The sequence below is a fragment of the Miscanthus floridulus genome, chromosome 10, assembly GCF_019320115.1.
Source record: "Miscanthus floridulus cultivar M001 chromosome 10, ASM1932011v1, whole genome shotgun sequence".
NCBI lineage: Eukaryota > Viridiplantae > Streptophyta > Magnoliopsida > Poales > Poaceae > Miscanthus > Miscanthus floridulus.
This window is the reverse complement of record NC_089589.1, coordinates 88,659,247-88,803,425: the sequence shown is the minus strand read 5'-3', so window position 1 is coordinate 88,803,425 and position 144,179 is coordinate 88,659,247. Positions and strand designations below refer to the sequence as shown.

Sequence of the window (144,179 nt, the reverse complement as noted above, 5' to 3'; positions counted from 1 at the left end):
AGACCAACTGCTCCCTCGGAGCCTCGGCTACCCGCTTCTGCACCCCCGTAGCCTCGGGACTCATGCCCGCTGAGCCCCCCACGATGGTTTAGCCTCTACACCAATTAGGCCTCAGCTCTCTATGTTGTCAACATACAGCGACCGGCACGTTGTTCACAGTATGCACCATACCCTGCGTCAAGCCATCATAGCACGTCGCACAGGATCGGGCGTGACCGACGCGTCGCTCCAGTGTGCTAAGGACAAGACCGCTCCATCGACCATGCTGCCACAGTGATGAGCTACAGGGCTCTGACATACCGCCTCTGCTCACAAAACACCCTATAACGAACACATGTATCGCCCCTGTCCCCCCTTTAACTATAAAAGGGAGTGACCGGGGCCGTTCCTAGGGACGCACAGACAGACAGACGGAGACTCACGTTGACTAACACAGAGACACATGCTCTAGCAACGCTCAACACTCTGTAATACGCATGCTCCCTCATTGCAAGAGATCAACATCTCAAGCAACTCACGCCACTCTATGCAGAGATCTAGGACTAGCTCCCTCTCTCGCCCAGCTTGTAAACCCCTACTACAAGCACCTCGGTGCAAGGAATACAAGATCGATCTCTCAGATTGGACGTAGGGCACCTATTGCCTGAACCAGTATAAACCTTGTGTCTCTTTGCATCACCATCCAGGATTAGGGGCATGCAGTACACTTTCACTAGTCGGTTGAGGGCCTGCCAGTCCAAAACACCAACAGTTGGTGCGCATGATAGGGATGTACTGCGTGTCAGCTTCGTCATCCCAACGAGCTCCAGATGGCAGACCCCATGCAACCACTGCGTATCGGCACAGTGATCTAGTTCGGGAGCCTAGAGTTCATGTCTCTAGGATGTGAGTATGATATGGTACTCCTCACACCTAGAGCCCCACCAACCGACGACGACATCACGCACCAGCAGCCCAGGCGCAGGCGGCGCTTAAGCCACCACTCTCGTCGCGCTCGCCAGGCACGACACGGGCGTAACCACCCCGACATCGCGCAAGCTTAGGGCAATGCACTGCGCTCTGCCGGTACCCCATGCCCGGCTGTTGGTACAGAGTCTCTGGTTGGGGACCTGTCCAGCTTAAGCCTGGGCAAGGGAAAGATGCCAGTGACATGCAGCGACGCCCCATCATCTAGCTCTACCCCGCTACCTCCTGAGGAGTCGACTCCAGCGGAGCGGAGCCCGGCAATGGCACCATCCCCGTACCCCTTCAGGTTGAGCAATGCCGCCGCCGCCTATGCTTCTGCCTACGCTTCTGCTCACGCGGAGCCCTTAGGACGCCACCAATGCTTCGTCCTCGACCTCAACAACACAACCTCGACCCACTCCCACGCCAACTCCTCGGAGGAGGATGAGGCGTGGGCCGGAGCGGACTTCTCCGGGCTTCGCGACCCTAAATCCATGCGCCGCTTCTTGGCCACGAGCGACTATTGCTTCGGCTACTCCAACTCCGATGACGAAGGCACTTACGATCCCACTCGTGAGTGCTTCAACGTCAAGCTCGGGATGCCGAGAGCGAGCAATGAGGATGATGGGGTAGCCAACCGCTCCCCACACCACGAAGGGGCAGGCGACGCCACACCTCCACGCGTCGAGCTCCCGGCAGCGCAGAACGAGAACCCTGCCCGCGAGGAACTTCGACGCCTTGACTTGGAGCAGCTCTGTGAGCTTCAGGCCAAGGTCAAACAAGACCGATTCCTTCTGCAGCAGCTCTGAGACACTCTCGAGCGAGAGCAGCGGGGTCGCGGTGATGGCGGAGTAGCCCGGCGGAGGGCTCGCGACATCAACCACCGCATCAACAACGATGAAGGGGGCGAGCGACCCCCTATCTTCAATCGTGCTAGCCAGAACATCGTGGCAGCGGCGATGCTACTCCAGACGATGCCCGAGCCCTCTACCTCGGAGGGGCGATGGGTCCATGGTGAGCTCTAAGACCTCCTCGAGACTGCCGTGGTACAGCAGGCCGAAAGTTCCACCTCTCGATGGCGTGGAGGCGCCTCGGAACTTCCCACAGCACCGCCTCAGCAGGATAGGGAGGCCTTAGTTCGTCCCGAGCCCGCTCAGGCACCGACGGCCAATAGGGCCCCCTTGGTGCATGACTGCCTCGGCGATCGACGTGAGACACAAGGCGACCATGATGTGGTCAGCTGGCGATGGCGCCACGACAGTGAGGGGCCCACCCGAGGCTACCACCCACACCGAGGTGGTCGCTACAATAGTGGGGAGGACCACAGTCCTTCTCCTGGGCTACCTGGCCCTCGAGTCTTTAGCAAGACCATCCGCGGCGCCCACTTCCTGGCCTGGTTTCAGCAACCGGCCAACCTCTCGAAGTACAGCGGCGAGACCAATCCCGAGCTGTGGCTGGCCGATTATCGCCTGGCTTGTTAGCTAGGTAGTGCGGACGATGACCTGCTCATCATCCGCAACCTCCCCTTGTTCCTGTCAGACTCGGCGCGAGCTTGGCTCGAACACCTCCCTCCCTTGCAGATCCACAACTGGCGTGACTTGGTAAAGGTCTTCATCGGGAATTTCTAGGGCACATACATGTGCCCTAGGAACTCCTGGGACCTCAAGAGTTATCGCCAGATGCTGGACAAGTCTCTCTGAGACTTCATCCGACGCTTCTCCAAGCAATGCACCGAGTTACCCCGCATCGGTGACTCGGAAATTGTCCAAGCATTCCTCTCCGGCACCTCCTGCCGAGACTTGGTCTGAGAGTTCGGCTGAAACGTACCGACCATGGTGGCCGCACTCCTCGACATCGCCACCAACTTTGCCTCAGGCGAAGAGGCTGTCGGGGCCATCTTCCCCGACAACGACACCAAGGGGAAGCGGAGGGACGAGGCCCTAGAGGCCTCGGCCTCCCACCTCCCCAAGAAAAAGAAAAAGGGTCGCCAGGGGAAGCAGGAGGTACTTGAGGCCGGTCTAGTCGCATCCGCAGATCGCAAGAATCCCTGAGGCCCCGCCAGAGGCCCCGGGCTCTTCGACGACATGCTTAAGAGGCCCTGCCCTTACCACTAGGGCCCAGTGAAGCACACCCTCAAAGAGTGCACCATGCTCTGGCATTACTACGCCAAGCTCGGGCTCCCCAACGACAAGGCCAAGAAGAGGGACGCTGGCGATAGGGACAATGACAAGGACGACGGGTTCCCCGAGGTGTACATCGCCTTCATGATCTTTGGTGGGCCTTCAGCGTGCTTCACGGCGCGTCAGCAAAAGAAGGAGCACCAGGAGGTCTTCTCGGTTAAGGTGGCCACTCCTCGATACCTCGACTGGTCTCGGGAGGCGATCACCTTTGATCAGGATGACCACCCTGATTATGTCCCAAACCCCGGGCAGTACCCACTCGTCGTCGACCCGATCATCGGCAACACCCGGCTCACCAAGGTGTTGATGGACGGAGGCAGTGGCCTCAACATCCTCTACGCCAACACTCTGGAGCTCCTAGAGCTCGACCAATCACAGCTCCGAGGTGATGTCGCGCCCTTCCACGGCATCGTGCTAGGGAAACACACGCAACCCCTCGGGCGCATCGACTTGCCCGTCTGCTTTGGCACTCCCTCCAACTACCACAAGGAGGTCCTCACCTTCGAGGTGGTTGGGTTCAAGGGGACCTATCACGCCATCCTGGGGTGCTCGTGCTACGCCTAGTTCATGGTGATCCCCAACTACACCTACCTCAAGCTCCAAAGACTTGGTAGCGAGGTGCCTGACTCCAAGTGTCGTGCCGGGACTTTTGAGCCCGCAGAGGCCATCAAGTTCGTCCTAGTCGACCCCACCTGCTTTGATGACCGGGCGCTGAGGATCAGCGCCACCCTCGACATCAAATAGGAAGCCGTGCTCGTTGACTTTCTTCACGCGAATGCCAATGTATTCGCATGGAGTCCCTCGGACATGCCGAGCATACCGAGGGAGGTCGCCGAGCACGCCTTGGACATCTAGGCCGGCTCCAGACCGATGAAGCAGCGCCTACGCCGATTCGACGAGGAAAAGCGCAGGGCCATCGGTGAGGAGGTGCAGAAGCTTTTGACAGCCGGATTCATCAAGAAGTGTCCCATCTAGAGTGGTTAGCTAATCCTGTATTAGTTAAGAAGGAAAATGGGAAGTGGAGGATGTGTGTAGACTACACCGGTTTGAATAAAGCATGTCCAAAAGTCCCATTCCCGTTACCTCGAATCGACCAAATCATTGACTCTACTACGGGATGTGAAACCCTGTCTTTCCTTGATGCATATTCCGGTTACCATCAAATCAAGATGAAAGAATCCGACCAGCTCGTGACTTCTTTCATCACCTCATTCGGCATGTACTGCTATGTGACTATGTCATTCGGCCTCAGAAACGTAGGAGCCACATACCAGCGGTGCATGACCCAGGTCTTTGGCGAGCACATCGGGTGAACCGTCGAGGCCTACATGGACGACATCATGGTCAAGTCCAGGAAGGCCAGTGATCTCATCGACGACTTGGAAATAGCCTTCAGGTGCCTCAGAGAGAAGGGCATCAAGCTCAACCCCGAGAAGTGTGTCTTTGGGGTCCCCCGAGGCATGCTCTTGGGATTCATAGTCTCGGAGCGTGGCATCGAGGCCAACCTAGAGAAGGTCTCGGCCATGACCAACATGGGATCAATCTGAGACCTCAAGGGAGTGTAGAGGGTTTTGGGATGCCTTGCGGCCCTAAGCCGCTTCATCTCACGCCTTGGCAAAAAAGGCTTGCCTCTGTACCGCCTCTTGAGAAAATCCAAATGCTTTTCCTGGACTCCCAAGGCCGAAGAAGCCCTCACCAAGCTCAAGGCACTGCTCTCCAATCCTCCCATCCTAGTGCCGCCGACCAAGGGCGAGGCCCTCTTGCTCTACGTCACCGCAACGACCCAAGTGGTCAGCGCGGCAGTAGTGGTCGAGAGGCAGGAAGAGGGGCATGCTTTACCCATCCAATGACCTATTTACTTCATCAGCGAGGTGCTCTCCGAGACTAGGACACACTACCCCCACATCTAGAAACTGATCTACACTATAGTTTTGGCTCGACGCAAGCTGTGTCACTACTTTGAGTCCCACCCAGTGACCGTAGTGTCGTCTTTCCCTCTGGGAGAGATAATCCAGAACCGGGAGGCCTCGGGTAGAATAGCCAAGTGGGCCATGGAACACATGGGGGAAGCCCTGTCTTTTATGCCTCGGAAAGCAATTAAATCATAGGTCTTGGCCGATTTTGTGACTGAGTGGACCGACACCCAACTGCCACCTGCTCAAATCCAAGCGGAATGCTAGACCATGTACTTTGATGGGTCTTTGATGAAGACCGGGGCAGGCATGGGTCTGCTCTTCATTTCACCCCTCGGAGTGCACGTGCGCTACAAGATTTGGCTCCACTTCGCCGCCTCCAACAACGCAGCCAAGTATGAAGCCCTCGTCAACGGCTTGCAGATCGCCATCGAACTTAGATTACGATGTCTCGACATATGGGGCGATTCATAGCTTGTCGTCGATCAAGTGATGAAGGAATCGAACTGCCATGACCTCAAAATGGAGGCGTACTGCAAGTTGGTACGTCACCTAGAAGACAAGTTCAACGGTCTCAAACTCAATCACATTGCGCGAAAATTCAATGAGGCCGCAGACGAACTCCCAAAGATGGCGTCGGCATAGGCCCCGGTCCCCCCGAACGTCTTCGCCAGAGACCTCCACAAGCCTTCCATCGACTACACCTCAGCGCACGGAAGAGGGCCCATCGGTCGAGCCCGTCGTAGGGCCCGAGGCCCTCTCTATCACCGAGGCCACCATGGCCGAGCTCGAGGCCATGGAAGTCAACGCGGAGCCTCCTAAGGTCAACCAGGGCACGGACTAGCGAGTCCCATTCCTTGATTGCCTCGTTCGAGGAGAGCTTCCTACAGATAGGACCAAAGCCCAATGGCTTGCGCGATGAGCCAAAACTTACGTCCTCAGCAACGATGAGTTGTACAGGCGAAGCCCATCTGGCATCCTCCAACGATGCATCACCACCGAGGCAGGCCAATCCCTACTTTGGGACTTGCACGCGGGGGCCTGTGGGCACCATGTAGCGCCTTAGACGCTCATCGGAAACGCCTTCCACTAGGGGTTCTACTGGCAAATGGCGGTTGCTGACGCCACCAAGCTGGTATGCTCCTGTGAGGGATGCCAGTACTATGTGCGGTAGACGCACCTCCCAGCCCAAGCCCTCCAAACCATCCCCATTACATGGCCATTCGCCGTGTGGTGCTCGACATGGTTGGGCCTCTGCAGAAGGCCCCCGGGGGCTATACCCATTTGCTGGTAGCGATCGATAAGTTCTCCAAGTGGATCGAGGCTCATCCAATCAATCGAATCAAATCCGAGCAAGCGGTGTTGTTCTTCACTGATATCATCCACAGGTTCGGGGTTCCAAACACCATCATCACTGACAACGGGACACAATTCACCGGCCACAAGTTCCTAACATTCTGCAGCGACCACCACATCCGTGTGGCCTGGTCGGCCGTAGGGCACCCTAGGCCAAACGGCCAAGTAGAACGTGCCAACGGCATGATCCTACAAGGCCTCAAGCCAAGAATATACAACCAGTTGAGAAAATTTGGCAAGAAATGGCTTGCCGAACTCGCATCGGTCTTCTAGAGCCTGGGGAACACCTCGAGCCGAGCCATGGGGTTCACACCGTTCTTCCTGGTCTATGGAGCCGAGGCCATCCTCCCCACTAACTTGGAGTATGGTTCCCGAGGCTATAGGCCTACAATGAGCAAAGCAACCGCACTACCCGCGAGGACGCCCTTGACCAACTGGAGGAAGCCTGAGACATTGCGCTGCTACACTCAGCCAAGTACCAGCAAGCCCTACGACGCTATCAAGCCCGGCGCATTCGAAGCCGAGACCTAAAGGTGGGCGACCTGGTGCTGAGACTGAGGCAGAGCAACAAGGGCCGCCACAAGCTGACCCCACCATGGGAAGGGCCATACATCATCGCCCAAGTGCTAAAGCCTAGGACCTACAAGCTAGCCAACAAGAAGGGCGAAATCCTCACCATCGCTTGGAACATAGAACAGCTACGTCGCTTCTACCCTTAAATTTCCAAGCATTACATTATTTCTCAAAATACAATAAAGAAATGTTCTTTAGTTATTCTAATTTTTTGAGAAACCCCCTAAACCTATCGATGGGGGATCAGCGTTATGATAACGCTACAAGGGAGACTCGGCTCTGCCTCTATAGAGGTGCCCACCGCGGGGCTCGAACAAGACTCGGCTCTGCCTCTGTAGAACCGAGCCTCCCTCGGGGGCTAGAAGGGGGCTAGAAGGGGAGACCCCCCATAAGTCCTAGGCACCATTTTTAGTCGTTTTTCGAAAAAATTTCTATGCCAAACTCTCTAGCGTGCTCTGACAAATCAATTGTAAAAAACCTAAGGATCAAAAGTCTGTCTCAGGGCCAAAAGGCTGGCCGAGCCGTGAGACGGCCTACGCCTCTGGGCTACGGCAACTCCCTCACCACCTTTTGCCTAAGGGGCAGCTTAGGCTCCAAGGAAGTTTCTTGCAAGTGACATGTTTAGAGACGAGACAGAGGGCAGAGGCTCGAAAATACAATAAAAAACGATTAAAAAGCGTAGACGCATAAGTACTTTAAAAAAGGCCTCGACGGCCACAAGTGTTATGGTACAATAATAATCCTAATCTATTTACATGGCCCCTTTGGCCTAGATCAGAACTCAGGGTCACCAGCATCGGCGGTCAGCGCAGGAGGAACCACCTCCTCTTCGAACAGCTTGGCCAGCGCCATGCTAGGGGCCTCAGCCGCCTCCATCAGCTTCATGACCTCCTCCTCAGCCTCTTTGTCATCCTCAGCCATGACGTAACCATCGCTGGTGGCCTTAAGGTCGACACCGGTGTAGTATGAGGAGACGACGGCCAGGGCACGCTTGACGCCTGTATGCAGTGCCCCTCAAAGCCGCTCATGGACTCGGCCGCTCAACGTGATCAAGCGGCTCCTGAGGGAGCTGCCCGACTCAACCCCCCCGACCTCCAAGGCCTTGCAGGCGTTACGGGCGGCGCTCAGCAGCGCGTTGTGCTCCTAGATCTTGGCCTCGAGCACCACCTGCACTTCAACAGAGGCCTCAGCTGCCCGAGAGACCTCCTTCTCCAACCCTGCGCCAAGACAAGCGGGATGGGGTTAAGCACAAAGGGAAATAAGCCAAACAGGGGCGAAGGCCTACGGGACTCACCCTCAGCTTTCTCTTTCCAGCTTTGGACCTCGACCCGAGAGGCCTCGGCCACCCTGGAAGCCTCCTTCTCTAGCTCTGCATCGCATCAGGGAGTTAGGGGTCGAACGCAAGAAAAACAAATAAAATAAGGGGAACAGGACTCACCCTCGGCCTTTTCCTTCTAGGCTAAGGCCTCGACCCGGGGGGCCTTGGCCACCTTGAGGGCCTCCGCCAAGGCACCTTTCGTTAGCAGGTGCGCGCCCCGCTCTGCCCCTAGCTGCCCAGCGATGGCCTTGGCAGAGACCTCCACTTGTTCGGCCTGGGACCTAAAGGTGTCCCACTCGCCGGCCACCCGGGTCAACTCCTCCTCCAGCTCCTTGATCCGTGCTGCCAAAGGGGCAGCCTGCTCCTGAGCCGTGGCCGCCTTGGCCTTCATGTCAGCACAGCGAAGGCGGAGGTCCTCCACCTCCGCGCTCCGCGTCGACAGAAGCTCATTGGCACCGGCAAGCAGGTCCTTCTGTTGCTGGAGCTAGTCCTAGACGCCCCTCTCCCACCAGAGGAACAACAACTTCCCAAGGGATTGGGCCTCGAGCTCCTGGATAGGCAGAACAAATGTCAAGCACTGTGAGAAAACTCAAGGAAAGACGACATAGCACAAAAAAAGAAAGCACGCACCTGGGCAACGCCGGACAGATCGTCAGCCACGATAGACAGCGCTGTCCATAGCGACTAGTCCACCAGATGACGGAGTCCCAGCGCCCCCCCTCGGCCACATCCTTGAGGGTGAACAAAGGCTCCCCCTTAGGGTCATCCTGGCTCCGCCACAAGACGCGTGGGCTATCCCACCCGCGGGGCTCGGGTTGTACCCGAACGAGGGCCGAGCTCCCCTCGCTAGAGGTCAGAGCTGGCTGCTCCACGGTGCTAGCCGCCTCGGCGTCCGCCACCTCCTTCCCCCAGGAAGTATCATCGGAGGAGATCAAATGGACCTCCACCTCCCGGGCGTTTCCCTACGATGGCGGCAGGTCTTGGACTAGGGGCGGTACTGAAGCTTGCCCCGCCTCCATCTCCATATCCTAGGCCGCCGACTTCGCCGCACCCACGCCAGCCTCCGCACCTCGGCCTCAGTGGTCCTGGGAGCCCCGGCCTCCATCGCGTCAGCCTCGGAGGTCCTAGGGGCCTTGGCCTCGCCCTCGGTGGCCTCAGCAACTGGGGGCATAGGCGCCTCCTCCCCCGCTTGCTTCGTGGCCACCTCGGTAGCCTCTCCTTGGGCGACCGGCTCCTTCAGGTCGGCCCTAGCTGACGCCGCACCACGCTCTATGGCGGCTTGCACCTCCACCACCCATTGGGCGGGGGAGCTGGTGCTCACCTTGAGCACCTTATGTGGTGCCAAGGCAGGCGCTTCCGCCTGACGCTTCCAGCTGAAGACAAAGCACTCATGGGGTTAGCATACGGCCAAAGAACGAGTGGGAGATGCTGCAAACTCCACTGACAAAACACTTACCTCGAACGGGGACACAACCGCTTCCGCACTGCGTCCCTCGTCCTCGGCAACGGCGGTGGCGGCGGTGGTGGCACGGCCCCCGTGTCCGCCGATGCCGACCGGTCCCCGCCAGACTCCGGCGCCCCCCTGACCCTCTGCGGAGGTGGTTGCGTCGCCCCCACCGCCGCCTGCTCCACCTCCGCCGTCGAGCCCACCGAGCTGACAGCACGCTTCCCTAATGGCCGTGCCTCGGGCGTGTCGGCCTCGGCCCTGGGGCGGGCGATCGCCCCCCCCGAGGCGTCCTCTCCTCCTCCTCCTGGAAACACCGAGCTGCTCGCCGATGCCCCGGGCACCGTCCCCCTGACATCATGGAGATGGTCTAGGGTACCCCGCCCTGCCTCGCTCTCATCGTCATCGCTCGAGGAATCCGACAACGATAGTGACAGAGACGGCTCCACCAGGAGACCGTCGTGCCTCTGCTGCTGGCGGCGTTTCTCCAGCTCGTCACACTCGAGGCCCTTCCTCTTGTGCCTTGCCTCCTCAGTGTCCTTCCGCTTCTTTTGTGCCTTGGCATGCGCCCTGTTCGCCGCCCGCCACTCTGCATCCTCAGGAACGGGCGGCGGGGAGGCTCACACATCCCTCATCCCCTACAGGAACAGCGAACGCAAATAAGGGAACAGGAAAATGCGAGGAGCAAGGAGGCCTCGGGGGCCACAGCGGCGCGTCACTCACCAGAGAGATGTTCCCCCACGATTGGCGCATTGGGAACGGGGTCAGACCACTGCTCCTCAGCCACCCCTCCACCGTCTCTCTCACCCGACGTAGAATCTCCTCATTGGAGAGGGCGACGGTGGACAACCGGATGCCATCGATCGGCTCGTCTGGTGTCATCTCGAATAGGCGCTGCCGCCGAGCCATCAGCGGCAGCACCCTCCGGCGATGGAAGGCCACCACGACCATAGCCGCCGTAAGACCGCGGCTGCGCAGCCTCTCCAGCGCCTCCAGAAGCGGCCGCAGCTTGGGCTGATCAGTCGTCAGGACGCCGTACCTCCACTTCTCCGGCTGGCTCTCCATGATCCACCTAGTATAGGGGGGAAGTCCGCCGTTGTCATTGCAGAGGTAGAACCAGCTATTGTACCAGTGGTGGTTGGACGACGCGAGCTGGGCTGGGATGTAGAGGAGCTGCCTATCTTAGCACACTTGGAGAGTGCAGCTGCCGGCCCTCATCGCCTTCTGCGTGCCCACCGTGCCTGTTGGCTTGGTGGTGAGCCATGCCCGAAAAAGGAGGAGCCACAGCTCCTAGTGGGGGGCAATGCCTAGGTACCCCTCACAGACAGCGATGAAGATGGCCGCCTGCATAATAGAGTTGGGGTTGAAGTTGTGGAGCTCCGCGCTATAGTAGTGCGGGAGCGCCCGCAAGAACCGGTCCACCGGCAGGCCAAGACCGCGCTCGTGGAAGGCCATGAAGCTCACGATGTAGCCATCGCGTGGCCTTGGCTCTGGCTCGGCCCTGGAGCAGTCCACTCTGGTCTGTTGGGGTCGGTAACCGGGCGGAGGAGGCCGTCATCGACAAGCGACTACAGCGTCGCCGCAGACACATCGGATGGACCCCAAGGATCCGCCTGGACGACAACAGCGCCGTCGGCCATGGATGCGGTGAAGAATGTGGCTACAGCGGTAAGGCGAGCTCTCGCTACCCCTCTCTCTCTCTCTCGCTCTCTTCCTCCCCCCTTCTCCCTTCTCCTCCCCGGTGCTCTCTATTCTTAGCAACCGCTCGAGGGCAGAAAGGTCAAACGTATGCAGGCAAGGTAAGGAGGGGAGGGGTGAGGCTCATCACGTATTTATGAGGGAAGGGGGCAAAATGGATGGGCGATGAAACTGGGGAAGTTTCCCTTAGATCTGGCGTAGTTAATCCGGATCTGATTAAACCACCCACGCATCCACCTTTTCCTTATTAACCGCGCACGCACAGTAACGTCCCATCCGCAGACATCGCGTCGCATCTGACCATAGCGATGGTAGGCACCGTTCTGTCTCCCCGAGAAACCGCCTCAAAAGGTGCACTCGCCGTTGTCAGCCGATGGGAGGGGAATATCCCCACCCGATTCCTTTTAGACTAAGGAACTGGGCACCGAGCCTGTTACAGTCTAGGGGTTTGAAGGCTGGGCCCCCAAGGGTCTCGACAGCCGCCCCAGGACAAATAGAGTCAGGGATGACTATGGGCGAGCCCATACATGGCCGAGGCCCAAGCAAGCGACTGCTTGGGATGCCCTAAGTCATGTCTGAGACCGGCAGGGAAGCCTCTGAATGGGATCCCACCGTAGGGAGGCACCGAGCCCCTGGGGCCAATCGAACGACCATGAGACCCACTAGAGAAGCCCTCTGCTACATTTGGAGTGCGTCTCTGGACCACCAGCCAACCCCTATAGAATGGGGCATGGGCCTCCACTCGGACTTACCCGTTAACAGCTCACCGGAGGTGTCACCGCTCGCACCCACCGAGGGTAGCCTGGCATACTCCACCCCTCCTTCCAAACAAAAAGGATACGTGAGGGCCGCATAAAAAAGATAGGGAAACTCCTGATCGCCCTCTTGCTCCACATAGAGGCTCAGGGGCTCTTCCTGCATACATGCCGAGGTCCAGCAACCCAAACTCATACTCAGGGGCTCGGCAAAATGCGATAAAGGGCACCAAGCCTATTACGGTCCAGGGGTTTGAAGGCTGGGCCCCCGAGGGTCTCGACAGCCACCCCAGGACAAACAAAGTCAGGGATGACTATGGGCGAGCCCGTACTTGGCTGAGGCCCAAGCAAGCGACTGCTTGGGATGCCCTAAGTCGTGTCCGAGACCGGCAGGGAAGTCTCTGAATGGGATCCCACCGTAGGGAGGCACCAAGCCCCCGGGGCCAACCAAATGACCCTGGGACCCACTAGAGAAGCCCTTTGGTACTTTTGGAGTGTGTCTCTGGACCACCAGCCGACCCCTATCGAATGGGGCATGGGCCTCCACTCGAACTTACCCGGTAATAGCTCACCGGAGGTGTCACCGCTCGCGCCCACCGAGGGTAGCCTGGCATACTCCACCCCTCCTTCTGAACGAAAAGGATGCGCGAGGGCCGCACAAAAAAGACAGGGAAACTCCTGATCACCCTCTTGCTCCGCACAGAGGCTCGAGGGCTCTTCCTACATACACGCCGAGGCCCAGCAACCCGAACTCGCACTCGGGGGCTCAGCAAAATGTTATAAAGGGCACCGAGCCCGTTACGGTCCAGGGGTTCGAAGGCTGGGCCCTCAAGGGTCTTGATAGCCGCCCCAGAACAAACAGAGTCAGGGATGACTATGGGTGAGCCCGTACATGGCCGAGGCCCAAGCAAGCAATTGGTTAGGATGCCCTAAGTCATGTCTGAGACCGGCAGGGAAGCCTCTGAATGGGATCCCACCGTAGGGAGGCACCGAGCCCCTGGGGCCAATCGAACGATCATGAGACCCACTAGAGAAGCCCTCTGCTACATTTGGAGTGCGTCTCTGGACCACCAGCCAACCCCTATAGAATGGGGCATGGGCCTCCACTCGAACTTACCCGTTAACAGCTCACCGGAGGTGTCACTGCTCACGCCCACCGAGGGTAGCCTGGCATACTCCACCCCTCCTTCCGAACGAAAAGGATGTGCGAGGACCACACAAAAAAGACAGGGAAACTCCTGATCACCCTCTTGCTCTGAGCAGAGGCTCGGGGGCTCTTCCTGCAACCAAGCTGAGACCCAGCGACCCAAACTCACACTTGAGGGCTCGGCCAACGCGATAAACACCCCTCCTTCCAAACGAAAAGGATGCGTGAGGGCCGCACAAAAAAGACAGGGAAACTCCTGATCGCCCTCTTGCACCGAGCAGGTTCTCGGGGGCTCTTCCTGCAACCCAGTGACCCAAACTCGCACTTGGGGGCTCGGTAAACGCGACAAAACCCCCTCGCTCGACAGGGAAAAAGCCCCTGGAGGAGTAAACCCACTCCTCCAGGGCCTCAGGGGCTACACCTGGCGGGTGCGCTCGTGCGCACCCACCGAAGCCTCGAGTATGAAACACCATCCCACCAGGAGCTGCCATGAGCCAAGTCTCATCAAAACCTCAGGGAGAGCGCTCGCGCTCCCCCTGAGGCTCGGGGGCTACTGTCGGGTACCATAAAAAGGGGTCCCCTAAGCCAGAACCGAAAAAATCGCTTAGACCTTGTAAAAATCAAAGCCAAGAGACAACCACCGGCAAACCCCCACCTTATCTAAGGCTCGGCTGGATCACCCGGCCCACCTCGGATAGTATCCCGCCTCGCTCGAGGCCCCACACGTAAGGCCTCGGACGAGGTACCGATTCTCTACCTCGCTCGAGGCCCCACACGTAAGGCCTCAGACGAGGTACCCATTCTTAGCCTCGCTCAAGGCCCCGCACGTAAGGCCTCGGACGAGGTGCCGATTCTCCACCTCGCTCGAGGCCCCGCCCGTAAGGCCTCGGACGAGGTACCGATTCTCTAACTCGTCCGAGGCCCCGCCCATAAGGCCTCGGACGAGGTGCTGATTCTCTGCCTCACACGAGGCCCCACACGTAAGGCCTCGGACGAGGTGCCGATTCTCCGCCTCGCTCGAGGCCCCGCCCGTAAGGCCTCGGACGAGGTACCGATTCTCCGCCTCGCTCGAGGCTGGCTCGGTAGCTACCCCATCACCACCGCCTCGATCGGGACGTCACGTCTAACTAACGCAACCAACCACTCCCACGACATCAGCCGGACAATGGCTCGACACAGCGGAGTGACTGACGAGATAGGAGTCGCATCAACACCATGCCGTTCGGGACAGGACGGGGCAGGGGTTACCAACCACTGTGCAAGACACTATGCCCATGACTGACACCCATGTGGCACTGTGCTGCCTAACCCCACCTGCTCCAAGGACCTACAGCCTTGGAATCAGCATACAAGACCAACTGCTCCCTCGGAGCCTCGGCTACCCACTTCTGCACCCCCGTAGCCTTAGGACTCGCGCCCGTCGAGCACCCCATAGTGGTTCAGCCTCTACACCAACTAGGCCTCGGCTCTCTATGTTGTCAACATACAGCGACTGTCATGTTGTTCACAGTATGCGCCATACCCTGCGTCAAGCCATCACAGCACGTCGCACAGGATCGGGCGTGACCGGCGCGTCGCTCCTGTGCGCCAAGGACAAGACCGCTCCATCGACCATGCCGCCATAGTGACGAGCTACAAGGCTCTGACATACCGCCTCCGCTCACAAAACGCCCCATAACGAACACATGTATCGCCCCTGTCCCCCCCCCTTCAACTATAAAAGGGAGTGACCGGGGCCGTTCCTAGGGACGCACAGATAGACAGATGGAGACTCACATAGACTAACACAGACACACACGCTCTAGCAATGCTCAACACTCTGTAATACGCAAGCTCCCTCATTGCAAGAGATCAACATCTCAAGCAACTCACGCCACTCTACGCAGAGATCTGGGACTAGCTCCCTCTCTTGCCTAGCTTGTAAACCCCTACTACAAGCACCTCGGTGCAAGGAATACAATATCGATCTCTCAGACTAGATGTAGGGCACCTATTGCCTGAACCAGTATAAACTTTGTGTCTCTTTGCATCACCATCCGGGATTAGGGGCACGCAGTACACTTTCACTAGTCGGTTGAGGGCCCGCCGGTCCAAAACATCGACAGCTTCCTTGCACAAACCCTCCATGGGCAGTGTTCCTTGTCACACACAACTGTGTAACGGTGCTCCGAATATGAATGCAATACCTTGTAAGGCCTCTTTCATATCACTGCAAAAGCCTGCAACCACCTCTTCAAAGTAGGGCGGTCATTGAACACCCTCCCATTCTCAATTACCATGTTAGGACCGGCCTCACGAGCTTCTAGGAGCTCATCATCATGTCCTTCTGCAAACGCCTGATCAAAATGAGCAAGATCGCTAAACTCATGAACTCTAGGATCACGGTGGCCGGGAAAGATATGCCTCATCATCTCAACTTCACTCTCCGTTAGCTCTCCAACAGGGCGATCATCATTAGAATCAAGAGCCCTAGCCATCTCATATGGCTCCGAATCATGCATAATTTCAACACTATTTGACCCACGGAATCCATCTCCAAAGTGCACTTGTGCAGCAACAGGGGGCACATCCACATTCTCAGGAATATCTCCTGCAACATCATTACAGAAATGAGGAAAGAATGAAAGAAATAGATATAAGGAACGAGGTAAGCTCCCAAAAACCTTGCGGTTAAGACACTTACTCAGATGATTCTGTGTCAAAGGGATCTCATAAGGAGGATCTGCCATGGAAAAATGAGTCTGACAACCATCTCCAAATACTGCATTGGGGGTAGATTGAGCATCGAGAACCATAGGTGCAATCTACACATGCAGGTAAGGTTTTAGAACGGGAGGGTCGATGTATGCCTGATGATCCATTGCTAGGGTAAACCCATGAGGGATGGGATCAACTAACACCCGACGCACAACCACATCCAAACATTGCAGCTGGCTCTTCATAGCCGATCTTACATAGTTCTCCCACTGATCCGCACAACCAATTGAGATCATTCGCCTGAAGATGTTTGGAGGACAACCTAGGTGTAGTACACCATCAACTGCAATGCCATCATCTCCAAGGCAATGCAGCTCCTCCTGAGTCCTTGCAACCATGTCACTAAATGAAGGCCTATCATTGAATAGCACAGGCATGCTTTGCATGTCAAGAAACTCAACATATCCATAGGGATCACTTTCAACGGTGCCTCCATGATATATGGTCACTAGGTTGTCCATCTAATTCAAACACATAACGAAACACATGTCCTTTAGTCCAAATTAGACGATAGATAGTACCTAACAAGTACTTTCTAACTACAAACTAAGTAATCAAGATAATAACTACGTATATATTTACAGTATACTCACTAAATAGCTAGATCATATGTAGATAACTAAAAATGTAACTACATATCTAAGTAGCTATCTAACTATATCTATGTGCCTATGTGTCTATGTTTCTATCTATCTACATATATATCTCACTAGATCACTAACTAAATCAACTACCTAAGTCATCACATCAACTAATAAATAACAAATGCCAACTAAGTAGGTACATTGCATATTCATAATTTTTACCTTTCCGGGCCGATGGACGATGGGCGTGGGTTAGGCCGAAGATCCGGGCTGGCGGTGGCGCGGACGACGACAGTGGTGGCGCGCGGCGGGCGTGGGATGCCCGGGGCTACGCGCGGCGAGTCCGGCTCGACGAGTGCGGGAGGCACGCCGGCGGTGGACGACGACAAGGCAGGGTGAGGCCGGTGGTGGAGGGCGGCAAGGTGGGCCGCGACCGAGGCCGATGGTGGAGGGCAAGGTGAGGACGGCGGTGGAGGGCGGCGGAGACGGCGCGGCGTGGCGGCCAACCATGGGCAACAGCACGGCACGGGGGGCGGCGCAGCGCTACAGCACGACGAGGCACGGCGTGGGGCGAGGGGGCGGCCTCGGGGCATGGGCGTGGGAGCAGGCGTGGGGGCGCGGGCTCGGCACAGGGCGGTGGCGTGGGCTCGGCACAGCGCGAGCGTGGCCTCGGGCGCGGCGCGGGAGCAGGAGCGGGCGCGGGCGTGGTGGCGTGGCGGAGGCGTAGGCGCGGCGTTGGCGCGGGCAAGGGCGGCGGCAGCGGTAGTTCTCGGCTACGGCGAGAGAGGGAGAAGAAGAGAGGAAAGGCGCGGGCCCGTTAGATATTTCTGAGCTCGGCGCCAGAGTGACTGGCGCCGATCTCGGCGCTAAGATCTATGGCGCCGACCTCGGCGCCAGTCACTCTGGCGCCGTGCCCCCTGGTAGGTCATCGACCATGCCCAGGAGCTCGGCGCCAGCATCAATGGCGCCGAGCTAAGGGTCTATTTCCTGAATTCTTTCCGCTAGGGGTCTATTTGTGAGAAACTTTCAAAAAAGGGCCAAATTGTAAAAAATTCGGCCAGACTAGGCCGTCGCTGACATTACGGCCAGACCACCGGGGTTTCCTTGTCGCTTCCAGGCTTCTCTGTTGGAAAAGGTTCATTCTAACTTCCGAAATTATCCTATTAATATTATTTTTCTATTCAAACTCTAATACTCCTTGGTTCCAAGTTATAAGACGTGGTGCTTTTCTAGATACATAGTTTTTCCTATGTACATAGAATTCTAGATATACATTATGTCTAGATACAGCCAAAGCTATGTATTTAGAAAAGCGAAAATGCATTGTATTTTGAAACATAGGGAATACTATATATCTTATACCTTAAACTCTCAAAATAGTTCAAATTACCTTTCTGTCCATATTTGAAGTGGTTTTGAAGCTGTTTTTGTCTTTTTTAGTTAAAAAATCTAACAAATACTTGACAAGATTTTTAAATCAAAGAAAATGCTTATAAGTTTCTAAAAAATCTAAGAAAAAATCCTAGAAATATATTAGGATATGATGAATCATAAGAAATATTTAGAGCTCATAAAAATAGCTCTAGATGCTTCAAAAAAATAGATTTAGCTATACGAAAATGGAAAAAATATCCTAAAAACCGAAAAATCCCTAAATATTTTAAATGATGTCAAAACATGTTTTGAAAACTTTTCACAACAAAAACATAAGACATAACCAGAAGGAATGGATAGCATGAATACATTCAACATTAATCCATGTTGCATACATGTTGGTTGAATATCATAGTATTGTTGAGCAAAGCTCCTAAAACATTTTTATACATTGACTAGAATCTTTTGGATTTTCTAGACATTTTCCCATTTTCCTTGAGCTAAATCTATTTTTAGAGCTTTTAGAGATATTTTTATGAGGTCTAAATATTTTATTTGGATTTTAATATCCCAAAACTATCTCTAAGATTTTTGTTCGAATTTTTAGAACATTATAGACATTTTTATGGTTTATTTTTAACCTAAAATGACAAAAGTGCCTTCCAAACCACTTCAAATCAGACCAGAGATAATTCAAATGTTTAAGAGAGTTTTAGGAGGTTCATATATTTGTTTTGGGAGTTAAGGAAAAACCAAACTACAACAATAGTTTAGCGAGGTAGAATTAAACTTTCCCTTCACCAGAAAGTCCAATTCGTGCGGGGTCCAAAATGTTTGACACCAAGAAAAAGCAAGATGAACATGAAAAGCAAGACACAAATGGTTCATCAAGATTGGACTATTATATTTTGAAAGTGCATCTAGTCCTTTAGTGGGTTTTGGATGATTGAATGACAACGTGATTAAAGGTCTAACCCGTTTGCTAAGTGTGAACAGGTAATAGGGTATCTCACAGGTACTTTATGAAAACCAAAATGATGTGTTGTTGTATAAACAATCTAATTCAAGCACAAGACAACAATGCAAATGGAATTCATGTACTATGTGGGATTTCCATGTACTATGTGACAACAAGCCCGGTAAAAATTAGTAGATGAGACATGAGGGATTGCATATGGAATGGTCTCATATTTGAAGCTTGCTAAATTAAAATGAAAAAGATAACAATACAAATAAATAGATGATTCAACACAAGATGTGACTTGATGGCTCAAGATGGTGAAGATAGCAAGGAAAAAGGCTTCGAGGTACTAAGCAAGGGTGAAGGGCACGCGACGGCTTGGCGGCCGAAGAACCTAGCTAGGGTGAAGAAGAAAGTACTTGCATTTGGAGTTATTCATATTTAATGAATGGAATCAAGTCACATGCTCAAGATGGCTATGCTCAAGTGATAAAGATCAAAGTTGACATATTGGCACCCTCACTTGATGAAGATTGGAATACAAGGCTTCGGTTGAAAGAGATTAACTCAAAATGTTTAAATTCGTTATACTCCTTAAATTTGAGTTAATAGGAATACCGTACTATTAAGAGGGATGCATCATGTTGATAGATAATTATTCATAAGTGCTCATGCCAACCCATGTGAGTTTTGAGTGTTTTGAGAGACAAAAGAGCTAACCTATTTTTGCTGGTCTGGCAATACCGGACGTGATACCAAACGTGTCCGGTATTTGCCCATCAATAGTAAAGTTGTTGCTCTCGGGTTGGTTCGTCGGGAGTTCCGACGTGAATCAGGAGTTCCAACGGCTGGGAGTTCCAGCAATGGTCAGGAGTTTCGAAGTCTCGCGCTTTAACTGACTTGGAGTGTTCACTATCCTGGTCATACCGGACGTGTCCGGTATGGACGGCCAGAGGCCAGCAGCTAGTTTTCAAATGCCTTGAGGGTCAGGAGTTCCGACGTGAGTTGGGAGTTTCGACGGTCGGGAGTTCCAGCATGCGTCGGGAGTTCCAACACCTCACACACTTTAACTCAGTTACCGAAGTTTTCAAATGTGCTGAGGGTTGGGAGTTCTGACTTGAGTCGAGAGTTCCAATGGTCGGAAGTTCCAACGGTTGGAAGTTCCAACATTCATCGGGAGTTCCGACGCCTCACAATGTTACTATAACTCAATTACCGTTGGCGTAGTGTAAGTCATACCGAACGTGTCCGGTATGGCAACGGCTATAAAACGGCTAGTTTTTCTAAGGGAGCTATAAATACCCCCAAGCCTCCACCTTTGGAGGCTGCTGATTCTACTGATACACATACATGTTTTTTAGCCTTATCAACTCTCCCAAACCCTCTCTTAGTGAGTGTGTGATCTAAATCGCAAAATCCATTTGTGGTTTAAGAGAGAATTTGAAAAAGAGAGCAAGCCACCACTTGAGCACTTGTGAATATTGTCAATCTCATGATTCGCATTTGTTACTCTAGAACTATTTGGTCCTAGATGGCTAGGCGTCGCCGGAGAGCACCCAAGAGATTGTGGTGTGCCTCGGAAAGTTTGTAACGGTCGATTACACCGCCTCGGAGTCAACTAGTGGAAGGAGGAAAAGGAGTTGGAAAAGACTTCGGCTAGAGTGACCTTTGTGGTACCCTCTAGGGCTGACCTTTGCTGGTCGCCCGTAGCCCCCTCAACGAAGAGTAGGACTCAAACGAGTCTGAACTTCGGTAAAACAAATATCATGTCTCAATTCGCATTTTATTTGATATTTGTGTTGCTCTAGCTCTTGTGTAGGTTCTCTATGTATATTGTCATCTCCAGTAGATACCTGCAGTTTGGTTTGAAGATAGAAATCGAAAGGAGCAAGTTTGGGGCTGCTCAGCAGAAACCATGCATACCAGACACGTCCGGTATTTCCTGCCAGTGCTGAATATATTTGTTCTCTGTTCTAACTTTGTGTTGCAGGGTTGTAGCTTCTATATATATATTCTTTATACCTTGTATACTTTGTGTCTAATTTGTGAGGTGTGGTATTACTCGTTATTTGGAGTTTCCATTTTGGAAACTCCCTTTCCTAATTGTTTTCCCCAATTGAAGGTGTTAATTTTAAGAAACGCCTATTCACCCCCCTTCTCTAGGTGGCATCCTAGGTTCTTTCAATTGGTATCAGAGAAAGGTTCTCACCTAAAGCTTCACCGCTATGAGAAAAGGATGTAGACGCCTATCGAGTTGGAGCCGGTGCTTCTCCAAAATGATGGTTCAAACTTTCTACCTTAGTCAATTCATGTACTCAATGCTTTTAGGGATATTAGTCCTCTTGTTGAGCATATTGTGGATGCAAGCATACCTCTTCCTATAGTTGATTGGAGCAACTACAAAAATTTGTCAAAAGAGGAAGAGATATGCGTGCAACTCAATGCTCAAGCTATTAATGTCATGTTGAGTACATTGAGTATAGAGGTTCAAGATGAGGCAATCTTCAATGGACAACCACCTCCGGAGAGTGCTCATCTCATTTGGACTAGACTTTTTGATTTATATGGAAAATCCAAATGTGATGATGCACTTGAGATCGAGTCAATGGAAAGTATGTCCATTGTGTCTTTATGCAGCAAAGAAGCCTCACAAGACCTCAAGAGCGCTAAGTCAGAGCAAGCAGTGCATGACCTACTATCTGCCTACACATACTGGATGTGTCCAGTATGCCTACCAGACGTCTCCGGTATGGCCGAGGCAGCAGAGCAGCAAGCCGTTATTTGCAACGATGCTCAAGCTCGGTGGTGGCCAAGTGATGAGTCAACCTTAGTATCTCATGATACTCATCACTTGTGTCTCATGGCCAAGAAAAGCAAGAAGAAGAGTAACAAGAAAGATTAAGAAAAGGAGAAAGCACAAGTAGATGATCAAGATGAGAGTGATGTTGAAGTTGAAGACAACTACAACCTTGATCATCTCAACCGCAATGACAAGTTCATCATCATGAAGATAGTTGAAAAGAATGATGAGCTTAAAGAAGAGATTGAGAAGCAAGAGCAATCACTTCAAAAGCAAGAATTGTTTCTCATCTCCAAGATGGAAGAACTAAAGGCTCTAAGTGAAAGGTATGAAAAATTGTCAATTGAGCATGCTTTAGTTACTAACTCCTCTTCTAGTGTTTCACAACTAGAGAAGGAAAACATTGAGCTCAAGGCAAGGCTAGATGAACTATCAAGCAAGTATGATGTGCTACAAGCAAACTATGTTCATCTCAAGTGCTAACATGAGGAAGTAGTAGAATCAAGCATCATGCTTGAGGTGGCTCATGAGGTTGTGATCACATCGGTAAAATTTTCTCAACCTCTCACACATTCACTCACTAGTACACCATCTCAATTAAATATTTCTTATACTAATGAGTGTGCTTCTCAAGCGAGCCAATCTTTGATTGAGCTAAATCTCATAGAAAACATAGAGCTCAAAGAAGAAGTAGAAAGATTAAAGAAATATGTGATTCGGTTGAAGGGTAAGGAGAAAGCACAACCTTCTCAAGATAACCATGATAACATGGTGAAGAAGCTTGAGAAGGGTTCAAATCTTGCTTCCTCCAAAGCCCAACAAAAGAATCACATCTCAAGCAAGGCCAACACAACCAAGAGCAAGAAACATGGAAAAAGGTTATGCTATGGTTGTGGATTATATGGATATGAGTGGGATATGTGTCCACACAAGAGTTGGGCCGACAAGTACACTACTAGAGAACAGACTTTAGAACGATGTCCCAATTTGGCATTAGCCTCGGCATTTTTTGCCCCCGGGACTAAAGGTTCCTTTAGTCCTGGTTGGTAATACCAACCGGGACTAAAGGTTCCTGCCCAACGGTCGTTCGTGGTGCAGGGATCTTTAGTCCCGGCTGGTATATTACACCAACCGGGACTAAAGAGGGAACTTATATTTATATACTGATTCCAGATGTCAGAGCTTCAAAGAATACAAGACACCAGTGTTGGCTTCATTGATCCTTATATCGTATTCAAAACCGATATTATTGTCAAGGAGCAGTGGGTATCTGAAGCACAGAAGAATATCATGAGGTTCTTCGTGAAGCAGCACGACAAGACAACAATACTTTTCCCGTACAACTTTGAGTAAGTGTTAATAATAATGTAGTCTACACATTTTATGTAATATCAATACAACTTATATGCATGTACGTGTGTGTATAAACCAATGCAGGTTTCACTGGATACTCATTGTCATTGAGTTAAACTCAAGTCGATTAGTAATCTTGGACTCGTTGAGAAAAGAGCGGGCACTATACCAAGATATGATAGACATTATCCAGGGGTAATTTCGATCTCTCGCGCACAACTATTATTGAATAGACTTTGCCATAATTTATTAACGATCGTACATTATTGGTCGCACAGGGTTTGGAAAGAGTTTATTCGGCAACACCGCAAGGATTGCAAGGCACCACTTAATGTAGTTGAAATACCAGTAAACTGTACTATATATACTTCCCCACGTGTTTAATTACTATATCGTACTTCAATTTACGTGTGAGATGATGAGAATAATCTTCTTCTCGTACAGTGGTGTTTGTGGCAGCAACCAGGTAATAACTTGTGTGGATACTACGTTTATGAATTTATCACTACACACATAAGAAGAACTCCTAAAGATGTCCTCAGAGTACGTATATATCAATTTTTTATTTATTTTTAAATGAATATATATATATATATGTATTAATACTTTTCCTTTTATTTCAAATGCAAGACTGAATGGTTGAAACAAAGGGTCATGCAAAAAGACCATCTGAAAGAAGTTCAAGAGTCAATAGCAGGATTTCTTCTAGAAAAAGTGCTAAATCCCAACGGCGAGTTCTACTTTGATCCTAAGGAATAAATGATGTAAATTAAATGTTTATTGATATTGTTATTTTCGAGAACAAGATTATGAAAGTGTTGTATATATACATATATATCTATAATATATATAGTTTCATACTTTATTCGAATATAATAATGCTCGAGATGAGAATTAGATGTAATTATATGCGTGCGTGTATTTATATTAGCATCATATAATACGTACATAAAACATATTATATATTAAACAAATATGTGTAACTAAACTGAAAACAAATTAAACAAAAAAAAAGAAAAAGAAAAGGAACCTTTAGTCCCGGTTGGGGTTACCAACCGGGACTAAAGGGTGCGGCCACGTTTGCTCGTCTGGAGGGCCTTTAGTCCCGGTTGGTAACACCAACTGGGACTAAAGGTCCCTCTTTAGTCCCAAGATCGTTGTCCCGGCGCAGTAACCGGGACTAAAGGCCGTTACCGCCCGAGACAACAAGGCCATCCTGTAGTAGTGGTATGAAGCGGCGAACAAAAGGCCTCAAACAAGTTGGCCAACCAAAAGAAAAGTGATGGACAAAGCGCTTGTCTCATGAGCAAGAAATTGGGGCATCCTACCAAGAAATGCCCAATGTACAAAGAGGTAAGAAAGGAAGCCCAAGTTGCAATAAGAAGATGTTATGGATGCAATGAGATGGGCCACAAGGTTGATAGATGTCCATACAAGCAAAACAAGCATAGAGCAAACAAAGGCTGCATATGCTATGCTTGTAGAAGAAAGGGGCATTTAAGCTATGAATGCCCAAATGGTAACACTCCTAAGCCAAACACATTTGTTTATAATGATAAGCTTAGGAAGACCATAAATGGAGTTAACACTAGCAAGGTGATGTGTTCACCACAAACTAGTGCTAAAGTCATTTGGGTGCCTAAGCACTTGTTGACTAACCCAAAAGGACCCAACAAGAGTTGGCTACCAAAGTGTGCTTAGATTAATGATGTAGGTACTTGGTGATGAGATAAAAGCATCGGGGTGGTTGAGCAAGCAAATTGATAATATTCACTCAATCTATCAACCAATTCTTATCATAATCTCTTATATAGTTGACCCGAAGATAATCCAATAAATATATCATCTATTTCATCCTCACCATTGGTAACAAGTACCTAAACCTTATAGGATAACCACTTTGTTCGTTTTGTGTTCAATAGTTCACAAATAGGCATATTTGTGAAATATTGAAAGTGGCTAATTAGATTCAATTGAAAAGTATTTTATTTTGCCATACGATGCTTTTAATGGCTCTCTTGTAGAGCAATTTATTTGTTGAGATGCAAGGCATAAAATAAATACTATAGCTAAAACAAAGAATCACACGCAGCGAGTTATTTGTTTCTGTCCTGCACCTATCGGACGTGTCCGGTATCACTATCGGACGTGTCCGGTATGGCTGGGGACAGAAAGAAAGTGTTTCTGTTCTGCGTATTCCGGACGTGTCCGGTATTGCAGGAACCAGAACACTAATTGGATTGCAACTGAGTCTTTGATCCATATATTTTCATATATCCTTTATTTACTCAGAAGCTTGTGTTTTATCAAATCTTAATGGATTGTGAGCATCTCTTGAACTCAAATTTAAATATGGCAAATTATTTGGTTGTGGTTCAAAATAGAAAATTGACTCCCAAATTCTTAATAGAATGAAGTGCTAGATGAAAGTCATTCAAATTACTTAAAGCACTTATTTAGGGGGAGCTCAATTTCTATTTTGCACCTTGTGGACTAACAAATTTATCTAGCATTCTTTGTAGTCCTTTGGATGAAAAATTGATTTCGTATCTAGCATGATTATTTGGCAATTAAGGTCAACATAAAGATTATCATGCTATGTATCTTCTTAGTGGTATTCTTGTAGGCTCAAGGCAAAGGTATGTATTTACATACATGCATTGTAAGTGCATCTAAGCCTCTTTATATGTTAGAATGTGCATTTGTGTGACATAGGAGAGATGTTTTTTCAAAACCCATAACTAGCATGTGTAGGTGGTGTGAATTTAAAAAACTATTTGAATCTTGGTCTTTGTGACCTAGCCTTGTCATATGATAATTATAGCTCACCTTGATTGTTTGATTGGCTAATTACACATGACATGGCTTTCTTAAGTCCACAATCTACTATGTCTCACAATATCTCTCTCTCAAGTAATCAAAATCTATATATGCCAAATATTTGAAAAAGAGAAGTGATACTCATGGCATTTGGATAAGAAAAATAATTACACCTTATTTGGATCAAGGACATATATGTTTTCGATCAAGAAATGATAGAGAAGGGGATTGGAATTAAGTGAATAAAATTTGGAACAAAAATAGCCAGCCCACAAATACCGGACGCGTCCGGTATGTATGAGCGGAGTTATAAAAAGCCCGTACCCCTTCGGCCCTGGTCCTCTATCTCTCTTTTCTCTCCTCCAGGCCGCCGCTGCCACCGCTGTTCCACCATATTGGCGATCGAGTGATTCCACCGAGAAAAAGAAGAGAGGGAGATTGGATCGGAGGAGATTTGCATCAAGATCGAAGGCTCCGGGACTTGGATTTCCAATCATATCTTCATTTACTCTCTCAAGGTACCCTAATCCCGGACCTCATCCGATCTAAGCGGTTAGGGCATGATTTTGAAATTCCTTCGATAGAGTTGCTACATTACCTGTCTAGAAGCAATGCCCAAAGTTTGGATTGAATTGGAGAAGAGATTGAGCGTGAGGCCCTGGTTACGGTTGTTGTGCACATATACCGGACGTGTCCGGTATGAGCCAGCAGTGCAGGTTCAGCTGCAGCCTCTACTCAATACTCATTGATTATTGTCCCTTTATGTATGATTATTTGTCTAAATTAATTTTGCAAACCTTGACCATGGTTGGGATAGGTGATTGCAAGATTTTGGATAAATAATTGTATATATATATGGATGATGATATAAGAAATATTGTTTGGACATGTATCTAAGATTCTTTGCAAATCATTTTGGATACAGGGCAGCAACCTTGAGTGGAAGACAGGAGCCCAGATCCAAGCATAGGCATGATCCAGCACTAGAGAAATACAAGAAGGCAAGGCAGGACATGCATCCCAGATATAGTCAGCAGGAGCAGGGCAGCAGTAGGGGGCTCTCTAGAGCTACTAGGGGTGCTCCACAGTACAAAGAGGGAGACATCAGTTCTTCCTCTGACATAGATACAGAGGAGTATAGAGTGGAGCCCAGTACCAGAAAAAGGAAGAGCACTGACAGAGGTTCAGATAGGGACAGCTCAGATGATGAGTAGGAGATTGAGGAGGAGCAGCCAGTACCTCTAGCTCAGCACCAGTCAGGCTAGGGTATGCACTATGGATTACTTGAGACACATCCACCTAGTGTACCCTCTTATGTGTCCAGAGTTGACTATCGAGGGAAAGGCATGACCGGAAGGGCTAGAGATCAGAGGAGAATTGATCCAAGGGGCTTGCCTAGGGTTTAGTTTGATCATCGATTTCAGACAGCCTTTCATATGAACTTCTACACCAGTGTGATCCTCACCAGGAATCCAGTGATTGCCAGGTCTCAGTGGATTGACTGGTAGTACGTCAGAGATTTGCAGAAGTCCTCTATTGATCATGCTATTGCTATTTGTGGGCATACAGGGGTATATGAGATCATGGAGTTCCAGCATGACTAGAACACAGAGGTGATTGCTCAATTCTATGCCACTTTGTATGTTGAGGAGGATGAGAGGTGTATGCACTGGATGCTTGAGGGCCAGTGGTACAGTGTTGATTATGATGCTTTTACAGCTCTACTTGGCTTCCTAGATGATGATCTTTAGAAAGATAGGATCCACACAGAGCAAGTGTTGCCTCCAGAGCAGCTCACCTACATGTATCCACTAGGAGGTGAGAGAGGAGTAGTAGGTAAGGTTCTAGGTCTTCACCCTACCTATAGATACCTGGACAGGATGTTCAGGAAGATCATTGACTGCAAGGGTGGAGACAAGGGCAACATTGCATATTACTCCAGGAACTTGCTCCATAGGATGGCTCTAGGTGCATGACCCTTCAGTGTCTTTGACTTTATATGGTGCGAGATCTAGAGCGTTGGTGAGAGGCCCCTCAAGGGCTGTGGTTTTGCTCTCTACATCATGCACATGATTGAGCAGGTCACAGTGCATACCTTTGAGTATGACAAGGTACATAAGGCCCTGAAGATTGTTGCAGACTTGCCTAAGATTGGGGTACCTCTAGCTAGACCAGGAGGAGCAGCAGCAGCATCAGAGGCAGATGCACCTGCAAGTGGTGCAGCAGCTGGAGGAGCTTCCCCTCTACCACAAGCTCCTTCACATTCTTCTTCACATCGCCGCAGTCCTTCTTCTCCTATTCGTAAGATGTTTAGTGCTATCTTTGGGATGTGCAAGGACATTCATACCTGCCAACAGAAGGAGAGGGAGGCTAGGAAGACGAACACTTGAACTTTGAAGCAGATTGCTGCTAGACTTGAGCTTGATCCTCCTAGGTCTCCATTATCAGATGACGCAGCTAGTGAGCCAGAGACAGAGGAGCAGTAGCAGGCCAGGTACGATAGAGAGTTTGTTGAGTTTCTTTAGCAATAGCAGCAGCAGCAGGCACCAGAGCACCATGACACTTTACCACTATAGGCTCGGGTACCTACTCACTCTCAGCCATGTCCCAGTGCTGTAGACGAGTATGCTTCAGACTGGTGGGGTGACCTCACGAGTGGTTTCGGCTACTACGGGTCTGGTGGCTATGCCCTATCTGGTGTAGGTGGTTCTCGTCCAGCCGGTGCTCCATGCTCAGATGATGAGGATGTTGGTGGAGATGATGATGATGAGTGATCTCAGCTTTCAGGACAGCTTGCAGCCCCTTTGTCCTTAGTATGTCATTGTTGGACCTTTGTGGTGATAGATAACAAAGGGGAAGAGAGACTGATTAAAGCTTTAGGATTTTGGTTTCATCTGCTTATCTTTATACCTGAAGATATGTACTGCAGGCTATAGTTTTTTTAGCTTCATTTTAGTTTTTGAGCTTCATAGATTGTATCTTGTGAGAGATGAGACTTATACTTATGCTTTATCTATGTATCTCTTAAGACATGATCTTTATTTATATATTAGTGGCTTGTGGACTTGAGAAAATGTGTAATGAGTGCAATGTGTGACATACATGTGTTATATTTATTTTCATATGGACTATGCATGCTAGAATGAAAATATTTGATGTGATGCCTTTATATTTATTCTTGTGTGTTATATCTTGTCATATGCATCACGGATTTACTTTGTCACACACACATGCACCTCACAGATGCAATGATTTAGGGGGAGTCTTCTATATGTTTTAGTATGTGCAATTGATATTTGAGGTCATTTTGTGAATTCTAATCATAAGCACATATTAAGAGGGAGCCTCTCATAAATCATTGAACTTAAAAGCTTAAATATTTATATTCTTTTGTAAGCTTTAATCAAGTTGTCATCAATCACCAAAAAGGAGGAGATTGAAAGTGCATCTAGCCCTTTAGTGGGTTTTGGATGATTGAATGACAATGTGATTAAAGGTTTAACCCGTTTGCTAAGTGTGGACAGGTAATAGGTTATCTCACAGGTACTTAATGAAAACCAAAATGATGTGTTGTTGTATACACAATCTAGTTCAAGCACAAGACAACAATGCAAATGGAATTCATGCAAAGGCTTATTTATTGTGGGATTTCCATGTACTATGTGAAAGCAAGCCCGGTAAAAATTAGTTGATGAGACATGAGGGATTGCATATGGAATGGTCTCATATTTAAAGCTTGCTAAATTAAAATGAAAAAGATAACAATACAAATGAATGGATGATTCAACACAAGATGTGACTTGATGGCTTAAGATGGTGAAGATAGCAAGGAAAAGGCTTCGAGGTACTAAGCAAGGGTGAAGGGAAAGCAACGGCTTGGTGGCCGAAGAACCTAGCTAGGGTGAAGAAGAAAGTACTTGTATTTAGTTGAGGTACTAATCAAGCTATGATGATCATATTGATGTGGAGAATCAAATCTATAGTGGACAAAGTGTTAGAAGTGACTTAATGCATTTGGAGTTATTCATATTTAATGAATAGAATCAAGTCACGTACTCAAGATGGCTATGCTCAAGTGATAAAGATCAAAGTTGACATGTTGGCACCCTCACTTGATGAAGATTGGAATACACGGCTTCGATTGAAAGAGATCAACTCAAAAAGTTTAAATTCGTTATACTCTTTAAATTTGAGTTAATAGGAATGACGTACTATTAAGAGGGATGCATCATATTGATAGATAATTATTTATAAGTGCTCATGCCAACCCATGTGAGTTTTGAGTGTTTTGAGAGATTAAAGAGCTAACCTGTTTTTGCTGGTCTGGCAATACCGGACGTGTCCGGTATTTGCCCAACAATAGTAAAGTTGTTGCTCTTGGGTTGGTTCGTCGGGAGTTCCGGCGTGAATCGAGAGTTTCGACGATCGAGAGTTCCAGCAATGGTCGGGAGTTTTGACGTCTCGCGCTTTAACTGACTTGGAGTGTTCACTGTCCTGGTCATACGTGTCCGGTATGGACGGCCAGAGGCCAGCGGCTAGTTTTCAAATGCCTTGAGGGTCGGGAGTTCCGACGTGAGTTTGGAGTTTCGACGGTCGGGAGTTCTGGCATGCGTTGGGAGTTCCGACACCTCACACACTTTAACTCAGTTACCTAAGTTTTCAAATGTGATGAGGGTCAGAAGTTCTGGCATTCATCAGGGGTTCCGACGCCTTACAACGTTACTGTAACTCAATTACCGTTGGCGTAGTGTAAGTCCGGTATGGCAACGGCTATAAAACGACTAGTTTTTCCAAGGGGGCTATAAATACACCTAAGCCTCTACCTTTGGAGGCTGCAGATTCTGCTGATACACATACACGTTTTTTAGCCTTGCCAACTCTCCCAAACTCTCTCTTAGTGTGTGATCCAAATCACAAAATTCATTTGTGGGTTAAGAGAGAATTTGAAAAAGAGAGCAAGCCACCACTTGAGCACTTGTGAATATTGTTAATCTCGTGATTCGCATTTGTTACTCTTGGACTCTTTGGTCCTAGACGGCTAGGCGTCGCCGGAGAGCACCCGAGAGATTGTGGTGTGCCTCGAAAAGTTTATAACAGTCGATTCCGCCGCCTCGGAATCAACTAGTGAAAGGAGAAAAAGGAGTTGGAAAAGACTCCGGCTAGAGTGACCTTCGTGGTACCCTCTAGGGCTGACCTTCGCTGGGTCGCCCGCAGCCCCCTCAACGGAGAGTAAGACTCGAACAAGCCCGAACTTCGGTAAAACAAATATCGTGTCTTAATTCGCATTTTATTTGATATTTGTGTTGCTCTAGCTCTTATGCAGGTTCTCTGTGTATATTGTCATCTCCAGTAGATACCTGCAGTTTGGTTTGAAGATAGAAATCGAAAGGAGAAAGTTTGGGACTGCTCAGCAGAAACCATGCATACCGGACACGTTCGGTATTTCCTGCCAGTGCTGAATATATTTGTTCTCTGTTCTAACTTTGTGTTGTAGGGTTATAGCTTCTATATGTATATTCTTTATACCTTGTATACTTTGTGTCTAATTTGTGAGGGGTGGTATTACTCGTTATTTGGAATTTTCATTTTGTAAACTCCATTTACTAATCGTTTTCTCCAATTGAAGGTGTTAATTTTAAGAAACGTCTATTCACCTCCTTTAGACGGAGCTTCAAAACAAAGTGTAGACGGAGCTTCAAAACAAAGTGACACACTTGAGTATAATTGAACAACAGCTTTGAGATCCAATCCAATTAAACAATAAATAGTGCATGTACAATGCAAGATGCTCAAGTGCGAATGCTTAAACACAGTCTTTATCCTGTAATTAAGTACTACAATAAAAGATTATAAAGTAAATTGGCGCTTAAATAGGTTTAGCTACCTTGTTAGCACAACTGAACTAGCTAAGTAGCTAGTGCAAACTGAAACAACGTATCCAAGATTTAGGGACTGCTTGGACTGCTCCACTCCGCCGCCGGGTCCGCCTTCGCTGCCCCTCCCACGATGCTAAACCCAGAGCCAACGCTGAAGCTCACCGCGCCATCGCTCCCGCCCCAGCTCTTGCCATTCGATTGTCCAGCCCTGCCCGCTCAGCGGCGCCCCGGCTCGTTGATATTTGTTTTGTTTGATCATCATATATACGTACTTGGCTATTTCTGTCTTTCTTCTATCTTAGCAATAAGGAAATAAAATACAACAAAACTCTTTGAGATCGAAATGAATTTCTCCCCAATGAATGATCCAGGCTTGGAGCCCACCATGCATCGTGTCTCTAGCTCCCATGAATAATCCGGTCGTCCACCCTAGTTTGTTAAAAGTCCACTATTACATTACTCCCTATGTCTCAGAATAAAAGTTATTCTCGCATCCCAAGAAGTCAGTTTTTATATAATACATAATTAGTATTGTTAGATAGATCGTTGAGTACACTTTCATAATAAACTTATTTGAAGAATAAATGTTGCATATATTTTCTACAAACCTAGTTAAAGTTGAGAAAGTTTGACATGCACGTATCCCATAACGACTTCTACTGTGTGACGGAGGAAGTAGATTTAAAGGCAGATCACACGTCCTCCCTCTATCCCTAAAAAGAGTAATTTTCGCTTCCCAAAAGTCAATAACTTTTAACTTTGGTCAAATATATTTAATAAAATATTAATATTTATAGTATATAGTTAGTATCATTAGGTAGATCGTTGAATATACTTTCATAGTAAACTTATTTGGAGATATAAATATTGCACGTATTTTATACAAACCTATTTAAAGTTGAGAATGTTTGACCAGCACGACTTCCATAGCGACTCTATTTAGTTCCTTATTCTGTTTAGTTCCTAAAATTTTGGAAAATTTTTCAAGATTCCCCGTTACATCGAATCTTTGGACGCATGCATGAAGCATTAAATATAAATAAAAAATAAAACTAATTACACAGTTTAGACGAAATTCACTAGACGAATCTTTTAAGCCTAATTAGACTATGATTGAACACTAATTACCAAATAACAATGAAAGTGCTACATTACTATTTTCCAAAAATTTTCGCCTACTAAACGAGCATATCCGAAGATCGAATGCATCGCCCTTGTTTAGTTCCATCCCAACTTCCAAAAAGTTGCTATAGTACCTGTCACATCGAATGTTTGCGGCCCGTGCATGGAGCATTAAATGTAGACGAAAAGAAAAACTAATTGCACAGTTTGGTGGGAAATTGCGAGACGAACGTTTTGAGCCTAATTAGTCCATGTTTGAACACTATTTGCCAAATAAAAACGAACGTGCTATAGTAGCCCAAAAATCCAAATTCCTACGACTAAACAAGGGCTAAATTATTGATCTGTGAACAGTGAAGAACCAATGGTTTCAAAGAAAAGGGCACTAACATTGTTGAGTTACTCGCCAAAAAGAACACTATCGACTTTAGTGCCACCCCAATTAAATTGCAACGCAATTGTTTGGATGAGATCCTGGAACGTTTTTGCCTGGCTTTCACCTTGCCTGCCCTCCGTTTGGATGGGAGCCCTGACGAGATTCCTGAATCAGGCAATCAAAACTGAGCGCCTGATGCTGCCATCCAGCTTGCCTGGGCCAATGGGAGTGGTTGGTTGTTTAATGGACAACTTATAGCCTATTCGGCAGGACAGAAAAATACTGTTCCGGCTGATTGTTGTGAGAGAAAAATACTGTTCTGGCAGGACGTGAACAGTGATTTCGTGAGAGAAAAAACAAGCCAGCCGGCTGGCTTTAAGCCAGCCGAACACGCTATTAGTTAATCCTTTTCGTTTGAAAAAAATAATCTGACACTATCAGTCTACTATTAAATACATGGGATTTTATTATTATAAACATGTAATTATACTGTGCAGGTATAATTAAGTTATAAGTATAGTTAACTTTTGATTAAATTATTCTTTAGTTAATTAAGAAAAATAATATTAATCTAAATCATCTAGTTTCTTAATCGAGTTATAATCTCACATCATAGATATTTTGATACGCCTCCACGATATGCATATCCTCTCGACACTATTCTCATGCACAGACCTCAAACCAGACAACATTTTTTAGACTTGTCTGGCAGGCAAAAATTACTAACTTTTTAGACAACTCTCAGACAACATTTTTTCCCAAAAAAAACTTCTCTAGGCTTCCATCAAACATGCCCTAGGTGCCTGACGCTTAAAATTAAGCGTCAGTCAATTTCAACCTTCAGCCGGCTACTGTCAGCCTCCTCCTCTCCCACACTCCCCCACCTATTGCTAGCCTCCACCCGTCCCTGGCGGCATCCCCAACGCCGGGTTCCGCCTTCGCTGCCCCTAGACGCGCTAAACTCAGAGGCAGCACTTAAGCTCAGCGCACCCTCACCCCTACCTGCCGCCAGCCTCCTCCTGTCCCTAGCGGCGTCCCCGCCGTCGGGTCCACCTCGCTGCCCCCGCCGTGTTAAACTCAGAGCCATGCTGAAGCTCACCGGACCATTGCCGCCGCCCCGGCATTTGCCATCCGATTGTCCAGCACTGCCCACTCGATGGCGCCCCCGCCGCCGAACTCATCACCAGCCAACCCACCCCCACCACCGTGCCTACCTGTGCCTCCCTAAGCCCTCCCTTTCTAAGCCCGCAGCTGTTGGAACCAAGGAGGAAGATGAACAGTGTCGCATGAAGGAGGAAGATGAACAATCTAGGTCATCAATTTCCGATCAGACACGCGAGCACGTCGACGGATGAGAATGCAAATTATCAAACGCCTGCAAACGAGTAATTCTGAATGTTTATTCTCTATTTCCTTGTCTGGGATTTTTTTTTGTATTTTGGATTTCTTGAAAGCTTCAGAGTCTGCTTATATTAGGGCCTTGGCACATGTTCAGCTCTAAGAATTAGAGCTGCTCATCCCTATGTAGTTCTAGAAATTCTTGGGGCTGGATCGAGCGGGGGCACATTAAAAATATTTAATAAGCAATTCTTATATTATTTTGATTAAACTATGTTTAAACACTTTATTTTGTCCTAAAACCCCATATTTCTTTGGATTAAACACGTTAGTATATTCAAAACACTTTATTTACTTTATCCAACAAATTTCAATTTTTTTATTGATTAATCTTAAAGCTGGCGCTGCGTCAACCAGATCAGATGTGGCGAGTACGGGACCCACGTACGCATGTGGTGATGGCACGCTAAATCAAATGTCTAATCGAGAGACAAATTCCACTATTGCTAGGAAAATTATTAATAGACCGTCGACAGAATAGTTTAATTAGATTCTTTTTTTTAGAATAGTTAATTAGATTCTAACTATAGTATACCACTAAACTGATCATAGATTAGCTGGTTATGTTTCTTATAGTGGAATCTGCCCATCGGCGTCATGCTTTTAGTTGTAGGCGATGTTCTCATCGATAGTGAGATACTTGTGGTGACTGCGTGAATCTCGAAATAAGCCGACTTATTGTGGACGTCTAAGTTGTGCAATTCCTAAAAAAAACTATAGTATATACTATATCGTCTAGCTACTATAGAGCAAGACCATGCACCCCTACTATAGAGCAACACCATGCACATTATATAATTGGAAAATGTCCAAATTACTCTCCACATGTTTAGCATATGTCCAAATTACCTCCTAAACTTATATTTGGTTCAATTTACTTCCTCCAACTATTTCAGTTGGTCACCAGGTCACGGGTTCGAAGCAGCCTCTCCGCAGATTTTGTGGGGAAGGCTTACCTCGGTTTTTTCCTTCCCCAGACTCCTGACTTCCTGGCCTGAGTCTTATATAATATCCTAATAGCATATTTTCTAACTTACTCGGCCTATTTGCTTTCCCCTTCTTTCTCGAGCAAATCTTAACAGCCTACGCCGCCTTCACCAAGGTCTCAAACCTAACAAAACTTCTGTCCTATCAAGCTTTTATTCAAGCGGTCTTCCTCAGATTCAAATCTGTCTCGGCTGCAATGGCAACTAGCGACCACGTCCCTGAGGTATGCTTTCAAGTTCCCGTTCTCAAAGTATCGGTTTGCTACCCTGTATTTCCTTTATTCTCAAATTTACTTCATCTGATTTCTAGGAAATGAGGAACAAAATCTTGACTCCATCAGCTGTTGCTTCCAATGTTTATTTTCTTTGGACTATGGGTGACCTAGATCCATCTAATTTTATCCGTCAAGAAACCAACCAAATCCCCTTCAAACAGTCTGCAGTGGATTCGTCCTCCTGGAACACCAAAACTTCCTTCAGAAACTAGCCCAAAATACCTAAGGGATGGAGAAATTGGTTTCGTAGGGTGTCTGAGAAAAAGGGTGGAGACTGGTAGCTTTATGATCTGAATCAATGCTTGACACTTTTGTTGTCTGGAATGGAGAGGAATGATCCACTCCTGATTTCTATATCTTATTTCTGGTCCAACACCCTAAATGCCTTTGTTTTTTGTCATGGCCCAATGACTATCACTTTGGCCGATGTTTATATGCTGACCGGCCTTAGAATAACAGGATCGATGCAGCCTTATGACTTCTTAAGTGATAGATTCAAGAAATTAGCCAAGATATCAGACTGCACAAGATGGGCCAGCTACATTCTGAACCATATTGGAGACGAATCAAATGTCAGTGAAAAGGAATATGCGGCCTTTCTGAACATGTGGTTGGAGAGATTCATCTTCTATGGATCATCTTGTGGTTCGACTTACAATCATAAACTTATGGCAAAGCATCTGGCGGTAGGCAAGGATATTCCTCTTAGAAAGTATCTATTAGGAGCTGCTTGTTATCTGATGCACCAGGTAACTGCCTAGTTACTGAAGAACAAACCAATGCATACTATTAGTGGCTCTTAGTGGTTGATACAGTTATGGCTGAACCTGTACATGCACAAGATGGTAAGGCCTGATCTTAGAAGCCTGAGCTTTCCTTCTTCCAACTTTGATGAGGAATATAGAGGCGAAGATGTAAGAACCCGTCAGTGCATGAGTTATGGTGAAGCTGCATCGGCCATAACAATTGTTGTCGATGTTGGCCACCTCTTCAAAAAAATTTACAAAGGGTTTGATGCAGAGATCCTGACTTGGTTACCCTATGATGAGGATGAGAACAATAAGTTGATCTTCCCATTCAAATTTGGATTTAAATCAGGCTGTTTAGACGAGACGGCGGCTGCAATCTTCAATTCCTTTATCAAGCCTTGTGTCCTTCTAGCTGAATTTCATCATAGTCATGGCAAAATGGCTATAGACTCCTTTCTCCCAGGCAACCTTCCAACCTTTGAGTTTTACAACCCCTCTTTTGTAGCTCGTCAGTTTGGTCTTGGTTAATTGCCTCCTCAACTTTTTTTCAAGGATATACTGAGGCCAAGAGAAGGTATCGGTGAAGTACTAGAGGCCTCTAGAGTTTTCCAACTGGGATCAGATCTTCCTTCCCTTTGCTTGCATGACTGGATCAGAGTCAGCTTCTCTTCCACTCTCTTTGACTCCTAGTGGCAAGAATGGCACTCATATCTTTTCTAGGGGTTGGTTCACCCTTTGTGTATAGCTCTGGATGAGGAATTTGCTTCTGACAGGTAGGTAACTTGCCATTTCTTTTTAAGAAAATTATTCGATGAATTCTCTTGCCAATTGTTCTAACCGACCCTTTCAGGTCACTGAATTTGATCCTCCAAGCTTGGACAGGAAGGGGCGTCCTATAGATTATCAGCCACCATGCCCAGTTTCAAGAATAGGATCGGCCGCACCTTCACTGAAGAAATTGATGAAAACTCATGCTGCTCCCATGATCGTGATGTATCAATCTTCAAAGCGCAAGGTGGTCCAAAGGGCAACCTAGAAAGCTGTTACTGGGAAAAGACTCCATAGAACGAGACCATCAGCTACTTAGGTAAACAATTCATCTTTTCCTCAAAATGATGTTCAACTTCTTATCCCCTTTCCTCACAGTTATCAACCATTGCATCCCAATCAGTTTTGGGTGCGGAGCTGTTGTCCCAGGCGTTTGATTCGGCATCAACTAGACCTTCATCGACCGATCCCCAAAAAGAGCCGATTTTGGTTGAAACAACAGATGTTCCCAAAACGGTAGAAGATGTGAGTTCTTCCATCTTATCCTTAATGTTGTCGAAGTATTATCTAAAAAATTCTTGATTCTATTCAACTTTTATTCTTCATCTGACTTCTTACCATGCCAGATACTTCCTGAGGAAACACCTATGCAAGAGCTGGAGTCTGACAGTCTCCTTATTGAAAATGATCCTGCTGTTGCTGATATTCAAACTATTGATTCACCAGTCCAGCACACAACTGATGGTAAGAAAGTCATATGCTTAGCTTATTTCTCTGCAACAAACACGAACTAAAAATCTTCCCTGATGTTTACAGATGTTAATGTTGAGAATTCAGAGTCAATTCAACTAGATATTATTGGTGCATCATCAGCTGTTCCTCTTCTTCAGACAGAGGCTACCACAGAAAAGGTACTGTATCCATTTCACCATTCATTTCATCATAAATTGATCAAATCCTCCTAATCAAGATTCTTTTAAATGTAGGCACTCACTCTTCCAGCTCTGAGCTATTCTTTCAATCTTGAGGAGTATTTACATGAAGATGAAATCAGCTCGTCAGCCATCTCCTCTAAGGAGGATTTGCTAGAAGAGATCAGGAATTGGCTAAGGGATATATTGCTGATATTTGAGAAGAATATAGCCGATTTGGTCCAAGACACTGATTCAATGCAAAGAGTCTTTTTGGCTATTAAGGATAATCCATCCCTAGTTCTTTCGAGAGTCTTGTCACCTTTATCCATTATTGAAGATCAAGTCCCAAAGCTGAAAAAGGCTCAGAGGAATCTGTCCAACAGTGAAGCTTTATAGGCCAAGAGGAACTCCAACATGCAAGAGGCCAAAGAGCTGACACAGCTGATCGACGATTTGAAGAACTCCCTCAGGATCGACCCTGAGCTGACCTAACTGGAAATCAGGCATGCAGAACTTGAGAAGGAACTAGAGAAGGTGAGAGCTGCCATTGATCACCACAAGTATAACCTAGCTCAAATACCCGATGCCATTAAGCAAAAGAAACAAGAACTGCTGGCCAAGATTAGAGAAGGCAGGGTCATCCATAGTAGCCTTGAGGATATTCCTAGATCAGCCGAAGAAGACAAGCAACAAATCACATAAGTTGATGCTATCCGGCTAGTAGTACTGAAAGCAATTCAGGATGTTCTAGACTTGTAATTCTGTATATTAACATGCATCTTGTGTAGAATCAATGATAACCATACTTTATGTCGCCTCGATGTATTTCTTGTTTCGGCTAAAGAGCCGATTTGAAAAATGGTCGATTCCAGATCTCTTTCCTCAATCCGATTAAGTCTGAAAACACGGCCTTTATTAAGAGAACCCCTTGATTTTCTATCCTTAGCCATCAAACGTTGTATTCTCTTTGGCATTAGTGAGGTGGCGCTTTGCCTTCTATTAATTGCGGTTGATTTTTGCTAGTCCCGAGGCATCCACCTCCTCGCTCCGTGGCTTCAAATACCAGCCGAGGGCTCTGGCCTCGAACACGTCCACACTCGCAACTGTTCCCGTTCCTTCACACTTCTCCACCCTCACAGATTCTGTAGCGGTTTTCTTCCCCCCTTATTGTAGATCCAACCAAACTCCATGGCTGGCAAGGACAACTACGACAAACATGCGGTGGAGGAGATCTCAGAGGATGATATGCCAGTGAACCAGCGCCTACGACGCATGAGGTGAGATCGATATCTTCTGTTCATGATGATGAACTATTATGACTTTGTCTATAGGTTCATTTTGAATGATAGTCTTCGTCCTCTTCCCAGAGCCGGTGAGCCCTCTAATGCTGCATCTTCCGCGCTGGCCTCATCGTCGCATTCTTCTAACTCCTACAACGGCGACGATGCCCGGCGCTTCCTTCGAGAGTGGAAGGCGGCCCAGGACCATTATTCTGAGGCGACTCAGGAAAACGGCCAGCTTGAGATCTGCCTCGGGGTCTCTCAAGCTACCCTTCATGCCGCCGAAGAAGAGGCCAGTGCCATTCGGGCGTGGCTAGCCGAGTCCGACGCCACGGTGGTGGGTAAGTTAAATTCTAGGAACATTTTTATTCTGATCTCCATTGTCTTTATATTGATAACTCTCCTGTTTCTATGATCGCTAGCCCTAATGGTGCAGTTGGAGTCCCTTCAACTAGCGGCGAACGCGGCCGTGGATGCTGTCAACACTCGGGGCCCCCTCATCAATGCCCGCCTCCACGACGTTCCGGCCCACGTCCAGGAGATCGCTCTTCATGGCGTTCGTCATGGCGCATCAGTGGCGCTGGCCGTGGCGCAAGTCCAGACCGGGTACGAGCTCCACGCCATGGAGACTGGCTTCTCGATGGGCTATGGCCCTGAGGAGCATGAGGATCTGATCGAAGAGTTTGTCGTCACGGCGAAGGCCATTGTGGACATCACATCCGCTCAGGATATGGTGAACAAGGTCTTCGATTAGTTTGCATTTAGGGCAAACTAATGAATGAAATCTTCTGCTCTTCCATGACCGTGTCTCAGTGCAATGCCCTTGTATATGTCATGATTGTCTTTGTTTTCGCTTTTGCTCTATAGGCGATACATATCGTATCGTCTTTTACATCTTTGGGTTTATTTTTAAACTAGAGGCGATACCCTTCTGGTATCGGCTATTAGAGTTGATGACTGGACCTATCAGCTGTCGAGCATTGACCTCGACCATTGAGATAATACTTCTTCAATCATCTTCCACTGATTGCTTCTTGATAGGATACATCAGAACTCTTCAGATCAAAATTTAAACAATTGATTATCCTAGGCCAAGCATCTCATTAAGTAAAACAATCTTTGAACTTCCTTTAACAAATCCATCAACTCTGGCTTGCACTTAGGATTCAACTTGGCGTTCACATACATCGGTCTAGGCTTATCTTCATGCCCAATGTCTATCTCCCTTAATCCATTGACAGACACGAAGCCATAATTATCCATCAAAACAAACTCTCAGAGCCGATTGCTTAGATCGGCTGTTGGCCTTTATTACTGATCTTAATGAAGCCTCCTTCCCATAGCTTGCCAGAAAAACACTCGAAGTCTTCTAGCTCCCAATATACTGGATTGGCTATTGCAATACTCATAGATTCATCAGCGCGAACCAGCTCGATATCATCTCCATGCCACTGAATCAAACATTGATGCATGGTTGATGGCACACAGTAGTTTGCATGAATCCAATCATGACCAAGGAGTAAACTATGTGAACCTCTTTCATCGATGACGAAGAATGTGGTGAGCAGAGTCTTACTCCTGATTGTCAGTTTGACGTTCATTGCCCCCTAGGTCTTAGACGCATTACCCCCAAAATCCTTAAGCATCATGTCGGTCTTAATCAAATCTCCTGATCCCTTGCCAAGTTTACAAAAAGTGGTGTAAGGCATAAGATTGATAGAAGCACCTCCATCCACTAACATCTTGCTCATCGGCTTCTCATCAACAAAACCTTTTACATATAAAGCCTTTAAGTGCTGATGCTTGACTAGCTTATCGAATATAGCCTATTGTATAACTGCCAACTTGGCAACTATTTCTTCATACTCCGATTCATCAAAATCTAAATAAACTTTTTGATCTACTGGAGCTCAAAATTCTAACGGTAATAGAAAAGCCATCTGAATATTAGCCGACGGTTGCCCTCTATCGGCTATTTGTCTAACACGCCACACTTGAAGTTTACCAGATACCTAAGCCTATTCTACCTCTCTGTTCCTTAGGCGTTGCACTCTTATTTTCTAGCTTGTTGTCAAACCTCCTAGACACCATTGGCCTTCCTGCCAAACATATTCTTCCTCATTACTTCCCTCTTCATCATCAGCACAGTTTAGATCAACAACTCGTTTTCCATGCCGATCATGAACACTTCTATTTTTAAGCGTTGATCCATGTTATTACGATGATACGCATCTTGAGCATGGATAGACCGACGACTGGCTTGAGATTGCCTAAACTCCCAATATTGCTCGCTACACTCCGGACAATTATTTTTGGTAGACAATTTCAAACCTTCGTTCCAACAATGTCTGAAGAAAGGACAATTCCAATGTGATTCGGCTCGTTTTCTTTCATACCTCTCTTTTTTCTGTTGACGCTGGTATTTTTGCTCTTCCAACCAATGCTGATAATCCTTGTCCTTCTACCGCTGCCATTTATTAAACAAAATTTGAGATGTAACACGCGGCCTTGTCGCCCCATCTTTTGACGTTTCCCCCTGCTCATATCGGCTCTTTTGTTGGTCATAACGCCTTCTAATTTCTCTATATTCATCAGCCGATATTTGCATCTTGGGATCGACTATTCCAGTTTCTCTTGATCTAGTTGATGTCAGGACCTTAGTCTTTTCTTTGAGCAGTCTTGCATCAACCATGTTCTGATCTCTTGGGAAAGGGTTATCATCAACTTTCATCTTTCAAGGCGTATTAAATTTGAGCCTTCCTTGCTGAATAGCCCTCTGTATATGCTACCGGAAAACTCTGCACTCATTAGTGGAATGAGAAGTGACGTTATGGAATTTGTAGAACTTCTTGTTCTTCAACTGATTAGGGGGCAATATAACATGATTATCGAGCAACTTGATATGTCCCTTCTCGAGCAAGAAATCAAAGAGCTTGTCTGATTTTATGACGTCAAAGTCATAGCTCACTTCGATTCCTCTTCCCAGAGGGTTTGGCACTATTACTGTCTTCTTACCCCAATTCCATTCGGCCGCAGCAACCTCTTCTTCGTCGTCCTCATAGCCGTCATTGACTGAACATGTATTATAGGCTTCAGCCATTGTGGTACTTTTCTAGAATCAGATGTCTCTGCGCATATTCTGGAATTGGCCATTGAGTGCTGCCACTCGTTGAGCTAGCTGATCTAAGTTGTCAAATTCTTGTCCCAACAGCTTCTCTCTCCACATTGGCAACATTCCTTGAATGGCCAAAGCAGTAAGTTGATCATCGGCCAAGTTCAATAAGAAGCACAAATTTCTAGTCTTTCGGAACCTCTGAAGAAATTCGGTGCCCGATTCATTAGTTCTCTGCCTTATGGTCGTCAAATCGGTAATCTTCTTTTCTTCAGTCCTAGTATAAAAATATGTATGAAACTTCTTCTCTAGATCAGCCCAATTGGCAATGGAGTTAACTGGCAGTGATGAAAACCAAGTAAAGGCAGGCCCTGACAGAGACAAAGAGAAGAAACAAACTCGATGTGTCTCTTCAATGGACGCCTCACCCAACTGCGTAAGATACCGATTGACATGTTCTATTGTGCTTGTGCTATCTTGGCCAATGAACATAGCAAACTCTGGGAGCCTGTAATTTGTAGGAAGAGCGACCAAATCGTACCATTCTAGATATGGGCGTTTGTACGAGAAGGTCTGCCCTTTTGATTTCAAACCAAATTAATTCTTCATTATCTCGGTCACTCTCAGCAACAACTCATCAGCATTTGAATTTGGATTTCTCTACAACTGCTGACCCATCTGTGGATTAAAATTCTAGGTACCTTAGTACCCTAGATTCAGAATCATGTGAAGAGTATTATAATCAATGCCAAAATGATATCCTTATGGAATCTCTATCTACTGGGTCCTTTGCTGGCTTGTTGCTTGAAGTCTCTGATTATAGATGTTAGGATCTATATCTCTACTAATCCTTTGAATTGATGGCGCTATTCTTTGAGCCGATGATGGTATTTGGCCCGATGCGCCAAAATTAACCATTTGATTCTGACCTTGCCCTGTCGGCTGTTGCACATGCTGCACTGACGACCCAGGATTATGCTGTATCTGATTATTAGTAGCACTTTGAACTTGCTCGGATGAGCTCTGAACTATCTGAACATCATCATTACTGGCTAGTGCTGCTTCTTGATGGCTAGTACCGGCTTGATTAGTCCCCTGAGTCGACGAATGTGGAATATTGTAATAAGCTGGCCCAACCTGATCAACTGGAAATTCATGAAACACCTCTTTCATGGTGTTGTGAAATGTGTTCAATAAAACTTCATTATGGTTCGATATGGCATCATGAACAGATTTATTTATAGCTTCCACGAAGAAACGTCTGTCTTTAGCTTCATCTGCATCTATCTGCCCATGCAACAGAACTCTCGGTAGTGGATATTTCTGAACAATTGTATTGTCATGTGTCTTGGTGTAGGACAACAAACACTTGTTCTGAAAGTCTTCTATAGCTTTGTTGATGACATCTTTATCTCCATTAGGTAGGTCTTCATAAGGCACCATAAGGATGCCATTGTTGTTATAAGCTGCCATGATGATTGTAGGGTCCCACTGGGTGTGCCAAAACATGTGTCGGCACGAAAATGTGTCGACACGCAGCAAGCCAAAAGGATATGCTTGATGGAGCTGGAGATCCGCTTGGCTTCAACGCAGGGTTAGTCGATTCTACGTATTCCTCCCGAGGCGTGCCAGTCAATTTGACCCTGCAATTGATAAGGAGAGAAAGTTTATCAGTAATTTAAGGTGGAACATGCTGATCTGTGCCTAGATAGTTCCAATTGTGTCGCTTCGGGAGGACCTAGACGTGAAAAGCGACCAAATAGCCGATACGCACAGAAATCGTTGGTTACGGACAGTAAAGCTCGTAGGTAGCAATTGATTTTATTTTGATAGGTATAATGCCCGCAGACGCAAATGAGATCATCAGCTAGGTGGATGTTACCAGTACGAATCATTGAGCCGATGAATCTAACCAAGAAAAGATATAGCATGCAAACAAATCGACTATCTAATACAAATAGACCGACAAATGCTCTGAATCTAATCTGTTACCATCAATAGTGAGGTTCGACCGGGTCGATGGCACCTATGATGATAATAACAAACTAAAACCGAAGAATCTGTAAAACCATCTATACTTCGATAGACTTTGTGAAAGACATGCTATACGTGAAGGCTCAGATAAATCGGCTGAAATAGCCGATTCAGGTGAAAAGGGACTACGGTGTGTGAGCAATCGACTATTTCACATGAACAAACCTATGGACTCCTCAGACTTAACCTGCTATCTCCAACCATGGGGTTCGATCGGATTGATGCAGCCATGAAAAAGACAACGAATCAAACCCTTAAAGTACACAGATCTATTCACGCTTAACAGAATCATGGACGCACGTTGTAGGCGTTAACGCACAGGCGATCGGCTATTTAGCCGATGCAGGCATAGCAAATAGTTAAAGTCACTCCTAATCAAGAACAGATCTACTAACCAACATCCTCCAATCTACAGTACTATCAGTGGGGATCGACCGGATCGTTACAGCCATAATAGTGAACCATAGACCAGATTTAACTAACCAGCAAACCTCTTCAAGATCATTCATGCCTAAACCGCGTACTATGCACGATCAAGATCGAAGTAAAACAGCCAATAAAACATAAACTATCGCTCAAGGTAAACAATATCATGTTGTAACAAAGCTAACGACGGACTAAAAGGATATAAAGCCGATCTAACTCGATCTCGACCGGATGAGTTGATGTCGTTGCAAACTAATAACAATGAAAACATCAGCAAGATTGGTAACTTAATGAATCTATCCTAAGGACGCCACCCTTAGATAGAGCCGATAACTTGACCTTAATCTAATTCGAGCAGTGGAGGTTGATCGGATCGATGCAGCCGCACTTGAACTAGACAAGAGTCGATAACTAGCTTATACTAGAGTCGTAGTGGAGGTCGACCGGATCGATGCAGTCGTACAAATAGAAGTATAAGCCATGACGGTACTTACAGACAAGCTGAAGGTCGGCCGGATCGATGCTGCCCTGCTCGCTAAAGAACTCGCCGAGATCTACTCTACTCCTACTCCTAAGGGTTGGTCGGAGCCAAAAAAAGTAAATAACTTGTGTTTGATTGATTGGATGTCTTTTACAATAGCTGGGGTCCAATATTTATACCCGGAGCCTAAACATGAATCCTACTCAAGTACGACTCATCACAATCTTTGGTATATAAGAGAACATTCCTAACTTAAGATAACTTGGACCCTAATCTTTCCCTTTTTGTAGAGTCCTATATGTATTTCTCGACGCCAACCGTAGCCCATTATCGTTATCTACTGACGTCATTCAAAGAGAGCCGATTCTAGTGCCTCCTCTGAATCAGCCGATATCGATCTTCATGTAATCGAGTCCTTGATCGACACAATTTTGCAAGCTTCGAATTCCCGCGTTCTTCTCCCCAAATTTTGTATTGGAACAGGAATACATTTGTCTATAGGCACAAAAACCGATACGGGAAAGAATAGAATATTTATGACATCAAAATAGTATCACTACATATATTATAAAATATATTCTTTTTTATAAATTTCTTATTTTGTATCATAGACGATATTACTCTTGTAAAGTTGGTCAAATTTATTAAGATAGTTTGACTTTATGTGACTTTAGGAATTGAGATTTGTTTTGGGATAGATGGTGGTAGTATATGCGAACCCTTTGTTTGTACGAACATAGGTTGTACCATTGATCCTTGCAAATGAAGGACCAAGAAAGGTGACGAGAAGGAGACGACTAGGGGGGGTGAATGGAAGTCTACTCCAATTTTCTTTTGATTTCGGCCATTGTCCCAAATCAAGCCCCAAAGAGCTCAAAACACCAAAACTCTACGGTGAAGCGCACGTGAGTCAACTGGTGATTTGATGCCCTCAGGAAACTCCAGAGAACAAAACAGAACACTCACTAAAGCGGAGCACCAAGTAAAGAAGCAAAACACGCAAAAGATCACAACCGAGAGGCTCTCAACTTCTACTTAACCAAAGCAAGAGCCTAAATTGGAATCACCCAAGACAACTAATGACTTGATGATTTCCAAACCTTTCTTGACATCTCAGAAAGCTCATGGAAGAACCCGATCGAAGAAAGGAGACCCGGAACTCAAAAACACATCGAAAATGCAAACTACATAGGCACAAGCCGGCCTAGCCAGGATGATAAGCCAACCTAGTCGGGTTGCGCACTGCACAACTTGGAAACCTGGCCGAGTCAAGATGGAAACATGGCCTAGCCAGAATATTGGCCTAGCCTACTTCGGTAATTTTAGCAGCCTAAAACAAAATGGGAACATGGCAAAATTCGATCAAATGAAGTCTGATTGAGCTCAAATTTTGCTGAGATGTTTGTAAAGATGTTTAGAAATTGTCCCTAAAAGATCAAGGAAACTCCAAGAATATAGAAATCCATCTCCCGGTTCAGGATTTTCTCAACTTTCGTCAAAATCCCCAAACTCCGTGCTCGTGAGGGAACTACCAAATCTGGTCGGTAGACATGTTCCTCAAGGATCCTAGCACATATTCATCTAGACAAAACCAACTCAAAAGCTCATATTCAAATAAACCACCAAAAAAGCAAAGAGAGAAGGGTTCGGAAAGAGAAAAAACCAAATCGATTCAAAGCAAGAGATCTTGGGACTTTGATTTTAGAAGACAACTTCTTTATTTCTACAAGATCAACTTGAACAAGACCTGGTCTTACAAAGGAATATAGACAGAGGACTCAGTCTCTCATCTATGGATCTCTCTCATAGTATAGACTCTAGGAAACACTTTTCTAGCTAAGCACCTAAAGACTGAAATGAAAGTAATTGGAAGAGATGGCTGGTTTGGGCAGCCTCCCTCTTATTTATAGAGTTTTTACACATTCCAAACATGCCCCTAGATATTTTGGTTTAACCACTTAATCCTAGGGGCAAAATGGTCCAAGTAGATACCCATGCATCTAATAGCCACGAGCCCTTCATAACATGACGCCACATGCTGCCTCGAACTCAATCCCGAGTTTTGAGGCCCAAACCTAGCAAATCATCCGCATGTGGTTTTGAGGCGCAAACCACCAAACCTAGCTGGTGAAGCGTATCTGCTACCATCCTCCATGATCTCGATGCGTGTCACCACTTGTCCTTGACCGTCCGATCACCAAGTCCTTCACGCCTCCACTTGATTTGGTCAACCGCTGTCTTGGCTTAGCCAACACGGTTTACTCCTCCAATGCACACTTGCATGTCGATGTCCCCATGTGTTAGCTACCCACACGACCAGTCTTTCGGCACTCTGTCCCTTGGTCCAAGCCTCACATCCATCCTTCACCGCTCCTAGTCTATCGGCATGAACCCACTTGACCTTCTCCATAGTTGTCACCGTCTCAGTGCTCCACAACTGCACACCACAAGACAAGAGACATGTTGCACAACACCACACTTATGCTAATACTCTCCAAACTCAACCAAAGCTTGATCATCTTGTGACAATCACTCATCATCAACCGACACACATGGACACATCTCAACCATGTGTTCGTAGCTAATCATATCGGAAACCTTTAAGTAAGATTGGAATCATAAGATCATCCTAATATAGGACTGGAGTACATAACTAAAAGTAATAAGAAACCAAATTATAATTAGAATCATCGAATCATGGCTTAATCAAGGAGCTTAAAAGTTATAAATGGTACTACAATAAAATTACGATTTTGAGAACAACATTGACAGTAAATAGGTTCCAATTCATGATTTGTCATTGAGAGGTTAAAAACAAGAATTCCGTAATATAGTTGACAGGGACTGAAATTGACCAAAATTTTCCAATAATATTAGTACATTTCCAAAATATTTTTCTAGTACTAATGTGAAAAAATATATAGTCATCAAACATTGTACCTCGTTGACATGGAAAGGGAAAACAACCCCTCTTTCGTGATCGTTAGCGTTATACGCAAAAAAAAATATTCAACCTAGGTGGTTTTTTATTAAGAAGAGAAATATGCACCCAAATTCAGTTCAAAAGAAGACTGAACCTATATGGTTGGGTGCATGACCACATCTTCCACCTAACCAGTTGAGCTAGCTCACCTCTTTTAGCGTTATACACGAGGGATTACATATATAGAACCGATTATATATTGACAATTCTAATTAACATCAATTAATAAAATGCTTAAATGTTAATAGCATGATTGACATGTATACATGTCACTGATTTGACATGGCAATACATACGTCGTGTCGTGTCGGTCGGTACATCTATCAGTCCGTCCGGCATGACACCTTTATATTACCCATCGATTTCCTACCGTGGCCCTCGTCTAGTTGCCGGATTCGGCCGTGGCAAAATCACTGTGTTACAATGCACTGTAGTATTTCGTTTATATTTGGTAATAATTGATTAATTAGGCTTAAAACGTTCGTCTCGCAAAGTACAACCAAACTATGCAATTAATTTTTAATTTCGTCAACATTTAATACTCCGTACATATACCACAAATTTAATGTGACGAAGAATCTTCTTATTGCATAGTGCCAAACTTTAGATTTTGAGGTAACTAAACAGCTGGTTGCAACACAGATCCGTCAATTCATCAGCTATGCTCTTTTTTCTCGGATGACTGATTGATACCATCCTTGCTCAGGCACTGTTTAGATCCGAAAATTTTTGGTTTTGGCTAATGTAGTATTTTTGTTTGTATTTGGCAAAAATTGTCCAATTATGGATTATTTAGGCTTAAAAGATTCGCCTCGCCAATTACGGGCAAACTATGTAATTAGTTATTCTTTTTACCTACATTTAATACTCCATGTATGTACCGTAAAATTTGATGTGACGAAAAATCTTAAAAAATTTTGGATTTTGGGTGGGATCTAAACGGGCCTCAGTTGTTCACTCGCCATCTCACATTCATTATAAAGGCTTTCTGTACGGCTAAACCAAATTGAATTTGCAAGTACGCTACTCATAGCTACTAGCTAGTTACCAGTACTCCCTCCGTTCCAAAATATCTGTCGTTCTCGCTTCTTGAGAAATAACTTTAACAAAATATATATTAAAAAATATTATTATTTATGATACATAATTAGCATTATTGGAAAGATCTTTGAATCTAGTTTTTTAACAAATTTATTTGGAGACACAAATGTTGCACATATTTTATATAAATTGAGTCAAAGTCGTGGCATGAATACCAAAACGATAGATAAATTAGGACGGAGGGAGTAGCTTTGATCTGTTAAATGTGTGACGACGAATGATTTGAAAAAGCATGCAGGAAAGTTGAGAGTACTACTTTCACACACCTGCTGATTTGAAAGTGAAGTGACCACGGACAGAGAGAGGTTGCTGTGACATGCTGCTGCTCATATTGATCGGAGTCGATCGATCGTACCAACGGATTCATTCATTCATTATAAAGGCTGTGTGGCATTAGGTACCAAACAAACTAATTAATCATCGTTGTTGATGTATAGAAAGCTTTATTACGAGATAATCTCCAAATTTGGTTATTATCAAGAATTTTATATATGAGGTTAATTATACGCAAATCTACAAAGTAAGTTGCGCAGGCTGCGGCTTATTACATTACATGGTCCTTCCCTGTACCTGTACTCGACCATTTGTAGCCTTCTTTATGTTGTGATCTGCCGACTGATGGATCACTCCTGCAGCTGCAGCTGCAGTGCGTCCCGGCCATTCTGTTTCTGCCTCTGGCGGCTTCCTTCTCCATCGTCTATTAATGGCTCGTCTAGCTCCAGCGCTCGGCTTAGACAAGCCTCTCCAACATGAAGGTCAGTAGTCCTACATTTAACTCCCTCCTCAATCCTCATGCTCATTTCTCAACTTTTCTTAGGCCCTGTTTGTTTCCGCTTATAAGCGGCTTATCGGTGGAAATAAGCGAGAATCCCGCCAAACGCTTTGCTTATTTCCACCGATTCTCGCTTATGTGGTAAGCCGCTTCAGAGATTTGAACTACGAGAAGCGAAAAGCGAGAAGCGAGAAAATCTTCGCTTAGATTATAATCCAAGCGGGTCTGGGAGAAGCGGAAACAAACAGGGCCTTAGTTTACCACCCTACCTAGTTTGCTAGTTTCAGGCAAATGGTGTCCTCTTGCTGATTGATTTCGAAAATAACGATTTCGTTTAAAAATCCTTGAATTCTTGATCTTTTCTCTTTTAGTTCTTAAGCGATGGTGGTTTATGAATATAGGACCAATGCAGCTATAATCATTCTCTAAGCCTCCCTTCCTCTGAATTGTTTGTTCTGCGGTTCATTTAGTTGATTGTTACGCAACAAAACTCTGTTTCTGAATTATGATCTTTTTTATGCATGTATGTATGTATGATCAGCTCCTCGGTTGGATGCACGGGAAGTTACGACAGAATAGTAATGATGTGTTCAAAGAGTTCAACAACGGTGGAGGTACATTCATCTCATCTGCCTTCTATCTCTCTGTCCTCTTCCTTGCAGTTTATTTGATCTGTACATGCAGTTTTCTAATTCCATTGGAAAATGGGATTTTCTTATCAAGAAGAGAAATGAAATCAGCCTTTTCATGATCATCTTTCAGATTACAATTGATCATACAGCACATATGACTACAGGAGTCAGGCTAGGACTGTATGGGCCATAATGAGGACTAGTTTTATCATATTGTTATGAACTAGTATCACTGACAAGCAGGCACATGTGGAAGCTTAATACATTGGTCCACATGTCAAGTTGTCAGCTATAGCGTACGTAGTAATTTCATCTCAGGACGCTAGATTTAAACGGCATGGATCCCTGAAATACTTGTATTTTTGCTGTTTGTCACGTTGGACTGGACATGGCGCGTGCCATTCCTTTCTAGCTCAACAGTTGCAGTGCAAGCAGCACCCCCCATATCATAAGTCTAGATAATATTTCTTTATAGCAACATTGTCCTATATGAAGGTATCCTCATTCTTTTTTTCAAGGAATATATTGCAAGATTTTTCACGTTTTTTAGTCGGATGCCACATGTTGATATTTTTGTAGCTTAGTGTGAGCTAGAAAAAATGTCAGGATATCCAGTTTGAATTTAAATATTTATTAATTTAACAGAAGCATGTAAATTTGACACTGATTACCTTAGCTGATACTGTACATATTCACTAAGAAATCAAAATACTCAATTTTGGTTTCAATTTTTTTGTGAAGAACTTAATTTCAGTTTTTTTCCTTACCGTTCACGACAAGTCCTTTTTCCCATTGCTTTTGTTTTTAGAATGTAAGAACAATGTGGTCTTCCTTTTCGTGTAAAATTGTATAGGAATCTTGTATATCCTGCATCTTCATAACTTATCATTTGATAGATATACACAGCATAGGAGCCTCGCTATTGGCGGATGCCTACCACTAGGTGAATAGCATGATTTCTTATTGAAATTAATCAAGGAAAACATGATCCTATCTTGGTCTCGAACCTAGGTGTGCATGTTCCGCCACCGTGATCCATCTATTCTACTCCCTTTATAGTAACAAAAGTAAAGCTTTTGGTTGTCTGAAGTGAACCATATCGAACTTCAATAAAATATCTGTAACATAGGACAAATGTGTATTTCTACAAAACTAATGTTCAAGGTAAATCTACTTTGTTTCTCTTAGAAAAAAAAAAGACAAATCAACTCATATCCCTACACAGTCTTAAATTAAACACGAAAATTAGACCTCTGTCAAAGTTTGAAATATTTTACTTTACAAAAAGGGTCATTGCTAAGGCAAAAGTACAAAAAAATCACCATATAATCATTAAAAAAACTCAACGAATTAAACACAACCTTACTAACAAAGTAGTATTCCTCTGCAGGTGGGACCTGCAACTGCATCACCGGGCTGGCCTCGCCGGACCCGGCCACCTTCCTCACCTCCGCCGATGAATACTTCGCCGGCGACCACGACTTCACCAACAATCATTCACCGCCGCCGGACGCCGACCTCTTCACCTTTCGCGGCAGCGGGCTCCTCACCATTGGCACTCTAGGCATCGCCGCTGTCGCGGTCCCTGCAGACGCTGACGACAACGACGACACCGCAGATGAGGGGGACAAGGCCGACAGCGCTGTCACGCCGACATTCACATACACGGCGCCGCCTCCGCCAGAGGCCGCCGCGGTCGTCGAGAAGGCTGCAGTCGCCGTGGTGGAGGCCATCGCCGAGAAGGACGACGACACCACCACGGAGGACGACCTGATGGTGGTGAGCGCCGAGATGGAGAAGGTCCTCGGTGGCCGCAACAGCGGCGCCGCCGGCGACCTGGTGGCATCGGCGCGGGTGAGCTTCGCCATGGGCAGCGTGGACTGCCCGCTGCAGGGCTTCCTGCTCGGCTCCCCGGTGAGCGACGCCGCCGAGTCGCTCTCGCGCCTGGAGCAGCCGCGGGATAGCAACGGCGGCAGGCGCACCTCGCTCTGCGAGCTGTTCATGCGCACGCGCTTCGCCGACGAGAAGGTGGCGCTCGTCGCCGTCGAGGAGGGCGAGGACGGCGGGGATGGTGGAGCCGCCGGTGAAGAAAGGGACGACGGGAAAGCGGGGAAAGGCGGCGGCGGATGCCACAAGACAATGAAGAAGAGGAGGGTGAAGGATGAGAAAGTCGCCGCCGGTGAAGGAGCCCCGGCGAGTGCAGCGGTGACCAAGAGCAAGTTTCAGAAGGTACGACTATCGATTAATCTCTCAAATTCTGTGTTTTAGGCCTTTTTCAAGGGAAATACAATTCTCTACTATATATGTGCAAATTCTTGATCTGGAACCAACCTTTTAAATTTGGTTCATTGATTCAAAATCTTGATAAACCTTGGGTCTGTTTGGTTTGCGACAAAAAAATTGTTTTTATCAAGTAGGTACAATGCTTAGAAGAAAACACAACTTAGGGTTTGTTTGGCACGGCTCCTCCCGAGGAGCCGGAGCCGTTTTGGAGAAGCCACAAATTGTGGCTCCTCCAAAACGGCTCCGGCTCCTCTGTTTTTTACTGAAAAACGGCTCCTCCAAGAAAACGTTTGGCAGGGCTCCTCTGGAGGAGCCGGAGCCGGAGCCGGAGAGGAGCCCTGCCAAACAAGCCCTTAATGAAGCGGCACAACACCTACCCATTCCGCTAAAAAAACACAACTCAAGGCAATCAATTGCACCTGAATGTCCTACCGGCTCCATTCTCCTTCAAGTGGGTCTTATACAAAGCTTGCAATAATTGTAATCGTTAAATCTTGGTTGCTAATTTGTAGAAAAGTTTTACATATGTCACATAAATGATATTAATTTTGCTATATTTTATTTCACAAAAATTGCTTTATTTTGATAATCTTTATTAATTGACGTGGCATGACCCAACTAGTTCTTTTTTTAAAGAAAAATCTTCTAGCAAAGGAATTAATTAGCTAATTCCTCCAAGCCAGTATATATGGTTTCTTGGTACCACTCTCTGTACCAAACTATAGGCCGTTTTAGATTTTCTAGGTACATATAGATATATGATATGTCAAGATACATAGTAAAAGGATCTAGAAAAACTAAAACAACATATAAATTGAAATGGAAGGAGCACTATTTTAAAGCAAGAGTATATCGAAACTATGGGAATGTCCAAAACAGGAAGGGGAGAGAGATTTTTGTAGAGCTTAAGCAAGCATATCCGACAATTTTTTTGATGAAACGTCCACTTATGTTATAGATCTGGCACACCAACTAGGACTAGGAGTAAGTCGTTGTTAGAAGTGGGGGTAGCAAGTTGACACGCCCTTTTGTTTGCAATCTCCTGTCAAGTGTTATCTTTATGGCTCATTGCATTTCTCATGTTATCCATAGCCTCCAAACAATTGGACTTGATCTGACAGGACTTTTTTTTTTATCATTGAACCTCCCTCTATCTCTTTCTTCTCTCTTACATATATAACGATTCTGTGCATAGTATGTATTATGCAAGTCCCTATAATAAGATAATCTCTGGAGAAATCTTTTTTTTTTGTTTTGTTTAGTAATCATTTGAAGAACCTTCTACTCTTTTCAAAATTCCATATAACTGGTGCCATTATATTCTTGAATTTACAAATTGATTTGATGGTGATTTCTTTTCCATTTTGTCGAATTCAGAAAAATGATGAGCCAGTTCTGAAACAGAGAAGCGTTAATTTTGCTCATTTGCAGATCCTCCAAATCTTCCACAAGAAAGTGTACCCTGAGAGCGCGGCCCTGGCGCGCAACCTGACCAAGAAGAGCCGCAAGCGCGGCAGCGGTGGCGCCGACGAGCCCGCCGAGCCGGCGTCGTCCAAGCTCCGGTGCCGCAAGGAGCAGCGCGCGCCGGGGTTCGGCTGCTGCGCCAACCGCGCCTCCTTTGGTGGCGCCGCTTCTCCCATCCACGACGACGACGACGAGGAGGAGCTCAACGGCAGCAAGAGCGGCCACTGGATCAAGACCGACGCTGAATGTGAGCGCATACTCATCCCATCCATGCATACACCTTGCAATCACAGCACAGCACACATCTATCTCATCCTAATCCACCAATAATTAATTTGCAGTGGCAAAAAGCAGTCTTGACAGAGACTTTACATACTGTTATCGGCAAAGAATAGAATCTTCAGGAGCTATCAATTCAGTTTGACTGTGCCATGATGCATGTAGCCTGCCTTACACTGTGTGCTGAGCACTGACTGAACATCTATTTTTCTCTGACTGGATGCAGACTTGGTGCTGGAGTTATAGAAAGAGAAACAACAAGAGAAAGTCAGATTGTGTTGGCTAGTCAATATCAAGCATATACAGTGAGTATACTGTGATAAACATAGTGGGTCACCTATATATAGATCTAGCGGGTACAATCTTACATACGGGATAAAACTTCCTAGAACATGATCTCAAGAGAGAGGAAGAGAGGTGAGATGTCACTGACCGTCCGCAGGCTTGGAGGAAGAGCTCGACGTAGCCATGACGAAAGTGATGCGGTCCGGATCGGCGGTGTCGCGATGACGGTGTTGAGGTCAGTCGTAGTGTAGTGGTGGCGCAGAGGCGGCGGTGAAAACGGCAGTAGAGCTTTCCGTCGCTGGCTGCGCCCCTCACTAGATCAGATTGGGTTTGTCGGTGGGTGTGGTGGCTCACGGTGAACCTCGTACTGAGAGCCGCCGGCCTCCACCTCTCTTTATAGCCCAGTGCGACGGGGACCCACCAACCATGTAGGGTTGGGCACCCCCGATCAGAGCGCGAGGTCAAGGCCCAACTCGACCGTTAGGCCGAGCTGGAGAGATCAATGTCAACAATCTCCCCTTTGATCTCATCTTATTACTTAAATTTAACTTACTTTATCTTTTTTTTCCATTCCATCACAGATTAGGGCATAGAACGTGCCTCATCGTCACGGTCAGTGCCATTAGATTAACAACTACAATGCACCTCTCTGTTTTGAAACAGATTCTCAACTAGGCCCTTTTTGTCTAGGAATCATAGGCTCTCCCTTAAACCCATGTCGGCTAAGTGTTCTCTAAACACGTTGAGTGGTAAGCCTTTTGTAAGCGGATCCGCGAGCATCTTTTCTGTACTTATGTGCTCAAGACTAATTATATGATCCCGAACTTTGTCTTTCACAACATAATACTTTATGTTAATGTGTTTGGCAGCACCACTTGACTTATTGTTGTGAGCATAACATACTGCTGGATTATTATCGCAGTATAACTTGAGTGGCTTATGTATATCATCTACCACTTTCAACCCGGGCATGAACTTCTTCAGCCAATTCACCTGCCATGTGGCCTCATAACACGCTACAAACTCAGCATACATCGTAGATGATATAGTGACGGTTTGCTTGGAGCTTTTACACGATATAGCTCCTCCTGTGATAGTAAATATATATCCTAACGTGGACTTTCCATCATCTCTCACATAATCTGAATCTGAATACCCCTCTATGTGTAGGAAATCAGATCTTCTATACGTTAGCATGAGGCCTTTTGTGCCTTGCAAGTAACGCAAAACTTTCTTTACTAGTCTCCAGTGTTCTATTCCTGGATTACTCTGATATCTGTCAAGTAACCCGATAACAAACGCTAAGTTAGGGCGTATACACACTTGAGCATACTGTAAACTTTTGACAGCTGAAGCATATGGAACCTACTTCCATTTGATCGATCTCATATTGGTTCCCAGGACATTGGAAATTCCTCAAATCTATCGCCCTTGACTATGGGAGCAGGCGAAGGCTTATAATTTTACATATTGTATTTCTTTAGAACCTTTTCTAAGTATGTCTTTTGTGATAATCCTAAAACCCCATTTCTTCTATCTCGGTGAATCTCTATTCCCTAGAACGAACGAAGCTTCACCGAGATCCTTCATATAAAAATTCGAGGACAAAAACTTCTTCGTTTCTAGTAGTAGATTAACATCACTACTAGCGAGTAAGATATCATCCACATACAAGATTAGGAAAATGTATTTCCTATTCTTGAACTTTGCATAAACGCAATTGTCCTCTATATTTTCTTGAAACCCAAACTTCTTATTGTACTATCAAACTTTAAATATCACTGTCTTGATGCTTGTTTTAATCCGTAAATGGATTTCTTCAGACGACATCCCATACGTTCTTTTTCTTCCACAATAAAACATTTTGGTTGTGCCATGTAAATATTTTCCTCCAAATTCCCATTTAGGAACACCGTCTTTACATCCATCTGATGTAATTCTAAATCGTAATGTGCTACAAGCGCCATTATAATTCTAAAAGAATCCTTACATGAGACTGGAGAAAATGTCTCATTGTAATCTATGCCTTCTCTTTGCGTGAAGCCTTTCGCCACAAGTCGCGCTTTAAATCTCTCTATATTCCCTTTGGAGTCATATTTAGTTTTGTAGATCCATTTACAACATACTATCTTGGCTCCTTTAGGAATTGTTTCTAAGTCCCAAACACCGTTGGTATTCATTGATCTCATTTCATCTTGCATGGCTTCAAGCCACTTTGATGAGTGAGCGCTTCTCATGGCTTCTTCAAATGAGGTGGGATCACCCTTCATTTGAGATTCTTCACATTCATATACTTCGTAGTTATCAGGAATGGCTGGTTTTCTAACTCTTTGAGACCTTCTAGAGGCCTCGTTAGTTGACGCTTGTTCTATATGAGGCTATTGTTGCTCTTTCTCATGTGTGACAATGGGTTCAACAGGATTCTGAAGGACATGTTCCTCATGTTCATTCATTGTCGCTACGGGAGAACTAACAACAGGTGTTGTTACTACAATGTCTTGCACTGTTGGTGCAGCAACAATAGGTAGCATGAAGAATGGCTCCTGAACCATCGGAGTAGGCACATGTATCCGCTTCTTCTCTAGGTTAATTTCTCACACTACCATGCTCCCCGTGACCATATCATCCTTCAAGAACACAGCGTGTCTTGTTTCTACAAACTTCGTATGTCTATCAGGACAATAGAAGCGATAACCTTTTAACTTTTCTAGATAGCCAATGAAATGGCAACTGACTGTCTTGGAGTCTAGCTTCCCTATGTTTGGGTTAAAGACTTTAGCCTCAGCTGGACAACCCACACACATAAATAGTTAAGTGAGGGTTCCTTTTCTGTCCACAACTCATATGATGTTTTGGGCACTGACTTGCTTGGCACTCGATTAAGAATATGAATGACGTTTTTTAATGCCTCCATCCATAAACTTATCGATAGAGTAGAGTAACTTATCATACTTCTCACCATATCCATTAAGGTACGGTTGCGTCTTTTAGCTACTCCATTCTACTGAGGCTCGCCCGGTGTAGAGTACTAGGAACTACGCCATTTTCCTATAAGAACCTTGTAAAAGGTCCATGAACTTGGCCATATGGGGTGTGTCGATCGTAGTATTCCCGTCCACGGTCGGATCTTACTATCTTAATCTTTAAATTATGCTGATTTTCTACTTCAGCCTTAAATATCTTAAATTTATCCAATGCTTCTAATCTTTCCTTAATTGGATAAATATAGCCATAACGAGAATAATCATCTGTGAATGTTATAAATGAATCATAACCATCCACACTCTTCACAGGAAAAGGACCACATATGTCTATGTGAATTATTTCTAAAATTTCTGCGCTTCGTTTGACATCTTTCTTTATTTTCTTCACATACTTTCATTTTATGCAATTAATACATTGTTCTAAATCTAAAAATTCTAATGGCGGAAGAATTGATTTCTTAATCAATCGCTCTATTCTCCCCCTTGAAATATGGCCTAAATGACAGTGCCATAATTTTGATGACACATCATGAACTCTCTTCCGTTTATTTCTTACATTCATAGACGAGAAGTCATTCTCATTCTCAGTGCTCACAATATTCACATTCTCAGAAAGTGATAACAAATAAAGCTTGTCTTGTCAGAAGGCAAGACCAATATACTTATTATTAAACATAATCTGACATTTGCCATTACCAAAATCGCAATCATATCCATCATCGTCTAGACGTGAAACACTTATCAAAATTCTACGCAAAGAGGGTACATAAAGGATATTTGAAAGCTGAAGTACAAAACTATCATCTAATTCTAGAGAGAGATCTTCAATGGCTTCAACTTCAGCTTCAACTCCATTTGCCACTTTAATTCTTCTTTCTCCTCTTTGTAGGGTCCTCCTCGTATGAAATCCCTGTAATAAATTTGCAACATGAATAGTTACACCTGAGTCAATCCACCAAGTAGATTTTGAATAACTTAAATACAAGGACCCATCTATGAATGTAATAATATCCTCACCTCCCTTCAAAAGGCTCTTTAGGAAATCTGGACAGTCCTTCTGGTAATGTCCATGCTTCTTGCACCATTTGCATTGATCCTTGTCAATTTGGACATTGTTGTTCTTCTGATGGTGATCATTCTGAGGGGCTTTCCCTTGAGGTTTGGCATTCTTGTTAAAGTTCTTCTTTTTATAGTCCTTCACATGGTTAGCAGAGTCACCATATGAGCTTTTAAACCTCTCCTCTTCTTGCACACACATGGCAATGAGCTTCTCAATGTCCCATTTATTGGGCTGCATGTTGTAATTAACAACAAAAGTTTCATACTCTTTAGGCAAAGAAGTAAATCCATTGGCTTGAGCTTGGATGTCGTGTTGCTCATCTTCAATATGTGCTCTCTTATCCCTCCACCAGAGTATTTCTCATTGAATAACTTCTTGATCAGGGTGCTTGCATAAGCCTTTGAAGAGCCAGTAAACTGACTCTCCACTTTCTTGAGATACTCGGTGGTGGTGTCACAATCTGGGATTGATCCCCTTATTGCATTTGAAATAGTGGACTTAGCCACCATCAAGCATTTGCGATTCGAAATGTCCCACTTCTTACGATCAAGATCGTATTTCATTCTCACTTCTACATGACCTCGCTGCTGAGCAGTGAAATCAACATCAGTTTTATTCTCTGCCCTCACTGGGTCCACTGGCTCAGTAGGACACGGAGAGGTAAGTGCTAGGTCATTCTCGGACAACGCAAGTGCCAACTCATACTTCTCTCGCCATACGCGATAGTTGCCCCCTTCAAGAGGCGGAATGTGCGAGATGAATGCCATAGGGTTGAGTCCTGAAAACATCATCAGAGAAAGTGAGAAAACATGACATAATAATTGCATGTCGTAATTTAACATTGGTCAAAATTAAAACAAATAATATGTTTGTACATTAATTCTACATCACCGTTGGGCAGAAATAGAACTAATGCATAGAAAAACTCATGAATAAAAAAATTATAATATTGTTATTATCAACGTTATCAGAAAAATAACAATATCATAATTTACTAAATACTATAACTACTCTTCAAAATTAAATCCTCCCGTTGGTCTGAATTTAATTAGAAGATAATAAACATCAACTTTGCAGCAGAAACATGAAAAAATAATCTTAAAATGATATTATCAGAAGCATTTCATTAGTACTTATCTACTCTCTGAACAAATTTTTCTGTTGGTTCAAATTTGAGCAAAGATTGAAACATCTAAACTTAATAAAATTCATCAAAATTGCTTCTAAAAATTATAAAACTTAAAACCAACTGCAACTGTTCATTTGGCCCTGCTAGTGCTATACGGCCTGCGGCCCATCGCGCACGCCGCGCTCCTCGTGCCCAGGCCGCAACCTGGCCCGAGGCCGGGAAAGCACCTCCCCCACCTAGGCCGACCATTGGTCTAGCGAAAGCTGACCGTCTGATTAGATCCGACGGCAGTCCGTCGAGATAAGCGGAACAAAACCCGCGCAGCCGTCGTCTCCCCCGAACCCTAACTCCACTCTTCACCTCCCCTCCCCTCTCCTCTCTCAGCACATAGCCGAGGTAGCGGAGGCCACCCAAGGCGGCCGGAGGAAGGAGGGCCCACGCCACCGTAGGCCCCCTCGCCGGCGTGCGCGTTTGCCCGAGGGTGAGCGCGCCGCCGTCAAACGGGCTTGTGGTGGTGCCCTCGGCCGGAGCTCGCACGTGTGGTGACGGGCTGCGGCCCGAAACTCTTTCGGCACGCCAGCGACGCAGCGACGGGTCCTTCTTCCCGCGCGACGGCAGTGTCGACGGTGGCGAGAAGACCGAGGTAGGTTCATCCCCCTCTCCGTCCTTTCTCCTTCATTGGGTTAGGGTAGGGTTTAAACCCAAATTCGATTCGTTCATCTCCTTCTAAATGCTGCCCCGATCTAGATCTACACGCTAGATTAGGCTAACTGATATCAATGATAGACATAGTGGATCACCTAGACATAGATCTAGCGGGTACAACCTTACATACGAGATAAAACTTCCTAGAACATGATCTAGAGAGAGAGAGAGGAAGGGAGGTGAGATGTCACCGACCATCCACGACCTTGGAGGAAGAGCTCGACGTAGCCATGGCGAAAGTGATGCGGTTCGGGTCGGCGGTGTCGCGGTGACGGTGTTGAGGTCAGTCGCAGTGCAGTGGTGGCACAGAGGCGGCGGTGAAGACGGCAGTGGAGCTTCCCGTCGCTGGCTGCGCCCCTCACTAGATTGGATTGGGTTTGTCGATGGGTGTGGCGGCTCACGATGAACCTCGTACTGAGAGTCGACGGCCTCCACCTCTCTTTATAGCGCAGCGCGACGGAGACCCACCAACCATGTAGGGTTGGACGCCCCCGATCAGGGCGCGAGGTCAAGGCCCAACTCGGCCGTTGGGCCGAGCCGGAGAGATCAACACTAACATATTGAGCATGTTGCATACTCATGTTTGTGTGCTTGCTTGCTCTTAAAAAAACTTTATATATACATATATGTTTGTTCGTGTCACTACCAGATGGATGAGTTGTATGTGTCCGTCTATCTGCTATGGCCCCGTTCGCTGGTCTGAAACTTGGCTGAAACTGGCTGAAAACACTGTTCCGGCTGAATTGTTGTGAGAGAAAAACACTGTTCCGACTGAAAAAAGAAGCCGAACAAGCCATTTTTAAGACAAGCGAACGGACCTATAAAGGAGTAAAGGACTGTGTGTGAATGTATGAACCCAATGTATGGTTTTGCATCAAGATGTGATTGCTGCCTCCTCTCCTGCCTTATGGATACTACTACTCCTAGCTAATCATAGCTTCTGTGGGTGCATGTGGGGGCTTAGGCACTTGGCTCGGCTGGCCCCCCTAATCATGCTGCTTCTTGAACTCTTGTTGGTGGCCTGATTGCAGAGGAATATCCGGTGACAGGGATGGGCCTAGCTAACAATAATTGCCATTTCCCGCAATAGGCTGGATGCAGCTTTGATATGCTTTCATTATTCGTATGGCCCATTTAATGTAAATTAGGAGCTTTTATATATTCACCGTTTGAAAGACATTTGCTTGTGTGCATGATGAATTGGGCCAGCAGGCAGGGGTACATTAGATTACATCCATTGTTCACTGACATGTTTGTGCAAGAGTCTAAATGGTATATGTTTTTTGACACAGCGGTGGTTTGGTTGGGTTGGGTTTGGGATGGGACTGAATTGCAGTGTGTGCGCATGCATGTTTCCTGTGCACAAACTATGCTCAGGTAAACATGATCAGTGAAAACCGTGTGATGAGAACTTGCTTGTGGGTCAGCTTGAAACTGTATGAACTGATAGCAGGTAGGCTTCTAGGAAGATCATAATAAACATCAAATCAAAACCTTGTGTGACTTTTCACTATGGAAACTACTGTAATTGTAGGTAACCATATTATTTAACATATTTTTATTGAGATTGACATGAGAAAGAAAGCTTTAACCGTCGCGGGGCAGCTCCCCATTTGTGTTTTTTCATTAGGGCGTGGTGCCTATGCATCCCCAAGTGGGGAAAGAGTCCTCGTTACTGTGTATAAACTCTTTTTCTACCTTAATTGAAAGCCTCAGAACTCCTGCCATTTCTTAAAAAAAACATATTTTATTGAGATTTGTTACTGCTATTTTTTTAGAAGCACCATAAAATTTCTCAGTATATTAACATGTACAACTTCAAAGTTCAAACAGAATACGCTATCAAGAAGTATTTCAAACAGAATTGAATGAAACTAGTTTGATTGTAGCCGTTGATGATTTTTTCTATAAGCTTGGTTAAAGTGGGTTGTAATTTTGAAGAGGGACTAAAACGAAAAAAAATAGTTCATAATGTGCTCCTTATGCAAACAAATAATTGTATGAATGAATTCTGAGATCAGATATCTGATTCTGCATATCGTCTATTGTGGGGCTTGATTTTTTTCGAAGCAACTATTGTGGAGCTTGATCTTTTAAAATGATAGCAGATCGAATCTCCACTGCTGGCAGGGAAGAATATCTGACAACTGAAACATTTCCATGATGTAATTATGCATGATTGGCTCACTGCACTTAGCCACAGTGTAAACCAGAACAATTGTATATTTTAATATTTGCACTAATATTGCTTCGAAAATATACCAAAAGGGAATACACATAATACAAGAGAAAATATAGACTCCACTGAGAGACTAAGGTGAACCATCCGTTGAAAACTTTCAACACTTCAGGAGAAATTCTTTCAGGCGTGACCATATATATGTGCATATGCATCCATCCACGTCTTGAACTCTGAGACCATAAACTTTGCATTCACAGCACAGTAAGTTATAATCCAGCAGCAATTTTGCAATCACATGCATGTTACAAAATAAAATCTTGACAGTGAGATGCTTAGTGGTTGGGTAGTAGTTTCGATCTTCACAGTATTTGACTCCCTTCAATGATCGATTCCTTCTCCATGAAAGTGCAGCGATGTTTTAAAGAGAATCATTTTGCCTGAAAACTAGCAAAATACAATATCATAAAGAGTGCAAGTGTGCAACGAACAAACCAGATAATAGATAAAGATTTAGCAATTTCTTACTTGTAGGGAGTTTTTTTTACCAACTTATTATTAGAGGGTCATTTTTATGATTTTTGCAAAAAAAAAAAAAATCGGTTTAGAGAGTACAACCTCTTCTTGGAGTTAGTAGTGTAAAAAAAATCACTGATAAATTTAGGATCATAACTAATGAAAATTGGATAAATACTATATATTACACTAGGTTAATTTTATGCTAGATATAGGTAATTCTATACATATATTAGGGTCACTTAAGTTACTTTTATGATGGCAGAGGTGGGCAATAATTATTATCAATGATGTTGGAGTTTATCGAATTCATGACTTGATGTTTCTACTTTTGCAAGAATTATATAATTTATTTTTTAACAACATGTGACACAAAATGGTAAATTTGAGCGCAATCTCCTCCTCGATATAAATTTGCTCGGAGCTTTGTATACTCAAAAGTCCCGGACTGTTTGTACATACCTACTACATCGGTTCCTAAATAACTGTCGCTTTTAGTTTCCATGCCGTTAGTTTGACTGGATTTGTAGAAAATGTGTGCAATATTTATATTTACAAATAAATTTATAATGAAAAATAGATTCAACGATCTATGTAATGATATTAATTTTGTACCATAAAATATATATATATATATATATATATATATATATATATATATATATATACAGGGAGTCAAAGTTGTTTCTTGGAAAGCGAAAACGACAGTTATTTATGGACATAGTGAGTATATATATGCAACACCGCTTGCAATGAGATCGGAGATCAGCATTGTTCCTTTTCAGTGAACAGTGTTTACGACTGATATGCATCATGGTGATGGTTACATGAGAAGAAATCATCAATAGAATACTGCCCAGTGCTTAAGTACACTGCATCTGGATGGTGAATGGATTTTTCTCCAGCAAACAAGGAGTCCAGCTGGTGGCAACACGTTGACCCCAGAAAGATACTTGAAATGCTTGTGTCTTTTTGAAACACAAATGTGACATGCTTTAATTCGTATTGTGTGGGCTATTATTTATCAAGTTTATTTTAAATATAATTTATATACAAACGCTAATACACATGTACATATCCTGACTACTATGAGCACATACACACTCTGTTCTATGAGCACCTTTCAAAGACTGATATTTTTTGTGTTGACAAAGTCACCACACATCTTGTAATGGATGGGCATACCTCCTACTAGGCTACTACTATAAAAAAAAGTAACACTATTAGTTAAATATTAGATAAACTATAAGAATACGTCAACCCATACCAACTAAAGGACTTGAACCTAAATGATCATGTAACCCAAACCAAATGAATGACTTGAATGAACCTAAATAAATACGTTCAGCCCGTTATTTTCAATTAGGTTGCGCTCAGCGTAGAGGATCGAAAAAAAATATGACTGCTGTAAAAGCTTAAAGGATGCTTGGCTCTCATGATTGACAAATATATAACAAGTGTTAGGATAGTGAATTATTTGAAAAATGGCTTTATTATACGAATAAAGCGTCTGAAATTTTTAGGGGTCTGTTTAGAACACAGGAAAATTTTTCGCTCCTGTATTTTTTCTATGAAATTTCTGTATGATTCCTATAAAATTTCTGTATGATTACAAAAATTTCTGAGTTTCAAATAGGCCTTTAGCACTCTGGAGATGTAAAATAATTCAGATGTTTTCTTTTTCCTAATAATGTCCATCTTCCTTTCTCTATCACAATTAATTGACGGTGCTTCTCCAAGCAGCGATTTTGGCCCACCCGTTTGCAACACGTCATGTTGGTTCGTATAGACCTTTAAAACATCATCTTAGTGGTTGTATGCCTTCAAATAAAGTTACTGTTCTTGTGTAGTATAATTAAGCGGTATATTATCATTGTACATTTGTACCTATAAAAAAGGAACCTCTATACCCAATCGCACGTCGCGTTTGGATTGGATATATCACAATCACATCTAGCTAGCTATAGCTTCGTGTCCCTGGATCGATGAGCAACATGGCTATCCATCTCTTCTATCTCAGATGGCCCCGGGCGACCGGCATGGCACGACAGCAGCAACAGAGCGCAAATGACACATGCCATTGTTCGCACACTAACACGTCACCGTGTGCCCCCGGCGATGAGCGCGATACATAGGACACGTCGCCCACTACTACACAAATAATTTTACGAGACAATACACTTTTATTAACCGAGATGGTCACAAAATTCAACCGCCTCCTGAAATACTCGGCGATTAATGGAGGCGATCGTTTTTATTTACGGAGGCGGTCACCTCCAAAAAAAATAGATTTATGGAGGCAGGCACCTTAAGATAACCGCCTCTAAAAATGATCTATTTTCGGAGGCGGTCGTCTCAGGGTGCCCACCTCCATAAATCTATTTTTGGAGGAGGGCACACTATAATGTCCGCCTCCTAAAATACAGGCCCAGCCCCCAGCTCAGACTGCCCATCTCGGCCTGATATCACGCTCATGGTATATATACCTAGACCTAGGGTTTCATTCACTTATCTCTCTCATAGCCCCTCAGTCGCCCTTCCCTCAGCTTGACGCCTCCGCACCCCGGCCCCTCACTCGCTGCTCCCTCTCCCTCACCTCTCCCTCTCTCCCATGGCAGCCCCCACTCGAGGCTCTTCCCTCTTCTCCCCCACGGAGCCCGAGCTCGGGCGGCGCACGGGGTGGCTAGCGGCGCATCCCTCTCCCTCTCCGGCGGTGCATCTCTGTCTCGCGAGCTCGGCCGGCGCACGGAGAGGCCGCTGGCGCATCCCTATCCCTCCCTGGCGGTGCATCCCTCTCCCTCAAGCTCGGCCGGTGCACGGGGAGGCTGGATCCGGCCCCGACGTAGGCGGATCTGGCGGCGGTGGGCTCCACCACGGCGGATCTGGCGGCGACAGGCTCCATCATGGCGGATCTGGCCCCGGTGTAGGTGGATTTGGCGGCAGTGGGCTCTACCACGGCGGATCTAGCGGTGGCGGGCTCCACCACGGCGGATCTGGCCCCGACGTGGGCAGATCCGGCCCCGGCGAGGGCAAATCTGGCGGCGGCAGGCTCCACCACGGCGGATCTGGCCCGGCGCGGGTGGATTCGGCGGCGCGTAGCCCAAATCTAGGCCCAGGCCCAGTTCGTGCTTTGGGTTTTTCCTTTTTTTGTCTTTTTTAATTTATTTTTGGAGGCGGGCAAAGCAACCGCCTCCATTAATCTGGCATTAACCGTGACATTTGATTGGAGGCGGTTGCAATGCCCGCCTCCATTAACTCATTTCGCCCGTCTCTATTAAAATTTCTGTAGTAGTGGCCGGAGGAGCCTCGCCGGAAGCGCGATACGCAAGACACGCCAGCGAGGTCTCTTGAGACCCGAAACCACGCCCGGGAGGGGCCCGTCAGGGCGTGTGGCAGCTATGGGCTGCCCTAGCCGGCCTGACCACTCTAGGGCTTCGCCGTCGTTGAAGCAACGATCATTGTCGACAACGAAGAACGAGAAACAATAGTAGGTTGGAAGACATGATAAAAGATAAAAGTAGATGTATATTGATAGGTTCGATTGTTTGCAATCGACCGTCACCCTTTATATTTATAGGGAGACCGGTCTTTCCGTTGAGTCATAAACAAGACTTACGAACGTATTTTCCTAAACCCCGTTCGGCCATAAACCAACTCCGAACAGAATACATGCTATTCTCTCGTAAACAAGATATGGCCCTTTCTACTCAGCCAATCACGTGAGAGAACTTCAGAACAATCACGTGTGCATGCATCTCCGATCTTTACTTTCCATATACTAAATCCCAACTCCAACTTCGATGCCGTAACTGAGCATACTCCTTTAATCTTGATATCGGCATGCATCATCCTTTCTTTATCCACCTACATACAGCTCGATCGTTTCCCTGTACGTGTAACTGCTTCCATGTAGTTGAAGTCCTGGTCTTGTACTCTAAACACAATTTGTTCATGATAATTGATAGCCGGGTAGCAAGTGCATGCTATGCTAGACACAGCTAGCCCAGGCACACAAGTCTGCATAATATCAGAAAGCGCCTCTGGTATTGCCTAATAAAATATTGAGCCTGTTCGCTGGTTGGTTTCTGGGTTGATAAGCCTGGCTGGTGCTGCTTTGTTGTGAGAAAAAAAATACTATTGATTGGCTGATAAGCTCTGACTAAAACCAACAAACGAACAGGCTGACTTGTCTGGCCGATGCAGAAAGACGTCTGCCAGCGATGCATGCGTATCTTCCTCTATCTTAAAATTGTCTTGACTAGTTAAATAATTAATCGGCACAATAATAAACAATAGTATATAGCAGCCGAATTAATTAACTAATGCAAAGGACTAGACTATCCTATATATTCTCATGTTAAAAACTATCTGAGCCGAATTTGAGTGTCAACAGCCATCTGTGGACACAACGTTTTCGTCGTTTCGGGATTGCTGCTGCAATGCAAGTGACGTCACGTGTGGTCTGCTTACCGGCGGGCGGCGGCTTAAAAACAACTGCAACCTTTGCGGGGCCTCAGTTTAAAAGGGACTCTAGAAGGGAGAGATTATTAAATTGAAGTGATCATATCACCAATTTTTTCTGCATTTTTTTTTAATTTTTAACAACCACTAATTCACCATTGTTATGTTAGGTCATGGAAGTGTTCGTGCTGCTTCCGCCAGCGGCACCATGGAACCGGCGAGTGCCACTAATTGCCCCTCCAACAACAATTCGGCTGGTCACTGCCACTTAGCTTCGTTTTTTTTTGAGACTCACTAAGCTTTGCTTGGAGATCATAGGTTATTAGAGCCTGTTTGGATTCCACGGGCTAACAACTAGTTGCTAAATTTTAGCTCTTGAAAATCCAAATAGGAGGGCTAATGAGTGGGCTATAAAGTTTAGTCATAGCCAGTTGTTAATAGTTCACTAGTGCTTCAAACCCAACTAACAAAGGCTAAAAGTGATACATCTAACAAAAAGTCTCTATCCTCTATCCTCTCTATAGCCGGGTGAGAGAAAAGGTAGGAGGGAGGGGATTTTTGTCTAGGAGCTAATTTTTAGCTAAGAATTCAAACAGACAACTAGTTGATTAATTTTTAGCTGGCTATTTTTAGCCCATAGCTAATAACTAGTCTTATCTAAATAGGCCATTAGTTGGTTGCACGACATCACCAACTATATATGGACAACTAGCCAGCTTCGTGTCATGGCTTTATTTAGCGGGAAAGTCACTTACCTGGACAGACAGTACCTGCTGACATGAGAAACAATAATTGTCTTTTTGTTCCTATGCTGCTTCTTAGGTAGTTTTCATCAGAAATAAGCTAAGAGTCCTAAACGTCAAGCTTCTTAAAAGCTTTTCTTAATAGCACTTCCTAATTTTACACTATCAAATCCATAAGCCAAAAAGCCACGCATGAGGTGCATCTTGGGCTTTTTGCTCACCCTTACGTCCCTTCCTCACCCACATGCCTCTATCCCCATGGCCCACGCCTCCGCCTATGGCCTAACCTTTTGTCGTCATCCTTTTCTCCTTCTCTGCCCTCTCATTCGGCTCTGACCTCCCCTCCCCCACCTCTCTTTTTTGCTCTTCTGACCTTATCTCCACCGCTGCCCTATCCTCCGCCTCTGACCTCCCCTCTACCGCCACCCACTCCTTCACCGCCTCACGGTGCAGGGCGTGTCACCACTCATAGCCTTCGGTGGAAGAGCTCTTAGAGTCCATCGCCTTTAGCTCACCTACCAAACTCCTAAAGCTGGCACCTACAAGCTCCCTTCGTCTTTATCGTCGAGATCTGCGACATTCGGCCATGGAAGCTATGCACATTCTGCTTCCACTGCTCCCTCGACGCTATTTGATATCTCTCCCCCATTTTTCATAGCTCCCCTCTCACATGGCATAACCGAACAATCTATGTTTTTCTTTACACTGTAATAGATAGCGTTGCTTTCTGATTACATTAACGTTGCAGGTCGGCTGCTTGCAGCTCTGATATGATCATTGAACCAAACACCGCCTAAGTTTCTACCATGGAAGCACAAGTAGGAGGAGCTTGAGCGTGTTCTCAAGGTTGGTAACGAAAGAGAGCGTGACCCCTTTCTTTTTTAACACAAAGAGAGCCGTGACCTGTGACTTGCCTTCCTGTATTCTGCGAAAGAGAGACGCGATTTGGGCTAGCGGATCAATGACTTGTTGCCTCCTTCTATTATGGCCACGACTTGGGCCTCCCTCTATTTTGGCCCATGAGCAAGTAAGTAACCCACCCGGCCTCTCTCTCTCTCTCTCTCTCTCTCACTTATCCCAAATCCAGCCAGAAGCCCACACGACTCCCGATCCTATCAGTTAGCGGTGGCCTCACCGGCGGCTAGCCGGATTTGACTTGCGGCTGCCGCCGCCCGCCCGCCTTCGGCCGTGCTCGCCCACCCCAATCTCCGGGCTCACTACTACCAGAGACTTCCTTGAATCGTCGATGAGCGCCCAAGCGAGCCCGTGACGGTTGCTTCGAAGCTCCGTTCTACGCCATGCTCGCCGCCGCCGCCACGGCGGTGGCCGTCCCTCCCGCGGCTTCTTATTGTTTTCTGGCAAATAAGGCCAGGTACGGCGGGTGGTTCTTGAACCAGCCTTTTCCTTTTCTCAGGGAGATGTTCCTTGATGAAAATTCGTTTGTAATTATTCTGTCACAGGAAATGTAGGATTTCCTGGAGCTGTCGGGCGGCAAGAGTCGAGGCTGGGTACCCCCAATTGGAGGTGCGCATTGACCTATTTCGCTGCATTCTTTTGATTTTTTTTTAGAGTTGGGGTGCTCCCAATTCGATCTAGTAATTCAGGTATGCTAAGATGGTGTTTGGTGTGAGTGGGCTGGTGTTTACTCCCAGAGATTACCAAGTTGTGGAATGTAGGTGAGCTTTGGATCTTCAGTTGCACCAAATATCCGGCGGTGTGCCTGGAACACAGATTTGTATTAATTTTACAACAACCTTTGGCATTTTAAGGATAGGTGTGGCAATCAGATTGCTCAGGTCCAATAAAGAACCAGTGTTGGGAATCGTCATGCATGACTTAATAGCTTACCACATTGCTTTCACAGTTTGGTGTTCCTAAATCCCTCCAATGTTGCATACAATGCATCATATTACTCTTTTTGTCTTTTCTGCTAGAAGCTCGCATGACTACATACATCTAGAAAAAGAGTCTTCCAGCTAGTAGCATCTGCACAATATCCCATCCTAAATATACAGTTCGTCCTTTTAAATCGATTATCAAATAAATTGAACCACAATTTCTTTCAGGTGAGAAAAGTCACCTATCGACCTCCTGGAACTGAACAGAACTTGTTGAAAGAAATTAACCTCTCTCTTCGGGAGAAAAGGCAAGCATATTTGACCTGGCTTAATTATATTTCTGGTGGCTTTTATTTATTATATACCTAAGTCTGTATTTGTGCAGTTTTGGTTTGATATTTGGACGGAGTGGGAGTGGAAAGACCACCCTTTTGCAGGTACGCATTGAAGTGCTGCATAACATTACTAAATTTCCTTGTGATCTGTCTTCCATAGTTCCATCTTAAAGTAAAATCTTGGTTTCACAGCTTTTGGCTGGTCTATCAGAACCTACCTCTGGGTCTATTTGCATTCAGAAGTATGATGATGCTGGGAATCCTATTGGCTTGCCTGAGCTGCTAACTTCTCAACGAGTTGGAATTGTATTTCAGTTTCCTGAGAGGTTTGAACTACTGCTTTCATGAAAGTTATGCAAAAGTGGACATGCATACCTATAAACTGTGGTGGTTCAAAAGTTTACTGAACATAAGGACTATCATCATCTTGTTGTAGGTATTTCTTAGCAGATACTGTACTTGAAGAAGTTACTTTTGGATGGCCTAGGCAAAAGGCGGACCTCCTATTAAAAGAACAGCTCACTTTAAATCTTCAAAATGCCTTTAACTCAGTAATGCTTACCTCACAAAATTCTATATGCCTAATGGAACACCTTTACCATTTTTAGATTTACGAAATTTCTTGAAACACAAATTCTTTTGCAATTTAACTTGATGTCATGTGAAACATACTAGGTTGGTCTGACAACCATCTCATTAGATGAAGATCCACAAGCTCTAAGTGGTGGATTTAAGAGGCGACTTGCTTTAGCAATTCAACTGGTATTATACTTTTTTGGTTTACTACGAGTTGATGTTCAATCTCTCCACTTTATTGTTTTTTGGCCGTGTCCGTAGCTTCATGGTAGTGGCCTGGTGGTTTTGGTTGTCGACCTTATTTTTTTCTATCGAGTTTGTTAAGCCTCTATCTTTTTTAATTTTCTATAGGTTCAAACTCCTGATCTGTTGCTGCTTGATGAGCCACTTGCTGGTCTAGGTATGTGATTATATATTAATCAGATCAATTGTACATGATTAAATTACTATATTGATCAGATCAATCATTGAACATCGCTTCAAAAGTTCAAATCTTGTTCACTCATTCATCTCTGCATGTGCGCAATATCATCTCCGTTACCTCTTTCTAGGATTCGTGTTAAGAAGCAAACAATATGCTGAAATTCATATATTTGTAGTGGACATGTTTACTAACTTCATATTTTAAATCTCAGATTGGAAGGCTCGGGCTGATGTTGCGAATCTCTTAAAGGACCTGAAGAAACACCATACCATACTGGTTGTAAGTCACGATCTAAGGTAATTTTGAAGGGCGGGCCTGGTGCAAGCGGTAGAGTCTTACCGCCTGTGACCGGAAGGTCCCGGGTTCGAGTCGCGGTCTCCTCGCATTACCCTTCCCCAGACCCCGCACAGAGCGGGAACTCTCTGCACTGGGTACGCCCTTTTTTACAGTTAATGGGAGAGAACGTTTTCTATTTGTATGCCACATGAAGAATAGCAAAGCAAATGGTTGAGAACAACAAAGTAAATGATTTATGAACCAAGATGGTCTTTCTGTGCATCCATTCTGCTGAAAGGAAACAGCTTCTAATGACACAGATAACTGTCAAATTGCCTTATTCAACATAATTTGCAAGGAACTATATCCACTAGTGGATTACTCATGGCGAATGGAAATGGGGGGAAGTTTGAAGGAGGAAGCTTTGCCTGTGTAAACATGTGCTTGTCGGTATAGCTGTCAGACATGGTGGCATGTACATATTGGTCATCCGAATCTAGTAAGATCAACTACTTTTAAACTTATATTTTGTCAGCTCGGAAATTTCTTGAAGATACAATGGAGTCAGAGGTGGCTGTGAATGAGTTATTTGGTAATACATGGTGACTTGTGCAGATGGAGAATCGGTAGACGAAAAATGCTAGAAAAATTCAATAGAGGGATCACGAATGTTAGTTCTGAACTTTGACTGCTGAAATGGAGAACAGTCTGTGATGTAGACATTGTCGAGGTACTGTGATCGTTGAACAGTGCTATTGAAATTTGGATTCAGGATCTTAGGGATAGCTCCTTTGTTGCACACATTCATAGCAAGGGTTGCAGAAGGCCTGCACACTTTGAAAGGTGGGGTCAAAATGATGCTGATGATGGTTCGCAAATGATACTTTGTTGACATTTACACTGAAGAGATTCAGAGGACATCATTTACTTGCACTATCAATAGTCAGCATCATTCACAATTTGTTGTTTCTGACAAACTTATTTGTCTGGAAGAATATATGACGCACATGTAGATTTTTCCTCCAAAGATCTTTGACCTGCTGTTACCACCACTTCTCTCTATGGCTTCTGAACATGGGAGGAGCAATCTCAGTCATATACGAGCCTTGGTTCAAAATGGTGAGCAAAATTCTCTTCCCATTGTAAATCCAGGCATACATTTTGTGCTTAGCACGGTATGCTCTTCTTATGCTTCAGCTTCAAGCCGTTTTTATATATATACAATATTCAAAAGTCGTGTTGTAAATGGGTACTCACTTTTTACAAACAAAGTAACCTACTGAGGGTTACTTGTGCCACATAGTTTACCTTCAGCAATGTCCATGCGTGTTCAAAACAAGAAAGTTTTCTTTGCCTTCTAGACTCCAGCTGTCGCCTTCGTAGCTCATCTTTTTCCAACCATTGTAAACCCCACGTGTTTAAGTACTGTATTTTTGATTGATTCGGGGACTCTGAATGCTATGCAAGTGATGCTATCCAAGATCCCTGTAAAGAAGCCAACGGATCTTTGCAAACAGGACACCTCTGCTGGTCCATTCGAAGCTTCTGGCAGGAAGGCTCCAGGAAGCTGGGGCCTTGTTTAGATCATCTTCAAATTCCAAGTTTTTTCACTCTCTCTCCATCACATCAATTTTTAGCCATTTGTATGGAGCATTAAATATAGGTAAAAAAAATAACTAATTGCACAGTTTAGTTGGAAATCACGAGATGAATCTTTTGAGCTTAGTTGGTCCACGATAGGACAATATTTATCGAATAAGACGAAAGTGCTACTATTCATCGGGTTGCAATTTTTTTGCAATCTAAACATGGCCCTGATCGAGTTGGAAAGATTTGTTGGTTGATCGGGTCACTCTGCCTGCTGGACAGATTGGTGCTGTGTTTTTTTCCACATGAAAGGACCTTGCTACCTGTTGGTCAATACTTTATCATTTTCCTTGTGCTGCTTTCCTTTGGTCTGTTGAGGCTTTGGACATGTCGGCGTCAGCTGTCAGATCACTACAGGTAACCTTGTGACTTTCGAAAGAAATTACCAACGGTGGTTACATGGAGATAACCCAGTGTCCAACCAGTTATATTGTTGCCGGTTTATGTGGTCTACTTAGGAGCTCTGTTTAAGTAAAAACATCGCTTTATGTGGTACATGTACCTTGTCTTAACGGTTAAGAAAGTAATAAAAAAATTAGGTCATGCCATGTTCTTTGGGTACCTTGAATATTAGTAAAATGGATAGATGTTTCTCAGAGATGCGATTACCTCATGTATAGACGTATATCTGAACACCAGAAAATTGTATGAACAAATATGTTGCGCCAAGAAAATGCTTCTAAGATTACAGCTTAGTATTGACTTTATTCAGTTGGTAAATTGGCAAGGCTTTATGGTAAAAACTGTGTTAGAAGAAACTTGAAACAAATCTCAAGGAGTAAGGACTGAACTCAGTCGAGTAGCATATATGACCTACTTTCAGAATCCTGATAAAAAGTAGAAACGTGGCCTATTCATTGCATTCACCTGGTAGTCTATTTCTTAAATACAAAGTAGGTAATTTTATTTGCAGAAATCAGCAAGGTAGGAAACTGCTGCTTTTTATCTGAAAACCAGGTTCTCCGACAGCGAAGAACTTGCGTGGTTTTGGATCCAGTTACGGTTTCAAAGACCATATATGTTCCGGCTTAAAAAAATGACGAATAGATCAATAATATGTTTCCTCAATCCTCATCCATCTAGTAAGATGTTACTCCCTGCTTTCAAATTGTGGCTTTGTTCTGAATCATTTTCTAGTTCTGACCAAATGTATAGAAAAATAAATCAATACTATTTACAACACTAAATTAGTTTCATTCAATCCATCATGCAATATGTTTTCAGAGTGCACTTTTTGTATTGTAGATGTCAATATGTATTTCTAATCTTATATAAACTTAGTCAAAATTATAGAAGTTTGACTTAGAACAAAATAAAAATGACATAATTGAAAATGGATGGAATACCATATATATCTCTATCTGTTTAGTAGTACAATTGTGGGCATGGCACAATTGTGGTCACTATCGGTATATAAGGAGCACAATATGAAAAGGGACAGATCACAGATGAGCCTGACGGGAAGGGTGAACCAGGCCACTTGAAACTTTAGCCTCTCTACTAGTCCTAATCTTTACAGAACAATTTATTCACGCCAGTACGGAAAGTGCGCAGCCGACCCAAGAGGGTGAGGGGTTGAAGTGAATTGGGTCGCAAAAAACTTTACACTACTACACTAACTCTTTTCGAAGTAGGCCAAATGCTTTCAAAAGTAGACCACCAAATATGTTGGAGTTAACTAAATTATTTTTGGAGGGCTACCGATGCTATACTAGTCACAATGGCTAATCTTTATGTGGTGGAGCATGGCACCTGTGAGGTTAATTGGTGTTGTCTTCTAGATCTTATTTTTACTCGTAGTATTGTATGGTTCTCTTGGTTAATCTCGAGTATGATATAGTGCCAAATGATGATTTGAATAAGTAATGGATATGATTACGAGCTATAAAACAAGGAATATGAACGAATAAAATACCATTAATAACTCCAAATAAAAACCATATAATTTTTTTGTATTGGATTAATATTTTTGTGATTCAAATGAATTAGTATGATTTTTTAAAAACAAACCAGTTCTCATAAAGTGCAAACCACTTTTGAAACCAGCTCATGTCCTAATTGGCCAGGTATTAATTGATAGTAGAGTAGTGGTAAAAAATTTCTGATTTTAATGCTGTATGCTAAAAACAAACTCAAAAAATAGTTAACTGGCCAAAAATTGACGTTTCCCTTATATATAACAGTAATACTTCATATTGATCATCAGCAACAACTTCAAAGTGGGCATGCACGGTCAATTACTTGCTAACTTCAATTTACGCAAGCTAACGACTTTCTATGCCTTCTATAAAAACTGGATAGGACAACACACCACCCTACGAGTCCTAATAACTCGACATATGAGTGTATGATATGACTATATGATATGAGTCGTTTTATTATTGTAAAGAAAAAAAGAACACAAGAGCTATGGAGAAGCACGTTTGCTGATGAATGGGTTGCCCACTGCGCGCGGCACCTCAAAAATGTCATCATGTCAGTCTTATGGAATCCCCTACTAACCAGCTAAACTCATAGGAGATGGGAAAGTTGAAGTTGTTACAATCCAAGGATCACAAACTGCGGAACTGGATATGGTTTTAAAAAAGTTGGCTGGTTTTTGGAAGTAATTCCCTAGCAAGCGTTTACCAAAACCCTAGAACTTGACTAACAAATGTGGATAATATAAGAAACCATCTTAGTCGTCACAAAATACGTACGTGGACACATGTTGGGATATATGCATGCATTCTATGTGGTTCTAGTAAAAGATAAGGATAAGATCTTGACTATGAGTTATGGAAACTCTCTGCATGCAACAGATGCGTTAGCTCATAGGATAAAAGTTAAAAAAAGCCATGCATACTTGTCTAAAACAATTATTATTATTAACGACGGTTGAATACTTCAACGAAATAGCCAGGCACCTATTATTTGATGCCAGCCTGGTTAGTTCCATATCCTTGCCTGTGCCCTGTGGCATGCAAGGAATGGTCACCTAATATTGATTTAATTTCATTTTTGTTGGACCATTTCCCCAAGAAAATTCTGCACGGTCTCAAAATTCTGGAACGGGGTAGCGTACGTATATGGTGAAAACTACTGTGCTTTGCCAACTAGGCACACCGGATACAGATCCTATTTAGGTGGTGTTTGGCAGGGTTCCTTGTGAGGGAACTCCTCCGGAGGAGCAAGAGCTATTTTGGAGGAGTCACAATTTGTTGCTCCTCCGTTTGCTCCTCCAAAACGGCTCTAGCTCCTCTGTTTTTCGCTGAAAAACGGCTCCTTCAGTAAAACATTTGGTAAGGCTATTCTAGAGGAGCCGGAGCCGGAGAGGAGCCCTGTCAAACAGACCCTTAGTTATTGCAGGCTGCAGCTACAGTAGAGACGGCATTAGCGCTAGATCTGAGCTTTTTTACATCCAAGAATCAGAGGCTCTTGTTCTTATTCCCATCTAGGTCTCACCACAATATTCATACTTCTGAGGAGCAGCTATAGTACCAGTAGTTCAGCACTCGCTTGTCTCGCCTGCATGATGACCAGCAACTTGCCATCTTCAGTTTCTCCTTTTGCATTATTATTTTCATCTCTAATCGAATGCACCCTCCTTCCTCTTCATTTGAGGTGCATTAACCAATTTGCATTGATTTGTAATGCTTTACCTGTTCCAGTTCACGAACTGGAGCCAGTGCATATGTGAGTCCTAGATATGAGCTGATGCCACCTCTTCAACACATACGATAGCAGAACCGTCCAATTTATAAGAGCACAAGTACAATAGCAGCCCGCAAGCGGTCGCGCTGTCATACTTGGGCCAATATAAACCCGGTAGTCCATCGAGTACCACGAAGGGTCTCGATTCAACCAACATACAACCAAGATCGTACATGATTCAACATACATGTCACACGTTACATAAAGTTCACAAATACAGTTCCATACATCAGAGTACGATTAAAAGTTATGAGGCTCGCAACAGGAGAGGAGTGACTGCGGCGCTATCGGTGGAGAGGAGTGAGTGAACTGAAACCCTAAACTCCTAAAGTGCTCATTTTATATGGAGACCAGTTATTGGGCCTCGCCCTGGGCCTGTTGGGCCTCGGCCATTTACCGTGGCGGGCATTATAGGATGCCCGCCACGGTAAATCGATTTACCGTGGCGGACGTCTTAACACGTCCGCCACGGAAAATATATATTTTCCGTGGCGGGCATCTTAAGACGCCCGCTACGGTAAATCGATTTACCGTGACGGGCAAAAGTGCCCGCCACGATAAATAAAAAATGCCCGCCGCGGTAAATCGTGGCATTTACCGCAGCGGGCGAAAATAGGTGATCGCCACGGAGTGCAAAAATGCAACGCTGCGCATAATCTTTTGTGTAGTAGTGAGATGTTTATGTATTACATATTCCAAATACTAATTCTTCAATAAACTCAATAAAATTGGTTTGAATCGAACTTTGCATTCTTTTTTTTGGAGAGAGATAGTACGGTATCTGTCTAAAAATTTCCAATTCTAGATTTCTTGTTGAAAATAAAAAAATCTAGGTCTGAGTAATAATAATAATAATATAAGTCTGTATATAGAAGATAAAATCAACATCTATATAAAATCTATACCATATATCCGTTGGATCGATGCGGTGCCACTTTGCGGCTTTGTCCTGTCGTATGGCAATGTGCGCCAGCTTTGTCAGTTCGCATGCCTTGACCATAGCATAGTTTCCTTGGTCTCGGTGGAATGGAGCCTACAGTACGTATTTATTATATACTAGTTACTCCATACGAGTGCTTAACGGGCAGTTCGGCTTCACTGTTCCCGATTGAAAATACTGTTTACTTTCTCACGGACTCCTCCAAACATCACATATGTTTTGCAAAATATTTGAAATTCTATCTTCGTGGAGACTGAAGGAGGGAGCAGTAGGCCTCGGAGTAATATATATATATATATATATATATATATATATATATAGACACAGCTGCCAAGTCGCACTGTAGACTCGTGAAGGGGCGGCTGAGCTAACCACTGATGTGTTGTTAACATGCTGCGACTGGGAGGACCTGGAAAGGAGCGCCCCCCCATCCCGGGTCCCGGCCCCGGACCGACGACGTCTGCGATGCGCGGCCAGCGAATCGACCACGGCTGACTGGTAACCGCGTGAGGAATTGGGCTAGCCGATGGGCCCGCACGGCAGCGAGAAAGGCACGTCCATGCATGACTGGAAAAACATGCTAGCTAGCTAGCACAGTCGACACGTTGCTGTTAGGCAACAAACCGTGTGCCAGCCGGCTGGTTTATTACCGTTTCGATCAGTTCAACACATGACAATTGATCGGATGCATGCATGGCACAATTGACAGGAGAATATGTGCAGGTGCAGCTGGTCCTAGAGAGAGAATGTCGCTGCTGCTTGAGCTGGCTGCAGCGGCTCCGTACCACGCCACGCGTGCACGACTTGGACTGCGGACCCAGAAGTTCTCGCCTGTTTCCGTGTTCCTGAGAACTGACAACCGTGTCTGCTTCCTGCGAAACCGGGCAGGAATTTTGCTCCGCGCAAACCGGTCGTCATTGACCGATCGATTTCGCTTTTGCTTTATTTGTTGCTCAGGCATTACCTCCTTTGTTCACCCTGTTCGCTTGTTGATTTCAGCCAGCCCAAACCAGCCAGCCAACAATATTTTTCTCTCATAATAAATCAGCACCAGCCAACCCAAACCAGCCCAGAAACTAACAAGCGAACATGCCGATTGTTCCGATCCAATACTACTAAATATGTGTGTTTAATATTTTTTAAAATAATTTCATTTAGAAAATTCATGCACGCGCGTTCAACTACATGGAAATCACCGATTCCAAACTTGCAACAGTTGCAGTTGCATATATATATATATATATATATATATATATATATATATATATATATATATATATATATATATATATATATATATATATATATATATATATATTCAGTAGCCAGCTACAAAAATAAGTTATTCTGTAGCCACCTCCATTTACGATAATTTTATATAATAGTTTACGATAATGTCTATACATATTTACGATAGTTGGGTTACTATAATACATGGGGATATTTACCATAACGTTATAGTAAACCACTTAGTAAGGAGTTACTATAATCTCGTAAATTAACATAGTAATTATCATAACTCAAAGTGGCTACAGAATAAATTATTTTATAGCCAGCTACAGGGTAGTAGTTCTATATATACACATATCAGCCTAGTATTTTTGGTTGGGTTAGGCCCGAGACCTTGGTAGACCTTGGCTTGTGTAGCGCTGACTCGTGGGTATAGCGAGCTGAGCAGTATCCGTTACACACTCTAACATAATTTAATTGAACTGATTTGATATTATAGATATATGTTGGTACATTCTTCTATAAACTTGGTCAAAGTTTAAAGAAGCTTGACTTAAGACAAAAGGACAGTAAAACTATAATTTAGAATGGATGGAGTATCTTCAATTTTTAGGATTCCTAGCTATAAGTAGGTCAAACTATATTAACTTTTGGATATTAAGATACAAATTATTACTACCTCAGTCCCAAAAAAATGCAATTCTAGGTGCGTCCTTTGTTAAAGTATGTAAAGTTTAACTAAATATATAGATAAAAATATTAAAGCCTATGACACCAAATAGATATACTATAAAAATATATCTCATGGCTGATCTAGTGATACTTATTCGGTCTCATAAATATTGATATTGTTTGTATATAGTTAGTTAATCTCAACACACTTTAATTTGGTATTATACTAGAATTGTATTGTTTCTTACACGGATGAAGTACATAGTTTATAACGACATATAAGATAGACAGTACTAGATCAATCACCATGACTAAGGACTCAGATATATGTAATCACTTTTATCTGAATGTCATTTTCTTTATAAAAATTATGGTCAAAGTCCTACCCTGTAGACTGTAAGTATCACTACGGGGAACGGGAGATTTGCCGTGTGCCTATGGCACACGGCAAATAAACAAAAATACTCGGCAAACCTTTCGCCGAGTGTAACACTCGGCAAAGGGCACACGACAAAAATTTATCGGCAAACTCACTTTGCCGAGTGTTTTTCGTTGGGCACTAGGCAAAGACGTCGCCGAGTGCAAAAAAAAAACACTCGGCAAACATTTTTTGCAAGAAATAAAAAATAATAATTTGCCCCACGCCGGACGCCACCCGCCATGGCCACCACGCCGCCACCCACCACGGCCACCACGCTGCCACGCCCGCTGCTACCCCACGCCGGACGCCGCCCGCCACCACGCAACCCGCCGCCACGCCACCCGCCCGCCACGCCGCACGCCGCATGCCACCTGTCGCCACGCCACCCGCCCGATCCGGAAGAGGGGAGGGGCGGCCGCCGGGACGTCGTCGGATCTAGGAAGGGGAGCGGACGCCGCTGGATCTAGGGAGGGCACGGGACGCCGCCAGATCTGGGGAGGGGGCGGCGGCCGGGGGAAGGAGGGGCGGTTGGGCGGATCCGGCCGGGAGGGGTGGGGCCGCGCGGCACGTGCAGGGAGAAGGGAGAAGGGGAGGGGGCGGCGCGGCGCGTGCGGGGAGAAGGGAGAAGGGGAGGGGGAGGCGCAGCGCCTGCGGGGAGAAGGGAGAAGGGGAGGCGCGGCACGTGCGGGGAGAAGGGAGAAGGGAGAAGGGGAGGGGGTGGCGCGGCGCGTGCGGGGAGAAGCGGGAAGAGGGGAGAAGGGGAGGGGGCAGCGCGGTGCGCGGTGTGCGGGAAAGAGGAGGGAGGCAGTGTTTTATTTCCAGAAAATATATTTTATTCCTTTGCCGAGTCTCCTAGATCTGGGCACTCGGCAAAGTATTTTTTTTTATTTTTTTTCTTCTCCTTTTTTCCCAGAAAAGATATTTTATTCCTTTGCCGAGTGTCCTAGATCTAGGCACTCGGCAAAGTTTTTTTTCATTTTTTTTCTTCTCCTTCTTTCCCAGAAAAAAGATTTTTTTTTCCTTTACCGAGTGTCCTAGATCTAGGCACTCGGCAAAGTTTTTTTTCATTTTTTTTCTTCTCCTTCTTTCCCAGAAAAAAGATTTTATTTCTTTGCCGAGTGTAAAAAAAATACTCGGTAAACCCTCTCTTTGCCGAGTATTTTTTTGACACTCGGTAAACCTACTCTTTACCGAGTTTTTTTTTTGCCGAGTGTTTTTAGGGAAGCACTCGGCAAAGAACTTGTTTGCCGAGTGCCCGATAGAATACACTCGGCAAACGTAAAAACACTCGGCAAATTTGACGTTTCCGGTAGTGTATACCATAATAAGTGATATGTAAATTGAACCAGTGGGAATAAGTTGCATATCATACAAATACTTCTAGCTAGACAACCGTGACAGTCTGTGATCACAAAATATTTCATTTGTCGGATACATACCCACTGAAATGACATGTGAGAACGCTCAGATTCTCTGATGGAGTAGTTCCGTAGAAGTTTCCAAGAAATTCATGGGACCTTGGCCTTGTGGTCAACATCTATCGATCAATGTTTTGCTTTGACCCAGCGCAAGCTATAGTACTTCAAATGTTCAAATTAGCTTGAGATTTTGAGCTTGACACCCAAGCTACTAGCTAAACCGTTCCACGACAACATACTTGCGCTGCTGAGTGTGGCTGTTTTAATTTGTATTAAACAAAGTTCATTAGATTGGAAGATAATGTTTCTTAAAGGTATGACAATGGGCTTGTTGTCATATGGTTGAGTTTGTAGCTTACTGAGGGAGACAATGCTTCCTCGCAGCATCTTTGTTCACCAATATGAAACCATATGCATTGAAAATTCATTCATCAAACATGCGCTTATGATAGGTAGGGCCTTTTCATTTGTCACATTTTTTACGACTATTAGGTTTTGGAAGAAAATAATGTTCCCAAAAGCTAAGACCATGCCCTGTCTGTCAAATGGTTGAGTGTCAAATGGTTGAGTTTGTATAGTTTACTGCGACGATGCTTCCTCGCGACGTCTTTCTTCACTCTTCATTGCGAAACCCATGCATAGAAAATTCATCAAAAAACGTGCATTTGAGGGCTTCTGTTTTGGGCCTTTTCGTCTGTGACACCTTTTACTTGTGCGTTGTGCCCCCACGAGCATGACTGCATACCGCTCAACAAAAAATCTTGCCCCGATCTAGTAGTCTTTACTTGTACATAGGCAAATCCATCATTGGATACAAAGTACCTGCAGCTAGCTAGATTCTGTTCCCTGCAGTCAGTGTACAGCACGTGGAGAAAAATTTTCAAGATGTCGAATAATGGATTTAGTAGAATTACCATCCCGGTTCATCAGATTCCCAATCCAATTGGGATCGATGCATGCATGTCTGCCAAACTTGCCTCCTGCATGGTTGCACATATTTACACATGTTACAATTTTCAACGCACGCATATATCTGGTACTGAGAGGCTGACGAACCCAACCTATATTAGCGCGCGTTTAGTTCGCGAAAAGTGCGAAATTTGGCTACTGTAGCAATTTCGTTTTTATTTGGCAATTAGTGTTCAATCATGGACTAATTAGGCTCAAAACGTTCGTCTCGCAATTTCCAACCAAACTGTGCAATTAGTTTTTATTTTCGTCTACATTTAATGCTCCATGCACGTACCGCAAGATTCGATGTGACGAGTACTGTAGCACTTTTTGGGAAAACTTTTCGCGAACTAAACAAGGGCTTAGCAATTGATAAAGTGCACCTGCAGTAACCGTGGAACGGTCAAAGGTAGGAGCTCGTGCGGATTGGTTACCTCACATGCATGCACGGACAAGCAAGCCACCATCGAGAGGCGAGAGGCTGCTGCCGCCTGCAGGCACTCACTCTCCTACGCCACTGTTCCTCGTCCAAATAAACCCCGCCCAGCCCCGGCGTCCGCATGCACCCACAACACCAAATCTAGCCCGCAACCTTTACATTGGCTGGCTGCCCAGCTAGCTAGCTATAGGCTCCGTGCCGTTCACGACAACCAAACACGCAGGGGAAACTCACAGCCGATACTGCCCATCTCTCTCTCTCTCTCTCTCTCTCTCTCTCCTAGTCTTCTAGGACCTATAGAACATCTCTCTCACACAAGTCTCCATCTCATGACGCATGTGTCTGATTTGTGTGGAATGTGCAGAGCACAGGAAGCTGCCTTTACTAGTCTACAGGCCGGTCAAAGTGAAGGATGCATGTGAGCCAGAAAAAAAGTAGCAAACGCCCCGGCAGGTTAGCATTACCATTATACTAACCACCCTCTATATAACCCTGGTTGTAACTTGTAAAACTCTTTCAGCCTCCCCTCTCCCTCCCTCCCTCCATCACAAGCTCTCTAGCTAGTTTCCGCGCCCGGCACGGCGGCGCAAAACTAGCCAGCTGAGCTGAGCCATGGAGAATTATCACATGCTCTTTGGGGCGACGACGCACGTGCAGCCCTCTTCCGCCACTCCCAACTCCTACAACTTCATGGCCACTGCTGGAACTGGAACCAGCGGTGGCGGCTTGCACGACCATGACCGAGGCCAGCACAGCGGGCATGGTGGCGGATCGTCGTCGTCCTTCTTCGCGGAGCTGTCCAACAACAACGACTCCAAGGATGGTGGTGCACCAGTAGCAGCCGATAGTGGCCGTGGGGAGTCGTCAGCTGCAGCCGGCGAGGTGGACAGGCCGGCGGCCAGGAGGAAGGGGGACAAGAAGGAGCGCCGGCCACGGTACGCCTTCCAGACGCGCAGCCAGGTCGACATCCTCGACGACGGCTACCGGTGGAGGAAGTACGGCCAGAAGGCCGTCAAGAACAACAAGTTCCCAAGGTTAGTACGTATTTGGTGCACAATTCATAGATGGTACAGTCAATAGTCAAATTCTTCCTCATATATAGTACAATCAAAATGTTTGGTGTTTCTCATCAACGACTACTATGTATGCATGCCGATCCATTTTTGTGATCGATCGGCCTACGATTTTGATTTTCTGTTGCTGCATGGGGATTTATTTCGATTACTGGTTTAATTTGGTGTGATGCGATTCCTTTGTTTTTAAAAGTGTTAATAGTAGGGCTGGGCCGCAGAAAGTAGGTGAGGTGAGATGGAGTCCCAGTGAATCTTCCAAGCTCTGCTAGTGGTTGCTTATACATACATAGGAAGGACAAGTCTCATCTCTCATCCAGCATCCTCATCATCTAGATGAAAACGAGTCCTAGTTTCATTCACATGTTTTTGCTGGTGGGCATCGATCATTCAATAAATAGGAGCCCGATGGCGATCGAATTTGACCGGAAGTTATTTCGTCCTCCCACGGTTAACCGCAGCATATATTCTATTGATTTCGCTCTTGGATTTATCGATGCTTCGTTAGCTACTAGTTCAAGCTAATTCTTCCGTACGTCGCTGTCTTTTATATGCTTCAGAGAACAAAAGTGGTTTCTTTGGGCATCCAAAGGATAAGGCCACCCTTCTTTTTTTCAATTTTTGGGCCATAAAGTTCACAGATTCAGCATCAACTGTTGCTGGAGGTGCTTCAACACTCCAAAGACTTCAAATAATTTATTAGACGAGTAAATTTGACGCAGAAAAATAACTACATATATGGAGTAAAGAGAAATGTCCAAAAGTAAATTTATTTGACCACTGTGTCTAAAAAAATGCAACTATGTAGGACATTAGCGTTTTCTTTTTTAAAATTTACAAGATCAAAAGGACCTTTAATTTGCCACTCCAAAAGCACTTAATGCATGCCTTCCTTCTTCTAAAATTAAGGCTTCTTCATCAACATGGGTCTATGGTTTTTTTTTTCCTATCCTTGCTCGACTCCTCTTTCTTCTACGAAAAAGTTTGCCATGACAATCATATATAGCCATATATACTCTATACCTAGACACGTTAAGCAAGAACTGCACATATCCCTACACACATCATATGTGCATCAAGGACCACAGATGTAATACTTACGTTTCATTTGTTCATGTCTGTGCCAACCATCTATGCTGGCTAGCAAAACACTAACTGAGAGTCTGAGAGAACCAAACAGTAATTACGTCATGAACAAAATCTGATGCATGCAAGCACATATAGTATTACGCTTTTAAATTGTTATTCATCACTTATATTGGCTGCCGATTGGAGTTTTTTTTCATGATGAACATAGATAAGATTAAAACTGACCATGCAACTATGGAGACATTTAAGATTTTGCATTTGTAAGACATAATAAAGCCTTTATCATGCCAAAGTAACATTGATATGTGGTATATATGAATTTGGGGAAAGGATATATATACTGCAAATTCGTAAATCCCACATTGAATTTGTCGTTCTTTAAATAAAAGAACAAAAATAATAACTATTAGTGATGAGGTATATTATATATAAAATTTTCTAAAAAATAGTCATCGTGCTTCGGCGGATTATATATCTACACAACTCTAGAACCCTCGGCATATCCATTTTCAACTCATACTCCTATAGAAATAGAAATATATAGAAACACTTAATATCACACAGATCAATGCTGATTGTAATAAGAAAAAGGGACCCCTTTTTATTGCATTCACAGAATTAAGCATGCAAATAATACATTCCTCTATCTTATTTCTACGTCCAACAATATAATGAGAACAAGGCCAATTAAGGAGCAGCAATTAATGAACAGTGCAATCTTCTAAATGAAGACATTAGACCTCACCACAACTTGAAATTGCAGATAACTTATACATTCTTCTTAGAGAGAAATGAGTGCATGCTTCCACCGAATATATAGGTTGACATACTTAGTCAAGCAACAATACAGAAGCTTGATACCACATATACAAAGCCAAACATGTTCAGCTTTTGTGTGCATCCGTTTGTACATACATGCATGGATATACAGGCATATATCTCTTTCGTGCACATTTTCACTTTGTTTTGCTATTACTTTCTTGATTCATGCACCCGGAGTGAACTAATTCTTATTCTTTTCGCACGCATTTATGGATGCAGAAGCTACTACAGATGCACTCACCAAGGGTGCAACGTGAAGAAGCAGGTGCAGCGGCTGTCAAGGGATGAGGGCGTGGTGGTGACCACGTACGAGGGCACCCATACACACCCCATTGAGAAGTCTAATGACAACTTCGAGCACATTCTCACCAATATGCAGATCTACTCTGGCATGGGATCAACCTTCAGCAGTAGTAGCCACAACATGTTTCACTGAATGAACCGTCCAAAATCACTTCAAGCATCCATGCACCGTGCAAACTAAGAAACAAAATCGATCCATAGATTTTATTAATTTGTACATTAAGTCTTTAGATGTTTAAGAGATAAATTAAATAAGCGTGATTTGGTAGCTATATGCAGGTATTGCTCACGCAAAAGTTCTTTTTCTCTTCTTGATTTTCTTTTGTTTTTAATTTGCAATTGTAGGCCAGGGATAGAGACTGATATACACCCTCAGAAATTTAAAAGATGCTGGATTACATTACAATTGAAAATGGGATACCTCTCAGGCCAGGGCACCTTAATAAGTGTACTACTTCGTTGTTCTCGATCGATCATATCACATGCGCGCTTACATGGAAGAGATCGAATATATTAGCACTAGTGTGTCCATGTGTTAGCAAATTTACTTTCAGGGGAAAACAATCCACTACTAAATATTTTCTTCCATCTCACTAAATTGGCTTGGTAATAAATGAGGGGCACAGCTAGAAAATGATGCTAGCTGGGGAAATATATATATTGTCCAACTGTTTGCCCAAAAAAGTTTGAAAGTAATATATATATCATAACAAGAATTGGTCAGGTGAAATTATTATCAAATTGTTTTTTATTTTCTCTACCGGTACCCTATTTTATGCTTTCACTCAGCTTAAAATCATATTTGTTGATCTTTTAGTCCATTTTCTGATTTGCTTTTGGTATAGTGCACCCTAAGAATTTCTTTTAGTGATGCGCGGTATGGTGGTCAACCTCGGCCTAGCTATGTGCCAACATCATAATTAATCAATCACAGCTCTTTAGACCAAAATTTAGCATTTTCCTACTGTTAGAACTTGGAGCAAATGCACTAGACTGCAGTCACTGTGCTTCCACTACTAGAGAACAGACTTTAGAACGATGTCCCAATTTAGCATTAGCCTCGGCATTTTTTTGCCCCCGGGACTAAAGGACCCTTTAGTCCCGGTTGGTAATACCAACCGGGACTAAAGGTCCCTGCCCAACGGTCGTCCGCGGGGCAGGGATCTTTAGTCCCGGCTGGTATTACCAACCGGGACTAAAGGTTTACCTTTAGTCCCGGTTGTAATACCAGCCGGGACTAAAGCTTTTAGTCCCGGTTTGGGTTATTCTCCGGGAATAAAGATTAATATTTAGTCCCGGTTTGGACCCCTAACCGGGACTAATTATCCCGGCCTATAATTCTGCTCAATTCTTCCTCCCCGAGCCCGAGCCATTCCATTATTCAAACTCACTGCCTCTGTTCTTCAGCTTGCTGTTGTTCTTGCACTCTCCCCCTCCATTGGTGTTGCTCTTCGATTTTGGAGGTAACAAACTTAATCCTCTTATGTTTTATCAGTAGCTTATCTCATTTTGCAATGTAGATGCATGTGTAACTTTATATGTTGGACTTTATTATGATTTTATATGTCATTTTTAGCTCAAAATCACATGATGATTTGCATATATGTTTGGATAAACAAAAGTTAAATTAGTTCATCAAAATCACGCCTTGCTCGTCCTCGCTGGAGCACGCGCCATTCTCGTCCCCGGTGGCTTACGTGATCTTAGAATTAATTTTTCCATGAAATAAAAAACTTAGAAAATTGTTAGAAAATTGTAGAAAATCCGTACTAGTTGAACTTGCGGACCGTGTTCATCTCGGCGAGCATGTTCTCTGCCGAGCGGTAACGGACGTCAAGGAGGAGCTTTGATTCTACGAGGGAGAGCGGCAACGGTCGTGGAAGACCGTGTTCCCTTTCTCGTAGAATCGGAGCTCTTCCTTGGCCAAGTACGGTGCCGTCCGGTGGAGAAATGCTCGCCGAGATGATCACGTAAGCAAGGTCAACTAGTACGGATGGTTATTTATTGAAACATGTTTTTGAGCTATAATTTGATGGATATTTGAAAATATGAAATTTACACTAGTTTGCAAAAATAAGTATAGAAAGTAGATGACAACTGTTACTAGATCCTCGGCCTCTCGTTCGGTTGTGAAACGACTGAGGCCAGAACTCCCTCTCATTATCTGCGGCAAGTGTAAGCAGAAGATTGTGATGGAGTACCGAGTCAAGAGACAGGGACCCAACAAGGGTCGTGTTTTCTACAAGTGCCCGGATCGCGATGTGAGTTTCTTACGCATTTTATAATTATGGCTAATTGACCTGCTTTTCTTGAATATTTTTTACTAAATATTTTTTGGCTTTAATTTCAGTGGGAGGGCAATGGATGCGATGGTTGGTACTGGGAGGAAGATTATGCTACATACGTGCAGAATTTGGGTGCGCTTGAGGTAGCGGATGCTGCTGATGAGGCAGTGAGCCAGCAGGAGAAGCTTATTGATATTCAACAGAAGAATGATTTGTCTGTTTTAGTTGCGTACGATCACAAAATAATTATGTTACTGAAGTGCATTGTAGTTTTAGTTTGTTTAGTGATAGTTGGGATTGCTTACGTTGTAGCCAGGCTTAGTTAATTAATCAACCGTGTGTGTGTCATTTATGTTGTGTAATAAAATACTTAATTATGTTCAAGGTTTTCATAATTTATCGTGTAATACAGATTATGTCACGCCATTGGATGTACAATGCCGATCGCCGCTCCCAAGACTTTATAGAGGGCTTGCACTATTTCTTAGGTGTGGCCGAGGCAAATAAGCGGGATGGTTTCATATGCTGTCCATGTGCCCTATGTAAGAATTTAAAGGAATATTCAAGCTCAATGAGTCTTCATTCACATTTGCTTAAGTCAGGTTTCATGTCAAACTATATATGTTGGACTAAGCATGGAGAAAGCGGGGTCATGATGGAAGAAGGTGAAGGAGAAGATTTAGACATTGATGACATTATTGCTCAGTATGGTGCCTTTGATGATACTACAATGGGGGGAGATGAAGAAGAGGTAGCGGTAGAAGATGATCTCGGTGATGCTCTTGGCGATGCCATTCGTGATGCACAACAAGAATGGGAAAGTGAAAAAGAGAAAGTTAAGTTGGAGCGCATGCTTGAGGATCATAGGAAGTTGCTATACCCGACGGCCGAAGAGGGACAAAAAAAGCTGGGTACAACACTGGAATTGCTACAGTGGAAGGCAAAGAATGGTGTATCCGATAAGGCATTTGGGAATTTATTAAACCTCATAAAGAAGATGCTTCCGAAGCCAAATGAATTGCCCACCACTATGTACGAAGCAAAAAAGGTTGTCTGCCCTTTGGGATTAAAAATCCAGAAGATACATGCATGTCCTAATGACTGTATCCTCTACCATGGCAATGAATACGAGAATTTGGATGAATGCCCGGTATGTAAAGCATCGCGGTATAAGATCAGGCGCGATGATCCTAGTGACGTCGAGGGTGAACAACGTCCTAGAAAGAAAATCCCTGCCAAGGTTATGTGGTATGCTCCTATAATACCACGCTTAAAACGTTTGTTCAGAAATAAAGACCACGCAAAGTTGTTGCGGTGGTATAAAGAAGACCGTAAGGTAGACAATATGCTGAGACACCCAGCTGATGGGTCCCAGTGGAGAGCGATAGATAGAGAATTTTCAGAGTTTGCAAATGAGGTTAGAAACTTAAGGTTCGCCTTAAGTACAGATGGTATGAATCCTTTTGGACAGCAGAGCACTAGTCATAGCACTTGGCCAGTTACTCTATGTATCTACAACCTTCCTCCATGGTTATGCATGAAGCAGAAGTTCATTATGATGCCGATCCTCATCCAAGGTCCGAGGCAACCTGGCAACGATATTGATGTATATCTGAAGCCATTAGTTGAAGAACTTCTAGTTTTATGGAACAAACCAGGTGTACGTGTCTGGGATGAGTACAAACAAGAACACTTTGACCTACGAGCAATGTTGTCGTAACCATCAATGATTGGCCTGCTTTAAGTAATCTTTCAGGTCAGACAAACAAAGGATATAATGCATGCACACATTGTTTTGATGACCTTGACAGTATATATTTGAAAAGATGTCGAAAGGTCGTGTACCTTGGCCATCGTCGATTCCTTCCTTTGAACCACCAAGTAAGAAAGAAAGGGAAGCATTTTAAAGGTAAGCCAGACCACCGGAAGAAGCCTCATAACCGAACCGGGGAAGATGTACTCGCAATGGTCAAGGATGTGAAAGTAGTATTTGGAAAGGGACAAGGCAGTGAATCTGTTCCCAAAGATGCTAATGGACATGCACCCATGTGGAAGAAGAAGTCCATCTTTTGGGAGCTACCCTATTGGCAAGTCCTAGAGGTCCGCAACGCAATCGACGTGATGCACCTGACAAAGAATCTTTGTGTGAACCTGTTAGGATTCATGGGTGTGTACGGGAAGCCAAAGGATTCACTTGAAGCACGCCAGGACTTGTAGTGCATGAAAGAACGAGACAACCTTCATCCAGAGAAGACAGGTGATGGACGTCATTACTTAAGTCCTGCTAGCTACACGCTTAGCAAAGAAGAGAGGGACAGCATGTTCGAATGTCTAAGCAGCATCAAGGTCCCATCGGGATTCTCCTCCAATATAAAGGGTATAATAAATGTGCCAGATAAAAAATTCCTAAACTTAAAGTCCCACGACTGCCACGTGCTTATGACGCAATTGCTTCCAGTTGCTTTAAGAGGAATTCTACCTCCACATGTACGTCTAGCCACCGTGAAGCTATGTGCATTTCTCAATGCAATTTCTCAGAAGGCAATCAATCTAGTGGAACTAGCTACTCTACAGAACGATGTGGTTCAATGTCTTGTCAGCTTTGAGTTGGTGTTCCCTCCATCCTTCTTTGATATCATGACACACATCCTAGTTCATTTGGTGAAGGAGATTAGTATTCTTGGACCTGTGTTCTTACATAACATGTTCCCCTTCGAGAGGTTTATGGGAGTCTTGAAGAAATATGTGAAAGTCCGTTCTAAGCCTGAAGGAAGCATCGCCCAGGGCTATGGAACAGAGGAGGTCATTGAGTTCTATGTTGACTTTATTCCTGACATTGCTCCGATTGGCGTTCCCGAATCACGACATGAGGGGAGACTCAGTGGTAAAGGAACTTTAGGGAAGAAAACATATATTGGCATGGAAGACGATTATTTCAATAAAGCACACTACACAGTTCTTTAGAACTCGTCATTGGTGCATCCGTACATCGAGATACATAAGGAGTTCTTACGATCCAAGTTTCCAGGGAAGACTGAAGCTTGGATTAGGCGTCAGCACATGAAAAGTTTCAGTGGTTGGTTGCGAAAAGAATGTCAAGGCGATGACAATATTGATGAGCAACTGTATTTGTTGGCTAGGCAGCCATCGTGGCATATCCTCACGTACCAAGGGTACGAGATAAATGGGAATACATTTTACACAGTTGCCCAAGATAAAAGGAGCACCAATCAAAATAGTGGTGTTCGCATAGATGGCACAGATCCAAATGGGAATATACAAACATATTATGGCCGCATAGAAGAGATATGGGAACTAGACTACGCACCTAATTTTAAAGTCCCTTTGTTCCGGTGCCAATGGGTGAAGCTGACCGGAGGAGGGGTAACAGTCGACAAAGAGTATGGAATGACAACAGTGGACCTCAACAATATTGGATACAAAGAGGAACCATTCGTCCTTGCTGCCGATGTGAGTCAGGTGTTCTATGTGAAAGACATGTCTACAAAATCAAAGAGAGGAAAAAACGAAGACATCAACTCAATGATCAATGAGCCAAAGCGCCACATAATTCTTTCTGGGAAAATAAATATAGTAGGAATTGAAGACAAGTCAGACATGTCAGAAGATTACGAAAGAAATGTCCGAATTCCACCCTTCATAGTGAAGAAAGATCCAAGCATCATGTTAAATGATGAAGACACTCCATGGTTACGACAAGATCATAACCAAGGGTCATACGTCAAGAAGAAATTCACTGTTGTGCCCGCATGATACAACGATGCATGTTTAATATATTATGTTTTAGAGACGGATATTATGTAATATGTTTTCGGAACCCTAGATTGTCTAAAATTGAAAAGTTTTGAATACCAAGTTTTTTTCATTTGAGAAAGCTTGAACAAAAATGTAGTTCAATTTTCACAAGTGTGTGACATAGTTTTAGAAAGTCTATAAGAGATAAGGAAAATTGTGACTAGTGTTTGATAAAAATTTCTCAAATGGGAAAATGAGCTATGTAACAATTGTAGATCTTGCTGAGATGATCAAACTTGGTATTCAGAGTTTTTTCATCGGAGGTCATTTAGTGTCTCATTTGAGCAAGTTTGACCAAGTCAAATTTGGTCAAATGAAAAAACAACACTTTGACCCTAGTATTATGGACTCTAAATGACTTCGAATTGAAAAGTTTTGAATACCAAGTTTGTTAAACTCAAAAAGATCTACAATTGTTGTTTTGATCAACTTTCCATTTGAGAAAGTTTGGACGGTTCAAATTTGTGATTTTTAAATTTCGACGCCTACAAACTAGTTTTCGGAACCCTAGATTGTCTAAAATTGAAAAGTTTTGAATACCAAGTTTGTTCATATCATCAATATCTACAATCCTTATATAGACCATTTTTTCATTTGAGAAAGCTTGAACAAAATGTAGTTCAATTTTCACAAGTGTGTGACATAGTTTTAGAAAGTCTATAAGAGATAAGGAAAATTGTGACTAGTGTTTGATAAAAATTTCTCAAATGGGAAAATGAGCTATGTAACAATTGTAGATCTTGCTGAGATGATCAAACTTGGTATTCAGAGTTTTTTCATCTGAGGTCATTTAGTGTCTCATTTGAGCAAGTTTGACCAAGTCAAATTTGGTCAAATGAAAAAACAACACTTTGACCCTAGTATTATGGACTCTAAATGACTTTGAATTGAAAAGTTTTGAATACCAAGTTTGTTAAACTCAAAAAGATCTACAATTGTTGTTTTGGTCAACTTTCCATTTGAGAAAGTTTGGACGGTTCAAATTTGTGATTTTTAAATTTCGACGCCTACAAACTAGTTTTCAGAACCCTAGACTGTCTAAAATTGAAAAGTTTTGAATACCAAGTTTGTTCATATCATCAATATCTACAATCCTTATATAGACCATTTTTTCATTTGAGAAAGTTTGAACAAAATGTAGTTCAATTTTCACAAGTGTGTGACATAGTTTTAGAAAGTCTATAAGAGATAAGGAAAATTGTGACTAGTGTTTGATAAAAATTTCTCAAATGGGAAAATGAGCTATGTAACAATTGTAGATCTTGCTGAGATGATCAAACTTGGTATTCAGAGTTTTTTCATTTGAGGTCATTTAGTGTCTCATTTGAGCAAGTTTGACCAAGTCAAATTTGGTCAAATGAAAAAACAACACTTTGACCCTAGTATTATGGACTCTAAATGACTTCGAATTGAAAAGTTTTGAATACCAAGTTTGTTAATTTTGGTCGAATTGAAAAAACAACAATCCTTATATAGGTCATTTTTTCATTTGAAAAAGTTGTACAACAAAAAATACTATATTTTCTTTATTTTTATAGGTTTAACAAAAATTTCCTGTCAATTTTGGTCAAAAACCGAGAAAAAATTGAAACATTGACGTTACAATAATGTGATAATAAATTTCCTATCGAATAATATTAGTTTTATTAATTTTAAGTTACAAATATATTTTTGCATTAACAAAATACTTAGTATTAGTAACATTTATATTCTATATTCATAAAAGAAATTAAAAACTATAGGTTACAAAATTTTCCTATTTACAATAAATAATTAGTTAATCAATAGAATTTTTTAAAATAAATATTGCAAAGTATTGAAGTTGCTATGGAATTAATTGATTAACCTAGTATTAAACAAAATCAAAATCCCAGGTCTTTCCAATTACGCTGGCGGGTTGCCAAAATTTTCAGGCCTTCAGTCCCGGCCCAGACCAAGAACCGGGACTAAAGGGTGAGCGGCAATTTCGGTGCCCGCCCAAAATACTTTTAGTCCCGGCTAGTAACACCAACCGGGACTAAAAACCCTTTAGTCCCGGCTTGTAAGGCGAGCCGGGACTAAAGGGTTGGGCCTTTAGTCCCGGCTGGTAATACCAGCCGGGACTAAAGGGTTTTTAGTCCCGGTTGGTGTTACTAGCCGGGACTAAAGGGTCCTGGCCTATATATATCGAACGATTTCATCTTCTACCTTTCGATCTACACGTCGATTATCGCCGCCGCCACCGCCATCTTCGATCTCGCCTCCGTCGCCCCAGCCCCGCCCGGCCGTACATCGAGCTCGTCTCTGCCGCGCCGCCGTCGTCTTCTACCCCCGCCCGGCCGTGCCATCCGCCCGGTCGCATCCCGTCTCTGCCCGCACCCGAGCCCCCTCCGTCGACCGCTTCCCGCGCGCCCGGCGGCCTCGTCGTCGAGCCCCGCCGTCTCCGCCGTACGTCGTCCTCGCGCGATCGAGGTGCTCAGCTCGGCCCCGCGCGTGGCCGGCCAGCATGCCCTGCCGGCCCACGCCATCCGCCTCGATCCCCAGCCTGCTAGAGCTAGCTTGCTCTCGGCCGGCCAATATTAGATTAAAATGTTAGATTTAATTAGTAGTTTTTGATATATGTTAGATTTAAATGTATTAAAATTTAATTAGTACTTTATTTAGATAGTTTTTTTAGATAGTTTTTTATTATAGTATTTGATATATGTTAGATTAAAATGTATTAAATTTTAATTAGTACTTATTTAGATAGTTTTTTTTAGATAGTTTTTTATTATAGTTTTTGATATATGTTAGATTAAAATGTATTATCTATTACTAGTTTATCTAATTTCATGTTAGATTTATTTAATTGGATTTAGTAATTATATATTCTATCTCTCTATATATATATATATCTAGAGAGAGATTCTATATGTATACATATGGTACTTAATTAATTATTTCTATATGTATATATACATGTACTTATTTTCATGTGTTGAGAGAGAGAGAAAATTGTATCTAGAGAGACATTCTATGTGTTATCACATGCATATCTAGAGATATAGACATATGCACTTATTTCTATGTGTTGAGAGAGAGAGAAAATATATTGTATCATTCTATGTGTATATATATACATGTACTTATTTCCATGTTTTTGGATCGAAAGTGTTTTTGATTCGATTCCAAAGCCTATACCTTATTATTGTTTATCCTTATGAAATATTATGTGTTATTATATTTAATTGGATTTAGTAATTCTATATGTGTTATCACATGTACTTATGTTATGTACCATAATAATTCTATCTATGTGTTATCTTGAAGATACAAATGACTGCTCCGGATGATAACTTGAGTGATGACATAATGGCGGATATTATCAACGCCGGCACCAATGTGGATGTAGATGACACGAGTCAGTACTTTGCTGATTATGAGGATATCCTGAATATGCCGGTGGTTGAAGATCAATAAATTGTCGCGCAAGAAAATACTGGCGAGGTATATTCGATTATCTATCATCTCTTATAGATGCATGCGTACGTATATTTGTTGTTAATCGTTGTGTTTCTACTCATGTAGCCGGTCTCTGGATCTACATCAACCACCGACAAAAGTAGGAAAGTCCGAGGGCCAAAAAAGCCATTAGAGGGCCGTTTCATAATATCAGAATTCGACACCGACACCGGCAAACCATTGGGACCACATGCTCAGACATATGTCAATCAATGTGGGTTCATTGTAAGGGATAGGATCCCAGTTAGTGCTCATGAATGGAAGCAGAAGATATCCGCTCCTAATGTTAGTTTTGTATCTGATCGTGATAAGAACCTAGCTTGGAGAGATATCACTCAGCATTTCACATTACAAGCAGATGATGCTTTGAAGGAGCTAGTGAGGGATTGGACAATGAAGAAGATGGCAACATTGTTCCAGAGTTGGAAGAAGACATTGTATAAAAAGTTTATCTTGAAGAATGCTACGCCGAATTTCAATGCTAAGGCGTTTGTCAAGTTGGAGTCCCATTGGGATGCCTTCGTAGAATACAAGACATCTCAAGACAGTGAGGAACGTGTGATGAGAAATCGGCAGAATGCCCGACAGAAGCAATACCATCATCGCATGGGATTAGGTGGTTATAGGAGTGCTATTCCCAAGTGGCAGAACCTAGAAGCAGAGATTACTGCCATGGGAATCATACCTGAAACAATAGAAAAGAACTGGCCTCAACGCACGAAGAATTGGTTCTACGCTCATGGGGGAAGCCTAGACCCAGACACTGGCAAGCTAATTTTCGGCCAAAAAATTGAGAGAGCAACACAGAGACTAGCTCGTGCTAGGGAAGAAGCTGATAGTGGTGTTTTCAAGCCCAACAGAGAGAAGGATGAATTGACATATGCCCTAGAGAATCCCGAACACGGTGGTCGAACAAGAGGCTATGGGGCGGTTCCGTGGCTACACGCATTCCCAGCAGACAAGGATACCTACAGAAGCCGCCAGAGAAAGAAGGATGAGGAGGCAGAACGAATTCGTGCATTGGAGCAATTTGTTGATGAGTCACGACAAGCATTGCTTGAATCACATGAACGAGAAAAATCTCTTGAGGCAAGAATGCAGGAGGAGATCAAGAGGCAAGTGCAGCTAGCAATGAGTCAAATGCAATCGCAATCAACGCCGGGAGTCACCATTAGCCCCGTTGGTCAGATGAAAAGCAGTTGTGCTTCTACGGAGCTGCCAGTTATTCAAGACGACGCTGAGTTGCGCTTCCCTGTTGATGACATTACCGAGCCTCTAACAAAATGTGAGCTGCACATTCCAGATGGTAATGCATCAATCATGGTGGCTGTCGGGGTTGTATCTCCAATAGACCGAACGAAGACACCAAGAATCCATGGGTCAGTTATTCAACCTGGATATGCTAGCGTCTCGGTGGATAGAGTGCTCAAAGGTTACAGCAATGTTCCTCTTGACATTGAAGGCGGTGATGGGGAGAAGACACTAGGAGAAACAGAGAAGACATTTATTCAATGGCGCAAACGCTTCATCATCATTCCTGGGGCGCCACCGCTTCCCCTACCTCACCCTAGGTACGAATGAAAGTGAATGAAATATTATTTTCCATTAATTTTCTATTGGCTTCAAAAATAATTGACACACAAATTGTTTTTATAGCAGGGTCTCTCCCCAGCCTAGCCTAATCATTCATTCCCCATCTCATCACAGCGTCGCGGGGGGCGAGACGACTTCATCCCCACGGCGATCGCCAACTCCTACACCGGCCCCATCGCCTCCACAACGATCTCCAACTCCTACACCGGCCCCACCGCCTCCACAACGATCTCCAACGTCTCCACGCCGGTCTCCACCAACACCGGCCTCATCGCCTCCACGCCGATCTCCAACACCGCCCCCACCCCCTCCACAGCGACGCACTACAAAGACGTCTAAGGTCCCGGCGGCAAAGAAGACCCCAAGAAAAAGAGTTATTTCTCAAGAAATACTTCCTGAAAAGACTGATGAGCAAATAGCAGCTGAAGAAGACAAAAAAGTAAAAGATTTTTTTATAGATATCAAAAACAAGAGTCAAGCAAAGCTTAAGGAGAAGCCGTACTTTTACATACCACGAGATGTGCTGAGGCAGAAGGTCGATGCTCATAAGAAAAAGATGATTAAACTTCGTAAGCCTTCGCCACTATCAGACTATGACCGCTCCCTCGTGAAGTCACATGATGCAGATAAGAAAAGGAAAAGAGCATCAGGGAAGGATGTCCCACAGCTCGGACAACAGAAGCAACCAATGCAAAATCTTGTTGTTGCTAATGAATATGGTTCCAACATAGAAGTCTATCGACCAGACAACTCTGGAGAAGTGTCGGTTCAAGCCCTTAATGCTTTTTTTAAAGATACTGGTTTAACCTTGGATCAATTGACGGGCAAAGCTCCAATCCAGAACCTAGAAGTTGATACCTGGAAGACTTATAAATATGGCAAAAGTCTGTACAACCCTGCGGCTCTGAATAAATTGGGTACGCAAATGTACTTGCTCAACAAGTGGTACATGCAGGCGTGTGGCAGGGGTGAGCAGTGGATCTTTGTCAGATTTAGAGACCATCATTACTTCCGTGGCGATGACATCTTACATATTAGTTTCGAAGAATTGCATCAACTATTCCACTTGGACGCTCTGGACAAATCAATCATGAGCTCCTTTTGTTTGTAAGTGATTCTTACTTTTATTTAATAAACTCACTTCCATGCGTACGTGTATATAATTATCCTCACATGTAACTTATATTTATATATAGATTCCAGATGTCAGAGCTCCAAAGAATACAAGACACCAGTGTTGGCTTCATTGATCCTTATATCGTATTCAAAACCGATATTATTGTCAAGGACCACTGGGTATCTGAAGCACAGACGAATATCATGAAGTTCTTCGTGAAGCAGCACGACAAGACAACAATACTTTTCCCGTACAACTTTGAGTAAGTGTTAATAATAATGTAGTCTACACATTTTATGTAATATCAATACAACTTATATGCATGTACGTGTGTGTATAAACCAATGCAGTTTTCACTGGATACTCATTGTCATTGAGTTAAACTCAAGTCGGTTACTAATCTTTGACTCGTTGAGAAAAGAACGGGCACTATACCAAGATATGATAGACATTATCCAGGGGTAATTTCGATCTCTCGCGCACAACTATTATTGAATAGACTTTGCCATAATTTATTAACGATCGTACATTATTGGTCGCACAGGGTTTGGAAAGAGTTTATTCGGCAACATCGCAAGGATTGCAAGGCACCACTTAATGTAGTTGAAATACCAGTAAGTTGTACTATATACACTTTCCCACGTGTTTAATTACTATATCGTACTTCAATTTACGTGTGAGATGATGAGAATAATCTTCTTCTCGTACAGTGGTGTTTGCGGCAGGAACCAGGTAATAACTTGTGTGGATACTACGTTTGTGAATTTATCACTGCGCACATAAGAAGAACTCCTGAAGATGTCCTCAGAGTACGTATATATCAATTTTTATTTATTTTTAAATGAATATATATACATATATGTGTATTAATACTTTTCCTTTTATTTCAAATGCAAGACTGAATGGTTGAAACGAAGGGTCATGCAAAAAGACCATCTGAAAGCAGTTCAAGAGTCAATAGCAGGATATCTTCTAGAAAAAGTGCTAAATCCCAACGGCGAGTTCTACTTTGATCTTAAGGAATAAATGATGTAAATTAAATGTTTATTGATATCGTTATTTTCGAGAACAAGATTATGAAAGTGTTGTATATATACATATATATATATCTATAATATATATAGTTTCATACTTTATTCGAATATAATAATGCTCAAGATGAGAATTAGATGTAATTATATGCATGCGTGTATTTATATTAGCAACATAGAATACGTACATAAAAACATATTATATATTAAACAAATACGTGTAACTGAACTGAAAACAAATTAAACAAAAAGAAAGAAAAAGAAAAGGAACCTTTAGTCCCGGTTGGGGTTACCAACCGGGACTAAAGGGTGAACCATTAGTCCCGGTTGGTAACCCTAACCGGGACTAAAGGGTGCGCCAGGTTCGCTCGGCTGGAGGGCCTTTAGTCCCGGTTGGTGTTACCAACTGGGACTAAAGGTCCCTCTTTAATCCCGGCTCGATGACCCGGGACTGAAGGTTCCACCTTTAGTCCCGGGATCGTTGTCCCGGCGCGGTAACCGGGACTAAAGGCTGTTACCGCCCGGGACAACAGGTCCATTCTGTAGTAGTGTTCCTTGCCGCTTGTCGGGATCAGTACCTCTAGCCTCAGGGTCGGGTGAAGAAGCATTTCTATCAACCATATGCTCTTCTCAGATTTCATCAATTTTCACTGATGATATTGCATGCAGTGCAACAAGCACTTACTCTTGCAATTCCAGATTGTGAAGGCCGTTGAGCAAGATCTGAATCCTAGCAGTGCCTTTTGAAACTGCTAGAACTGTGCTTCTAATAAGTTACAATTGAAACATCACTTGCTTAAAGTTAGAGCATATCCACAACCATCGCCTATTGTAAAGATCATGTATTCTATGCATGATCATATATGTTCGGTTTTGGTGATTCAGGTGAAAACACAAGCACCATGATTAAAATGTATGTTAAGGTGTGTTAGACATGTTCTAATAGGGATGCAACAGAAGAAACGACGTGAAAACCAGCAAAGAAAGAGTTAAAATCGAAATGTGCGCAAAAGTCGTTGCACATTCTGGACAGTCCGGCGACCACGGTTTTGAACATGCCAGACAAAAAGTTGTCCGCTGCAAAAATCAGCTGACTAAAAAAATCAAGGCGCCTATGGTGACTTCGTGAATTTCATGATCTGCTGGCTCAGTCCTTTAAGAAGGTGCTCATAGAGGTAGGGTTTGCGTACTTGTGTTCATAGGGGTGAGTATACGTGCATGTTGTGGGCGTCTACATTGTATTGTGTAATTCTAAAAAAAAATCAATTGAAAATTTTTAGATCTTTCGAAGCACAACTTTTGTTGCAGGTCATTTCTCCATCAACTGTTATTTAAAAAAAATCCAAAATCTATGGTCAAAGTGAATATTTGGGCCTCCAAATGCTCACAAGTAAAGAAGTTATCAAATACGAAGTTGTACATTGTGTCAAGATGTACTACCTTCATCCCAGAAAGAATACAACTATGGGTTGCGTGCCACGTAAATTGGTTCACGTTTGACCAAGTTTCTAGGAAATAGTATTAATATTTATGACTCCAAATTAATTTATTATAAAAATACATTTTATAATTAATCTAATAATATTTATTTGATATTATAAATATTTATACTTTTTTATCTATATTTGGTCGAAGTTGATATATTAACACGTGATACTATTCCAGAATTGCATTCTTTTGGGGACGGAGGGAGTACAAGTTTGGTATAGACAATGTCTACATTCGAGGTCATTTAAAAAATTCAAAATTTTGAATTCAAAATCTAATAACTTAAAACGAGTATTTGGCCTCAAAATAGATCACATTAATGGCTCAAACTTCGGTATAAAGCATGTCATCAACTAAGGTAATTTGAAAAGTTTAAAAATTTTGTTTTCAAAACTTGATAATTGAAAAGATTTCACTCCCACCTAGACTTTCTTTTTTATGGCTCTTCTTTGTACCCGTTGAAAAGACAGACCCGAATAAAGAATAAATAGTAATCTTTGACAAAACAAATAAGAAAAAAAAATGATTCTTACTTCGATACAAGAAGAATCGACACAAGAAAAAGGCTTTCCAGGCGCTCATTTTGTCTAGGCTTTCAGTTTAATGTTTTTATTCACCAGCCGTGGTTATTGGCAAGAACTCATTGAATCTATCGTTTGGGCTCATAACAAATTCAAAGTTGCTCCTACTACTCAGCCTAGAGTTGCTCAATCCGTTGCGTGTTTGGACCGAATTCATGGATTTTTTAATAGCAAATACTAAAAAGAAAATAACCTTATTTCCTGGCAAAATAGACTAAATATAGCATGAATGATCCTAAAAACCCCTCGAAGGAGATAATAAAGAACCTAAAGCAGACGGTATCCTACTGCAAGGGTGGTCTTAAGAATCCAAAGGAGCTTGCTCAGAAGAGATAGATGTATCCCAACCTCTATTGCTCTCGCGTAAAGACTTTTTTTTACACGACTGGAAAAAGTGACTACGAATTCCCACCTACAGCTACTAACTTGCCGCCTCCCCACGTTAAGCTGGTACTTGTTTGTAACACCTCTGGTGTTACGAGCTTGCTTAGCACCTAGGTTAAGGTCAACGAAAAATAATTTATATAAACAAAAATAAAATATAACTTGTGTGTAATACTTAAGTAGAGATGATGAGCAAGTGGTGTAGTTGAAAATGCAACTTTATTTTTTGAAAATAAATGTTGTTAACTAGTGTTTTTGAGAGCTCAAAAATTGAATCCAAAATTTAAACTACAACTCTTCGTGAATCGGCAAGAAATTAAACTTATGTTTAAAATGCCATTTTTGGTGAATTATATTGAGCAAAATAGTTTAATGGTGCTTGAATACTTTGCTCCTATGGGTTAGCATGAAGTATGGACTATTGCGTGAAACACTTGTTGGTTGAAGTTAATAAGGTTTAGACAAATTAAAAATTGTGGCAAAGGTGTTAATGGATGTTAGTGCAAGCCGAGCTCTGGACCTTCTAAGACTAGAAGGAAGAAGACAATGTCATCTTGGCATTTACGTTTTAACTAAAATACTTAAGCACTAGCTCCATGATTTTCGTTTTGTTGGTTGCCTCTAAGTGAGTGCTTTAGCAGGGTGTAGTTCACGGATGAGTTGGAGTTGTCGTGGCGTAAAAAAAATGCCCTAATTTCGTTAGAACACATTGTTGGTTTTGTTTTGGGCTTCGGTTGTGAACGAGTGTTCAGCGCGACGAGCTCATGTTTGCATCCTCCCATTTCCCTCTCTAGTCGCTCTCTGGGAGCATGGTTTGCTTTGCCAGCTAGATGTTAGTATCGGCCCTAGGTTGGTAACTTTGGTTGAACCTCCATCGAGCTGCGTTTGGAGTTTGGCACGCTCCAAAAATCGTGCAGGCATGTGGTACGGCCGTTCGGGCCCGGGGACACGGTCACCGTGTCCGGTGTCGCGCCGTCGTGGGCTACTTGCACTACTGCCGCCCGCTGCTACCATGTGTTGCGCCGTGCGTTGGCTGGCTTACCCTGTGGCCATGACCGCTGTCCCGCTGGCCAGCCGCGTGGCCGTCGGCTGCCCGCCGGGCCAGGCGTGGCCGCAGCCGCTCTCCACCGTGCGTAGGATGCTAACGACCATGGCGCTATCTGAGCGCACATGCAGGGCTGCACCTTGTCCTCTTGTCGTTTCGGTCACTGCAGCGCTCGCCCTCCGCCACTCAACCCACCTACCCAGCTCTGCTCTCGGCGCCGTGGCGTGACTTGCCGTGGCACGAGGTCATGCAGCCGCGTGCGCATGGCCGCACAGGCACCCCCCTAAATCCTCCCCCCTAAGCATTAAACAACGCGACCCTTGCCCTCGCTCATGCGGTTGTGTCCTCGTGCTGCCATGACTTGTCGGGTCTTGGTCGGGTCACCTTAGCCGGGGCTGCTCCTTGCGACATGGCAGTGGCAGTGCACCGCTCTCCTTTCTCCTTCATAATCACCAACTCAAAGCTTCCCAGCCTAATTCCTCACGTCAATGATAAGCATAGGAAGTTAGCTAGGCGCTTCGTTCTCATCGGATCTAGCAGTGGTCCGTCCGCGGCCAATTTCGAGTTTTGCTCGCCGTCGGCCACAAGCGCCGCCGCGACCAGTGGGTTGGGGATAAGTCTCAACCCATGGGGAAAGGACTCAATTGGTCATGTTTCTGGACCCGTCTTGATCCCCTCTAGCTGGTGCTTGCGTCAGGTTGGTCTGGGTTTCTATCGTGGGTGTGGTGACGCATCGGTGCCGTGGTTGGAGCGTCGCCGCACGGCGCGGGCGCATATGGCCAGACCACCTCAGCACTCCTCGGGTTCAACCGTCACTACAGCACGGTCCACGATGAGTTTCTAATGCTTCCCGCCATCTCTACCCCTCTGTTAGGGTCCTAGCTCATCGGAACAGCAGTGCCGCCGCCATGGGTAGCCGCTCGCCACTGTAGCTCGTGTCAGTGTGTCCCTGAGTCCCTAACCGCCACCCAACCTTGCGCGTTTAGCCGGGGACGGTGGTCAACCCCTTACTCCCGTCGTAGCGAGCCTAGGTTACCCGGCGTAGCTGCCTTATGCCGTTGGCCTCCGCGCCAACGAGCGTGGGGATTCCAGGGACCTGTTCGTGGTGAGGATGAAAACGTTCGAGGGCTTGATCGCAAAACCACTGTAGGTAGGAATAGTGCACATAGCATTCGCATTAATCTCTGAAAACTCAGGGGCTTTTCTATAAAATGGCCAACGCACGCGTGCGCCCCCGGCCTTGGGCCGTACTGGGCCGAATCAATGGCCACCGGCCCTTTTCTTTTTCTAAAGCATTTTCTAATTTAGTTTTTAAGGTAAACTTATAAATTCAATATAAATTTGTGTAGTTAACCAAAAATTATGAAACTAAATTTATTAGGTTTCTAAAATCATGATCTATCTACTAGTATAATTGGTTCACATAGCTTCATAAGTATTTTCAAGAGTGATCTAATTAATTTTAGGTGCTTAATATTGTTAAAATATAAATTTGTAGGAATTGTTGTGATAAATTGGTAATGGTGTTGGCTCTGAAACTTTCACAGTAAATTCCAACATTATTAGGTGCTCGCTGTAATTTTTGTAGCTCCATAATAATCAGTTTGCTAAGGTAGCTAAATGAGTTCCAGTTCAAATATATATATGTTTAATCGATAAAATACCAAAACACCCTAGGATTTTAAAACTAGAATATTTTCTGGAAAACGATGCCTTACTTGACAACGTGGTACGTAGCCTAGTATGTTAGTCATTAGAGCTAGCTCGTTAGCTTGAGAGGCGTAATTGTATTTTAAGAGTTGCGGTTACCATTGATTAATTGCGTCTCTATGTTGCATCCACATATGTCATAATAGGAACAATGATGGATCGTGGAGACGATCGGAGTAGCAAGAAGATGGTGCCTTGGTGATCGTGTCACCATGGTGGAGTGCAAATCCTTGGTTATATCTTGCCCAGACAAGCCCCGGTGCATAACCCCTATTATTTTGCACTTATTTTATGTTTGAGCATTAAGTTTTAAGGAGTTGAATGAAACCCACTTGCATATATATCCTTATCCTATGAGTCCTACGAGTATGTCAGGATTGTGTAGATTGCTATGCTACAGGACTTCGGTAGAAATCGAGTGATTACTTGTTACTCGTGAGAGATAGGAAAGATATTATTGTTGTTATTATCATATTACTATCATATGGAATATATATATTAGGATGATAATTGGAGACCGGGAGAAATGGTACTTTGGATTTAGACTTTGTTAGGCATTCGAGCGAGGCTCAGGTTGTATTTGTTCCGTCTGTGTCGATTGAGGACCGTCCGTTGCTGTGGATGGTAGTCAGGTCATAGCTTATTATCCTGAGCACATGCTTGCTTATGGGAGCAGGAATGCTCGCTACGCTCTTGCCATGGGTTCTGGCTCTTTCCGGACCGACTGATTGAAGACGGGAAAAGGTGGAGGTCTAAGCACCATACTGAGACCGGGTCTCAAGTGTGGGGGCTTGGAGTCCAAGTTTGGACGGGAACCTAGACCCCGTGACAGGAGTGAAATGGGTTGGTCTTGTTTGGGCCTAGGGTACAAATGAGGCGTGTGTTTTGGGGTACCTAGTTGGGATACATTGGTTTGTGAATCGCCGTTTTCGTAAGATGATACGACTTGACTATGGTCTAGCACCGTAGTAAGAACTGAAACTTGAAAGGTAATAAAATGGTTCTGATTGCTTACCACCTGCTTGGAAGTAGCATAGGTGCTTATATAGAATGGATAGTTAACAAACTAATGGTGACTGCTAATAAAATATAATATAAGGATGCACGTTTAGTAATGCTTCCACAGATGTAATAACGCACAAGCCAATAAGCCCTGCATATCCTTAGAGTCTTTTATTTTTCTCCTGTCGGGTAAGTCTTGCTGAGTACAATCGAGTACTCAATGTTGTATTCCCCCTGTTGTAGGTGACCGATGGATGGTAGACGACTTTTGTGTGTGGAAACCTCTTGGTAGGCTCAGAGAGGATTCATTTCACGCTACGACCGTAGTATTTATTTATAACCCTCACTAAAAATTTTTAGAAGAAAGTTTTATGATTCACCATTAATCTTTATTTTTACTGTAATTCTGATCATACGTTGTTCTCCGCTGCAAGATAAAAATGTAAACATAAAATGTATAAACTCTTTTACATGTAAAATTATCTTAATTCCGCTATTGCATTCAACTTGTTTAAGTACTCTAAAGTTGTAATAAAGTGATGTAAAAATGGTTAAGAATGTTGTAAGCTTTATTCGCTCATTTATGATCCTGATGGAAAAATATGGATTTTCGAGTTCTCCCTTAGGGTGTGCTTGATGGAACAGCACGATTTAGTGCACTCTCTTCGGTACACTTAGTGCCTAATGGAGGACAAATACTCTTGGAAGGGCATTAGATTAGACGGTTCTGCCACATTGTTGTTGCACCAGGAGCTGTTACGCCAGGCGCGCTAAAATTGATTATTGCTGCTATCCAATTCGAACTATCTATGGAGTATTAGGTGTCAAAATTTGGATATCGGTAGAAGAACAATAACTAACCATGTCTTCCCATTCCATCCCGTGATAGAATAAAAAAGACAAGAACCATTTATTCTAGGCTTTTTTATAATCTATGATTAACCTCTTTTTATAATACTCCCTACCCCCAGGGGAAGTCGAATCCCCGCTGCCTCCTTGAAAGAGAGATGTCCTGGACCACTAGACGATGGGGGCATCACTAGACGATAGCACCATATACAACCACTTGTCATTATACTATAATGATGTATCTTTTTACCAGTCATAGGAATTGGTATTTATCCAGATTTTGTTCTCTCTCTATCCGTTGATAGGGTAGAGGTTCTATTATCCAATTATTATACTAAATAGGATTTTCTTTTTTAACCAATCCGCTCTATATTCCAGAGTGGAAAAATAAAAAAAATCATAGGTACAATTTCACAACCATGTTGAGCTCGACAATTTTCATGTAAAGATTATTTTCATTTAACTTCATATAAAAAATAATGAAATTTTATATAAGAGAGATCACCTGACATGTGGCTCCACATTAGCAAAACCACCTATGATGCCAACTTAAAACAAATATTTGGCCTCCAGTAATCTCAAATAAAAAAGTTGTCCACCGCAAAACTATAGACCGCGTTAAGGGATAAAACTCTAGTATAGAGCACGTCAGCATGTGAGGTCATTTGAAAATTCTAAAATCTGGATTTCAAAACTTGATAATTTAAAGAATATTTGGGCATCTAAAATATCTCAAAAAAAATTATCAGCTACAATGTTGATGACCGCACCGAGCTTTCCAATTTTCACATAAAATTTGCTTTCATCCAACTTCATATAAAAAAATTATGAACTTTTATATAAGAGAGACCCCTGACATGTGGCTCCACTGCTACGTTAGTAAAACCACCTTTAAAACCACTTTAAATGATAGGGGTGGAGGTGTTTTGAAAGTTAAACTGTGTATGTTTTTTTGGTATTATAAAGCTCAGGGGCATTTTCAAATTCAGCAAAAAGTTTAAGTTGTAAGACAGTCTGAGGATATATGATCTATGAGACCATGATTGTAAGTAATGTTATGACCCGAAACTAGTTTTGCCAATTAACAAAACTTGCTAATTAGTTGAAAAAAGAAATGTTGATTGTGGGCTTTAGTTGAAAAACCTGTCATAGTTTGGTAGTAGATAGGTTGGATCTGCCCCATGGGAATTTTACAAAGCAAGGTCGCAAAAGGATAAACACTTCAGAATGCAATTAAGGAAGGGATCTGCACGAGCAAGGAGGAATTAGTTGAGGCGCCTTGCTCACTTGCAAAAAAAAAATCACATATCTTCTTCTACAATAAGGGAACACTCAAAACTATCCTAGATACATCTAAGAATGTGTCCCTCGTTGAGATAGTTCAACCATTGTGCACCAAAGCTTTTGTACCTAGGATTTCAACTTTATTAAAATCAATGGCCTGTAATCCTCCCTGGAGGCTTCAACTCCATCTAACGGCCAGGCTTATTTGGATCATCCCGGAGGCTTCAACGCTGCTCCACGCCTCAACCCCGCACCGCACAACGCGCCACGCCCAGGCGAGTGATCCTGCGCCCTCCAATCGATTTTTCCAGAAAAAAAATTCAACACCGATCTTTCTCGAGGCTTTTACCTGTGTGCCATTAAAAAAGTTTAAAATTATGCACAAGCCATTAAAAAAGTTGAACTCCCACGAGTGCCATCGTTCTAAACTTCTTTGCTCTCTAAGCCATTCCGTCCGCTTTTCTATTTAACGGCGTCAAACAGATAGGTGAAATAACCATTTTACCCTATAGTGGGGTCCGTTTGTCAGCCACCCAAACTTTCTCTTTCTCTCTATTTCTCTTGCGCCTCCATTCCACGCTCCCCGTGCTCCTGCTCGTCGTCACGGCGCTGGCGGCGCGGGCGGGGGCCGACGACCTCGCGAGCGACGCTCGGGCGCTCCGGGCGTTCCGTGACGCCGTGGGGCGGTGCCTGGCGTGGAACGCCTCAGACGCCGCGGGCGCGTGCTCGTGGATGGGGGTCTCCTACGAGAACGGCCACGTGGCGGTGCTGCGGCTCCCCAGGGCGACGCTCTCAGGGGCGGTCCCCGCGGGGACGCTAGGGAACTTGATGGCCAGGCACCACAGGTAGCAAGCAAGAGGATCTAGTCCAGCCAGGCACCTACGCCTGCACGTTGCTCCCAAATTGCATCAGTTGCCGAGGACGGACATCTCGACAAAGCTAGCAGGAGCAGCAAGCAAGCAAGCACAGGATACGAGCCGATGGCTGCGCGGTGCAGCAGGCGCTAGCCACGGAGGTGGCAGCCGTGGTGCGGCAAGCCGTGGCCCTGGCCCGGCGGCGCGGCCACGCTCAGGTGACCCCACTCCATGTCGCCAGCGCCATGCTCTCGGCGGCGGGGCTCCTCCGCGCCGCCTGCCTCCGCTCCCACTCCCACCCGCTGTAGTGCAAGGCGCTCGAGCTCTCCTTCAACGTCGCGCTCAACCGCCTCCCCACAGCCGGCCCCACCGCCGCCGTCATGTTCCACCCCCACCCCCTCCACCATGGCGGGCACGGGAAGTAGCACACGCCTATGCCGTCCAACGCGCTCGTCGTCGCGTTCAAGCGCGCGCAGGCACACCAGTGCCGTGGCGCCATGGAAGGAGGGCAGGCACAGGGACAACCACCGCAGTCGGTGGTCGCCGCCAAGGTCGACATCAAGCATCTCATCATCTCCATCCTCGATGACCCCAGCATCAGCCACGTCATGCGCGAGGCTAGCTTCTCCAGCTCCCAGGTCAAGGCCAACGTCGAGAAGGCCGTCTCGTCGTCGTCGTCACCGGAGCACCAACCGAACACGACGATACCATCCAGCGGCCACACGACGAGCTCTCCTGCACCAAGTTCCTGTCACCCAAGCAGCAGGCGCCCCCAACAAGTCCGACGACGACGCCATGCGCGTGCTCGACTGCATGGCAAGCGGGACCAAGCGGTGTGTGGTGGTCGGCGGCGAGAGCGCGGCCACCGCGGAGGTGGTGGTGAAGGCGGTGATGGACAGGGTGAGCAATGGGGAGCTGTAGTAGCGGCATAAGCGGCTCAAGAACCTCTAGTTCGTGCCCCTCTCGGCAGCGTCCTTCCAGCGGAAGCCGAGGGAGGAGCTCCGCCCGGCCGCCGCGAGCGCGAGCGCAGGCGCGGGCATCGACGCGGCGTAAGGCTGGCGCGCGGGGAGGAGGAAGGTGGAGCCGGGTCGCTGACAGTTTAACCCCACTGGACAGAGAGAAAGAAGCAAGAGGATAAGACAAGAGAAGGGTATTTTGGACGTTTACACTGACCGGGCCCATATGTAAGGGCTGACAAACGATAAAAAACAAACAGAACATAGAAGGAATGGCTTGAAGAGCAAAGAAGTTTAGAACGATAACACTCGTCAACTTTTTTAAAGCTTGTGCGTAATTGCAAACTTTTTTAACGGCACGCACGTAAAAGCCTCGTCTTTCTTTGGCGTCCCTCCCCTCGCGAAACGAGCGACGCGATCCACCGCTTCGTCTTCCTCCGCCGCGGCCACGCGGGCGCGGGCGCGCGGCGATCCCTCCACTCGGGGCCTACTCCACCTCCACCTCCTGTCCTCCACACCATGGGCGGCTCCACATCAGCCATCAAGGATGGGATCTCCCTCTTCGGTGGAGGCGAAGGAGCAGCCGGATCCGGCGAAGTACGATCGGATGCTGTGAAGGGAGGAGTGGATCCGGCACTTGGTTTGTCGATGAGGACTCGGAGGCAGCAGGCGCAACGCAGGAGCGAGCACACGTCAACAACCACCGCGATGTCAACGCGCAGGTTAGCGGCGGAGCATAGAGGCTGTTGTCCGCCTGTCAACAGTCCGACGACCTTGAGCTGTTGCTCAAAGGTTCGATTCTCCCCAGCCCTGCTTGTTGGATTAAATTATTTGCTTCTTGTCGTCATCTTCAGCGTTTCTCCTGCGGTTGATATGGGCATCTGAAACTTGGTGCAGAGGGTGGTAGGGGATCTCCATTCTCAAGCAATTTCGCTACTAGCTGATTACTTTTAGGAGGAATTTCTTGAATCTCACCTGAAAAGGATCACTATCTCTGCAAAGGAAACGAGGCATATCATCAATTTCTTTTCTTTCTTTCTTTCTTTACTGACCCGGAATCCTGTCATTTGCATAGCTGGTTTTCATGTGTAGTAAACAAGTTAGAAGCTAGAACCTTGTCCTAACCTGCTTGCATATGTTGCTAACGATCCAGCTCCAGATAATATGTTGTGCAATGTGTATGCTATTTTCTTAAGATGGATGTTTATTACTCTGGCATATTCTATAAGTTTGCATAGTTCCATTAGTATTCTTGATCAAATGGATCCTGAGATTGATCGGCAAATTTCAGAACACGCTGCACGAATGCATAGATATTGCACTGATGATGGAGGTAGCTTTGCTATTTTACAGTCGAATATATTTGTTTTCAATTCTTCCATTCTTTTTATTTGCTTAATAAAAGACAACCTCATAAACTGTAGGATCAAGAGGTATCTTTATAAAGAGGGATATGCCGAAGAAGATGATGGTTATGCTAATGCAGCCATTTTTTGTTGAGTATTGCTCCATGGTCAGGATAGAAGAGGCAAGAAAGCCAAGCAAGACAGGCTAATTGTCAAATTTGTGAAGAAATATATTCATTATGCGAAGAACCTTATTCAACCGAAGCTTACTGATGAGGTAACCTTTTACAATCCTGCATACAGAGCCATACAAAGTTGGTGGAGATATTATTTTTCTATTGTGCATTAACATACCATGCTTTCCTCACCAAGGTGGGGGCTGCTTTCTTCCTCTACAATGCACTTCGGTATTTCAATGTTTCCTTTTTTTTTCATTGCGGTGCATATTTGTTGATCTATTTGCCTTTGTTACCAATGACATTAAAAATATCTTGGGCTTTTATTAACTATGCCCATGCAATTTTACTGATTTAGGAGAGGATATTGGACAGACAAATTGCTGTATGATCTCTTGAAGCTTTTCTCTGGGTAATTTTTTGAAGTCTTCTCATCAACAAAGTAATGTCAAAATTTGCAGTGCTGCCATAGAAGAACTGTATGCAACACAATTAGCGAAGCTCCAAGAAATGGGTTTCTTGACACATGAGAGAACATCCGAGCCATGGCCGCTACCGCTAGAAATGTTCATGCTGCAGTGGAGCGAATTCTTGGAAACATGGGCCAATAAAATATGATGATAACTATACTCTGATGTAGTTGGCATTGTGAGATCATGTCTGGTTCATTGGTTTTACAACTGAGATTGAGAGGTGACATCTAGATTTTGTGTTCAAGGACGACTAAAGAGCCTACCAGCGGAACCTTTCATATACATGTGGTCCGGTGTCATGGTTAAAATTGTTGTTGTTTGTACATTGGGTTGCTTTACATACATATTGATCTTTTACAATCTTATGTACATAGACAATGTCTTTTGTACAAGCAGGTGGGGGAGGGAATATGTGGTGCAAACCATGAGAACCCAAAAAAGCTGTATTTCGATTGCTCAAAAAAATATGAGATGCATCCATATCCCAAAGGTGTCTTTTGTTTCAATAGTTGGGATTACCTCAAATTTATTTAAAAATACGAGAATAATAAATTCAATGATTTTTGTCATTTTATATGATTTTTTTTATAAAACGAGATTGAGTTCTAACTTTTATGACAAAAGTACATCTATGCTTTTTGAACATGCATCACTTCAATTTTTTTGGAGCCACAGAAATATGTTTTGATTGAATCTTTAAGGGAGTACTTCAAATTTGATAGAATTAACTTTTGACAATATAACCCGTAGCGTTAGCACAGGCAAATATACTAGACGTTGTAAGTGTCAATGGATAATTGAATTCTGCAGGGGAGAGGTCTCAATGATGCATTAGCATAGTAGAACACTAGAACCTAATCCAGAGACTTTTTATTAGATGGGTATAATCCATCATTGTTGGCGTCCTAAACCTCATCTCTCCCGGGCCCATCTGGCAGCCAGACCAATACACGCATAGCACAGTCTCACAGCCCCGGGCCTTCCCCAAAGACCGGGCCCGATCCGTCTCTCGGCTATTGCTCTCGTATAAAACCCGAAGGGGAAAAAAGGAACGCGAAAAAAGCCTGCTTGTCTCCTGACTGGACCGGGCCGCAGCCACAGTTTTCCTCCGGGCAGAAAATATCAAGCCGCGAAATCCCGAAAACACCCTCGCACGGGTCTCTCTCGGCGGCGAGACCGCGGCTCCGTGCCTCTCCGTCCCACGTGTCTCTCTCCGCCGCCGAACTTCAACGCGGCACGCCTCTTCCTCCCCCAGCTCCACGGAATCCGACGCCCTCGTCCTCCTCGTCTCCTCCTGTGGACTGGAGCGCCGCCGGGTAGAGATCCCACATCCGCGCCTCAACCAATTCCTCCTGCCTCCGGTAAGGCGGGCCATGAATTTTTAAGTCTAGTTCTTTGGTGCAACCTAGCTTATTTGTTTGTGTACCACTGCACTATGGAACAGCAAGCATAGGACATGATCTATGGTTGGTGATTTTGCCTTCACTTGAGGTGTGCTATTCTAATAGTGACCATCCTGTCCATGCTGACATGCTGTTATCGCAGTTCAGTTCAGTTATGTTATTATCTTTGATTTGTTCGTTAGGCATAATTCTGCTCCTTGCTATCCCATGAACGAATACTAGTGCACGGGTGGCCATTTGCTACCTTCACATGTATCCTCTGCCCCCGCTGATCTCACAGTTTTAATGGTGCCTTTGATTTCTTTGTGGTCCTTAATTAGCTTGGCACTTCGGCTCCCGAAGGTTCAGTCACGAAATGTATGCATTGATATTTAATACGTTGGTAACGAGCATATCAGAGCTATCTGCACCCCTGTTTGCTACAGCTAATACGTCTGCTTTGCTATCAATACTACAGAGAATGGCGATCCTCTGTCCAGGGCGTGTTGCTCCATCGGTTCACCATAATTTTCTGCCCAGATGGTTGCTGCTGAACAATAGCTCCAGAATGTATGGCCATGTCTTTCCAGACAGAATGAAACCAAAAAGACAAAACAGACATCAGAGGATGGCTTGCTTCTCCAAGGGGTCTTCGTTTCAAGGTACTGTCTGACCAGACTTTTGATGTTGTTGCTCCAAGCTTATTTCTGTGCACTGGTAAAAAATGTATTTCTATGTGAATTGTTCTTTGTAATATACCCATCAATATAGTATGCATTCATATTGTGTAGTTGTTCGCTTTCCTAGTCATGCAACTGTTTCTGCTTCCACAATATTAACTTTTCACTTTACCGGATGCAATGTAGTTGTAGTTTGTTTTCTCCTATTTAGTTTCTCATTTTATATTATTATTGACAACATGAAAGCTATGTTTCTTGGTTGTGAAAATTTACCATTCTATCCATACCAATCAGCGACCATTGTTCCTTCAACTCTGCAGATCTGGTGCCCTCTGTAAAGCCTTCACGCCTTCTTCCAGCAGAGGAACTAAAGACATATCCCAATACTGTTCCTGAGGAGATATTTAACACAACCATATTAGATGACTCTGATGCGTTCTATGTGCTAGAGCTTAGCACAAGTACAGAATTTAATTCCTCTTTGGATAAAAATTCTGCAATCTTAATCTGCTTAATTGATGTTGATGGTGACTCCTTGCTACAAAGAGTACCGGCAATCTATTTGGGTCAACCTACACCTGGAATTAAGATAGCGCAACTGATACCCTTCCAAAGTGGTTCAGTTGATGTTGTCACTTTCATGGGGTCAAAACTGAAAAGGATTAAAGAAGTCTGGATCGGTCTTGAATCAGGTACATTCCATTTCATGTTCTTTGCAAATATAATGTAATGGTAGTATGTTCACCTGATGAGTGTTTTCTATCCTTTGTTTATTAATTTTACCCTTGAAGGTTAGGTTCATGGAGATTAGATGGTTTGAGCTTGAAAGTAATACATGGACCGGTTGATCCACCTAAAGAAATTAATGGAACACCTGAACAGAAGTTCAACGGTTTGCAGTACATTTTTGAGAAAATAAATGCATTTCTTGGAGATGATGGAGCTTCAGTAGCTGAAGCAAGGCCTGTGGCTGTCACTGACCTCTCAGGAGTTGGCCTTTCCGATCTTCAAGAAGGGCTGTTATCCTCAGAAAGCAAAGCTTCAAGCGTTAAGGAACTAAGAGAGGATGGGTTGAGAGAGTACGCTGACCTCAAACAATCTCTGCTGCTCTATGACGCATCTATAGTGATAACAGGCTTCTCCGCCTTCATCTTGGCTTCAAATGACAGCGCTGCCTATTCGTTCCTGATAGGTGGCATTGTTGGGTTCCTCTATCTGTTGCTCCTCCAAAGATCGGTTGATGGTTTGCCCGTGATTGGTTCACCTTCAGAAGCTGGCAGTGCGCAGCCCTCAGTAAAAGGTTTCAGTGGTGTAAGGAGGCCATGGTTGATACTATCACTGGTACTGGTTGCAGGTGCAGTTGCACTAAAGTATGGTGCTGGAGGTGACAGCTTTGAACTCACACCGACCGAGCTCTTTGTTGGCACTGCAGGGTTCCTAGCAAACAAGGTTGCTGTTCTTTTTGCAGCATTCATGCCTTTGCTAAGTGACTCGAAGAGTGAAGATGGATCTGGGGATAGCAATTAACTGGACTCTAAAAATAGGTTAGTATTAGTTTCCTATAGAAGCTCTGTATTCAAGATCTGAAGGTAATTAGCTGATGTGCAAAGGGCAACTCCTAGTTTCTGAACCGGAAAAATGAACCCTGTAGCTATATCATCTTGGTAACCGAGTCGATCAGTACTTGAAACACAACAGCAGGTCCCAGGCATGGCATCTTTGCGAGTGTTCAATTCACAGCAAGGGTTCTGGTGTTGTGGTACTTAGGGGGTGTTTGGTTCTTTAGTCGCTCCTAAAATTTATGTCACATCAAATGTTTAGAGGCTAATAAGAAGCATTAAATATAAATTAATTACAAAATCAATTACATAGATGGAGGCTAATTTCCGAGACGAATTCTTTAAGCCTAATTAATCTATCATTAGCACATGTTTACTGTAGCACCACGTTGTCAAATCATGGACTAATTAGGCTTAAAAGATTCATCTCGTAAATTAGTCGCAAGTTATGCAATTAGTTTCGTAATTAGTCTATATTTAATACTCCATGCATATGTCTAAACATTCGATGTGACAGGAATTTTAGGAGGAGAGGGAGGAACCAAACAGGCCCTTAGAAGTCAGAAACTTGAGTTGATGTACTCACAAATCGGACACTTAACTGTTAAGATGATCTGCAGACAACAGGAACGTGACTACACCAGGTACCTCAAGAGATGAGCTCGGAAAACTTGATGATTGTACGAGAACCATGTACCCATTGTTGTATGTCAATATGATATTTGTGAGGTAAATATACAGTAACTATAAAAAAAATGTTTGGCGTTGCTCCAAATCAGCATCATGTAAGAAAATTTCTACACAGAAGTGATTGTAGCTTCACTCAACACTAGTAATAGTATACAACTAACTGTGAATGTTTTCTATCAAGTCCGGCTGAACAGTAATTGTTTTTTTTTTACTTATATCACAAAAATATATATAATGATCTGAAGTGAACACCATTTCCTAGGCACTTTAGTCACACAATTATCATAAGTATATTTTACCATAGTCACCGCCGACAGCATGGTATCTAGCCAGGTGTCTGCTGCAACTCCCCCGAGCCGGCGCCGCCACCTCCTGGATGCCGCATAAACCGTTGACATCACCCCATCACCATTAATGGCCCTGTTCGCTTAAACTTATCCACCGTACAGCTGTTTTTTCGGCCAGCCGAACAGGGCAGTCTTCACTGACAGAAAGAGTCACCCATTTAGCATCTGAAGCTTCTGACTGAAGTCTAGCATTAGCAGCACATCATCACCAGATTTCTCAGTGCCAGATGCCGCCAGCCATGGGCATTCCGACGACAGTGATGTTCCGAGTAGCAGTCATGGTTTTTGCCGTAACGACCGCTGCAGCCGCAGGCAATACGATAGAGAGCCCAACCTCCACGGCCAATTCCACTTCGAGCCCGACCAAGAACACGACGGCGCCATTGCCGCCGTTTGGCACGAACCACGCCGTGGGCGACGGCACCGGGTGGTTCTTCGACTGGAAGGCGAACGCCTCGGCCGCCAACTACTCCGCCTGGGCTGCGAACCGCACCTTCTACCTCGGCGACTACCTCAGTGAGTTCTCAGCTTCCACTCAGCAAAGCACTACGTAGGAAGCTCGATCGATGCTAGTTACTGACATTGTGTGTGACGTGTGTGGCGTGCTCACTCGCAAGGCTTCAAGACGGACACAGGCAACACGGTGGTGCACACGACGAACTCCACGGTCTACAAGCTCTGCAGCACCGGCGTCACGGCGAGCGGCGGCGGCAGCGGGTGGAAGCCGGAGGGGGCGTTCCTCGCCGTGATGCTCACGGCGGAGGGCGCCAACTACTTCTCCGACGCCTGGAACGGGGAGCACTGCCAGAAGGGGACGCGGTTTCAGGTCAGCGTGGCGCGCGGCCGCGGTCTCCCGTCGGTGCCACCGTCGTACTACGAGCCGCTCTCCGGCGCGGCGCCTGCGGGGACGCGACGCGGCGGGACTGGGGCCGTGTGCGTCGTTGCGATGGCTGCAGCCTTTGCTGCATTTGTGTTTTCTTGATTATTTATTCACAACACAAAGTCGTCGCCGGCGTTTTTGGGCATGTTTCCTATAACGTTTTCCTCAATCTCTTTGTTCAACTTTGACGAAATATTTGTAACAACATGTTTTGGTAGAAAAAAAGAAAAATAGAATCTTTACATTTTTTTTGCTAACATAAACTGAGCACAAAGCATCTCCTTGTTTTGCTGCTGATCAGGAAAAGGCACAAAGCAACTACGGTTAAACAGTTAGGGTCCTGTGTGGAACTATACAGGTTCCCCTTGAATTTTAAAAAGCACATGAGAATAGTTCATGGACAAGAAAATCCCTTTCTTATCTGTGAAGTGAGCTCAGCATGTATCACTATGGTTGGCAAGGAGAAGATACTTCGATCCTAGAATATATGCTTACACAATGTATCGCCAGGAATTACTTGAACCCACTTGTTCCCTGACAGAGTTCGAGTTAAAAGGATCTGCTGGCGAATGCAATGAAATAATTTTGTAGTTTCCAATTGGGAAAGTAGAAATTGTGCCTGTTCAGAAATGAAAGGTAAATTGATCAGCAAGAATAACCACAATGTAATTAGGTAGAACTGGCAATGAAATATTATTTACATATTTATTGCAGTCATGATTCAATTAGATATAACCTGTATCGCTAATACAATATAAGAATTTATAGCGGACGAAGTGGGTACATAGAGTCATAGAGAGGTTTGGACAGTATCTAGTCTGTAATTGCAGGCCTGCATCATCGGGACTCAACGTTCAGACTTACAGTGGGGAAGATTGAGAACGAGAAAATATCACTAAAACAGAACTTTTCAGAATGCAGTTAGAATAGGTATAGGTGTGAACAAAATGTATTTCGTAGGGAGCAAATTAATTGTGATAAGATTTCTCAAAAATTTAATTGTGATAAGCTTTAGTTACATACCATTAGAAATTCAATTCTGACAAGATTCCTTTCACTAGTTGTTCAGATGAGCAATCCATCATCACTAGCGCTTTCAAAATAGGGATTCCCACCTTTATTGCACATATAGAGTTTAAGCACCTATCTGGTTCACACTGTAGTACTATCTGGTTCCATTCAAGCAGAAAAAAAACTCATTTAAGACAACCTGAAATGAGCGCTGTCACTGGAATAGAAGCAGTAAAGTCTTTTTTTTTTGAGAAAACAGAACTAAAGTTGTGCAAAACAACAACCATACAACGATTCTCCTTTTTATTGGTCTGCTATACAGATCCTGAAAACATCTGGACAAAAGTTCCATCAGAAAGTATTACTGTCTAACTCCGTTCAAAAATACCTGTGTACATGTGGTTCATGCCAGAAGATAGCCGGGGTACATTAACTCCGGCGAGCTCCTGGGTCTAGAGTCTGGACACACTCAAACACAGAGGAACATATAACACAAGATTGTCTGCGGAGTTGCAGCATGTTTTGACTCTATTGATTTCCTTATAAACAGAAAAAACTCGACTACAAAGTTATAGCCACCAGGTCTGAACCTCACACCATGATCCATGCTTCTTGCGCCATGGCACGAAAGTCCAGACCATGCCACGGTTGTGCTCCCGCACGAACCAGTCATGTGTCAAGCACAGAACGCGCACATCGTGCATAAGCTCCGGCGCGCGTGTGACACTAACTGAGCATAACAGATTACATACCATGACTAGCAAGCCCGTTACATTAGGAAACTAGCAAAGCTGACAAGGACAGATTACATACCATGTTCATTATCTTCAACGGTAGGAGTCTTCAGTTGTGGTGGAAGCAGATCATCTATGGGGAGCTTTGGGCACTCCCCAACCTCGAGATGCTCAAGGGAAGTAAGAGTGTAAGACTAGCAAGCCCATCACAGTACAGGAGATTAGGGCACTTATTTATGCAGAGCCTTTTAACTGAGGGCAGACTTTGTTGTTTAATTGGTATGCATGTAAACTCTGAATCATCAATATTTAAGCACTGCAACGATGGGAAGTCATTCAATGGGCTGTACATTAACTTATCACTCAGTCCAGACTTGAGATTCAAGGTGGTGAGTGCAGGAACAGAGCCGACTGCACAAAGATTTCGACACTGCTCTAGATTCAAGGTCGTTAGTTTGGGGAAGCAACAGACAGAACTCACAACAGGGCTTGGAAAATCAGAACCAATGGAAATAAGACTTGGACAATCGAATATGTCCAATTCCAGAAGTGATGGGAGAGTAGGAAGTTTGCGTAGACCAGAACATACCTTAACAATTAGTACCAAAAGGGATGGAAGAGTAGGAATTTCTGTTAGGGCAGGACAATATCCGATCTCTAGTTTACGAAGAGAAGGAGATTCAGGTAACCTAACCAAGCTATCACACCACCTTAGATTCAAAGTTATCAAAGATTGGAATGGCCCCAATGGAAGGGAGATCATTTTCGGACAAAATGACATCGAAAGTGTATTTAGGCACGGAAAACCTCCAGCATCAGTTCCAGGCCATTCTGACCACTCCGTCATATATTTCATATCGTTGACAGTGAGGTACTTAAGGGAAGGCAAGGCACCAAGTTTTGGGAGGTGTTTGGATTCACCATGGCATATTGCTATTCTGCTCAACATGGAGAACGAAGTATTTCCTAGCCAACTAGGGTATTTTCCATAATCGTAACGGTGTATACTCAGTTCCCTTAGGTTGTGATGCGGTCGCAAGCTGTCTAGTAGTTGGTTGTGTGGTATGTTCACATGTTTTTCATGCAATCTACATGGACACTGACCCTCTCCTCCATTAAAGCTCAACTTTAGTGATCGGAGGTGCTTTTTCCTCTGCAGCTGGGCTTCAGTTGCATCTTCGACATGGCAAATGTTACTCAATCCACAAATACTCAGCTCTCTTACTCTGTTGATGTTCCTCAGGTCTCTTATGTTCAAGCTACAATGACGTCTGCTAATATGTATACCAGGCAAAGTATGCAGACGAGTTAGGTGCCTAATTCCACTGAGTACTAGATTCTGTACATGATGAGAAGTAGATTTTCCCATAAGTCGATCAATTTGTACAAACAAATGGCGTAGCAGTTTCAGGTTCCCCACGCCATCATGCAGTGCCATGCCAAGGCCCATGCTATGGCTTATGTCAAGAGCTCGCAACTTCTTACATTTTGAAAATAATGCTTCTGGAACTGCATTTGGACTGATATTGGTACAATGTTCAAACACTCTGATGGCTCTCAGAGTATGTGGAAAAACTGAAATGTCAGCTGATGTAATAGCTTTATTTATGGACAGATACCGAGCATTTTGTGGAATTTGACTCAAGGTATCTCCTTCAACTCTATGGAATTCTTCCCCAGCAAAAAAGCATGCAAGATCGTGGACAAGATCATGCAAAAGGTATGAATCACCATAAATAGGATGAGGCTGAAGTATTGACCTTCCAACCAATTCCTTCAAATACCATTGTCCAATTTCGCACTCATCATCACTTCTATCAGAATCAAGCAAGTCAAGTAATTTCCACAAATGGCACACTTCTTCAGAAACAAGTTCATAATCTTTGGGAAATAGAGAAAGGGCACGAAAATTTCGTCTTAGGTATGTGGGCATGTGCTTGTAGCTCAATTCCAGTGCTGGCAGAACCTCGTCCCTCGGTTCTTTTAAGTCCCATAATTTACTCTCTAAGACATCCTCCCATCTGCTTTCTTCAGTTTCATAGCGCAACATGCTTCCTAGTGTCTTGATTGCCAGTGGCAAGCCTTTGCACTTTTTAACAATACTCTTACAAATATTTATTCGGTTTGTTTGGCTGTCAGACTCTTGCTCACCAATACAGGCAGCTTTGCTGAACAACAACCAGGTCTCATCAAAACTTAAACAATTTAGGGGATAAAAGGGTATAGTCTGTATCAGCCTTGCAACTACCTCACTCCGAGTGGTAACTATGATCTGGCAAATCTTTGCAGCTGTCATAGGAGCACAAAACATCTCCCAGCAGTCTCTTCGCTCATTCCATACATCATCCAACACAAGGAAAACCCTCCTCTCATTCATTTCTTTTGCTAATTTCCTCTGAAGATCAGCAAGTTCTGTATACATACACTGCACACTTGTTAGGGAAGTAATGATGTTCCTTGTCATTGTTTTGATATCAAAGTTTTCAGACACACAAACCCAGGCATGCTTCTCAAAGGACTGCCTCACCCTTGGGCTGTTATATACAAGTTGTGCTAGTGTTGTCTTGCCTAGTCCTCCCATGCCAACAACAGCCATGACAGAAACATGATTTCCTGCATTTCCCACTTCACTAGACAATAACTTATCAATTATCTTCTCTTTGTCCTGGTCTCGCCCCAAAATGCTCTTCTCAAATACAACAGAGCTAGTATGTCGTACACTACTAATATCCGGCGTATACCGTCTCTCTCCATCATTCTCTGATAAACTCAAATGGTCAGAGTAATATTTGATATCATCCAACCTCCTGATTAGTTTTCTTGCTTGAAGAACCAAGTCATTAGGAACTTCCACCACACCAGTATCCACCGGATAGGCCTCAGTTTCCTTCATGAAGAAAGAAGAAAAGGCTATGTCAATCATGTATGTTCGATATTCTGCTGTTAAAGAAGTGTAACTTGGATATGAAACTTTCTTACAGAACTACATAAACAGAGATCATTGAACCAAATTACCTCCTGGTGCTTGCGCTTGCCGGTTCTGTACAAGCCAGTAGATCGATGGAGGACCTCATACTCATATTCGTCTACAACATCCTCGATGTCGTACGCGAGCTCCTTGAGCTCCTTGAGCCGCAGCTTGGCAGACTCCTCACGTATGTTCCAGTGCTCCTCAGCATCGTCCAACATTGCTCGGATCCTATACATGGTTCTCTCCAGCTTCCGCAGCTCCTCCAGATCATCGTCGTGGCTTGCCGTGGATGACGAGGGCACCAGTGAGGATGTTGTAAACACCCGCATGAAGGAGGAAAGCTTCTCCCATGCCCTTCCCACGGACAGAGATGCAAACAACCCCGACATCTTTTGGTCTACCTAGGCTCTGCTCTGGCGAGCTGATGGAGCAACAGATTTTGGGACAAGGGGAGGGATCGGAGGAGCACAGGTGCATGAAAAGCTAGAGGATGCTACCATAGGACATAGGTTATGATGTGGTGGGCTAGTGGCACGCTGACCAGTAGTTGGTGGTGTGCTATTGTCACAAGTTCACATAGAAAGGCAATGATCTTCCACTAAGTTCAAATGTGCAGTAGTCACGGGAGGAGGCTTCTCCTCTGCAGCTGGAGCTTTCATTAACTTTATACATACATCAAGCACCCACAAATTAAGAAAAGGACTGGTATTCTTTCAAGAGGATGTGTTCACACCTCTCCACATGCTGACCATTCTTCTTGACGTAGATCTCATCACCAGGAACCAGTCGTTCTATGTCTGGTCTAAGTCTAATGGTTTAGTCAGCGGTAATGGTCCCCAGATATGCACTTGTTACGTATGCTTCTGAACAGATACAAGATGCCTAGTTAAGCAGAAATTAATATAACAGCTTACCAAGTGGTAAGACTCGCATTCCAAGAAGAGCAAACGGACGAGGCAATTCATCAAACAAGTGACGTGCAATGGTGAACAGGAAAAGAAAAAGGACCAACGGAACAATGAGCTCGATAGGGAAGGGGAAGGTGAACGGAAACCTACAAAGGTCCAGCGGAAGTCCTCCTTGTGCACGCAGCTCGGCCGTGCTCTGGCGGCCTTGCGCTCCTTCCTAGCGACGCGGGCGGCCTCCGCTCGCGAGCGCGACTCATCCTTCCGCTGCCGCTCTGTATTCCGACGCCAACAATAGCAGCCGCCGATATCCCCCGAGAGTGTAAGGAGACTGGAGACAGGTGCCGTTGGAGAGGCTAGCACGAGTGCTATCGCCATGGTCGTAAGCGGCGGCGGCGGCGGCGGCAGCGCTTTTCTTGTGCACGGAGCCGGGCTAAGAAGCGAAAAGAGGGAGCCTAGCCGCTGGTTAGTCGTTAGACCGTTGAAGATTAGCGGTCAATGAAACCCATGTCACCACTCACCAGTCCACGATCGAAGGATGGTACACACTTCTTAAAGACAATCAAGGAGATGTATCTCACTATGTTTTAGTTCTTGCGCTCGTACAGAAGTGACTTCTTCTTGTTAGAATTCAAGTTCTTCTGGCCTCGTTCGTTTATCGTCGTTCTTGCTGCCAGGAATGATTTCTGGTGAAGCTTGGCCTATACAAATTGTATAAGGCTTCGTTCGTTTGCAGAGAATTGATTCCTAGTCGATCGGTCTCTTCGATAATTTGTACTAGTTTGGAATTGTTCCTGAAACGGTCTAAGTGTTCAGGAAGTCGGGTGTTCGGTTAGAAATCATTCCCACGCTATGTAAATTAACGAAGGAATTGTGTGGTTGGAAATTATTCTCAAGTAACCAAACAAAGTCTTAATGTGTACGCAACGCAAGCACAAGAACACAGAGGATAGGAGATGGAACACAACTCTATTATTTGTGAATGAGTTCAGTACACGAACATTTATCTGAAGATGTCCCTTTTCCTTTTATATAGGGAAGAAGCTGATGAGTGTTGTCCATGGTCTTCTCTTTCAGGGCACAACCGAGGACGATTTGAACCCTACGGATTTTTCGCACGGGCAGCGGCGCGGATCCGTTGTTCCTCTCGCTTGTAGCAGCGCGCATCTTCATCACCAGGTGAGTGCTTCATCTCTTCCTTCCCTCTTCCTCTCCTCTCTAGCTCGCCCTCCCTCTCTCAGATCTACGGCTCACTGACAAAGGCGAAGACACAGCGGCATGGGTGGGCGACGAGCCAAGGACAGGGACACGCCAACAATGAGGACGGGGTCGGCGAGGGGCACGCCAATGACGAGGATGGGGTCGGCGATGGTGGCCTCGATGGACCAGGGCAGCAGCGTGCTAGCGGCCTAGATCGAGGCCCCCGTTCAACGACCAGGACTGTGCCTTTTTTTTTTGTTTTTTATTTAGATTAACATAAGCAAACATTTAGACCTGTTTGACAGGGCTTCTTCATTGGCTTCAGGAGTCGTTTGGAACCGTTTTCTACCAAACGGGATAAAGTAAAATAGCTTCACTTGTGAAGCCCCTAAAAACATGCTCTCACAATGATTTAGGGTGGGATGGAGCCAAAAAAAAAAGTGACTTCTCCCGGCTCCTCCTTCCGACCTCTAAAAACATGCTCTCACAGGGAAGCTATTTTGCCAAATGGTTTACCAAAACTGGTTCAGTTCCACTGGTGAAATCATTCGTGGAGCTGAAGTAAAAAAAAAAATAGCTAGCCCTGTCAAACAGGACCACAGTGACCGAAGGCGGCCGGGTGACGGCCTCTGTTAACATCTTTTGCCGGCCTCTAAAAAGGTTTGTGCTAGTGCGGCGAGCAGGGTCCAGTTTTGTTATTAACGGATCATGTTGGATGGATTTGGACGTCAATTGCAGCTTTTGTTTCGTTTTATGAAACTGGAAGACTGAACCAGGAGTCCAGGACGCAGGTGATCAGGATATGACACTTTATTTTCCATGACACTATAAATTGCTACATGGCTGATGACGGGGTGAACTGCAAAATCTATCGATTTTGCCCCAAGACAGGGGTGGCATATCCGGCCGTATTAACATCGGATCAACACCACTCGTGTGTGAAGCAAGCAATGCGCCATCGATCAGGCAACAGTTAAAGCACATCCATTCATCAACACCTCATATGCATACTGCATGCTGTGATTCCTATCAGTTTTTTCCCCGGTAATGACCCGCGTCCAGACGGACGGACATGGCTTCTCAGAAAATTTCCACTCACTACCGCGCCGTCCACTCGCTCCACCATACCGCCCATCTTCCCTACTCTGCATCCACCGTGCCGTTCGCCTTCCCCACTCCGCGCAACCCGCCTCCACCGCACTACCCGCTTGCCGTGGCCACTCCACTGCTCCACCGAGCCGGCGAGCCCTCCATGACGGATGTTCTAGCCAGCAGGCGAGGGAGGAGCTTCGTGTGATGCCGCCCCGCCGGCGAGTTGCCCTCGCTGCTGCCGCACCCACGAGCTCCGCGCCGTTGCTGAAGGGGACCGTGACGCCTAAGAGGGGTGGTGAATTAGGCAACTTAAAAATTTACTACTTAAATTATGACATCTTTTTCTAACCTTAGCAAAACCGATGCAAAAGATAAACTATCTAAATGTGCAACTACGGTTTTGCTAGTGTGTTGCTATCTCTACCACAAAAGGAGTAATACAATCAATGTAAATGCGGAAGCTAAAGAGCAAGGTAGAGATATGCAAACTCCCGTCGACGACTCCGGTATTTTTACCGAGGTATCGAGAAGCACGCAAGCTTTTCCCTAGTCCTCGTTGGAGCCCCTCGCCAGGAATCCCTCGCAAGGGTCAAGCTCCCAGTCGGGTAACTCCGTGGGTAGCCTCGGGCATTCCCCACGCTCAAGTGGGTCTCCGACGAGCCTCTCCCGGATGCTCCTCGCCATCTTCACTATCAAGCTTCCGGCCGAAACGCCGCGGGCATTGTTTCCTTCGGTACACGGTGGCGGCCACACCACAACCGCTGTTGGTGTGATCTCGCAAGACTACAAGCTCCTCCAATGTACAATAATGGTGCGCGCAAGCACCGAGTGGTAAGAGGTATGCAAACCTCACTAAACACTAGGCCTAAACCTAGAGCAAGCGCATAAGCAGTGGTCTAATCAACCTAAGCACTTCGCAAAGCACCTACGCTAATCACCTAATGAATCACTAAGCACTATGCATGTGGAGATCACTAAAATAGTGTATCAACACCTTAGATATGTTTCCTCAGCTCCACTATCTTCATTTGGGCGGTTGGGGGTGGTATTTATAAGCCCCACTGAGAAAGTAGCCGTTGGGGACGAAATCCTGCTTTTCTGCTACTAACCGGACGCTCAGGTCATCTTGATCGGACGCGTCCGGTCGCAATTTCGCCGCTCTAGAACCTTTCTGTACGCTACCGGACTCTACTGTCCTACGTTCGATCGATTTGCTTGTTCAGCGTTCGGTCGCTGCTGCTGCCGAGCCTCTTGATCGGGGCGTCCGGTCACTATGCTACCAGCGTCTGATCCAGCCTCCAGTCAACTCTGTGAGCTCGTTTCTTCATGATTTTGCGTCCGGTTTGGTTTCTATCTTCGTGCTTGGACTTTGCTTGATATCCTGGGTCTTCTCTTGTGCTCCTAGGGTCTTGCTTACGATGTTGATCATTGGATCATCACGTCGCCTTCGTCCAAGTCACGTCTTGCACCCTATTGAATTATAAAACAATCACTTGCAAATTCATTAGTCCAATTTAGTTGTTTTGGTCATCAAACACCAAAATCCAAAGTAAATGGGCCTAAGGTCTATTTTCCTTACAATCTCCCCATTTTTTGTGATTGATGACAACACCACCAAAGCAAGCAAATAATAAAAATTTAGAATTTAAAAACTATCTACTTGCTAGGATACAATACAAGGGGCAAGGTTATATGATGCTAAAAGATACTATTTGTAAAACTAAAAGATACCACATAAAAACTCATCTTGCCCTTGCAAATGTCCCCATGTGACATTATGGATTTAAGCCTTGCTTCCTACAAATTCTCCCCATTACATAGGCAATCCATAATCTACTATCCTTCCTTTCTCGGACCATTTCCACTTGTAGACACCACTTGTGGACCTTTGCCACATGTAAATTATTATGATCTAGCTTTTGGTCCTACAAATTAATGCTTGCTTTTGATTCTCTAAATTCTCTCCCTTTGAAATCAAACACCAAAAAGGAAGACATTAGTAACACAAGAGGATCAAACTTTATGATCCTTTGTGTATAGAATAGAATAGGTCACAAAATTTGACTCTCACATTATACAGACTAAGCTCCCCCTAAATATATGCATACATATGGTAGAAGGCAAAGCATCTGTATAATTGGCAAAATATTATTCAAGGGAATTTAATCTATATAATGCATGGAGAAAACATATAATTATCAAAATAAAATCAACATGATGATATCGGTTTAGAAATACCACATGTGGAAACTAATTTGATTTCTGCCACTTTCAATAGGTGGTGTATATATGAAGTATGATGCTTAACTCCGGAAACTCTATTTTTCTTGCAATGAGACTACTACACACATGATAAGCTTAAAAGTGTTAGTCTCAAAGCATCCAACTTGTAGAGTAACCTCCCCTTAAATTTGTGCACACAAGTATGGAATACTTGTAGGAAACATGCACATTGATTTTAGAATAAAAAATACCACTTGAAGGATGAAATCACATGAATGTGAGAGTCTTTTTCGAAGGCGATATTCGGGAGAAATTATCTACAATTTGGACTTTGGCACATATTAGATGAACAATCAAAAGACAAGCTATGTGCCGTGCTCCTAAATAATTTTAAATCATATAGGTTTGCTCCAATGGTTAAGAGTGAAACCGAGCAAGCCTACCATAAGATATACCTAGTGTATGCATGACAAAAGATACAAGCATGCAAATGCAAACCTAGGTATGAAGAGTAACTAGATGCTTAAAGATGCCACTTGTAGGAAATTAAATCTAGTACCACTTGAAGCAAATTGAATCTAGTTACCTAACATGGAAAGGGGAATTTGGGTGCAATGTATTCACTAATCCACTTGGCAATAATTTTGTCCATCATGATGCACCCCATGAAATGCATCCATACTTTGCCAAGTCTCCAAATTTCCCGAAGTCCATCGGACTTCTCACTTCCCTTTCGGGATCCAAACCTTCTTGGTGCTCTTCATGTTGGAAATAATTTCCATTGGCACCCAAAAGCGTTTGACCCCATTGTTGGCTTGCTTGTTCACCTTGATGGCCACCACCTTGTCATTTTTCTTCTTCTTTAACAAGTATGGTGTGGAGGCCTTCTTGTCTACCTTGTTGGTGTAGGTGTTGGAGAGCTTGCTTGTTTGCTTTTTCTGTTTCTTCTTTGCTCCTCCCCCATTCTTCACCTTGCACTCATAGGACTTATGGCCTTCCTTGTGGCACATATAGCAAATCACGGTTTGTCCTTCATCAAGCTTCTTCACTCCCTTGACGGTGTTATCTTGATGAAGTTGGGCTTGCTTCGCCTTGCCTTTTACTTGAGTCAAGTACTTGGTGAGGCGAGCTACTTCTTGCTTGAGTTACTCATTCTCCTTTGCAACCTCTTGTGTGCATGTATCTACAACAACTTTCTCAACATAAACTTGGTTGCACAAAGATAAGTCTAAACATAAATCATTACAAGAAGTAGAGGCATCCTTTTTAGACATGTTAAGGATAGAACTTTTCTTTTTAGATGCCTTGGTGGGGGTTGTACCAACGGCTTCAAGATTAGCAACTTTATTAGTTAGCTCTTCACAATATTTGCATATGGTTTCTATTTTGGCAAGCAAACTTTTATAAGCATCTTGTGATCTAACTAACTTTTCCTTTAATTTTTCATTTTTCTTTACAAGTTGTTCATCATTGATTGTGCATGAATTTGTTGTTACACTAGCCTTAAGTTGCTCAATTTTAGTAGATAGTTCAACATTGAGATTAGCAAAGTTCTCATATTGTTCAAGCAAAGTTTTGTATGCTTCTTGTGAACTATCTAGCTTTTAAAAAAAAATTCGAGCTTCTTTTGTTGACTAGTGCAAATTTTAGTATAATTAAGATTTTGTTGCACAATTTTATCATAAGAAGGCAATTCATCATCACTATCACTCTCATTAGAGGATGAGCTTTCGCTACCTCGTGCCATAAGGCACATACGAGAAGAGCTTGATGATGAGTGCTTGCGGCCTCGCCTCTTGTGATGGTGTTCTTCTTCACTTGAAGAATCATCCCATGACCTTATTGATGTGAGGGCTTAGTTCTTGCATGCCTTCTTCTTTGTCTTGGGTGTGGGCTTATTTGGACAAACTTCCACAAAGTGCCCCAACTCACCGCATCTATAGCATCCTCTCTTTCTTTGCTCATTTCTTTGATTGGTGAAACTAAGATCTTGAATTTGGATGGGCACACCCTTGACATTGAGCCTTTGGATCATCTTTTCTACATTGTTGATAAGCTTGATTGATTCTTCATCAAGGTCGGAGGTGGAGGAGGAAGATTGATCATCATCACTTGAATCTTCATCATCATCATCATCATCATCATCCTCATCTTCTTTTTCATCTTCACTTGAGGAGCTTGAGCTTGAGCTTGTCTCAACTTGCTTGCCCTTCATCTTCTTTTTCTTGCTACATGCGATAGCTTTGCCTTTGCTTGATGAAGAGGCTTCTTCTTGACCCATCTTGCGTGACATTTCAAATGCCACTATCTTGCCAATGACTATGGCTGAGGTCATGGTGCTCAAGTTCTCCATGTTGTGAAGGATGGTGATGATGCTTGCATATTTCTTTTGTGGTAGCACGGAGATGATCTTCCTCATGATGTCCGCATCATCTAGCTTTGTTAGTCCTATTGAATGGAGCTCATTGATAATTAGATTCAAACGAGAATACATATCATGAACAAGCTCATCATCATTCATTGTAAAGGAATCATAATTTTATTTGGCTAGACAATGTTTTTGCTCACGGACATTAGATGTGCCGTTATGGAGCTCTTGGAGTTTTAACCAAATTTCATGTGCCGTATTTAAAGTGAACACTTGGTTAAACACATCCATGCTAAAAGATTCAAACAAGCAATTCTTAGCTCTAGCATTGAAATGTATTTCCTTTTCTTCACTCTTTGTGGGTTTATCAGGATTCTTAATGGGTTTCATCCCGTCACGAGTGACTCTCCAAACTCCCAAATCAACCGCCTCAAGGTAGCAAGCCATTCTAGCTTTGTAATAGGGGAAGTTAGTGTCGTCAAAGTGCAGAGGCCTAGAGGTATTGAAAGGTCCTTGTGTGGTTTTGGTAATTGAGTGACAACCTAGGTGGACTAATTGTGTTTATATGAGATACACAGATGATTAGTCCACATGTACATGTATGTGAGCAACATATGCCATGAAGGTGAAAATGGCTTGGAGATGTTGCAAAGCTCACACATGTGATGATGAAGGAGCTCATTGCAAATGAGACATGACATTGAGTCATGTGATCAAGGTGGAGAAGATCAAGACATGACTTGGCTTGATGGACCGGCTGCAAGCGTGAAGGACAAGTCAGAGGCTTTGGAGCGATGGACCACGTGGCGGTGAAGCTTGAGCAAGACTTGGTGCCGATGGACGAAGGCAACGGTGAAAAGCAAGTGAAGTCAAGATCGATGAACCAATATGATCACGTGATGATATGGAGTGGATCATATCATTGTTGATCGTGTTGGTGTATGTGTTGCATCGACATTGGAGGAGATGGAATGGAATGCGCAAGGCAAAGGTATAACCTAGGGCATTTCATTTCACCAGTCATAGGTGTGTAGAGAAGTTTGTGACCGGGTTTAGGATAGATGGACGTACTATCAAGAGGGGCAAACTTATTTGCATATCGGTCATCTAGTGCCACTCGAGTGATCTAACTTTGCATCGTTGCTAGGATTGAGTGGCATGGCAAGTTGAGTGGCTAATCCTTTGGAAAATGATTGTGAAAATGCTAACACACATACATATAGTGGTGTACACTTGGTGGTGTTGGCACATTTATAAAGGAGATGAAGTTGGAGTTGATGTGGATCAACTCGGTGATGGAACGGAGGTGAGAAGGGTTCGAACTTCACCGGCGGAGTGTCTGCCCGTAGAGTGCGGACAGTCCGACGGTGCCATCGGCGCTCTATACAGAAAAGATAGGGTCTCATAGAGTGGACCGGACGCTAGTCACGTGGTGATCGGACGCTAGGGTCCTGCATCCGGTCAGGGGTGGTCGAGAGCGTGCAGGTGTCGATCTTCAACCAGATGCTGGTAGGGTGCGTCCAGTCAGGCTAACGTACGGTGACGTAGGTGACACAGAAAAGTTGGAGAAGGACCAAACGCTAACGCTATGTCCGATCATGACCGACCGGACGCGTCCGGTCATGACTGGTACCTTACTAGAAACGACCAGACGCTGAGGGTGCTACGTCCGGTCAGTTTGAGAAGTTACGTCCGGTCATCACTTGACCGTTGAGATCAAGTGACTAAGGTTGAATGGAGGCGACACATGGCGAGCATCCGTTGATCGGACACTGAGGTCCTGCATCCGGTCAATACGACCGGAGCGTCCGGTCATCCCGAGTTTTGCCTAGTGAAGGGGTAACGGCTATTTTAGCCCGTGGGGCTATAAATAGAAGGGGACTCGGCCTTGGGCCAGTAGCTGAGCAAACTAGAGCCTTGGTGGCCTGTGTAGTAGTGCTTGGGAGCCCTTCATCTCACATATGCTTGATAGTGATCATCCGATTGTGTGAGAAAGCGATTCTAATGCGATTGCATCATAAGGTTGCATCAAGTGGCACTAGGTGATTGAGTTGCAAGCCGGTGGTGCTTGTTACTCTTGGAGGTTGTCACCTCCTAGACGGCTTGGTGGTGGTCTCCGTTGAAGCCCACAAGAAGCTTGTGCGGTGCTCCGGAGAAGAGCTCTGTGAGGGGCATTGTGCTCGCCCCGCGGGAGCCGTGAAGAGCAACTCTAGTTGAGCATGTCATTGAGCTACCCTCACTTTTGGGGTAGGTTCTTGTGGTGCCCGACGTGCGGGCTTGGCGGGTGATGCCAATTAGCCGCCGAACCACCAAGTGAGTAGTCGACACAACGGGGACTAGCGTGTTGGCAAGCATGTGAACCTCAAGAGAAAAATCACCGTGCCAACCTTGTTCTTCCCATTAGTTTGCATCCTCGTCACACAAGCTTGTAATTACTTTCATATACATTGTGCTTGTGTAGTTGCTCTTGTAATTAGTTAGCTTGTGTAGCTTACTAGTTACCTTCTTGCTTGTGTAGCATAGAAGTAGCTCCCTTACGTGGCTAATTTGGTTTTGTGTAACCTTGTTAGCCACATTGCTTAGTTTGTGTACCTAAGTAATTGCGCTCCCTAATTTGGCATTGGTTGCCTTGTTATTGAGCATTGCTAGTAAGCTTAGATAGCTTTGTGCTTTTGCTTACTAGTTTGTATAAGGAGCTCCCTTGTTGCTTAAAGTACTAGTGGCATAGGTTTGTATGACCTTGCTTCTAGAATTGGTTAGGCGAGCTCTAGCTAGCCCGACACCTTTGTTGCTTATTTAGTATCTTTGGAAGGTGCTAGAGAACATAGATAGAGGGGTGTAGTCTTGGCTAAACCAATAGTTATAATTCCGCACTTGTTTTGGTTAGCCGACGCGATTAATTAAAGAAAGAACTATTCACCTCCCCTCTAGTCCACCATCTCGACCCTTCAAGTGGTATCGGAGCTAGGTCTCTTATTTGTGGTCTTCACCGACCCGAGAGGATGGCGGCTTATGGGCTAGATGTTGATTGTCCACACATTTTTGATGGCACACACTTTACACGATGGAAAAATTGGATGATATGCAATTTTAAGTTTATTTGCCCTCAAATGTGGTGGATGGTAGATGTAGGCTTTTCTCATGTGTTGGATAAAGATAATCTAACTCAAGCACAAGAGAAATGCCTAGATCTCGACATCCAAGCTACTAACATCATGCATAGATCTTTACATGATTGTATATTTGGAGAGATCATTAACATGAAGACCGCCCATGAGATTTGGAGTTATCTAAATGAGAAGTATGGAATGGTCTCCAATGATGACGATGAGCCCAAGAAGGAGGCGCATGAGTGTGTTGAGCATGACCACAATTCGGTGATTGTAGAAGATTGCTCCACCTCATGGTCAAGTGATGATGATAATGATCATATCACAAGATCACTTGACAAGATTGATGATGATGCCACAAGTGATGCCAATGATGATGCTACTCCATGCACACTTGATGGTGATAATGATGGATGATGCTCGGGCTATGAGAGTGATGTTTCTTCAAGCTCTCTAGCTACATCACATTGCTTCATGTCACAAGGTGACACTAAGGTATCTAATGCAAATGTGATTGATCTTGATTCATATGAGGAGCTTCTAGATAGATATGGTTGCATGATCAAAGCTTTAGAAAAAGAGATGGCTAAAACCAAGAAATTGAAAAATGAAAACTCTTTTCTAAAGAACACATGTGAACAACAAAAGCATCTACTTTATGTTACTACTTGTTCACATGAGGAGCTAAAATTGGCTCATGAGGAACTTAGTGTTGCTCATGATAACTTGGTACAAGACCATGCTTTTCTCACTAAGGAGATTTCTAATGGAAAAACTAAAACTAGTGAGAACTCATCACATGGGTCAATTAATCAATCACATATTATTGCTAACCCTTGTGATGTAGACAAGAAGCATGTATCCACCTCTTGTGATGACTTGTTAGATATGCCATGCTCTTCACATATAGATGCTTGTTCTACTTCTATATCTTGTGAGACTAACCTTTTGAAGGAGAACAATGAGCTCAAAAATGAAGTGAAGAATTTGAGCAATAAGTTAGAGAGGTGCTACAACTCAAAAGTCATCTTTGAGCACATGTTGAAGACTCAAAGAAACTATGGTGACAAGTGTGGCCTTGGCTTCAAGAAGAAGATGACAAAGGGCGAAAGAAAGAGAGAAAGAAAGATGAAGAAGCTACAACAAAGAAAGCTCTCTCATACCATGTGCTACCGGTGTCATGAAGCGGGACACTTTGCAAGTGGTTGCCCTAACATTAAGAAGCTCAAGAAGATAAAAGAAGAAGAGAGGCTCAAGCATGTGAAGTGCTTCAAGTGCCACACTGGGGGTCACCTTACCTCAATGTGCCCAACAAAGCAATTGATGAAGCAACTAGAAGAGCCTCAACCAAAGCCACAAGTTGAGCAAAAGAAGACACCCCAAGAGCAAATCAAGATCAACCATGAAGATGGTAGTGAATTGATGATAAAGAAGAAGAAAACTAGAAGGGGTGGAAAAGCAAGAAAAAGAGCAAGGCATCCAATGCAAACTCAAGATGCCAAGATGATGAGCAAGAATGAAGATGAGAAGAAAGATTATGCTCACATCAAGTGCTTCAAGTGTGGAAGTATGGGACACTTTGCCTCTAAGTGTCCTACCAAGCTTGAGAAGAAGGCTCAAGCAATCCATGAGAGGCAAGGCAATGAGAAGCACCACATGAGCAAAGAAGAGAAGGTTTAAGCAAAGAGAAAGTGCTACTTATGCCGAGAAAGGGGACACATGGCACATTCATGTCCCCTAGGTGACATTTCTAAGCCTATTTCAATTGTTGATAATAATGTGCTTAGAAAGGATAGTAATGGTACCTCTATGGTTGCTATTGCAAAACATCCCGCTACTCATACTAAGGCATTGCCTAAGTATGTTGCTCCTAACTTGAGAGGACCCAAACTTGTTTGGGAATCATCAAAAAGTGGATGATTGATTGTAGGTACCATCGGCATTGTGAAACATCCTCAATTTTCCTTGAAGGGAAAATCCATAGAATGAATTTTAATATGATAAAACCAAGAACTGATTCCATCATATTATCATATTTCAGTCGATGTCACAGTCATACATCGTAAGATTACAAGAATACAAGATATTACATCACTAGGGAACACACCTATTACAGAGTTAATCTAGCGGAAGACTATCGAGTGAAGGCTCCTCCTTCACGGGCATCATCAGAGTTGGCGTAGTGCAGCGTGGATTCCATCTCTAACCAAACTTGAGCGTAGGCATGAGACCTCCTAATCCTTCTAAAGACAGCATCTCTGAGAAACAGGAAATCTGCACACCACCAGATGTGTGCAGGCCATGGTCAGCACCGATGAGCTTTAGTGGAAAAAGATAAACAAGGGATCTGACGATCCTAATATTTGGTTGTGGTTTGCATTCTTAGCGCATGAGAAGTAAATAACAATAGTAATATAATAATAATATCTAATTTTTAACACATTCACTACCACACCATCCATATCCATCCGCCAACCATCCATCCCAAACCATCTCCACACCACCACACCACATCTCATCTCACACACTCAGGTCGACAGGCCAACTCCCTCTCGGCCTCGTCTCAACGGCCCGCAGCCCCCAAGGCTCACGACCAGAAAATACCCCAAACCCTGGAGGGAGGAAAGAAGGACTCATCTCCTATCTAGTTTAAGCAGAACCTAGGAAAGGTCCATAGCCAACAAGTCGGCATATGTATCGATCGATCAACCATACACTCTGCAGAGGTTTTACATACCCACAAGATTAGCCATCCTCGGAGCCATGTATCTCCTAGGCAGAATTCCAGTCGCTTGCTAGCCTAGAATGATGCCACCCTACCTCTCAGCCCTGGAACATCCCAAGTCTAGTCTAGGATGGCTAATACTGTGAGTTGTAGACAGAGCTGAGGCTCTCCGGATGTCAAGAGCTAGGTCCACAAGGCCTCCTGAAGTCTCGGAAGGGTGTGGGGAAAAACCACGTGCCCCGTACCTCCTTGCACACGTTCGCCTAGCAGTAGTGGCATCGCTCTACCAAGTAGTCCGATCGTCCCGCACCATATAGGGTGAGTGGGATGTAAAGGATTCCCGGTGAGTCTGAGTACTAGTAAGTCCTTAGGGATTGACCAAGCCAGAATGTCTTCATTAGGGTTTCCATTTTACGTGCCACCACAGCACCTCTACCTCGGGCTCCACCTCTCCGAGGTTCACACCCAAGGACACCTCCATTTACCATTTACCCGCCGCAGGTATTCCATATCCAAGTGCCCAGGTAGCACCACATAGCAAGACTCGCCCCAGGCTCGTTGTTATTCTAGCTCGATCGACACAACCCTCACTCTCCACGCACCCAAGACACATGCAGCACGCTCACACACCACCAAGTCTGGCACCCATAGCCAAACCATTCCTAGGGGGTTCACCACCAGCATCATATCCCCAATATAATGCGAAGTGGAGTTAATAATAAGTATAGTGGTGTAATATGCAAGCAAGCAGGCAAGTAAGCATATATAAGTGAGCGAATGCGCAAAGTAGGGTGACATGGTAGAGTGGGTTGCATTAGGGTAATAATGGCTCAAGTAGTAGCATGCATCAAAGTACTATCAAAGGAATAATTATAAAGCGCTAGCAGTTCTAGATATTATGCAATGTCTAATAGGATTCTCTAAAAGAGGGTGCTACCATGACACCTGCGATGTAGAGGTAGTAGTGGTACAATTCTCCATTCGTTGGTGTTCCATTAGCGGGGTCACCTCCTCCCGCGTTGACTCCATTCCGTAGTCCTTGTCGTCGTCCACGTTCTCTTGGTCCGATCATCAGCTACTCCACGAAGCGACACGCAAGGCAAGAGAGCACTCAACACTCGAAAAGACGACGAGACGCAGGAAATCCAATAACGCCAGCGAGACAATAAGAGATACATGGCTTGGCCCTCTCGGCGGTTGTCCGCTTTCCTCGGGCCAAAGAATCACAAGTGGTGGTTTGCTAAGCACAAGCTTAAGTCATGGCCAAGCCAGTATGGCTTTAGGATAGATGGTTTAAGCCAGAGCTTATCCAGAGCAAACACCACGGCTCACGATCTTTCGATCCGGTGTCATTGAATTGACGAGGATTGGAATTCGGGCCCAATGAAGGAAGAACGATGGGGTTCGGCTCTTATAGTCTTATCCCGCAAGTCACCATTGGATACAAGAAACAGACAAGAACGAATAACACTATTGTGACTTGGCTCCAATGTACTTCGGCTCGTCCGCTATGGTGGAATGCGGTAGCACAAAGAGATTGGACAGCAACGGGTCCTCTCAATCCACATGACATAATAACGTCGAGAGCCGAGAAAAGAGTTGCTCAGCAAAACACAAGAAGCGGGGGTTAGCTAGGCACATCCATGTCATGTTCTCAAACACATCTTCGGGAAAGATGGTTTAGACGGCCGATCGGGTCGACACGCACGGGTCCGAGGTACGACATAAACCATTGCTTTGCTAACTAAAAAGAGATAGTCTAATTTTTGATCCAATCGCCATGGACAAGGCGGGATCGAACAGAGCGGGCTAATAGGGCAATAACAGCAGAGAACGGAGGTCTACTCCTTCCGGCACACACGCCACGATAGAAGACAGGGCATCGGAAGGAGCGACTCACTAAAGAATAAAAGTGCACAAACCACCCATAGGGTACCCGACCTGGGTGCACTGGCGCTAAGTCATCTCTCTGATTCATAATGGTGTGGTGGTCACCGTGAGAATCGAAGAAACGCGATGGTCGAACGGGGTACAAACACACAAGGGCTTGAGCACGAAGAAGCAAATGAAAGAGAGAGGCATAGCTCCATGATCATGGTGAGGCGAACTCACGGCCACACGCTATACCAACGAGTTGGCCTCCATCATTCCATGATTGTTATCTCCCAGGTCATCTCCCATAGGCTAGGTCACGAAAGGCTCGATGTGAGCGGGTGATATCCGCATCGATATTGATATCGATATCGAATCCGTCGCGACCATGTCCTAGGGCCGAAGACAGGAGCTAACACTCGTGATACTATGAAGTCAACTAAAAAGCGAGGGGTCAAGTTACACTCGGCATCACGGTCATGGCGAGACGGATCCCACGATCCTAGCGTCCGAACGAGGTACGATCCCTCAGCTGGCTCGAAGGCTCGGCACACAGGCAACAACACCGCGATAAGAACCAAACATGACTGAAAGATGCAACAACTCGACACAACTGCGGAGTAGCACATTCTGTAGCTGGGGGAAATGGGTAGACCTGCACAAGGGCACGGCGCAGACAGATATAAATAGATCAAGATCACATATTGTAAGTGTACGAACGAGTATAAGAATGAGCAGGAAGGGGCTTTCGTCGGTGTCGGGAATGGTGTTCGACTATGATTCGATTTCACGGCGAAGATGTGGAGGCCCAAGGGTTGTTGTAACTTGTCTTAGAGGGCTATGGCTTCTTCTGGCCAGCTAAGGCCAGCCACGTCCTGCTGTGGCTAGCTGTGGCTTGCTACGGCTCGCTGTGGTTGGCTGCGGCTGGCTACAAGTGGCTATGGTTGGCCAAAGGCGGGCTTTGGCTGGCCGAGCATGGCAGCGACTGGCTAAGATGTGCCTACTGCTGTCAAACACAATAAGGGTTAGTGAAGAAAGCATCCGGCAAGACGGTGGGGCCTTCCTGCTGGTCTAAAGGAGAGGCAGGTCTCGGTCTCGTATTGTGCGGCGTAAATCGGGTAGGCAAGAACATGTCCATGGTGTAGAGCTTGATTTTAGAAAAATGTGGGAACTGGATTCACATTTTTCTGAGGTCGTATGAATTTTCTATGAATTTCCACAGGTTAAATCCTTTTCTTGAAAAAGAAAAAGAAAGGATAATCCAGGGCGCAATACGTGGCAGCATGGGACTGGGCCAGGCGCTTCCAATCACTGACAGGCGGGACCACGTCATCAGTCAACATTGACCGGTCAACGGTCAACACTGACCGACTCAAGTGGGCACCGGAGGGCCGGGTCAAGGGCCGGATATGGGCCGATTTGGGCCGGCCCGGCCCGGACACGTGTCGGCTGGTTAGGCGGTCCACGTGGCGGCACTGGGCTCCTACTGGGCTTGGGTCCACGAGACGTGGCTCATGGTGCATCGTCAGGCAGGGTCCAGTGGATCGAAGGCTCGGTTCATGGTGGTCCAGGTCCATTTCTTTCTCCTTTGGTCTATGGCTCACGTGAAACCGATGCACCACGCTGCTGCTCCCCCCTTTCCTCTTGCTCCTCTATTTCCCGATGGAGTCTCCCACCGGCGGTGAGCTAACAAGGTCCCTGCAAAAAATCCACGACACAAAGGCCAGACACATGGAGGGGTCATCGGCCTTGGGCCGGCAGCAGGCAAGTGTTGGAAAGGTCTATCTTTTGGTTGTCTCGTCGAGGGCTTGCGGACGGCGGGTTGCTTGACGCGGGTCAGGCTCGATGCCGGCAACGTAGCTACATTGTTGTGACCGCTCACCGAGGTTCGATTCAAGGCTCGCCATAGGCGAAGTAGAGGATGGTCACGGCGTCTAGGTTCCACGGCTCCAGCACGACGGAGTGGTATGCATGGCTATGGCCTCGGATTCGTAGCAGGAAATGGTCAGGTTCACCAGTCAAAAGCAGGGAACGAGCTTGGCTAGGAGGAGGCTTACCCTTGCTGTGATGGTGGCCGGGGCAAGGTCGCGGCTCATCGGGGTTGGTGAGGCAGGGCTGCTAGTTGAGCATCGGCTGGAGCGGAGTGGGAAGGCAGCCTGGTGCTCATGGTCTTGGACGGTGGGGCTGTTGTGCTCCGCCGAGCATGTCGTGGTGCGGTCATCGAAGGCTCGTGGTATAGCTCAACGTCGTGCTCGCGGTTAAGTTCAAAGTAGAGGGCGTCGATGTGGTCGGGTTGAAGTAGGGGCGTCGGTGCGTCGCTGACGAGGTCCACCCTGATGGTGAGGCGGGGCTCCTACGTCGCGACGTCGTGCTATGGGGAAGAAATAGAGCAGCGCAGGAGCCATCGTCTTGAGGTCACGTCCATGGTAGTCGACGGAGTTCTAGCTCGGTGGCCTGGCGCCCGACGAGGACAAGGCACGGCGAGCTGGTGGAGGCACGGAGACGGTGAGGTAGAGGTGGCGCAAAGGGGATCGGCATCTGTAGCTGGGGACACGGGCTCGAGGTAGCGGCCTTGGCGAGCGTGCGGTCGGCAGTGGTGGGACCGGGGCATGCGGCGGTGGCCCAACGTGGCTACGCAGTATAGCAAGTGGTGCAGGGAGAGGGAAGGGGAAGGCGGCAGCTGTAGGGAGTCCAGTGCTCACCGTCGGGCTCGGCGTGGCCACGGCCGAGGATGAGGCGTAGAGGGCGACGAAGCATGGACGCTGTGGCAAGGTGTCATGGTTGCCACTCAAATCGGCGAGGACGACGTTGGGCGTGGACGCGGCTTCAGCGGTTCGTCATGGACGTGGTGCTTGGGGACGGGCGAAGCTAGACGCGGTCGCGGCTCCATCGGTGGTCCTCGCGGATGCGTCGTGGCAAGGACGATGTGACGTTCATGGCCGCTAGGGCACGTCCCTTGGAGCAGTACAGCTCCAGCTCGGTGTTGCAGTCCTCGGCGCATGCGACGCGTGCGTGGGCTCCGAACGTCACGGCTGGCTGTGGTGTGGCACGGTGAGGCACCAACGGTGTGGCCGCGGTGGCTGGCTAAGGCCGTGACTGTGGAGTTCGACGAGGAGGGCTGCACGGTGGCGCTGTCGCTGCTGGGCTAGAGGCGCTCCTGGTGGCGAGGCTCGGAGCAGCGCTCGTGGGCCACGGAGGCAGAGGCAGGCAGGGCGGCGGTGGCTACAGGGAGTGGTCGAGGGTGCCAACTACTGCGGTATTTATAGGGCGAGCGGCTAGGGTTCCTGAGGTGCCGTCCATCCTCGACGTCCGTGCACGGGCAGAAACACGCGGCGCGCATCAAGCGGCGTGGAAGCCGAGGCGTGTGGGGTCGCGAGCTTGCATGCGGTGCGCGTGCAGGGCACGTGCGCGTGTGTCAGAGCGAGCGGCGATGGCGTCTGGAGGCCAGGGCACGTGCGCCCTAGGGTTGGAGTGGGGGCTTCGGCTGCTAGCCAGGTTGGGCCAAAGGGAGCAGGGCCGCTGCCTCGGCTGGGCCAGCGGAGAGAGCAGGCCATGCGCGCGCATGGGCCAGAGGGGAGAAGTTGGGCCAGGCTAGGCTGCTGCGCCGGTTGGGCCAAGAGAAGGGGTGACGGGTTGGGCCTCCAGCACAAGTGGGAGAGGCCGGCTGGGAGGTGAGGTGGTCACGGGCTGAGGAGGCAAGCTAGGCCGTCTCTGTTGCTTGGGCTAGTTTGGCCATTTCCTTTTTCTCCTCCCTGTTCTATTTCTTTCTGTTTCTATTTTCTACCTTCTAAATAAACCAAGGGCTTCTATGTGGGGTCCAGTCAAGGGTTGGCAATTTACGGGCATTGAGTTGATAAAGATAGTTGGTTGACTATAGAAATTAGGTCAAGGGGTTCAAAACTAAAGAGATGAATTGAGAGAGAGAGAGGTAGAAGGATTCATGAGAGATTCCAGAAGGAGTCAAAAGGATTTGCTACGGACTTGTGCTCTCCAACACAAAACCCTAAACCAAATAAAGAACTCTGGCAAGCTCCTACAAGCATCACTATATGTATGCAACAATTTATTTATAAATTGTTCTTTGTTTGACCTAGCATCTACATGCTTCACATATTGCAGGAAAATTTTTAAAAAGTTCGTATTTTTGGCTTCTCCAAAAACCCAGGTTGTTACAGTCCACCCCCCTTACAGGAATCTCATCCTCAAGATTTAGGGGTTAGTGTCACTAGAGAAGAGGGGTCCTCGTTGTCAAGTCATATGCACCAATGCATTTGTTTCGCAGTTGGAGTTTTGAATAGGAGCTTTTGGAAAGAGTTGTTTGCATACGGCTTTTTAAATGGAGAAACTTTATTTTATAAATGAGGAAGAGATCTTTTAAAGGATCAAATTAGGGTTTGTCACAATTTTAATTTTTGCAACAAGTCCTTTATAAAAATTTGAGAAAGACTCTTTTTAAGTGGGTTTTAAATTGGTGGTGAAAACTTTTGAAACATTGTTCCAAATCATTTGTTTCATAGATTTCGTAAGCAAGAAGGGTACAACCTTAAGAATTTTGAAATCATTATGAAAATGCCTTTTTAAAGTAGGTTGTGCCCCGTTTTGGTTTTAAGACTCAAGGGTTTCGAAAATAGTTGGAAATTGTGTTCTCGTTTTGAAAAGTAACGCTTTTATAGATATTTTATTTAGTAATTCATCTGTAGCTTGATTTAATGGTAGGGTTTATTTGTACGAACTTCTTATATTAAGAATAGAGTCAAGATCTTTGATTTGGAATCGAATAAATACAAGCTTTTTAAAGGTATGGTGTAAAACAAAACTTTTGTCTTTCAAAAACGAGTTCACAGCACTTTTGAAACAAGGTTGGTTTTTAATTTGCTTTCCTTAAAGCTTTTGAAATTTAAGGTGGGTTTGGAAAGAGTCGAAATCACTTTCTTTTGGTAGCTTTAGAGGGTTTTAAAACAGTTTTCATTTAAGATGGAGTTGCTTTTGCAAACGGGAGAAGTTTTCAACAAATGAGAGAGAGCATTTTGAACACGCCTGGTTGAAAATTGAAGTCGATTTTGAAACGGACGGGTAAAGATATGACGTTTCGGCTTAATATGTCCAACCGGTGGTCAAAATCACTTGTCTAGTCATATTACGGCCTTGATTTTTGCCTGGAGTCACACGTAGATAAAATACTTTTATATTCTTCACTCAAGCAATATAAACACAAGAAGCATAAGAAGCAAAAAGATCCAAGCACTCAAGCAGCATTACAACTCTTGTATGCATAGTGTTGACTTAAGGCGACTCCTAAGCCTTTGAGTCTCACACATCTATCGATCTTGTGTGGGCGACAAAGGGAATCATTTCCTAGTGGTCAGCTTTTCAGATCAGGAATAGTCAGTTAGTAGTAGAACTCAAGGTAGAGATGGGGAATCAAGTGTTAGTAGCTATGACTCCACTACAGATAGAATGTT

The 144,179-nt window shown here is 44.7% G+C and overlaps 6 protein-coding genes and 1 long non-coding RNA gene across 17 annotated transcripts; 6 read left to right on the top strand and 1 right to left on the bottom strand.

Moving 5' to 3' along the window:
* Positions 1-51,042: 51,042 nt before the first annotated feature.
* Positions 51,043-56,206, top strand: LOC136485040 (protein LAZY 1-like). Its single transcript, XM_066481987.1, has 4 exons — positions 51,043-51,245; positions 52,654-53,492; positions 54,978-55,257; positions 55,516-56,206. Exons 1-4 carry the CDS (start codon positions 51,137-51,139, stop codon positions 55,533-55,535), a joined length of 1,248 nt encoding a protein of 415 aa, XP_066338084.1. The 5' UTR covers positions 51,043-51,136; the 3' UTR covers positions 55,536-56,206.
* Positions 56,207-70,435: 14,229 nt separating this feature from the next.
* On the top strand, positions 70,436-74,364 carry LOC136485039 (ABC transporter I family member 11, chloroplastic-like). 3 transcript variants are annotated; one of them, XM_066481986.1, is made up of 11 exons: positions 70,436-70,723; positions 70,812-70,875; positions 71,418-71,497; positions 71,575-71,626; positions 71,717-71,850; positions 71,961-72,075; positions 72,200-72,286; positions 72,452-72,500; positions 72,736-72,820; position 72,856; positions 73,159-74,364. In XM_066481986.1, exons 1-11 carry the CDS (start codon positions 70,650-70,652, stop codon positions 73,234-73,236), a joined length of 819 nt encoding a protein of 272 aa, XP_066338083.1. In that variant the 5' UTR covers positions 70,436-70,649; the 3' UTR covers positions 73,237-74,364. The 3 variants fall into 3 exon arrangements, 2 of the variants coding, with proteins under 2 accessions (XP_066338083.1, XP_066338082.1); XR_010766305.1 differs by having other exon boundaries at positions 72,736-73,299; positions 73,416-74,364; XM_066481985.1 differs by having other exon boundaries at positions 70,821-70,875; positions 72,736-74,364.
* Positions 74,365-84,693: 10,329 nt separating this feature from the next.
* Positions 84,694-88,558, top strand: LOC136485038 (probable WRKY transcription factor 75). Its single transcript, XM_066481984.1, has 2 exons — positions 84,694-85,245; positions 87,412-88,558. Exons 1-2 carry the CDS (start codon positions 84,824-84,826, stop codon positions 87,626-87,628), a joined length of 639 nt encoding a protein of 212 aa, XP_066338081.1. The 5' UTR covers positions 84,694-84,823; the 3' UTR covers positions 87,629-88,558.
* A 22,786-nt stretch (positions 88,559-111,344) lies between these two features.
* On the top strand, positions 111,345-113,450 carry LOC136485037 (uncharacterized). Of its 2 annotated transcripts, none has more exons than XR_010766303.1 (3): positions 111,345-111,765; positions 111,871-112,596; positions 112,957-113,450. It is a non-coding gene; the product is annotated as an uncharacterized lncRNA (long non-coding RNA). The 2 variants fall into 2 exon arrangements; XR_010766304.1 differs by having other exon boundaries at positions 112,854-113,450.
* Positions 113,451-114,055: 605 nt separating this feature from the next.
* On the top strand, positions 114,056-117,459 carry LOC136486857 (uncharacterized). 6 transcript variants are annotated; one of them, XM_066483902.1, is made up of 5 exons: positions 114,056-114,329; positions 114,692-114,728; positions 114,829-115,012; positions 115,351-115,722; positions 115,827-117,100. In XM_066483902.1, exons 3-5 carry the CDS (start codon positions 114,832-114,834, stop codon positions 116,555-116,557), a joined length of 1,284 nt encoding a protein of 427 aa, XP_066339999.1. In that variant the 5' UTR covers positions 114,056-114,329; positions 114,692-114,728; positions 114,829-114,831; the 3' UTR covers positions 116,558-117,100. The 6 variants fall into 6 exon arrangements, with proteins under 6 accessions (XP_066339999.1, XP_066339998.1, XP_066339994.1 ...); XM_066483901.1 differs by having other exon boundaries at positions 114,056-114,459; XM_066483897.1 differs by adding an exon at positions 117,107-117,459 and having other exon boundaries at positions 114,056-115,012; positions 115,827-116,574.
* Positions 117,220-118,740, top strand: LOC136486858 (early nodulin-like protein 18). Its single transcript, XM_066483903.1, has 3 exons — positions 117,220-117,318; positions 117,822-118,142; positions 118,244-118,740. The coding sequence occupies exons 2-3, from the start codon at positions 117,854-117,856 to the stop codon at positions 118,606-118,608; spliced, it is 654 nt and encodes a 217-aa protein (XP_066340000.1). The 5' UTR covers positions 117,220-117,318; positions 117,822-117,853; the 3' UTR covers positions 118,609-118,740.
* A 247-nt stretch (positions 118,741-118,987) lies between these two features.
* LOC136486856 (putative disease resistance protein RGA3) lies at positions 118,988-124,580 on the bottom strand. Of its 3 annotated transcripts, XM_066483893.1 has the most exons (4): positions 123,267-123,653; positions 120,331-123,138; positions 119,530-119,675; positions 118,988-119,125 (listed from the first exon to the last, which is right to left on the bottom strand). In XM_066483893.1, the coding sequence occupies exons 1-2, from the start codon at positions 123,609-123,611 to the stop codon at positions 120,385-120,387; spliced, it is 3,099 nt and encodes a 1,032-aa protein (XP_066339990.1). In that variant the 5' UTR covers positions 123,612-123,653; the 3' UTR covers positions 118,988-119,125; positions 119,530-119,675; positions 120,331-120,384. The 3 variants fall into 3 exon arrangements, with proteins under 3 accessions (XP_066339990.1, XP_066339992.1, XP_066339991.1); XM_066483895.1 differs by having other exon boundaries at positions 119,530-123,138; positions 123,267-124,580; XM_066483894.1 differs by lacking the exon at positions 119,530-119,675 and having other exon boundaries at positions 119,008-119,125.
* Between the last annotated feature and the right edge of the window lie 19,599 nt (positions 124,581-144,179).

Bases quoted from the DNA above. Each gene is read 5' to 3' on its own strand.
- LOC136486858 (XM_066483903.1), top strand. From the start codon at position 117,854: ATGCCGCCAGCCATGGGCATTCCGACGACAGTGATGTTCCGAGTAGCA. The intron at 118,143-118,243 runs GTGAGTTCTCAG...CTCACTCGCAAG, and splicing joins CTACCTCGGCGACTACCTCA to GCTTCAAGACGGACACAGGC.
- LOC136486857 (XM_066483897.1), top strand. From the start codon at position 114,727: ATGTATGCATTGATATTTAATACGTTGGTAACGAGCATATCAGAGCTA. The intron at 115,013-115,350 runs GTACTGTCTGAC...TCAACTCTGCAG, and splicing joins CAAGGGGTCTTCGTTTCAAG to ATCTGGTGCCCTCTGTAAAG. The intron at 115,723-115,826 runs GTACATTCCATT...CTTGAAGGTTAG, and splicing joins CTGGATCGGTCTTGAATCAG to GTTCATGGAGATTAGATGGT.
- LOC136485039 (XM_066481986.1), top strand. From the start codon at position 70,650: ATGCTCGCCGCCGCCGCCACGGCGGTGGCCGTCCCTCCCGCGGCTTCT. The intron at 70,876-71,417 runs GTGCGCATTGAC...AATTTCTTTCAG, and splicing joins CTGGGTACCCCCAATTGGAG to GTGAGAAAAGTCACCTATCG. The intron at 71,498-71,574 runs GCAAGCATATTT...GTATTTGTGCAG, and splicing joins CTCTCTCTTCGGGAGAAAAG to TTTTGGTTTGATATTTGGAC.
- LOC136485040 (XM_066481987.1), top strand. From the start codon at position 51,137: ATGATCTTTTTTATGCATGTATGTATGTATGATCAGCTCCTCGGTTGG. The intron at 51,246-52,653 runs GTACATTCATCT...ATTCCTCTGCAG, and splicing joins AGAGTTCAACAACGGTGGAG to GTGGGACCTGCAACTGCATC. The intron at 55,258-55,515 runs GTGAGCGCATAC...GACTGGATGCAG, and splicing joins GATCAAGACCGACGCTGAAT to ACTTGGTGCTGGAGTTATAG.
- LOC136486856 (XM_066483895.1), bottom strand. From the start codon at position 123,611: ATGTCGGGGTTGTTTGCATCTCTGTCCGTGGGAAGGGCATGGGAGAAG. The intron at 123,139-123,266 runs GTAATTTGGTTC...TTCTTCATGAAG, and splicing joins GCAAGCGCAAGCACCAGGAG to GAAACTGAGGCCTATCCGGT.
- LOC136485038 (XM_066481984.1), top strand. From the start codon at position 84,824: ATGGAGAATTATCACATGCTCTTTGGGGCGACGACGCACGTGCAGCCC. The intron at 85,246-87,411 runs GTTAGTACGTAT...TTATGGATGCAG, and splicing joins AAGAACAACAAGTTCCCAAG to AAGCTACTACAGATGCACTC.